General features: G+C 32.2%; 10 protein-coding genes across 32 annotated transcripts in view; 6 read left to right on the forward strand and 4 right to left on the reverse strand.

The window, feature by feature from the left end:
• Positions 1 to 6,450, forward strand: part of LOC107423410 (alpha-L-arabinofuranosidase 1) — a 7,100-nt gene extending 650 nt beyond the window's left edge. The window contains exons 2-18 of the mRNA XM_016032963.4: positions 275 to 477; positions 1,049 to 1,103; positions 1,454 to 1,665; positions 1,887 to 2,005; positions 2,125 to 2,278; positions 2,456 to 2,525; positions 2,990 to 3,135; positions 3,258 to 3,303; positions 3,389 to 3,441; positions 4,069 to 4,213; positions 4,457 to 4,575; positions 4,692 to 4,763; positions 4,851 to 4,957; positions 5,181 to 5,237; positions 5,358 to 5,556; positions 5,650 to 5,793; positions 6,077 to 6,450. Of these exons, the coding sequence (XP_015888449.3) occupies positions 307 to 477; positions 1,049 to 1,103; positions 1,454 to 1,665; positions 1,887 to 2,005; positions 2,125 to 2,278; positions 2,456 to 2,525; positions 2,990 to 3,135; positions 3,258 to 3,303; positions 3,389 to 3,441; positions 4,069 to 4,213; positions 4,457 to 4,575; positions 4,692 to 4,763; positions 4,851 to 4,957; positions 5,181 to 5,237; positions 5,358 to 5,556; positions 5,650 to 5,793; positions 6,077 to 6,226 (2,019 nt within the window). The 5' untranslated portion in view covers positions 275 to 306 and the 3' untranslated portion in view covers positions 6,227 to 6,450. The remainder of the gene's footprint in view (positions 1 to 274; positions 478 to 1,048; positions 1,104 to 1,453; positions 1,666 to 1,886; positions 2,006 to 2,124; positions 2,279 to 2,455; positions 2,526 to 2,989; positions 3,136 to 3,257; positions 3,304 to 3,388; positions 3,442 to 4,068; positions 4,214 to 4,456; positions 4,576 to 4,691; positions 4,764 to 4,850; positions 4,958 to 5,180; positions 5,238 to 5,357; positions 5,557 to 5,649; positions 5,794 to 6,076) is intronic.
• A 1,982-nt stretch (positions 6,451 to 8,432) lies between these two features.
• Positions 8,433 to 16,916, forward strand: LOC107423401 (protein ZINC INDUCED FACILITATOR 1). 6 transcript variants are annotated; one of them, XM_060816022.1, is made up of 19 exons: positions 8,433 to 8,451; positions 8,550 to 8,635; positions 8,727 to 8,893; positions 9,487 to 9,527; positions 10,400 to 10,460; positions 10,555 to 10,657; positions 10,796 to 10,898; positions 12,206 to 12,259; positions 12,334 to 12,396; positions 12,490 to 12,539; positions 12,672 to 12,747; positions 13,295 to 13,510; positions 13,606 to 13,693; positions 14,274 to 14,359; positions 14,513 to 14,620; positions 14,836 to 14,880; positions 14,984 to 15,072; positions 15,538 to 15,581; positions 16,555 to 16,916. In XM_060816022.1, exons 3-19 carry the CDS (start codon positions 8,740 to 8,742, stop codon positions 16,665 to 16,667), a joined length of 1,494 nt encoding a protein of 497 aa, XP_060672005.1. In that variant the 5' UTR covers positions 8,433 to 8,451; positions 8,550 to 8,635; positions 8,727 to 8,739; the 3' UTR covers positions 16,668 to 16,916. The 6 variants fall into 6 exon arrangements, with proteins under 6 accessions (XP_060672005.1, XP_048334008.2, XP_048334007.2 ...); XM_048478051.2 differs by lacking the exon at positions 8,433 to 8,451 and having other exon boundaries at positions 8,462 to 8,592; XM_048478050.2 differs by lacking the exon at positions 8,433 to 8,451 and having other exon boundaries at positions 8,481 to 8,635.
• Positions 16,917 to 24,279: 7,363 nt separating this feature from the next.
• LOC107423397 (E3 ubiquitin-protein ligase At4g11680) lies at positions 24,280 to 28,403 on the forward strand. Its single transcript, XM_016032941.4, has 4 exons — positions 24,280 to 24,853; positions 26,681 to 26,800; positions 27,255 to 27,552; positions 27,871 to 28,403. The coding sequence occupies exons 1-4, from the start codon at positions 24,366 to 24,368 to the stop codon at positions 28,030 to 28,032; spliced, it is 1,068 nt and encodes a 355-aa protein (XP_015888427.2). The 5' UTR covers positions 24,280 to 24,365; the 3' UTR covers positions 28,033 to 28,403.
• LOC107423400 (large ribosomal subunit protein cL37) lies at positions 28,132 to 32,029 on the reverse strand. Of its 5 annotated transcripts, none has more exons than XM_025076023.3 (3): positions 31,848 to 32,029; positions 30,887 to 31,264; positions 28,132 to 29,315 (listed from the first exon to the last, which is right to left on the reverse strand). In XM_025076023.3, the coding sequence occupies exons 1-2, from the start codon at positions 31,939 to 31,941 to the stop codon at positions 30,912 to 30,914; spliced, it is 447 nt and encodes a 148-aa protein (XP_024931791.3). In that variant the 5' UTR covers positions 31,942 to 32,029; the 3' UTR covers positions 28,132 to 29,315; positions 30,887 to 30,911. The 5 variants fall into 5 exon arrangements, with proteins under 5 accessions (XP_024931791.3, XP_015888434.3, XP_015888433.3 ...); XM_016032948.4 differs by lacking the exon at positions 28,132 to 29,315 and adding an exon at positions 29,482 to 29,855; XM_016032947.4 differs by lacking the exon at positions 28,132 to 29,315 and adding an exon at positions 29,482 to 29,861.
• Positions 32,030 to 35,202: 3,173 nt separating this feature from the next.
• LOC125423277 (NAC domain-containing protein 19-like) lies at positions 35,203 to 36,323 on the forward strand. The gene is made up of 2 exons (XM_048476966.2): positions 35,203 to 35,409; positions 35,822 to 36,323. Exons 1-2 carry the CDS (start codon positions 35,224 to 35,226, stop codon positions 35,957 to 35,959), a joined length of 324 nt encoding a protein of 107 aa, XP_048332923.2. The 5' UTR covers positions 35,203 to 35,223; the 3' UTR covers positions 35,960 to 36,323.
• Positions 36,324 to 36,761: 438 nt separating this feature from the next.
• LOC107423399 (aladin) lies at positions 36,762 to 42,792 on the reverse strand. Its single transcript, XM_060815708.1, has 14 exons — positions 42,593 to 42,792; positions 42,376 to 42,431; positions 41,859 to 42,023; positions 41,325 to 41,439; positions 41,084 to 41,183; positions 40,725 to 40,906; positions 40,319 to 40,375; positions 39,740 to 39,827; positions 39,573 to 39,648; positions 38,450 to 38,549; positions 37,675 to 37,726; positions 37,404 to 37,541; positions 37,164 to 37,251; positions 36,762 to 36,955 (listed from the first exon to the last, which is right to left on the reverse strand). The coding sequence occupies exons 1-14, from the start codon at positions 42,648 to 42,650 to the stop codon at positions 36,893 to 36,895; spliced, it is 1,338 nt and encodes a 445-aa protein (XP_060671691.1). The 5' UTR covers positions 42,651 to 42,792; the 3' UTR covers positions 36,762 to 36,892.
• Positions 42,793 to 42,799: 7 nt separating this feature from the next.
• LOC107423406 (protein ROOT PRIMORDIUM DEFECTIVE 1) lies at positions 42,800 to 46,735 on the forward strand. Of its 8 annotated transcripts, none has more exons than XM_048477436.2 (4): positions 42,800 to 42,947; positions 43,291 to 45,145; positions 45,650 to 45,717; positions 45,799 to 46,735. In XM_048477436.2, exon 2 carries the CDS (start codon positions 43,665 to 43,667, stop codon positions 45,045 to 45,047), a length of 1,383 nt encoding a protein of 460 aa, XP_048333393.2. In that variant the 5' UTR covers positions 42,800 to 42,947; positions 43,291 to 43,664; the 3' UTR covers positions 45,048 to 45,145; positions 45,650 to 45,717; positions 45,799 to 46,735. The 8 variants fall into 8 exon arrangements, with proteins under 8 accessions (XP_048333393.2, XP_048333392.2, XP_060671690.1 ...); XM_048477435.2 differs by having other exon boundaries at positions 42,805 to 42,947; positions 43,660 to 45,145; XM_048477439.2 differs by having other exon boundaries at positions 42,933 to 45,145; positions 45,799 to 45,898; positions 46,085 to 46,735.
• A 3,467-nt stretch (positions 46,736 to 50,202) lies between these two features.
• Positions 50,203 to 57,437, forward strand: LOC107423409 (DNA polymerase lambda). 5 transcript variants are annotated; one of them, XM_025075648.3, is made up of 14 exons: positions 50,203 to 50,445; positions 50,652 to 50,675; positions 50,795 to 51,013; positions 51,097 to 51,184; positions 51,292 to 51,422; positions 51,985 to 52,047; positions 52,553 to 52,732; positions 52,863 to 52,916; positions 53,751 to 53,839; positions 54,047 to 54,137; positions 54,977 to 55,057; positions 55,746 to 55,813; positions 56,406 to 56,490; positions 57,108 to 57,437. In XM_025075648.3, the coding sequence occupies exons 1-14, from the start codon at positions 50,335 to 50,337 to the stop codon at positions 57,204 to 57,206; spliced, it is 1,383 nt and encodes a 460-aa protein (XP_024931416.3). In that variant the 5' UTR covers positions 50,203 to 50,334; the 3' UTR covers positions 57,207 to 57,437. The 5 variants fall into 5 exon arrangements, with proteins under 5 accessions (XP_024931416.3, XP_015888446.3, XP_015888448.4 ...); XM_016032960.4 differs by having other exon boundaries at positions 50,205 to 50,445; positions 50,564 to 50,701; XM_016032962.4 differs by having other exon boundaries at positions 50,210 to 50,445; positions 50,539 to 50,701.
• Positions 57,438 to 57,619: 182 nt separating this feature from the next.
• Positions 57,620 to 64,617, reverse strand: LOC107423408 (chaperone protein ClpD, chloroplastic). 2 transcript variants are annotated; one of them, XM_016032958.4, is made up of 12 exons: positions 63,610 to 64,617; positions 62,275 to 62,426; positions 61,939 to 62,168; positions 61,720 to 61,828; positions 61,510 to 61,640; positions 60,292 to 60,393; positions 59,920 to 60,201; positions 59,741 to 59,841; positions 59,337 to 59,631; positions 58,753 to 58,986; positions 58,311 to 58,544; positions 57,620 to 58,132 (listed from the first exon to the last, which is right to left on the reverse strand). In XM_016032958.4, exons 1-12 carry the CDS (start codon positions 64,326 to 64,328, stop codon positions 57,821 to 57,823), a joined length of 2,901 nt encoding a protein of 966 aa, XP_015888444.3. In that variant the 5' UTR covers positions 64,329 to 64,617; the 3' UTR covers positions 57,620 to 57,820. The 2 variants fall into 2 exon arrangements, with proteins under 2 accessions (XP_015888444.3, XP_015888445.3); XM_016032959.4 differs by having other exon boundaries at positions 59,741 to 59,838; positions 63,610 to 64,616.
• Positions 64,618 to 65,227: 610 nt separating this feature from the next.
• On the reverse strand, positions 65,228 to 73,402 carry LOC107423396 (uncharacterized). Of its 2 annotated transcripts, none has more exons than XM_060816000.1 (12): positions 71,759 to 73,402; positions 71,518 to 71,652; positions 71,121 to 71,265; positions 70,295 to 70,570; positions 69,514 to 69,766; positions 68,676 to 68,842; positions 68,452 to 68,562; positions 67,980 to 68,031; positions 67,751 to 67,857; positions 67,528 to 67,656; positions 67,001 to 67,090; positions 65,228 to 66,155 (listed from the first exon to the last, which is right to left on the reverse strand). In XM_060816000.1, exons 1-12 carry the CDS (start codon positions 73,048 to 73,050, stop codon positions 65,655 to 65,657), a joined length of 3,258 nt encoding a protein of 1,085 aa, XP_060671983.1. In that variant the 5' UTR covers positions 73,051 to 73,402; the 3' UTR covers positions 65,228 to 65,654. The 2 variants fall into 2 exon arrangements, with proteins under 2 accessions (XP_060671983.1, XP_015888426.3); XM_016032940.4 differs by having other exon boundaries at positions 65,228 to 66,152; positions 71,759 to 73,401.
• Positions 73,403 to 144,179: the final 70,777 nt, after the last annotated feature.

Genomic DNA, 144,179 nt, shown 5'->3' on the forward strand with positions numbered 1-144,179 from the left:
CTGTTTCAAACTCAGCAATTGACCTTTTGATCAGTTATACTTTGTTTGCCTCATCCACATGCAATTTGGACCTTTCTATTGTTGGCTTTAACAGGGCATGTTATAGTCACTAAAATGTCATGACCAAAAAGGTTACTATGGGTTTCTATATTTAGGCTTAACTTATTTGCCTGACAGATCCAATGATATTGTTTTCATCTTCTTTTCTTCTGTTTAATAAGATGAGAATGTAACTGAATTTGGCCCCTTTTTGGGTCCTTTATGTATTTTACAGGCTGTGGTAACATTGGATGTGTTGAGTGAGCAATGGCTTCTTGCAAAGCCCCTCACTGTGTTCTCCTGGTCTATCTCTTTCTTTCCTTTGCTTGTCAATGCTTTGCTATTGGAGTTGATGCAGACAGCTCAGTTCTGCTTGTGGATGCTTCTGAAGCATCAGGACGACCAATACCCGATACACTTTTTGGGATATTCTTTGAGGTATATGTACATCCATTTTCTATATGGTGTTTTCTTCTGTTGGGAGCTGGTTTCTGTTTCTTCTGGAATATGTAATGTGTCAGAAATAACGTGCAGTTCCTCTAATCTTCTTGATTGTGATCCATGTGCTTTCTGATTTATCTGTATCAAGTTCACATTAAATGCTGCATATCAATTTAGGCTTGTATTTATACATTCATTTGTACATATAGGCAAAAGCAGAGTTCAATTTCACCCATATCAATAGAGCCAAGGGATCGTTTTCTGTTGTTACTTATTGTTTGTTACATATTTATCCATTTATTTTATGTTCACATTTATCCATCTAGTATATTCCTGCTTTTTCATTTATATTTATGTATGGAAGTGCTGTTTGACTTCAGTATAAAATAGATTGTCTCTTAAGACAACTATTTCAAATTTGTTTAAGATGCTCATAGATGATTATTGTTGTAATTTCATAGACGATTATTGTTGTAGTATTTGTTCTTTGCTATTGTAATTGTTATTTACTGTTTTACTTGTTTTTTATTAGGGAATATGCTCATTCTTTCAAATCGTTTTAATGCAGGAGATTAATCATGCAGGTGCTGGTGGGTTGTGGGCTGAGCTTGTAAGTAACAGAGGTTAGCTCCAAATTCACTCCCCAGAAAATACAAGTTTTAAACCTCAATGTGTCTATTTTATCATGCTTTTGTCAATTATAAGTTGGTTATGATGGCCTTGGCTTTACGGTAAAAGATTATGAAGGGTTTAGGTTTGAGTCTGATTTTCAAGTCAAATGAGGATGCAAGTTTGAAAAGGTTGTGGAACATAATGCAGAATTAGCTTATAAGACTTGAATGAATGTTTTATGGGCTTGGTAAGGGGGTCAATATATTTTCTAGGTATATATAAAATTATTTTTAGGCATCCAAGTTATTTATATTCATCTTGATATATTGAAATTGAGTTCCTTAACAACTTCTTTTCCCAGGTTTTGAAGCTGGAGGCCCCAATGTTCCTTCAAACATTGATCCTTGGGCTATTATTGGGGATGAATCAGTTTTAAATGTATCGACAGACCGTTCATCGTTATTTGAACGTAATAAGATAGCACTCCGTCTGGATGTGCTCTGTGACAGCAAGGGTCCCAATGCCTGCCCAGCTGGAGGTGTTGGTGTTTATAACCCTGGATACTGGGGAATGGTGAGAACCTACTAACACCTATACTAAAATGGATACATTTTTTCGCTATATATACTGTTCTCCTTTCTTTTATTATGTATTTTTCGAGCTAGGAAAATCATAAATTAAATTCATTTCCATTGTATTTATTTAGCAACAGTTTTTTGTTGTAACTCACTACAACTGGTTGCCTTCTACTGTTTATGTTTTTTTTTTTTTTTCCCTCTTCTTCTTCTTCCCAGAATATTGAACGAGGAAAAACCTACAAACTTGTTCTGTATGTTCGGTCATTAGGATCAGTCGACATCACTGTGTTGTTGACAGACTCAAGTGGGCAGAAATTGGCAGCTGCCAATATTATGTGAGGCACCATTTTGCATAATCTACAGTTAAAAAATAATTTTTGAAATTTACAGGTCCTTGTTAGAATTATCTTTAAATCCTTGAATAGTTTGAGAGTACCTTCTTTTGCATCTGTAGAGCCTCTGCTTCTGAAGTATCAGACTGGAAAAAATTGGAGATTCCCTTGGAAGCCTTAGGGACTAGTCATAACGCGAGACTTCAATTGACAACAACCAGAAAAGGGGTGATATGGTTTGATCAAGTCTCGCTCATGCCCTTGGACACATATAAGGTACTTCACTTCCTCCTGTTTCATTCATGTGTCCTAGGAGATCGTGTCACCAATATTTAGAAAAGAAAACTCCAACAATTGATTTCCAGCGTTGAACCTTTACTTTTGTAAAATTGTTACTATTACAGGATAATCAAGTGTAATATTAATTTTTTTGAATCTGTTGTTTTGTCATAGGGACACGGTTTCCGAAAAGATATCTTCCAAATGCTGGCAAATTTAAAACCTAGATTTCTCAGATTTCCAGGTAAACATGAATTTATTTGTTTTGACACTTGATAGTCCTGAACACAGGTTGGGATTTTTTTTAACATGTAGCTTTCTTCTGGAATATTTGCAATATACATAAGGATGTTTCCAGGCTTGATATCTTTGCATCAAATTGATGGTTTCATTGTCTTTTTAAATTGAACTGTGGCTATATCATCTTTCTGAAATATATTGTTTTCTAGAGAAAGGCAGCTAGGATTTCAGTTATCTGTAATAACCAGGATTCAAGTCTAGTAAATGAGATTACAAACCTTAGCAATAGCATAAATGCCCAATAAAGTTAAGTCAAGCACTAAATAATTAGAAAAATCCATGTCGGCAATGAAAGCTGATATGCTACTACTACCTTATGATCTCTATCAGTTAGCCTTATCTTCAGCGTAGTTTTGTTGAATTCTCAAAAATTGTGACGTGGCTAACACAGACTTCATGTTGCATTAGGTGGCTGTTTTGTTGAAGGTGACTGGCTAAGAAATGCATTTCGTTGGAAAGATACAGTTGGACCATGGGAAGAGAGACCTGGTCATTTCGGTGATGTTTGGTTGTACTGGACTGATGATGCACTTGGTTATTATGAGTTTCTCCAGGTGGGTATCTCTTAAACTGCAAGTGTAGGAATAATAAATTTTTTGTAACTTGATAAGATTCACACTACAAGAACATAAGAAGGTGAAGATTTTTTAAAGAACTTCCTTTCTATTTTCTACAGCTGTCAGAAGACCTTGGTGCTTTGCCAGTATGGGTTTTCAATAATGGTATTTCACATTCAATTCATACTTAAATTACGTCTTTTTTCAATTTTCTTTTTCCTTATTCTCTTTTATTTCCTTAATTTCTCAGGTGTCAGTCACCATGATGAAGTTGTTAGTTCTGTTGTTAAGCCCTTTGTCCAGGTATAGTTGCTAGCATTCTGCTTTCTCCTCATCAAACCACTTCTCATAAGCTATCACTTCGTACTCGTGAAGCAGTAGAATTTTTTGAATGATTATCTAATAATTGATATTGTCGATAGAACTCTGATCCTGTATAACCTTACATGCTTAGTTAAATGTGGAAATGATTGTATTTCAAATACTAGTTTAATGGATTGAATATGAATTTGTTGCAAGGGAATCTGTTTGTTCCATCGAACATCAAGCTATATTTTAGGTGCTATTTAGCTATACTTAGATACAAATCAGCTGAGAATATGCACCAATGGAATTTTTAGTTTCTTCAGCTGCTATGTGGGGATTGGTTGGGCATAAAGCAGACATACAGCTAGAGCCAGGACAAATTCTTGTAGTAATAAGAGAAAATCTTGAAACCTTGATAAGAGAGCTATATAGAACCTCAGTGTTAATGGGCTTTGTCAGCTCGTGACAAAAATTGTGCGTTGAGCTTTTGTAATGTGAAAATGAGAGCTGATGTTGACCATACTTTTTAGAACTGCATGTCTGTTTATAAATCTTAAATTTTTTTTTCCCAGTACTATAATTATTCATTCAGTTTACTAGCTAATTTTGTACTGATGATTGCAGGAAGCCCTTGATGGTATTGAATTTGCTAGAGGTCCTCCGGATTCGAAGTGGGGTTCTCTCCGTGCTTCTATGGGACACCCAGAACCTTTTGACTTGAGATATGTTGCTATTGGGAATGAGGACTGCGGTAAAAAGAACTACCGAGGTTCGCACAATTCTTTTCTTTTTTGTTTGATTCATTTTCTTTCGATGAAAAACGTGTTGATTTATAGTACAAATTCAGTTTCTCTCATCTTTCAGCTGCCCAGAGGATTTCATTTCAATCTCAGCTTTTTACTAAAGAAAGAAACTGGATAATTGCTTAATTTCTAATTACAATATTGCAATACATATTATTATAATTCCATTGACATGAGATAATATTTTCTGAACTGTCTTGTTTAACCAGGAAATTACCTCAAGTTCTATGCTGCTATAAAACGTGACTATCCAGATATCAAAATAATATCAAACTGTGATGGTTCTAATAAACCATTGGATCACCCTGCAGATTTGTATGATTTTCATGTAAATGTCTTAGCATCTGTACTCGTACTGCATTTCTATTGATAGTTTTTTTCAGTACCATGTATGAATGTCTGCTTTTTCAACATCGCATGACGGTTGTCTTATTTGATGGTCAGATTTATACAACTGCAAACGACATTTTCTCTAAAAATCACAGGTTTGATAATGTACCACGCAAGGGTCCTAAGGTGATTTCCATGTGCCCGTTAATAACATTTCTAGTACTTTCCATCAAACTGATTTGACTAATCGTCTCGGCTTTGAGCACACTCCAGGCTTTTGTAAGTGAATATGCTGTTAATGACAAAAGAGATGCTGGCCGAGGAAGTTTTCTGGCAGCACTGGCTGAAGCTGGATTTCTTATTGGCCTTGAAAGGAACAGGTGTGCCTTAGGTTTTTGAGAATTGACCTTAGTTGCATTACCAACCTCCATATTTGTTCCTTTGTATGATAGGATTTTAGGATCGTGAATTTTTAATTTTTTGCTATAATCTCATAAAAATAAAAAAAAATAAAAAAATAAAAACTTTTTTTGTTTCATCAGTAAGAAAGATGGAAATCTACTGAGAACTTGTTGTGTTCTCTGTTTTTACACTTTGATGCAGTGATGTTGTGGACATGGTGAGCTATGCTCCACTTTTTGTGAATGAAAATGACCAACGGTATTTCTCTGTCTCATTTCATTTCTTTGAAATTACTATGTTTTGATATTCTTTGAAGAGATTTACGTAGATCTTCTCTTAAACTGTTCCACGTGAAATCTGAAAACTCTTGTGAATTAGATGGAATCCGGATGCAATCGTCTTTAACTCATCCAGCCTATATGGAACTCCTAGCTACTGGGTGCTACGTTTCTTCACGGAATCAAGCGGTGCAACACTTCTTAAATCAGTACTTCAAACAAATTTCTCTTCTTCGCTTGTTGCATCTGCAATTTCTTGGAAGAATTCAGAAAATGACAAAGACTATATTAGAATAAAGGTATCATTTTAAAAAATAGTAGTAGTAATAAAATTACATGAGACTTTTGAGCTTTTCCTTTATTCTTCATTTTCTAATTTTGTGAGTTGGCAGGTTGTGAACTATGGAAGCAACACCATGAATCTCAAGATTTCTGTGGATGAATTGGAGAACTCCATACAAGCCTCTGGCTCAAACAAGACCGTACTCATTTCTACCAATCTGTTGGAAGAGAACTCTTTCAGTGAGCCAGACAAGGTAATTTAGCAATCATTATCTCTTCATGTTTGTATATTTCCTCAAATTTTGGTACATCTTTTCATATCTCATGCACCCTTTTTTTTCTCCTTAATTGTATATATTTTCAATCTTATTCGAGTTTCTCGGTACTTTTAACTTCATCGAACATGGTCTACAATATGGTTTTGTTACTTTCAATATGGATTTGCATAATATATTACATATTTTTCAAAAGAATAACAATTATTTTTTAACTAAAACACAACCATGACTAATTTGTGTTCTTCGTCAAATATTGCAGGTGGTGCCGCAGCAAAGTCCGCTTGAAAATGCTGCTGCGAAAATGGATGTTGTGCTGCCTCCACGTTCTTTAACTTCATTTGATTTGTTAAAAGGACCAAGTTACATCAGGATTACTGGAGCTGACTCTTTCTCCAGATCATCTATTTAAACAAACTACTGATCGACTATGAAATGGAATAACAATTATAAATATATATATAAATATACATGGAATAACTTTCATCTTGCTTGGCAAAACTGTTATAGTTTGCTAATGTAACATGTCTTAAAGGGAATCATATTGCTTGGTTTTCCACTTTGCTGCTTTGTAAAGCTATGTGTAAATTGCTAATTTGGCCTTTATCAGAAAGAATAAAATTGTAGTTCATGATACTTGTGTTTTTGCCATTACAAAGCATGTTCAGCAGATTCTTGGTTAGCCCACATAATGAACTTGATGATGATTCTTCTTGGCACCGAGACTCCAAACATTTAAGGAGTTTTTTGGGTCAGGGGCAAAAATCATTGGTTTTTTGGATAATGTTGAAGTTTTCAGTATCTAAAATAAAAAATAAAAAGCAGAAAAAAAAAATGACAATGATAGATAATTTTAAATAAGAAAGGGTTGACTTTTATGATAGGAATAGTACGGCAAATTTATTAGGTAGGTGTGATGATATTGGCATCATTTGATAGACATATATTTATATATGGTTTAAGTGATTATCAATAAATACTTTAAAAATATATATTCCAAAAAAAATCATTGAGCCATTGGCATAATTTTAGAGGACACTGATTAAGCCTTTTGATACGAATCGAATTCTTTGGATTTGTTATATATAACTCATGTATCAAACTGCTTATGAAGTTGAGGACTTGATTTTATTATTATTATTTTTTATTTGTTTTTGGGGAAGAGTAAAGGACTTAAAATAAAAGAACAACAGAGAATACATTGTTTTTTGAAATTAAATGTCTGCATCAAAATAAATATAAATAAATAAATAATAAGAAGAAGAAGAAAGAAAGAATATAGTGTCATTATTTTAACAGAATGCAAATAGCAATATCTTAATTTATTCATTTTTTTTAATTTTTAATATAATTTGAGTTTGGTGGGATGTGATAATAAATTCAAATAATGGTGACCTTATTGCAACAACAACGACCACGACGGTGACCCATAAAAGTTCATTTAAAATTTGTCTCCATAATTTTATTTTATTTTATTTTATTTATTTTTGAGAGGTTATCTCCATAACTAAATTGTGAAGGTTTTTTTTTTAATAAAAAATAACCAACCATTTTTTTTATCATATATAATAGTTATTTTATTATTTTTAATTTAAATTTTTTTAATTATAAATATAAATAATTTAACAATTGAATTAATTTTATTTCATAAAAATCAATCAACTTTACTATAGAGTTTTTGTTACTTCTATGCGTATGTTTTTCTATTATTTAAATTCTTGTTATTCGTCCTAATTACTGATAATTATTAATGGATCTGCTATTAATGTGTAAGTATTGATTTATATATTTATTTTTTATTTTCAATATTTAAATCTAATATGTAAAGTGAAATCATTTGTTTCAGTGGAAGGGGTCCACTGAATCAGATGGGTCCAACCCTGTTTTGGGTAATATAAAAAATAAAAAAATAAAAAAATAAAAAAATAAAAAAATAAAAAAAAATAAAAAAAAACTCTGGTTTTTGGTAATGTGATTATTATTACTTTTGGCACTGGTCCACAATCTTTTTTTTTTTTTTTTTCTTGGTCAATAATGGCCCCAACTCTTTTTCCTGGTTAACATTACCCAAAAATTATTATATAAAAAAAATAAAATAAAATAACTTATTCATGGGTTTTTAAAGGCAAATTCCATGATTTCAACCTATTTAAATTTGCCGCTTCAAGCTAGACGGCTATGGCACTTGAACTTCACCCTTTAAGATCATCTCCTTTTTCACTTTGACGAAATATCAGGGTCAAGAAAGCTCATGTATACAATGAGTATGATTGATAATAAATAATTTCATTCTATAAAAAATTAAAAATGAAGTTTCTTAAATCAATCATATCAAAAACTTCGAATTCGTGCGGGTTATGTGTTAATTTATTTATTTTTGTGATTTGTTTTTTTGGACCAAGCAAACTTAATCCACCGTGTATTTTCTTTAAAAAAATAAAAAAATAAAAAAGAAGTTCCCTAAATCAATCATATCAAAAACTTGGAATTCCTGCGGGTTATATTATGTGTAAATTTATTTATTTTTGTGATTTTTTTTGGACCAACCAAACTTAATCCACTTGTATTTTCTATTAAAAAATGAAAAATTAAAAAGAAATTTCCTAAATCAGTCATATCAAAAACTTGGAATTCCTGGTTAAGTGTTAATTTATTTATTTTTGTGAAACTTTTTTTTTTTTTTTTTAATTTTTTTTTTTGGGGACCAACCAAACTTAACCCGCTGTGTTCAACAGTGGAAAACAATTAATGCCTCGACTGTGCACCCAGCATCACAAGGTGACCGACTTCTAAGGCTACCTTAATTATGTCAGATTCTTTGGTGGGTTGGTTCATTCCATTCGGTTTCTTTTTTTGTATTGGTGATCATTTTATTTGTTTTTAAATAAATTAATGGGTGGTGGAAACTACAGGAATAGGAAGAGGATGTCTGAGAACAGAGAAGCTCTGCTGAAGCAGGAGGAGAGGTTTTACCATGATGAGAATTGCCCAGGTTGTAACACTAATAAGCTCAAGGAATCTAATCCTGGTCTACCTTTGAAGCACTTGTTCTATGTTTTTATTATTGTGCTCTCCACAGGTACCAATTTTTATTTTTATTTTTATTTTTTTTCCCCTTTATTGGACACATCCATATGTTGTGCTTTGTGGGTATCCATATTGATGTATCATATTTGTTAGAAAACAGGAAAAAGGGTTTATCATGGAAAATTCCAATTGTCAAAGAGCTATAAAGCTTACATTCTTCCACCCCAACAAACAAACAAAATAGAATTGTTAAAAAAATCAGTGAAATTATTTCCAACAGTGTTTATGTATAAATATTTTTTCAATGGAAAATGCCAAATGGTAGACACCATCTCAACAGTAATAAAAATTGGACATGCTCTCAGTTTAACTGATGGATTCAGCTTATGAAGTGAAAATCATCTTTTGCTGTCATACTCCGTTATACTTTTTTAAAAACTTCAAAAAATGCAAGGTAATGCAATTCAAAGTATGTTAAGCTTCATGGTTATGTGTTTCTGTGCTTTTTAGAAGAAATCATTAATTTTTATATGGCCATCTTCATTTTAAAAATCTACTATGGTTTTCCCTGATATCTGTTATTTATTTGAACTCCAAAAAAATTCAGACTTTAATATGCCTTCTTTGTTGTTCATATGTATGCAGCTTTGCCAATTTCAGTGCTTTTTCCTTTCCTATATTTCATGGTAAGTATACTGCTCAGTGAAACTTATATATATTCTATGGCTGATATTATCCAGAGGCAATCACAAAAATAGTTTCTGTTGATTTATTATTCAGTTACCATTGTAAATAACATGAAGTTTCAGAATCATGTAATTTTCAATTTAACAAAAAAAATGCTGCTGATAAAATACTCAAAGTTTGTTGCATTGAGGGCTGAGTGACGATTCTCTTATATCTTAGTTGAATATTGAAGGTTCAAGAAGAAGGTTAACAATTATAGCACATTCACACAAATTGACCATGAAGTGGCCATTGTCTTAGGCGTAAAAATTTTAAAGGTTCATTTAGGAATGATTTCGTAGGAAGCGTCTTTATTTAAAAAGTGGATTACTGGGAATCACCTTATTGGTTTAATTCGTATATGGCCCAACTCCTGTAATTTAACAGACTTTAATGTATATTTATGTGGAGGGTATTTTGGGATGTCGAAACTTGTTTAAAGGCTTGTGGTAGTTGAAGAAGCAGCTAAAAGGGTCCTAGCTTAGGATCTGACCAATAAAAGTTTTGTTGTCTTTTCTTACATGCACTTAAAAAAATAAATTCTGATAAAATTAACTTGGAAACTTGCCAGTAGGATCTTGTTACTGTGCTACATCACCCAGGATATTGACCAAAGAATAGTGTTTATTTCCAATTTTTTCTTAATATATTTAGAAAATCCAACACCAGTGTTTATAATTCTCAACCAAGTGATAAAATTTAAGTAGGTCCTTTTGAATCCGATTGATTATAGTTTAAATGCTATTATAGATGGCTTTGATCAATTTCATTTGTTATTAAAATCTTTACGGATGTTATTGATGTGGAGTTGGTACATTATAAATTTCTGCAGATAGAGGAATTCCAAATAGCAAAAAGGGAGGAAGATATTGGTTTCTATGCTGGTTTTGTGGGTGAGATTGTAGTTCAAACATAATCTATGATGGTTGCCTTTTTAATTTAAAGTTCCCATTAATGGTTTTACTCATTGCATTATCTTTCTTGAAGGCTCTGCATTTATGTTTGGGCGAGCTTTGACTTCTGTAATCTGGGGGATAATAGCTGATCGATATGGTCGAAGACCTGTCATGATATTTGGCACAGTTTCAGTGTTAGTAAAGCTGATTTTCCTATGTTTCAATGTCACCCATTGATCAGGTTTTCACTAGTTGAAGGACAAGTTGCTCATTGATCATGTGCATCCAAATTTCCATCTTCTTTTTTTGACAACAATGACTATAATTTTCAGGGCTATTTTCAACACACTTTTTGGATTCAGTAGAAGCTTTTGGATGGCAGTATCTACGAGGTTTCTCCTTGGAAGTTTGTGTGGCATACTTGGACCAATTCGGGTACACCTTATATTATATATTTGATCCAAATTTAAAATTTAAAGTTTATGTTTATGTTTATGTTTATGCTTTAGTTTTTGTTTTATAATTGCAAGGTATGAATAACTCAAAATTCCATGATACATTAACCCCAGAAGGTTTCCATGACATCCTTACCTAGTAAAACAAGTTAAATAGGTATTGTCATGGGTCTCCATAGCATGGAATTTATCTGCAATCTTGAAAGTGCTAAAACACTGAATCAAAGGGCATTTCCTTCTGGGTTTTTTCCCTAGAAATTGTGTCATTTTCAGAAGCCCACAAGATGAGATGCAATCAAATATCTGTAATTACTTTATTGCATACATTTTATTTAGTAGAGAGTTGGGAAAGAATATCTTAAGAAGGAGAGATAACAAGAGATGAATTTAGCCTGGATAGATCTTTGAGCTTAGGCCTAGCTAGACTTTTCTAAAGTTGACGCATATTATAATCAGATTTGCATGTAATGGAACTACTTTTAGTTTTGATTATTTTTATTAATTTGTGCATATCCATAGACTGCAAAATATTGTGGTCACAGTTGTTATTGCTTTATGGATTAGTTGATAATCATATTTATATTATTATCCTTATTATGTTATTGTAGACCACTAGATCAATGTTGCTTAAATCAGATTCTTGTTGTAGTTGAAGCTGATATTTATTTTTTGGAATCTGAATTTCTCGTTGGTGAAAGCTATGTTTCTCATTCAAACTTTAAAAGCTTTTAAAACAATTTGCATCTCGATGGGACTGGTGTTGATAAAATTTCCTTCTTTTATTCTATATTGTTAAGTTTATATTTATATAACCATCTAGCATATAAGCTTGAAGGTATCAGTGTAGTTTTTATATTAAACCTAAAGTAATTATGCATATGTTTGTGTGGTTGTGGGATTTCTTTCTTTCATTCCACATTGTTAAGTGTTTATTCAAATTAAGTGTATATATTTAAGTGCATTAATGTAATTTTATGTTTTAAACCTAGAGTCATATATATATATATATATATAAGTGTGAGAGAGAGAGTGTGTGTGTGTGTGTGTGTGTGTGTTGTCTCTTATGAGGTGTTGCCTCTTCATTGCTCAATTCTATACAGTATATAATTTCATGAATGAACCTCTTATGACCTATTGCCTCTCTTTTTTTATGTGACTTTTCAAATTTCAAATGTCTTGCGAACAAACATCAGTTTTGATTTTTTTGCAATGTTTTTGTTTTGATGCAAGTTTTGTCAATGAAATGCAGCTTGCAGGTAAATAGATTGATCAGTTGTATTTTTTCAGGCTTATGCTTCAGAAATTTGTCGTAAAGAATATCAATCTATGGGAATGTCAATAGTAAGAAATTCTTTTCATTGTGTTTTATAGATTCTTCCAGCAGGATGATACTTGATGAGAAGTAATTGTTGTAGGTTAGCACTTCATGGGGAATTGGATTGGTCATTGGTCCATCTCTTGGAGGTTTTCTTGCACAGGTACTTTTCTATTTTATTTTTGTTATTATTTTTTTTTTAGCTAGTACAGAAGTAACACATGACTGTTGCTATGTGGATAAGTTGATATCATAGCCTGCAGAGAAGTTTCCAACTGCATTTTCAAAAGAATCTCTTTTCGGGAGGTAAGCATGTTGTTGTTGTTTGTTTGTTATTTTTTTTTTTTTTTTGGTTAACATCCATAATTATTGTTTTTTGGCTTCTAAGCATTTTTCATCCTATTTGTGCTTAATCCTTATGGTCAAGTGAAATGGCAGGTTTCCATACTTGTTACCTTGTCTTTTGATATCAATCTTGGCATTGGCTGCAACTGTTGTTTGCTTTTGGATCCCGGTATATTATTTTATCAACTTGTAATTCCTTTAATAATTTTGCCTGCATATATTATTTGATTATGTTACCCTAAGTTGTAAGATATACATTCCAAATTACAACATTACTTGGTTGTCTGAAAAATACCAATTAGATAACCTAATATGACAATGTTACTCTGGGGGGAAAACTTGAGAGGACAAAGCAACAAATCAAAACTGGAACAGTTCAGAAGGTGACTTCCAACACAATAAAGACCACCATGTTCAAACCTTCAATCAATTGTCTATTTTGTGTAAAATCCTAAAAAACACTATAACATCAAAAAGAGCGTAACAAAACAATTTAGTTGTTTATTTAATGAACTAATATAAACAAGCATTGTCCTGCTTTTTATCATCTTCATGTGTATTCTTCTCACATTTTTCTTGCCTTTCTTTGATAGCCCTACATATGTTGCCCCATTGTTGGATTAAGGATTTTATATGCTATCCTGACACCTTCATGTTGTAATATTAAAGCTTCCAATCATAAAACTTGGAGTCTCACGGCTTTGAGATGGTTTCAGGAAACTCTTCACTTTCATAGTAGAAGTGATGAAGAGAGTGAGGATTCATGTAATGCACCAGCGCCCAGCACTTATGCAGTTGATATGAGAGGAAGTTTGCAAAGATATGAGGAAAAAGGTCAAGATTCTCAACAAAACCTTCTTAGAAATTGGCCCTTAATGTCATCTATTATTACATATTGTGTTTTCCAACTTCATGACATGGCCTATACTGAGGTAATACAATTTTCTTTATTTTAACTTCCATAAGTTTTTTAATATGTTATAAGCTTCTTTGTTTTTGCATTCTTTTTGAACCCCATGCTCTTCAGATTTTTTCATTATGGGCTATTAGTCCTAGGAAGCATGGAGGATTAAGCTACTCAAGTGCAGAGGTTGGTGAAGTTCTTGCAATTTCAGGTAAGTTGTTATAGTCAATGGTAATCGGGTTAGGGTCGGGTTTTTGGAAGACCCAAAACGGTTGGGTGGGTATGGGAAACTATAAACAGGTTTTCAGGTTGGGTTGGGTTTATAATTTTGTATCCATTTTGGGGTTGGGCTGGGTCTGGTTTGGGTTTACGCTGCATATACCCAGATGTTTTTTGGGCAAAATGTAATAAATTTTGAATTTTTCTCCCCAAAAAAAAAAAAAAAAAAGGGGTAAGATCGGATCTTGCCGAGGAACCCAATGTTTTGGTTCGGGCAAAACCTGGTTAACAATAAAACTTCAGATATCACAGCGGTGGTTTGTTATCTGGTTGGCACCGGGTAAACCCGACCTGATTGCCATTTCCAATAGATCCATCATGCGAGTCCTTTTCGTTTTGTTCTTTTCCTATTTTTTGCTATGCATTTCGGTTTGTCAGGTAAACATCTTTTTTGTTGTTTTCTGAATAGTTATCAAAATTATCCAATAAGTTTTTAAGCGTAATTATGATAATATGATAATATTACTGCGGTTACCTTTCTTACTTTGTATATTTTTTTCATAAATTATCAGGATTTGGTCTGCTCGTGTTTCAGCTACTTTTATATCCCCTGGTGGAGAGGACTTTTGGACCAGTAATTGTATCTCGAATTGGAGCCGTATGTGTTTAGCATTCCTCCATCTGACACATTTTTCGTTGCATATTGTTATATATGCATATATATATATATATATATATATTTTTGTTGGTAAATTGTATATTGTTATATGCTTTTGCATTTAAATTGATGATTACTTGGTTTCATGCAAAGGTCTTGACAATCCCATTGCTGTCAAGTTATGCTTTCATAGCTATGCTATCTGGCCTCACCCTCGCACTATTGATTAACTGTGCATCTCTCCTGAAGAACTTGCTCTCTGTAAGTTCATGCCCAAACTGTGAAGTTCTTCTTTCTTCACCTGTAATGGGGATGGTTATCTTAGACTTTTAGCTCTGTTATAGTTTAAACAGATTGTCAAGGAATCAGATCAAATAAATTAACGCATGCTTCCACTATACGGTGCATCAGCACACATACTTTAAATGAAGATACAGTACTCAACAACTTATATTTAATTGATTTTACGTTAACAGGTAACCATCACTACAGGGTTGCTTCTCCTACAAAACAGGGCTGTGGTAATTTTTCTGTAACCTTTGCTACATAATCAGATTTTTCTGTTCTTTATGACATTTTGAAGTTGGTAATTGTCTTCCAATGTTCATCTAAAATCAATTGAAGACCCAAGAGAAAAGAGGAGCTGCAAATGGCATATCAATGACTGCCATGTCTTTATTCAAAGCAGTTGGTCCAGCTGCTGGAGGTTCACTGTACGTCATTATCTCGAAGATTTATTTATTTATTTATTTATTTTTTCCTCCTTCGACTCTGAAGCTATTTAGTGAACCATGCATTGTTTTTAGCTACTGTTGCTGTTGTTGACGCATCTAAAGTTTGGCTGTAGATTGATAAATCCCATTGTCATGTCTTGCAAGTAATCCATTCCCACTTCAATAGAATTATCGAAAATTCAATTACACGATTGCATTATTTGTGTAGGAGAGTAACGTAACTCAACCTAAACTCATTTTACAGTTTCTTGTTCTTCTCTCTTTTCTTCTTTCCTAATTTTAAACCTTAATTCCTGACCGTAGCATCATGTATTAAAGGGTTACAAACAGCAACTAGTGCGCATTCATTTGTATCTCCGATTCTCAATCATGCAGTATCCGTTATAACTCTAGTTTGATGATACTCTGAAAGCTAAGATTTGTTTATCATTTTGGTATTTGCAGATTTTCTTGGGCACAAAAGCGGCAAAATGAATCTTTTCTTCCTGGTACTCAACTGAAATGCCATTCTCCACATAAGAACCTGTTAACATGCTTATCATATTTGCGTTTTATAATTTTGTGATAATAGTATGCTAGTACTCAATTACATCCGCTATAATATGAACTAAACCAGACAAAAGAAACACCCTCCAAGCAGCATTTTCTCTCCTGTACCAAACAACCTTACCACAATTCCAAACAAAAAAAACATTAGTCCTTGTTTGGCCAAGTAACTCAAAAACTGTTGTTCTGTTTCTAAAAACAGCATTTTTTAAAAAGTTAACACTGAAAAGATAATAATAATAATAATAATAATAACCATACATGAGAATTAGAAGGCCAATCTTTGATAACAAACCAGTGCAAATCAAAATGTTAAATCCAAAATAGTGACTAACTCTAGAAGAACTCTTACCGGCAGGCAGGGGTTGTGGCAAAGACTAGAAAAAAACAACCCACAGAAATTCTAGTGAAAGCAAACCAAAACAAGTAGAAACCAACATAAACGAATGTCTCTGTTTCTGAAAAGAGAACCCAGCTTCAGCTTTATTTGGAAAGATAGGACCATTTTGAAGAGCTTAGCTACTAATTTTGGACAAATACCCTAATAATGCATACTCTAATTTGGCCAAAGAAGTGGTTTACCTTTCTTTGAGAAACAAAGAGAAATGATTGTTCTCTTTCTTAGAGAAATTATCTAGTATCTGATAATTTTCCAGTTAGTTAGAAGGTTTAAATTACTAACAAGTACCAAGGAAACACCAAAAAGCTTGTGAAGTAGTGTTAGATGTTACCATTGTTTCATCCCATCATATATCATTTACTTGGTATGTACATTTCAATTGTTACCTTTGTACTTAATCCCATGTATATTAGACAGTGTTACTCTTTTAACAAATAAAATAAAATAAAATAAAAATAGACAGTCTTGCTAAAATCAGAAGCTTGAATGGGTATATTTTGTTGGTTGGATTGTAGGTGATCATATGGTTTTCTTCATCCTCAATGTTATTGAGGCTCTTGGACTACTGATGACCTTCAAACCTTTTCTGGCTCTACCTGATGACGAACATTCAGTAGCTCAGTTGTAGAAGCTTCAAAAATTCTCTTTTTCCTTTGAAACACATACAGCAGATGGAAGGATTTTTCATACTTTAGAGATGCTGATTTGGGTAAGGTCCCACATGATAAGCTTATACTGATTTGGTGTAATTTTCTATAGGTGTTGGGATTCATGCTCCAAAAAGCATTGTAAAATTGCCATTTTGTTGGATGTATTTACGAAAATATTGGTCATTCATCTCATAAATTAATGTACTAGTTAATAAGTTCCATTTTTAGATGGTGTAATGTATGTAGTATAAGTATCTTATTGAGCAAATTTATTATGTCGATTAGAAAAGAAAAAAAAAATCAATAAACTTTAAAAGATATCGAATCAACTAAATAATAATTATGTGGATTGCCACATAGAAAGTTCACTCCATAAGGTTTCCATAGAGTTTTTGCTATATCAAAATTGTTTCACTGCACAAGGTTGGCTTTGAGTTCTTATGAATGAAATAAAAACCGAGTTCTCATGGATGAAATAAATAGAAATAAGGGTCAAAAAATCAACTTTCTGAGATGGCTTTGAACTCCACGAACAACATGGTTTTGTAATAACCAAAATGCAAAAAAAACAAATGCATAGAGTAGGACTGAACAAACTCACTAAAAATACTCAGATCATAAGAGATTCCTATTGACTTGTTGGAGATTCTGATTCTGGATAAAATGCCCATTACTTGCTATAGACTAAAGGCTTGAACAAACTCGTTAACCAACACATGCAAACACTCTTGTTCCTCCAATAAGTACATCCACACATTCTCAAGTGCACTGTTAGCATCAGCAGCACACCACACTCCGCCATTAGCTGATTTCAATGGCAGAAAAACAATAGCAAACAGATAGAAGAAAGAGTAAGGCTTGTAACTACTCCAAGCCAATTATGGTCCAGAACATGGTCTACAACCTGTCTCGTATTTTGGTCTCGGTGGTGGTGCTTTTGTTGAGTTTCAGCCATTGACCTTCCACTCCTTTGAGGCTTTGGATTGCTGTGCATGCTTTGCAGTGCATTTTGCATGTGGGTTGTGTCTGTTTTGAGTATCAAAAGAAGAAATGGTTTGCTTATCTTGGAGATCTTGATGGATTTTCTTCTTCTTTTAAATGCACCAGGTATGTATAATGTACAGCTTTGATCACAAAATTACTTCCTTTATTTTTGTTACTAAATTTGCAAGTACCATACAAACATACATATATATATATAGTAGTTCTACGGTGCGGACCACACTAAAAGCCGACACTTTTTGAAGAAAAAATGTCGGCTTTGCTGTGTATATTGTATACATATACATAGCAAAGTTGATGTTTTTTCCAAAAAACGTTGGTTTTGGTGTGGGCCGCATGCACACGGTCTGCACCGTAGAATATCCCTATATATATATATGTTATGTGTATCAGATTGTTTTGAATTGGAGTAGTTATTTAAATTGTGGATATTCATAATAAATATCTACTTACCAAACTATGACATCAGATATCAGGACCCATCCAAAATTTCCTACTAGAATCTTAGACTAGGCACGATTGGGAGAAACCCTATTCGACATTCTTACACAAAATCCAACAATATCTTCCCTAAGGGTTAGATTTGCCCCAAAATTCTCTATGCGGTCCAAAAGTACACCATCTTATTCCTCCCAGCTTACTACAAAAATTTCTACAAGGTATAGCACGTCAATAATAATCAACAATAGGAATGGGCAGAAAAATAAATAAATAATAAATATTAAACTGCAATATTCAGAGCATGTTAGAAGTTTAATTCAAGAACGAAATTAATACAAATACATGGAAATTATAAAAAAAATATTACAGGAAAAGAAAGGAAAAATGTTCTTCTTTAAAACCACAACATGCAGAAAACAGCAAACTTGCACTCCAGTCGATTAACGCTTATACAACAGGCAGAAAATAGCAAACTCGCACCCCAGTCGATTAACGCCTATAACACCTTAGCCTAGAAGAATGGATTTAAAAATATAAAAAAAAATAATAAATAAAAATATAAAAAAAATAATAAGATGCTAATCATCCCCGTTGAGTAGCAGCTAACTATATAATAAAATATATTCTTATAAAAAATATGACAATTAATGAAAAATAAATAAATATTAAAGATTTTCTCCCAAAACCCTCATTATTTCATACACTTTAAAAGGTTTCCCCTTTTTAAAACTAATTTCACAAAACCCATAATTTTTATAACTCCCAAAAATCCAAGTAGTAAATAAAATATAAATAAAAAAAAGATAAAAACAACATTAGAAATAATTCTAAAAACAATTATTTATTTAAGACAAAATAAAATAAAATATAATTAAAATTATACATGGCAACTTGATATAAAATAAAATAATAATAAAATAAATCAAGTAATATAAATAATATATTGTGGTAAAATTTAAATCCAACAATTTAACTAATTTATAAAATGGCAATTGAAATAATTTAAAAAAAGAGTCTAAATAAATATTTAAAATACAATAAAATATATTTTGAAACATGTTTTACTTTTAAAACTTCTGCCCTGCACCACACTATATGTTAAAGTGGCGTCAGACAATATGCCGTGTCTTAAGTATCACTTTGACTGGGAAGTTAAGAGAGATAATTGCAATGAGGCACCAATTCTAATAACGTGTCATCGTATGCCAAGGGGGAGCAGCTGATGTTTACTGTATAAATTTCTTGCCAACTCTCTTGTGTATAGCTCCCATAATATGTCTAATCAATACCTGCATATTAACCATAACTACAATACAGACACCAATATTATATAATGTATTAAAAATAAGTAAATTTGTCAATATAATACACATCAAATTTTTATAAAATAATACTAAGTTTTTCAAAATATTTTTCTAAACCCATAAAAATTTTCTCATTTTTGTCCAAACTAGAACTTAAATCTACCAAATTTAATAAAATCATTTATTTCCAAGTAAGTACAATTTTACACAAAATTATATTCACATAAATATATTTTTGTGCATAATAAATTTAATACAATTATTTTCTTCGAACCCATAAAATCAATTTATGCAAAAATCATATATAAAATAATATAAATTTGGACAACATAATTTAATAGCAATTTTTTTATTTAAAAAAATCACAAAATTTTTAAAAATTTAAACAACACAAATATATAATTATAATAACCTGAAAATAAATTTAGAAAATGGACCACTCACCTAAAATACATGGATCACTTAAGATCCTCTACAGGATCGGTTCCTTTGTTCATATGGTACCTAAAAATAACACACCATCAATTAAAATAATATTTTAATAGGGTATTTTGTATGCAGTTCACCTGGGAAACTAATACAATCTTTATCCAAAATAGGCAATACACATACCAAAATGAAGTTTACAATGTAAGGATTACAGATTGAGTCTTACCTCGCGAAGATCAAACCGATGGTAGTCAGGATATGATCAGGAAGCTCGAATAATTTAATGTCCCCGGATCTTCCAATCTAGTGAGAATTGGATGCAATAGACCTTTGATTTGCACTTAGGGGTCAAAATAGGTACGCAAGGGTGGTCAACTCGTCGGATATGCACCAGAATCAAGGAAACAGATGAGCCGTCATTTGGTGGCCACCAGCTGTCAAATTTGGTGGGAAGGACGGTCGATGAGTGGGCCTCTCAATGATGTGGCGATGAGGTTTAGGGGTGGTCAGATTGAAAGAAATTGACCGATGAAGCAAAGGCGTCACCATGAGAATGTTAAACGACAACAAGCCATAGGGCGTGGGCCAACACATGCACACCATCGGTGAGTAGAGAATGGTAAACGGCAACAGGCCAATTTCTCTCTCTCTCTTTCTCTCTCTCCTTTTTCTTTCTCTCCTCTCTCTCCCTCTCAACCACCAATAAAGGCCTCTCGGTGGTGCCACTGTGCACTCACGGGATTGATCATGAAATTACCATGTGTTACAGTATTGATGGGGCATTGTGCATACTCTTTTCACATACACCAGAATTATGCAAGTAAAATCAGTCTTAGAAAAAATTAATCAAACTTCACAGGTCTATAACTTTTTAACCAAAAATCCAAATTAAGTGTGACACTAGTCTACAAACTTGTATCGATGATTATTTTATGATATATTCAAGTCAAAACCAAACTTTACAAGAATAAAAACTCAAATTCGACATCGTTCGGATAGTTTGGATCATAACTTGTTTCATCCATAACTTTCGAACCATAACTCCATTTTTGATGTGCTACTCGTCCATGAACTTGAGTTGACGCATACTTTGCTATAATGCCTTGCTCAATGCAAAATTCTGCTCATAATGAAAAGTCAATCATGGGATTCACTCGATCAATCTTGATTAACTTGGTCAAATTTATTCAGTGCGTTAAAAATTTCAATGTACTTCGAGACTGAGTGTTACATCAGATATATTTGGATAAAAGCTAGAATTTCATGCTAGAATTTATTATGATATATTTGTTTTGCATGAGCAATGAGGTACAAGTGCAAAGATTAGAAGTGAGAGAAGTTTATAAACTAGTTAAGTTTCGAATTAATGATTTTGTTTGTTTTTTCACAACATTTCAAAAATGCTGAAGGGACGAATACAATGATGTCATTTATATGATGTCAAATTGGATACTACTGAATTGTAGTGGGCGGTTGAGATTCTCCTTGTCTCTATACTAATAGTCATAGGCTTGAAATTCTCATATATTTTCTCCTATTCTGAAATTCATCTTTAAACTATAGTATTAAAAAACAAACAAATTATTTATATTATATGTTGTTTATAGTTTATATAATAAAATTGTTGTGCATATCCTATTGAATAACAAGGATTTGCATATAATCAAAGATTCTCTAGATCTTGGAAGTTAATAACTTGTGGAACACGTCATACTAAAATTATCCTAGATAAGAGAATCTCAGTATCTGTAATAAGCATAAAAACCCATGATATTTTTACTAGTGCTTTATGGTATGGATACCAATAATCAAACATAATATGTTTTTGCTTGTTATAACGAAAAATTATATGGAAACTTCAAGTTAACTGTGGTGTTGTTGCGTCTAGCAGTTGGGCGAGTGCGTTTCCTTTTCTTTGCTCTTTTGCTGCTACGTTCCACTTTTTTTTAGCTTATATTGCATGCTATCTAACAATTAGAGAAGGGTGCATCTAGAAGATGATAACCGGACTCTTCCCAAATAAACGCCCCCCCAACATAATCCATACAAGCAACAGTAATGACATCAATGAACACGTTCTCGGTCTAAAAGATTATTTTGTGAGCATCATTGCCTAATTTGGTCTCATTTTATCAATCTTTTACTTTCAATTATTTTGTTAAACCGCTTTGAGAAGATGAATCAAAGATGTTTTTGGAAATGTAGCTCATTCTTGTTTTTGGTGTTTTGTTATAGGAGTGCTGCATTTGTCTTTCTGAGTATGCTGATGGAGAAGAATTCTATGTCATTCCATGCAACCATCATTCCCATTGTGAATGCATAAGCAAATGGCTCCAAGCGAATGGACCATGTCCTCTCCACAAATTCAGTGTCTTGCGGGATGATTCGTTGGTTTGATGATCACTTCTCAACAGTCTTAACTACAAAGTCACAAAACAAAAAAGAATTATTTTTGGTTGACAATGATTTCAAATTGGAATTTTCATATTTTAAAGTCAAAAAAGAAATTTATAGAACAATTCATTCATTGTAATCTATAAATAAATGAAAATATAATAAACGTTGTGTAATATTCTCAATTTTCGACAAACTTGTTGCAATAATTTAGCCTTATTACAAAGTTTTATGACGTCATTTTATAATAATAATAAATTGCTAAAAATTACAAGAGAACATGAATATGGATGACAATTTTTCGTTTTATTTTTTTAATCAATTTCAATGATATTAAAAAACTAAAAGTTCTGATCATTTGGGATCTATGGTTTATATTTATTAAAAAAAAAAAAAAAGGCATCTATGATTTATGTATTTTTATTTATTTGGTATGTAATAATGTAAAACGTATTTTTGAGATTAAATATTAAATATTGTGGGAAAAAAAAATTATGGCCGAATTAATAAACTTAACCAACAAAAGCTATAAATTGCTTACTGATAAGATATTAGGAGAAATAAAGTAGATACCAACTTTTTTATTTTTTATTTTGTTTGGACGCAAAGATTGCAATTATTTTTATAAAATGCGTCAAGAAAACAGAAAATTTGAGGTAAAGATAGGATGTTGATCGTAGCGTAGATAAGAACGTACAGATTGTAAGTTATAACCGAACGTTTTACCAAACAATTATTATATACTAAAAAACCAAATATTAATAATTTCTAATTAATTATTACCAAAAAAAATTACTTCTAATTAATTTTTAGATAATAACAGAGAGAATATTAGTCAAGTGCATTAAAAACGTTTAGCTATTTTGAAATACTTTTTCAAATACATCTTAGTGAAAAAAAAAATGAAAGTAAAATTACTAATTAGAAATTAATTGAAATAAATTTATAATGTCGCTCATAAACTAATAAAAAGAAAATACGAACTTGAAATGGGTCACCCAAGGTTTTTTATTTTTTATTTTTTTAAACATATACAAATATAGAAACACCAAAACCTTATTTATTTAATAATTATTATGTAAAAATGAACAAAAAAAATGTTTTTTTTTTTAAGGCCTTTCAAAAGAAAAATTATTAAATTGAAGAACCTAAATATTAGGTTCTATGGTAGGTGTTTGAATTCTCTTTTTAGCTACGGTGGCAATTAATATAATTTCTTTTTTTTCCTTAGAAAAATTCTACAGACAATATTATATGATCCCTGGTTTCCCCCTTCATCCTTCCCTGGTCGATTATGAATTATTGATTTATTTATTCAAGTGGTTATATTTGTATTTGTATATTTTAATTATGAGAATTATAATATAATGTTTGGATAAATTAAATAAATATTTCGTGCACCAAACACATGCCAAATCATTCAAATCCAATTCATAATATTCCCAAAACCAAATAAAATAAAAAAGCAAAGTCGGTAACGCACTCATTATTTCTCTAACGACCTCTCAATATTACTAACTTCACCTATAATCTACCAACGAACACAATAAATTTTAACAATTGAATTTTTTTTTTTCATTTATCGTTATCATCCATAAAAAAATAAATAAAGTATAAAAAATTGAAACTGAAAGAGAAGTATGTATATATATATATATATATGCTATTGTTCATGTTCTCTTTCAAATTTTAATAATTTATTCCAATTTTTTTTAAAAAAATTAGTTAAGGTAATATTTATATATAATTATCAATATCAATGTTAATATGTCAATTTCATCAAAACTCTACCAAAAATACCAAATTTACTTGAAAAAAAATTATATAATCTTATGAATGAAAGAAATTAAAATATGGGTAAAAATTCTAAATTTTATTTTAAAAAAATCCTTTATATATAATTATCCTAATTTTGCCTTACAACCAAACCGCCAAAAAAAACAAAAATCTGAACAGAAGCAACGGCGTCGTTTAAAAGCACACACACGGAGACACTCTCTTTCCTCCACGAGCACCCACATTTTCTGAGTGCTTTGTGCCACCAGCACTCACACACACTCTCCACCAGCTCCTCTCTCTCTCTCTCTCTCTCTCTCTCTCTCTTCAATGGCGGAACAACAACAGCAGCCACTTCATGCCACCACCGCCAGAAGAACTGGGTGGGCCCTCCGTCTCCCATTTCTCAGCACCACAACCTTCTCTCTCCCTCTCTCTCGCTACACAACCCAACTGCTCTCCGCCGCCGACCGCCACCGGATTCTCCTCGGAGACTGCGTAGGAACCCAATCGGTTGCCGATGTTGTCGATGATGACGATGATGAAGACGGTCGGTCCTTTTACGGCGAGGCCTGTGCTTACTCGAAGCCCGTTATGGTCCTCGACGTGGTTTGGAACCTGGCTTTTGTTATGGTCTCGGTGGTTGTGCTTTTGTCGAGTTTCAGAGAGCGACCTTCTAGCCCTTTGAGGATATGGGTTGCTGGGTATGCTCTGCAGTGCCTTTTGCATGTGGGTTGTGTCTACTTTGATTATCAGAAGCAATGGCGTGCTGATCTGGAGGGTCTTGATGGGTTTTCTTCGTCTTATAAACGCACCAGGTAGCTTTATTCCATAAAATTTTACTTTCTTTTTGTTTTTGTTACAAAGTTGTTGAAGTCAAATGTTATGGTGATTGCTTTAGGATTGTTTTTGAATTTTGTTGTCTTTTCTTATGTGGGTATATGATGAAATTAAATTACTTCCACGTTGCGAGAAAATTGAGGTATCTGTGAAGTAAATTAGTCGGTGACTGAGTTTATCATCAGTGATATTGGGTTCTGATGATTTATGTCAATTTGTTCTGGCAAAATTAATTTCTTGGATTATATATCGCATGTTATTTTTAATCATATTTGGCTTTTTTGTCAATTGAGATTCTCAGATTTGTGGGTGTATTTTGTTTTGTGACACATTTTGAAGTACATTGAATGCACTGGTTTTGATTCTTTCTGTTTATGTATGTTTTCTCTTGCCCTCTCTCTTTGCCTGCTGAGGTTGCAGTTTAACAAGTGCTTAGATTAATGGGCTTTCATAATGCTGTATGTCAGGGGCAATTAGGGGTTTTGGATTTTTCTTAAAGACAAAATAACAAAATCTAAACATGTTTTGGTATTTATAATTTTGCATTAAGAAGGTGCTCCAAGTTTTTATTTCAGGTTAGGATAACGATAATAAGTTGGGAAATGACATATTTCAGGCATTTCGATCTGATGTACGCAGTGATTGCGAGAATAGTTAGGTCTTTGACATCAAGTTTGAAAGAAAATTATATTTCAGTGATGTGGCCAATTTAGGATGTTAAGAAATCTGCAAAAAGACTTTGAAAGACTATGTTTTGTCAATGTGACATAGCTCGCTTGCCTTTATTTGTTTGTATTCTTAAGATAAGTTTGATCCTAGAGATGCAATAAATTTGTCAGTTTGACTAAATAAAGTTCAAAATGTTTATTGTCTTGCCATTATATGTCATATTTCAACTTCAATCTAAGCAAGGAATCATCTCTAACCTCTCGTGACCATACATGAGTTTACTAGTTTGAAATTTGTTGAAATGGTGAGGAGGTCTAAATCTATTTGAGTTGACTCTAGAACCTAAATGGAATAAATGATAATGAACTAGAGCTTATAATAATTTGGGTAATCATTGTTCTGTTTTTGATGCCATTTAACGTTTCTGCTATTACTTTTCTTAAGCGGAATGATTTTTTCCTTTTTTCCTTTAAACTAATTTGTCATGTGAGGGAGGTTCTGGTATTCATTAACTAAAGGGAATCCCTTTTGTTGAAGTTCTCAAAATGGGTGGCTTTTCATAGTATTGTTAACTTGTTACAGGATCCTTTAGTGTTGGAAAATGGAAATTATCATAGGGTGGTGGTAATTCTCAAAACTGAATTTAAGAAAATAGAAAATGACCGGATTTACTGCTTGTATCATTGATGTACTTGTTTTCTATCTGTTACTCACTTTTATTTATTTATTTATTAGTTTGTTTTTAATCCTTTTTGCTTGATTCACAATTCACAATGTAAACCAATTGGATCTGTTATATTCTGGAATGATTTGCCTTTGATTTATCATCTTCCTGTTGTCCATCAGTGTTTGTAAGCAGAAATTGTTGTGAGCACATCTAATTGCATGTAGTATATAACCTGTAAGGAAGATTTTTTGGCGTAATAGTTAACTGGAGATGCACCTTATGATTTGCCAATTACCAAACTATAGCATTAGACATATTTGGACAAAAGCATTTATGCTGCAATCTAAGGACACAGCAAATCTTTCTTTTGAGTGTAATCAGGCACAACTGCAAAGATTAAAGTGAGAAAAGTTGTAAACTAAATTGAAAATTAATTAACTTCCAAGTAACAGTTATGTTTATTTCTCAGCAATGCAAAAAGGCTGGAGACAATGAATACATTGATGTCATCTCTCTGGTGGATTATTGGATTCTACTGGATTGTAGTGGGTGGCCAAGCACTTTTACAAGATTCTCCCCGTCTCTACTGGTAACAGTCACACTTTGAAGTTTAAAATTAACTCTTTGTATTTTTAAATATATCTTTTATGTCTAATTAACAATTTAATAATATAGTTGGATATATCTTTTATGTCTAATTAACAATTTAAGAATATAGTTGGACGCCTCAAGTTGCATTTAGTACTAAAGACAAGCATGTTGTGTTTACAGTTTAAATGATGTACTGCTATGTATATTCTATTGAATATTTTATTCTGCTTGTCAACATGTATATGTACCTTTTATTGTTGTTTGAGGTGCCATTATGTTCATTCATTACTCAAAAGTTTGTCCTTTCATTGGGTTGGAATAATAGGAATTGTATCAGCTTAAAAACCAGTGATATATTACAGTTCTCCATGATGGATACAATAATCAAACATGATATGTTTTTATGTTTTATTTTTTTAGCTTCTTAACAAATAAATATATTGAAACTGCAGGTTGACTATGGTCTTTCTAGCATTTGATGTGTTCTTTATCATCTTTTGCATTGGGATGGCGTGTGTCATTTTCTTTGGTCTCTGCTGCTTCCTTCCAATTCTAGCTTTTGCATATGCTATGGCCATTAGGGAAGGTGCATCAGAAGATGAGATCCAAACTCTTCCCAAATATAGATTTCACCTGCATAATCCATTTGGAACATGTGATAATGGTAAGAAGCTAGAAATTGTTGTGGAGAGGTTAGATTCGGACAACAGTAGCAACGTCAAGGAACTTGTTCTTTCTTCAGAGGATTCGGTAAGCACTGTTGCACAACTTTCACCTCTTGATCTCATTTTATGTATTTGTCTGGTTTCTGAGTTTATTGCATGATTCTTTTCCTAATGCTATTTGTTATTTGCTTGCTTTTCATCTTTACACCTTCTTTATGTTGGATGGTGCTATATATTAAAATCTTTTTGAATTAATGTTTGATGTATTGACTTTGCAGCTGTTTTGGAGGAAAGCCCTTTTGTTAAGTTGCATCTATTTAATGTCAGAGTGCTGCATTTGCAAACTTTATGCAAAGAAGAGATGTTTTCAAAATGTAGCTCATTCTTCTTTTTGTTTTTATAGGAGTGCTGCATTTGTCTTTCCAATTATGATGATGGGGCAGAACTCTATGCCCTTCCATGCAACCATCATTTCCATTGTGGGTGCATAAGCAAGTGGCTCCAAATAAATGCAACCTGTCCTCTCTGCAAATTCAATATCATGAGGGCTGATACCTTGGTTTGATGATCGCTTCTCGTCGAGTTGAGAATTAGTTGAACTCCAAGCGAAATTTCTCTGGAGTTTACTGACTTGCTGACAACTGATGGTAAAAAGGAAAATTAGTGTTAAAAAAAATAGAAAAAAGTTTGAGATAAAAATGTTTCCTTGCATGGTTTCCCATCTTTGGAATATTTTACTCTTTCCAAATCCTCTGTATATAGAATATGAATCTCTTTAGAACTTAATGTATGGTGGTGGGTGTACAATTTGTAGATGTAAATTGAAAAGGCAGAAGTGGGAATCAATGAAGAATGGGGGATAATATATAATTGATTTCTCTTGAAAATTATAATTGCAGTAAATGCATATTGATTTTAAAATTTATCCATTAGAAATGACACCGTTTGTTTTAGATTTTTCTCTTTTTTTCCCAACACGACCATTTGTTTTATATTGACGTAGTTAAAGTTATTAATATTTTACCATATGAGAATCAACTGAAATTTTAATTCAAATGTGATCACCAATGATGATTGATGATTTACAGCGAGAGATTAATGATCCTTCAAAATAAAAAATAATAATAATAATAATGATACTTTAAAATAGAAAAATAAAAAATGAAAAAGGGTTCAATAGCGATGTAATTTGTGTAGATGAAATAGATATAATAAATAAAATAAAATGAAAAACGATACTGCATACCTAATTTTATAAACAGGTTACTATTAAGAACAAGAGCATTCTATCTCTTTAAGGATAGCTTGTCTATTGAGGATAGCCTAAATAGCAATGATCAGTCGCACTAACCTCAAGGTTTGAGGATAGCCCAAATGGCAATAATCATTTGTAATAACTCCAGGTCTTGGTTCGAGAAAAACCAACATGATTTGGCAGATGAATATGCAATAACAAATCTTCTATTATCAAAATATAGATAACAAAACAACAGTTTGAGGCTTGGCTTGTGCCAACTTCCAATTCCAGAGTCCTTATCAGACTAGTAATTCAGATTTTTTAAACAATGTGATCTTAATAACCATATTATCAACTTCCTTTCCTAAAATTCCCAAAACTTCGAGCAAGTTGTGTTTTGAATAATAACCAAAGAACGGCACGAGAGGCTTTCATTATCATAATTCGATAACAAGAGATCAATCAATTGTACTATTAAGTAACAACAATTCTGAAAAAAACTGTTAGAAAATGGACCCAACTATATATGATGCTAAGTTGCTGACACAATAGACAGTCAACATGCAAAATGAATTATGTAATAGAAAATTGGTAAGATTCTGTTTAAGCGGCTGCAAGAACAAATGTAAAAGCCAATAAGAAACTAGGTCAAGTTTGCCTGAGAGAGCACAACAGACTACAATGTCAAAGAAAAATGTAAGCAATCAACCAGCATTGCTTTGAGGTAAGTAAAGTACCAATCAAAGTAATATTTTGGAACAGGGGCTACACAATATATATATAAACAGCTAAAAACAAGGCCTTATATTGCGTTGAACAACAAACACTAGCTCAGTAGAACGTGGAAGGTTTACTGGAAATCCTCAACAGCTTACACACATGATATACTAGGAAAAAGAAACACAAGAAGCATCACTCTTAGATGGGCATTAACAACATCTGAAGAAAATGCTATGATCCTAACTTGTCAAACAAGAAAAGAAATTGAAGTTTATAATGCAATGCAAGGAATGGTAGGGAGAAGTTGTTTAGCAACAACAATTTCTAAGTTTCCATTATTTTGGGATATGATTGCCCAAAATGCTCTAAGACATTGGTTGAGCTCTCCTTTTCTTTTTGTTTTTGTTCCTTCATCCTTTTAACCCTTCAACCTGTGACTTTGAAACCCATAAAATAGCTGAAATTTTAATAAACAGCTCAACAGAGAGAGGAGGATTCACAAAATTTCACAAAATTTAAGGAAAGAGTTCAATATTTACTTTCTGTGGTTCATTCAAAACTGTCAACTCACTAAAATATGCCATGCATATCCTAATTTGGCCCTAAAATCCTTCTCATGGCATCGCTCTCCCCGTCTTCCATATCAAGACTGGAGAATCCTGAAGTCAAATAAAGATATTCACTGTCCCAAATAAACACCATATGCTGCCCAGTGTAGCTAGTTTACTATATGCATGTCAAGCAGCTTTTGAGCTTTAGACAGTCTCCACAAACCCAAATCTTTTACACGTTAACAAAATATTGCCTAAAAAACAAAATGGCTTCTCTACCTTGTTTAATAGTTTTCTTCTGCAGTTTTCAGGGACGAAAAAACCTTGACCTTAAATATGAAATCATATAATCTAGAACTCCAACAATAATTCAATTTTAAATTAAATAGTTTTCTTCTGCAGTTTGCAGGGAAGAAAAAACCTTAATCTTAAATATGAAATCATATGGTCTACAATTCCAAAAATAATTCAATTATAAGTTAAATAAACTTAAAAATTGGTTATATCTCTCTTAAAAGCACGAGATTATCAAAGGATGTTCACAAGAAATAAGATGATAAGGCATTAATTTCATTATTACTTGATGGTGGATGGGACACAGTTGCATGCTCAACAAAAGTTACCAATCTTCTCAACTTAACATTAAGCACATAGATGCTTGTTAGACCTTGCAAAATCCAACAGTCACAGGGATTGATTGATAAACCTGTAACTTTGCAAAGTTAATCTATCAAGCTGAAGAAAGACAACAAATTCTAACCATCTTTGATTTGATTTCCAAACAAATTACAGAATAACAAATTGATGAAATCATTAAGATTCTAAAGAACCAACATATCGATATGAGGTACATTCAATCTTGCAATAACAAAATGGTGCCAACATGAGAAGCACATGGATCAGAATTAAACCTGCAAGATGATCTCAGGTTAAAGATCAGACATTCTTCAACTTCTTCATCTTTGAAGGAGGCCAATTGCCTTTCTTTCTCAATCTTCGCTTCCGAACGAGCCGCTTCCTCCGAAGCCTAATTTTCTTAGCCAATTTCATCCTCAGCTTCTGCTCCTGCCTCTCCTTCAGCTTTGACTCCAGGGGAAGCTTGTTAACCGGTACTACCTCATCCTTGCCATCTGAAGGGGCCTCACTACCATCAGTGGGGCCACTTCCATCAGTGTCAGAAGAAGCCTTGACAACTACAGAAGCACTCCTCTTGACAATGAAGGGCATCTGAATCTGAACTCCATAAGATTTTGGCTGCAGACCAATGAGCTTAACTTGCAAGCTGGAAACTGAATAAAGACACACACTTTAAATGTACCAGTACTAGCTTAAAAACAAACAAAATTTACAGAATTAACGATATTATATATATATATATATATAAAATCAAATAAATTCCCATTTTGGATTGCGAAGTCATGAGGGATTAGGAAAAAGAACTATAAAGGGTTTAAGTTTTCACTGTTTGTTTAAAAGACAAGTTTGAAGAGAAATAAAAATACAAAGTACAAACATGAAAATAAAATGCCATGTTCAATTTTCCAAGAAAATAAGTAAAGATTTAACTTTCTTTTAATTTTTTATTTTCTTAGTGGGAACCAAGTAGCAAACATGTTGAAGATAACAAACGCAGATGAAACCAGAATCCGAAACAAAGAAGAATACAACATATTTGATGGAAAACCTGAATGAGCTTAAAATAAGAATGGTATAGCTGCCGAAATAGAAAATATGTTCCATAATCCAATGGGTTTGTTGGGTCTGGAAATCCATAAACCCAATACTCAGAATCAGCCAAAGAATGCAAAAACATACAGAATGAAGTAGAAAAACAAGTAATTTTAGGGAAATCAATGAAAGATAGAAACTTACTGTACGGGGTGGAAGGTAATGAAGAAGAAGAAGAAGAAGAAGAAGAAGAGAAGAGTGGATTGGTGAGACAAGTAGAAGAGCATAGGAGAGCCATGTTTTGCTCTCTCTTTCTGTCACTCTGTTTTTTGGGAAAAGACTGAAACTTTTGGTTGGTGTTTTTGGGTCGTTTGGATAAGCCAAAGCTCCTTCTGTCTCCGAGACGACCGATGATGGGCACAAATGAACGGCTATGATTTGAATAATAATTATTATTATTTTTTTAAATCAATATTAAATGTATTTGAGAAATCTATATAATATATAAAAAAATAACTGTATCAACGTATCCTTCATTTAAATTTCTTCAAAAGTATTATTTTTATTTTTGTTATTATCTATTATTATTTATTATATTCATTATTTTATCATCTATAAATATAACCAAATATATATAAAACTAATTTTTGATATAATTTTTCATAACTATCAAATAATTTATATCTATATAATATATAAAAAAAGAACAATATACACCATGTATCAGCGTATCAGTTTTTCAAATTCCTTCCAAAAGTATATTTTTTTATTATTATTTTATTTATTATTCATTTATTTATTATCTTATCTTTTTATGGTTATAACCAAATACATATGGTAATAATTTTGAAATAAATTTAAAATAAATAAAAAAAATTATTTTGTTTTATTTATCAAATAAGTCAAATACATAAAATATATTTGTATATATATAGTTTCTTTAATTAAATATATTTTAAATATTCGTACATATATAAATATGATTACATGGAAATCAATAGAGATATCTTTTTATTTGGGTATAAAAACATAATATCATAAATAATAATTGTTAAATATAACAAAATAAAATTTATTTTCAAAACAAATTATTTGATTTTATTTTATTACCAATTAATATATGTTTTTATTATTACATTAGATGGACGGCTTAGGAAGATCATATTTTAATCAAGTATATTCGAACTAATGAAGAAAGTCATGGAGATCATTATGCAGCTATTATCTTTTTAAATTATATTATTATTATTATATTATAAAATATTATATAATTTAAAAATGGTATATTATTATAATAACTGAATTGCATCATTTATTGTATCCAATAACTATATACAGTAATAAATAAAAAATAAAATAAAAATAAATAAAATATTTTGATTTTAGTTTATTTATCAAATAAGTCAAATAGATTTCAATGATAAAATTAATCTCCTTATTTGATATTCTTAGAAATAGATGTAAACATAAATAAATTAGTAATAGGATTGCTCATTTTATTTGGTAAAAAAATGAATATAATAAACGATTTTCATATTATTACTAAATATATTTTTTCTAAAATTTTCATATACTAATACATATTCATATATATATATATATGTTAATAAATAGAATTATATTATAAAATAATAAAATTAAAATAGAATAATTAATAATGATATTGGTCTTTTTATTAATAAATGGAATTACATTATAAAAATAATAAAATTAAAATAGAATAACTAATAATGATATTAATTTCCTTACCAAGAAATTTAAAATAAATAATATATTTTTTTAAATATTTTTCAAAAAAGTTTAAAATGACATATATATATATATATATATATATATATTTATTTATATATATTTATGTTAACAAATGAAACAAATGCTTAAAATGACTTATATATATATTTATTTATTTTTAAAAGAGAATCTTAAGATTATAATAATATATATGTATGGTAAATAATATTTGAATTTCAAAAAATCAAATAATTCATTTGAATTTCAGTTTCAATTCCATAAATAGAAAATGTATGTAACAATAAATAAATTAATAATGAATTCTATAAATAGAAAATAAATTAATAATAAATTAATAGAAAATTTATTATGGTTATATATACCCAGAATGGATACTAGTATCAATAAAAATATTACAAAATAAAAATTGCTAAATTCCAATTAAAAATATTGGTATCCAAAAATTGAAAGACAACTAAACATTTAGAAATTACTCATACCAAAAAAATTTGGAAACCAAGTCCAGAAAATCTAGGATATATATATATATATATATATATAGTAAAATATTAGGAGTATAAATAAGAGAGCAGGGTCTAAAGCCAAAAAAAATTAAAAAAAAGATAAGAGAGCAGGGTAAGTATAATTACTTGCCTAAAAGGTAGTAGCAAGTGGTACAAGTGGCATAATCGTCAATCTCTCTGTTAGCAATTTTTTTATATAAAACACCCAAACAATGTAACATGTCGGGACTAAGTTTAAATTATTATTTTTATTATTTTGTAGTAAGGTTGGAAAATCATGGTCATGGAGGAAGAGAAAGCAGCAGTAATAGAGAGAAGTAATAGAAACCCTGAGGCATTTTGTTGCAGAGTGACAATGGAGCAGATTATTCAGAGTCTTCCTCCTCTTGGTTATATATTTCAGCCGTCTGATACACTTTTGATCACTGATTATTTGATGAGGAAAATCAACAATCAGCCTTTGCTTGAAAGAGGTGGTATTATCTGGGACCTCCATGCTAATATCTACACATATAATCCTCTTCATCTTGCAAGTAATCTCTCTTTGTAAGTAATCTCTCGTTATTGTATTTTCAAGAGTTGTATGCATGGCCAAATTTTTATTTAATTTTGAAACTGAAATATAATCTGTAAACTAGAGTTCATGATAGGCAATGCTGTTGGAAAACAATATATATATATATATATATATATATATATGTATATATATAATTTTTTCATACTACGGATATTTGTATTTTTTTCATTTGCAAATATTATATTAAGTAAGATATTGTAGATTTTTTTTTCAAATAATATGTTATTGGATTTGATATTCTTATGTTAAAAATAAATATATTTTATATTTGTTTTTAAGTACGTTGTTAGAGTCACCAACTTTATAATTACGGTGAAATGCATTGTTTGAATAAATTTATTGTTAGCAGTTTGAAGTTTTAACAAATTAAATCCTAACTTTTTTGTTGATTTGATGCATAGAGTATCAGCTTTAAGTATTTTATGACCTTTTTATATGTATATATTTTAATAGCTTTAATGTTATTGTTGTTTTAGGAGCTTGAAATCTTAAAACTTGTTAGAGTTTGCTTCGAAGACGAATTCATAATGGTCCGTTTTATTTTATAATTTTTGTAAAAAAAAAATTATTTTAACAGTATGCATTTTTTTTTTTAATTCTTAAGAATAGAAATTTTAACATTTTTCTTGATTTTTGTTTCAATTTTGAAAGAATATCAAAGTTGAACGAGGTAGAAGCAATGTTCTTTTTTATTCCCAAGAAGAAGCTTCAGAAGAATCAACAAAAACGTAAAGAAGCAAACATATTTATGAAAGTGAATAGACGAAGAATTGGAGGAAGAGAGCCGTTTGGCTTTTGGAAATCTGATGGAAATATCATACTAATCCAAAAGAGTAATCATACCATTGGTTGCAAAAAGACCTTCATCTTCTATGGAGATCAAACTACTGACTGGATGATGGAGATATATACAATCGTTAAAGGCACCATTGAGGTATTATTTATTTATTTAATTATTTATTTTTTATGTACATCTTGATTTTTTATTTTTATATTAAGTTGTACTTAACTTAAATCATTCATAATTAGAACATTTAAAATTTAATCAAATATGATTGAATAATTCAGTTCAATTCAATCTAATTCTACAATCCAAACAAAATAGATTATTAAAAATTACACAAATACCCTATTATATTAGAATTCAAAAAAAAAAAATGTACAAGAAAGAGTAATAAAGCAAGAAATGTAAAATATATGAGGGTGTTTATGCAATTTCCACAAATAGAGTTGCATATATTAAATACTGGTAAAATAGATTGGATATGTGCATGATTTTTCCTCAATTTATTACTTCATTTTTTTTTTTTTTATATTTATATTTTTTATTTTTTGATGGATTGCAGTTGGATGACTGGATTTTATGCAAGGTTTATAGGAATGAGAAAGAAAATTATGACTCAGACTGCTATTCAGATTTAGAGACAGACTATTATGACTCAGAATGCTATTCAGATTTAGAGACGGACTCAGACTCAAATTGATGGTGTTTTATAGCAGTATGCTTCCCAATGCATTATTTTCCAATTTATTCATGTAACATAAACTCTTAAAAGTACCCTTAAGCGATGTCAACTAGTTAAGCCTTTTTGTTTCTTCAGTCCCCTTAAAAGGATGGTTTAGTAGCTAAGCCTTTTTCTTTTTCTTTTTTTTTTTTTCCTCATCATTTAAAAAGTCAGCTTAAGAACAGCTTAATGGTAAAATGATTTTTATTTTTATTTTATTTTTTCACATAATGAGAGAGTCCCATTAGGGATGGTCCATCCACAAACAACCATGATCTTGTATGATAAAGAAGTTTCTTTATGGGACTGCCTTCTTTTCGTTTTTCCTTTTGTGTTGATATATTTATTTGTAGAAAAATGTAATATTTGATTCAATTACTTAATTAATTCAATATCTCAAAGGAATGTATTAGTCATTTCATTTTACTCCTTAGTTCATTAAGTTTTCTCATGGATTCTGTTCTATAACTGATTGCATTCTTCCAAATAAAAACTTTTTTACAATCAGTAGTATTTTGCAAGTCTTCTATATTCTCAAAGTATTTCTTGAGCTAAATTACCCAAAAAAAAAAAAAAATGCATTCTTGAGCTAACAAGTTCATCCAAATTGGTTCTAGCTTCAATAGTAATTACAAAAAGTACCAAACTTGTAGAGTTACACTGCTTTGGTAAAGAGTAAAAAGAAAGAAAATCTATTCCTTGTTAGCTGGGAAGGAGAGAAAGAAAAGTGGAAGATGGTAAATCCCTCCGAAATTAGAGATTAGAAGGTTAAAAGATATGGTGGCTTGCAAAATAAATGGAATTACTATTAAAAAAATTAAAATTATTACAAAGTTAAAACTTGTATTCCAAAGGTAAGAACTGATTACAACACAACAAAATCACCTCAATGGTAAGGTAGGGTATTCAAACTTAGGGAAGAACATGGGAGCGAAATATGAGAGGGTAAGTGCAGCAAAATCCGGTACTCCAACACTGCAAACATTAAGTAGAAGTTAAAAATACATTCTCTAGAACCGATTAATACTGTCCAAACATAAAATAGATTACCCTTTATATGGAATTTGGGCTCCAATGAGTAATAAAAGTACATAAAATATTTTTTCTTTCTTCAAAATATGGTTTAAAAACAAACAGAACTAAAATCTTTATCTTGTTGAAGAAGGAATTCACTATAACATACCACAGATAGCAATGGTCCCTGCTTAAATTTATCATGGAATGAAAATGCTATTGGCTTTGGATTCTCCCCTGGACCTCTAATAAATCCACTGTATCATATCACAATAGCATAAGTAACTGGTAAAATGCCTACAAACTGTTCATTTATCAGCAAACCATATTTAATTAATGTAAAATTTTATTCAACATATATAAACAAAAGATTGTCCTCAAACAACAATATACATATATATATACTCACACGAGTGATGCAGAAACCAGTGGTGTCCTTCGAGCATCGTAAATTCCAATTAGACCCCTATATAAATCATCCCCACCTTTAAATGATACAGCCAATCGCTCTCCTGAAGCGTCCCAGGCTATCTTCTCAATGCCCTGACTGAAGGGAAATATATAATACGATTCAAAAATGTTGTTGATTATTACAGATTGATATCCGCAATGGGATTTATAGTTTAAAGAAATTTTTTTAAACACTGTGAACTCTATGGGAGAAAAAAGGACAGTTCTACCTGTTTGTCAAGGACATTATTTCTGGCAGTTCAATGGGCAATAGGTGTGCATCTATAGTAAGCCATCAATAGACAAACAGTCAAAATTATCATAACAATATAAATTGGAAAAAATTTTCTTTGACAACTTTAGTAAAGAACCAGTTAGCACCACACCATGCATAAATGTCTCAAACAAGTCCATTCCACAATAGTAGCATGCTTAAATTGTTAGAACCAACACACATATAGCATTGCTTCAAAAATTCATATGCAGAGCTTCCTCCATATCTCCATCTTGACAAACCTCCTAACCAGTAATACATTAATTACCACTTAAAAGCATGCCAAATTTGGTATAGAGTTTCATATGTATGGATTTCTACTCTCCACCAAAAGTAGTATGGCATATTGATTTCAAATCAGTGCTTCATAACCATGCCTTGTTTTTCAAGGTATTATTAGTAATGCTACTTGATTGTTAGTCAAATTCATAATGATGGAAAAATATCTCATGTATTAGAACATTGCCTTCTTGTGTTCAAATATAACCCTTGGTTTAATCATCCACATTAACAATATTCTTCAATTTGTCATTTTGACAAATCAGCCTGAAATTCTTGTGTGAAATGTGAAATGATATTCCAATTATTTTAGCAATTCTACCAATTGCTCCTAGACAAAAAGTTAGGTACAAGTTTTAAGGTCTAATGCTTGATGTCCTTCTTCACTAAGAAACGAGATGCATTTTAGCAATGGACTCAAACATGAGAACCTCAAAATTAAAGCAACGTACCCAGTGAAGGGGGCTTTGATGCAAAGTGAACAGAACCCAATGTTGAAGATTCAGAAAAAGCAAGTAGAATCATACGCCCATCAGGATCCCATGTCGCTCCCTGATATCAAAAAGACATATTGGGTAACTAAAGAATACTCTTCATGTCGGTATGCATAAATGGACTTTCAAGGCTTTCACCATGTCACAAATTATAGCATCTAACTTGAATCCGACACCAAACAATATGCAACATTAGCAGCCATGCATCAAGTATCAAGAATAATTTCAAAGCAGTTGTGGTGATTACAAATACATTTCCCCATAAAGTCTAACTCATTAAATGGATATTTTTCATGCAAGAAACTGCACTCAGTTCCAATGGTTTTAGATTTAAATTAATAAAAACTCTACATCCAGGAGTAATATTATAAATTTGAAATTGGGATTGTGGATGAGTTGGAAGGTCAATAATATGGGATATAGATTAACTGTATTCTTGTATGAAACTAATTTGAGTCCTCTTAGGTGAATTCCTCGCCTTTTATGAGAAGGATGTCATTTATCTCTCCAAATAATATAAATATTTCTATCGTATTTCTGTATAAAGCTATATTCTATTTCTTTTATCTTTTCAAATGTGTAAATACTTCTGTTGTATTTCCATATGATGCTATGATTCTGTTTCTTTTAAGTTTTTTCTTTGTATAGACTTTATAATTACTTTCTTACTTTCTCTCTAAATGGTGAAACTTCATTAAAATTTCTCAGCTGAAGCTCTTAGAAAGCCTGATTACAATTCTGAACCCCATTCCTGATCTTCTTCTCTTTTTCTTTCTTCCTATACACTGTTTGTTAATCTTTCAGACAGAACCAAACCTTGTTCATGCTGCACCCCCTCAAAAAATCCTAACACAACCTACCACTAAATTACGATAAAATAGTTTTAAGAATAAAGCAATTTATTAATCCTGGTGTTCTGTTGAGCCTCTTTTCACAACTTATAATAAACGTTCCAAAAAACCACATATTTTCTAGCCATTTCCAATATAAAACCTACAAACTTTTAGACTATAGCAACACAAAATCCTAATAATGTTCTTTCCATCACAAACACAACTTGGCAAATATCATTTTTGTTTACCGTGACAAAACCACTAGTTGAAGACCACGGTTCAGATGTCCATGTGTTTGTCTCCCAAAGATAAAAGGTTCCATCACTGTGAAAAGAAAATGATGATCAGCTTAGGCATCCTCTACTGTTTCATTTACAAATAGGATTGAAGAAAATATATATGCAGACAACCATACAATTTAGCAGAAAAGAAGTAATCTCCAGTTGGCGACCACTTCAGCAATGATATGCCCCCCAATCCACGTCGAAATGGAGTTCCCAGGCCTGAAAATCATGCAATGATCATAAACCATAATCAGAACAAGATGGCTCAATCAACAATAATTGTACTACATGTTCAATAAAACAGTTGGAACTAGCTGTTCATGACTTATTTTTATGCAAAATTTTTAGGTCATTATTCAGATAATTTTGTCTAGGTCTCCCTTTCAAAAGTTCTACTCTAAAGTGAAGCTTGATCCTTCTTATGCCTAAGACTTAAAAAATGGTATTAGTTCTGCATTTTTGTAACTAGCTAAATCTCCTGTGGGTTATGACGTTTTGACATTAAAGAAATTAGACCAGCAAATCATCAGAAACTGTCAGTTTGCCATATTCCAATAACTAACATCCAAAAAGAAAATGGAATACAGTGCCATCTAAATAGTTTATTGCATCCAGTATCCCAGAGAACAGGTTGAGTGCTCTGAAAGGCGTCCCAACATAAGACTCTAAATGAAATGTAACAATTAAAGAGGATAAGAGTATTATAATACCTTGAGCAACATCCCATATGGTAAATGAAGAGCTTTCATAAGAGGCAGAAGCCAAAAATGTGAATATATAAGTTAAGAAATTTTCGAATCAACACAGTGACTAAGACCTAGACAACAAGTTCTGAGAAACAAGGGCACATTTTTACATGAATGAATTCAACCTCCTTCTTTATTTATAAACAAAACAAACAAATGAATTTTAAACATCATGTTTCTTTTATCAAAAGTAATTTGGTATTATTATAACAATGAAAAAATAAAGCTTGTCTAGAAATAAATAAAAAAAAGAAAAAGAAAAAAAGAAGTCCGCAGACCAGAAAAGATGAATTAATTCCATTAGACAGATTAAATTGAATATAGAGTACTATTATTCACAATTGAAAGCTAATGTAAAATAGGTTTGGATATCTTCCATCAGGACTCCAGGAGAGGGCACTAATTTGCTCATTGTTCTGACTTTTAAGAAAATCCACCAGAATATACCGGATTCCAGAACCTCTTGAGAGGGTTCCCAAGAAGGAAGCTGCACCAGATCTCACAGATGCTGCGTTCCCAGGGTAAGAGGCAGCCCAAATGCAAATTCCACCACTGAAGGAATAAAACCAATCAATTTAGAAAAGTAGTCATAATGTTTTCTCACAAAACTTTATTCCTTTCTTTGGTCGCCTTAGTAATTTTGTACATTATATGGCATATCTAATAGACACAGAAATAGACAAGATAATATAAATTTCAGTACAAAAACGAAATAAATATGATACTCGCTTGCATGCTACGGAAAGTGTTCTTCCACCGTTTGGCCTCCACTCAAGTACTTTAACATCTCTCTGATATTCATTAGCCAAAATGCATGGATCCTTCCCTTCTGTTCATAGCACAAAAATAACAATTGCACATTAAAAATATGGCAAACTGAGAGCTCTTCAACAAAACTAAATTTAACAAAAACTAGATCAGAACAATGTAAACTATTGGAAAAACCATAACTTGGTAAAAAGGAACTAACCTGAATCCTCGTAATCACGAACTATAACTTGATTTGACCCAGATATAAATGCTATGATATGCTTGTGTTGGTGCCAGCTCACACCCTGAAGATCAACTTCTGGTAACAAGTTCACCTACAAAACTTGTTCAATAAGAACATTGAACCAGAAATACCACTACTACAATACTATCTAACACTTACATAAATGCTTCCAATTGTCTTTTTTTCCTTTTTTTTTCTTAATTATTATTATTATTTTATCCCGATGTCACATGCTTCACATCATGAAGTCTAAAGTGAAGGTTATTATCATTCAGACTGTCATCCATCATATGCACAAGCAGCGAAACTCGAAGCTAATTGAGGGTCCTAGTTGTCTATAAGAAACAATCCAAGCCTGTAATGTTCAATCTGTTTCTTATTCTTGGCCAATTGCATCAAAGTTAAGAATATGCATCAAGGGCCATATTAACCAAATATAACATTTCCCAAAATAAAAGAGTAAGCTAAACAAATAAACTTAAAAAATCACAACATGAAGAATCAACTGACATCATTAGGATGAAAAAGGCGTTTAAGGGAGTCAGTGAAGATCCCTTGCAATGTTCCAATAGTACTCTTTCTTCCTGTTGTAACTGCTCCTTCTGCGTCGCCCTCTGGACTTGGTGGCTGAACTGGCTGATCCAATTGAAACGCAACTGGGCTGAATACCATCCCCTATAGAACAATTACAAATTATCACGTATAAATAGATTCCCAATCCCATAACCCAACCCTTGCATAAATATGCAAATATCATCACTACGTAACCCATAATGCCATCTTGCATAAATATATATATATATATATACAGTAAAAAAAATTGATTTTTTTAAGCAACATTGCTAAGTGTATGATGCTAAACAATGCTGATACAATTTAACTTGATTTTTCATGTACTTTTCCCTACCCAAATGTTAGTCTCAGTGTTATTATTGCTTGGCATTGCATAGAATAGGACAGGAGATTAATGGAAAAACATAGAAGAAATATGAATGAATAAGAAGCAGTGAAATGGGCAATTACTCACAAGAAGCTTTCCATAGGTGTCCCTGGCTCGATCATCCGAGAGCGTATCAGCAGTAACTGCACAACAATGTATGAATGAATATATATAAGAAAATTAGAAAAAGCAGTGCCTTTTCAATAAAATAAAATAAAAAAATACAAAACCCTAAACCCCTAACAAATAAATAAATAAATAAAAATTATAAACCATGGAGGTGCAGAGAGAGAAAGATACGTACTAAGTTCCCGATTGATTTCGCAGACTGTAACCGTACCAGGAGGAGGAAAAGAAGCCATTCTTTTGTTTTTTTTGGAGATGAAATCAGAAGGAGAAGGGGTCTTCTTCTTCTTCTTTCTTGCTTACAGACTGAGGGTTTTTTGCTTTTTGGCTTTATATTTATATATATGTCTATATATATTATATAAAGTATAAAAATTTTCAAATTTTTATGAAAAGACCAAACTGTCCTAGGTTGTTAAGCCTCTCTGGTGGTTCTCTTTCTTTTCTCTGTTTCTTCGATTTACAAACGCGAGCCAGACCCATTCTTTCTCTATAGTTCTTCTTCTTCTTCTTCTTCTGAAAGCTGGATGTGGGTAAGTCCGACTGTTCTCGATTTAGTGACTGAACTTGTTTTCTGTCTTTTATAAATTTCGAACAATGCCTGAAATAATTGGGTGCTTGAATTGATGTTGATTTGGGAGAAAAAGGATTCCTGTTTTGCTGTGTGTGTTTCTGAGTGCTTCTGTAATTGCTTTCTATATTCCATTTTGTTGTTTTATTTTTCTCTGATTTTATGTAAGATTTCTGGGATAGTTTTGAGTTTGATTTTCTGATTATTTGTTGTGAGCGGCTGATGGTTGTATGGAGTTTGTTTCTATTTTAGAAATCTTATGAATTTCTGTCCATGGAGGTTTGGTATGGTTTATGGCAATGCAGGAGACAAACTTCTGGCGTGTGTATGTGTGTATAATAAGAAGAGAAATAGGTATTGAACAGAAGATAATCTGGATGTTGTTCAATTTTGGCCTTGAAATGTCTGGTTTGGCCGCTGAAGCGAGAATGTGAGCAATCGAGATATGAGGAGGACAGAGTGAGGGATTGCTTGTCCCAGAAGAGAAGCAGTTTTTTGTTTCTGTGCTTTCTTTTATTGTGTTTTTTGTGAACTTGTACTTGATGTATTTATAGGTGTTGCAGAAGTGCTAGATAAGGAGAGAACCCTTTTCTCTTTCTCTTGCTTTTTCTCTGTAATAATTTATGCCTCTGAATCCTTCATTTCTCAATTGCTTTCCTCTTTTCCGAATCAAGCACACATGAGGATATTGCAAAGCTTGAGGGTCAGCCTTTTCCAATCTAATACGTCCTCCCAGTCTTGCACAATATGCTGTCCAAAGAACCTATTTGGCCCCTTCAATTCATTCACACAAAAGAGGTGGAAAAAGCCAGTAGTCTCAGCTCAAACTCAGTTAGAAGACAGAACGAGGGATAACAGATTGGACAAACTCACGACCCAGCTTAGAAAGCTCAACATTATCCTCAAACTCCATGATCTCATGTCCCAGAGGAAGCGCGGTCCTTTTGTTTCTTTACAGATCATGGCCCAGTGGAGGAACTTGGTGGGGCTCAATGTTGGCATCGGTGCCTTTGTTCACCACTACCCACATGTTTTCGAAGTATTTACACACTCAGTGAGGCACAATTTATGCTGTAGAATCACTGAGAAAATGTGGTGTTTGATAAAGGAAGAAGCACTTGCTATGAGACAATACGAATTGGAAATAGTTTGTCATGTGAAGAGGTTGTTGATGATGTCTGTCAATGGAACTCTTCATGTACATGCTTTGAGATTGGTTAGGAGAGAACTGGGTCTGCCTGAGAATTTCAGGGACTCCATTCTTGGTAAGTATTCAAATGACTTTAAGTTAGTGGATTTGGAGATTGTAGCATTGGTTGACAGAGATGAGAACTTGGGTTTGGCTGAAATTGAGAAATGGAGAGAGAAAGAGTATAGAGAGAAGTGGTTAAGTGAGTTTGACACAAAATATGCTTTCCCTATTAATTTCCCTACAGGGTTTCAAATTGAGAGGGGTTCTAGAGTTAGATTGAAGAATTGGCAGAGGCTCCCTTACGTAAAACCTTATGAGACAAAAGAAGTTGTTCGTATTCGTACTTGCGGTGGGGTTGAAAGGTACGAGAAGCGGGCAGTTGGGATTCTTCATGAGTTTTTGAGTTTGACAGTAGAAAAAATGGTTGAGGTTGAAAGATTAGCTCATTTTCGGAGGGATTTTGCAATGGAAGTTAATGTGCGTGAGCTGCTTTTGAAGCACCCTGGAATATTTTACATATCCACTAAAGGGAATATTCAAACAGTTTTTCTTAGAGAAGCATATAATAAGGGGTCTTTGGTTGAGTCCAATCCGATATATGAAGTTCGGAGGAAAATGCTGGACCTTATATTGTTAGGGCGTCAAAACACAAGAGAATTGCATGCTACAAAGAAAATTGATGACAATGTAGTTTGCGAAGTAAAGGAGGATGGCAAGAGAGATGGAGTCTGGGTTATCCAAATGTTAGAGAGTTTGAATGGTGGAAGTCCTAATGATGAATTAGGCAAGACTGTTGTTTCACCTGAGGAACAGTTTGATGACTTTTATGAGAACAGTACTGAAAATGACAAATGCACCATCAAGGGATGATCCAAATTAACGTTATGATGGTGGAGACTTTTTTCTTCCATAATGTGGGACTTCTTCAATTACTCAGATTGAAGCTCTCATCACTTATTGACAGTGTTGTAAGTCACATGATCCTCCTTCTCTTGACATATAAGTTTTTATTTTAGAATCTTTAGATGTACGTAACTTCCTGTAGAAAGGATCTGTTGTTAGCTAAAGGAATATCAATTTGGCAGTAGAGAAGAACTCTGTGCTCTACATGGCATATAACTTTTCTTTTCCTCAGTTTTTGAACTAGAACATTTAGTAATTGTGAAGAGAAGTCTTTCTTCTCTTTATATGTTCTTGATTTCAGCCATACTACCCACAAGGTCTTTCATCTGCTCTCTGATGTCTATGGAAGAGGAACATGCATTGAAGCTCCAAGTTAATTATCTATATTCCTTCTCCTTTTCCCTCCTGATCAAACTTCTGAAAATAAATAGACAAATAATTGTTATTTTTTATTGAAGTATTGCTGGATCTGTGATAAATTTTCTTCTTATAGAAGAATTGTTGCAGTGGATGTGTCGTTATTTGCTAGTCATTCTTTCATAATGATCCAAAAAACTTTGCTGATGTAGGAGGCGGTGTTCTTGGTTCGAGGGATTCGCTAGAATTTTAGGACCTCATGGCTTGTCTTTAAATATTGGTAATGCTGTTTATGTATGGTGTTCTATGTTTAGGAAACTTAAATGATTTATTCACATACTTCTATTGCTTGTTTCTCCAGATTTATGTATCAACCACCATGATCATTCAGCCTAGGCGAGTGTTGTATCTATCAATTTGCTGCTGCATGCTTTCCCTTTCTCATATTCTCTTCATGCAAGGTTACCCTTGTTTTCTTTTTTCTGTTTCTGCATTCTATAATTCAGTCTCTTCAAAATTACATATATGTGTATATATATATATATATATATATGCACACACACACACACACACACACACACACACACATACACATATAATATATCTATATAGCAAGTAGTGTATGTGACATTAGAGATAGAGAGCAGCCAACAGAGAATGTCAAGGGCTTGTTTGTCTGGTAGTTCATAATCATGGTGGTGGCCGTCCCCTGCAAGGAAGGAGCAGCCAACAGAGAATGTTGAGGGCTTGTTTGTATGGTAGCTCATAATCATGGTGGTGGCCGTCCCCGGCAAGGAAGACTTATAGATGGAGAAATCTGACTGGAAAGGAAAAGAAGAGGCACCACCACCGATGTGGGATATGGAGGGAAATGATCGGGAGGAGGAAAAGCCATTGCAAGTAGTTGCAGTCTTGCAGATCAGCAAAAGAAGGAAGAGGAAAATGAATGGAACGAAGAATGGGTTTTAAGAGGTGGTGATGAGAATGTGGAAAGGAGGAGTACATGAAGATTCAGAGTGAAGGATCCAAAAGAAGCTACAAAAGTCAAAAGGCTAATGGAATCAGATCAGTGGGGCTCGACATCCTGCCACCAGGTTCAGGTTCTTATACATTTATATACGTATCTGGACTGTGTACACATACATATAACTACGTGTATACGTACATGTACATATATGCATGCTTCCTTTCGTATATATTTCATGCGGCAATGACCGTACACGTGGAATTTTATTAGACCTGATCGCATGACACGAAGTACATAGTTTTTCTTTTGTTAAAATTTTCTTTTATTCTTAGTTCTATAGTTTTCTTTTGTTAAAATTTTCTTTTATTATTGATTCAATTTTTTAATAGCTTTTTATTTGGACGTGATTTAATTTGATTTTATTTCAGCGCAAAAAAAAAAAAAAAAAAAACGTTAAATAATTAGAAAAATCATTAATAGGAGTTAATAATAATAAAGTTCAAAACAAACAAATCCGTACTTAACTTTTTGTTGGTCTAAGCTATCTAGCCCGGGTGGGTAAAATCAAATTTAATCCGACCAATCTAATCCATTTTTAGCAGTTTGGATTGGAATTTTTACATAAATTGAATTAGATTGGGTTCAAAATATCATAAATTGGATTAGATTGGGTTCAAAATATCATAAATTGTTTGGATTGGATCGGTTATTCGGTTGGAAATGTAAACCCAATCCAAATCATATATTATATGATTAAAAAATTATATATATATATTTTTTTTTCTTTTATTTTTATACAATTTTTAATATTTTTTTTAACATATCCACATTTTCCAAATCAAATTGGTGAACCTGTCAAAGTTGATTGATTTATAATTTACCAAAGTTTTAAAGTAAAAATAAAAAAATAAAAAAAAAGGCATGAAGCATTGAATCTTGAGTATTTGAATTTTGATCAATGTATTATTTTATATTATTTATTCTAATAATTTTAATTTAATTTTGTAGCAGTGAGATGATGACTATTAATGCTTGCTACTTAATGAAGTGCATAATGTGTATCAGTTGCTACATTTTCTTCTTTATTTTGCATTGAAAAATGTTTTTTTCCCTTTTTTTTAACATTAATGAGTGTTACTGATTATTGATTATTGTAGATTGTATACTTATAGATTACAATTTTATATTTTATTCTATGTTGAATTACTTTATTTGTATTTTATGTTTAGATAACTATAATTTATTATTTATATTTTATATTTGGACTATTTTTATTTTGTATTATAAATTTATAAACTAATAAGTTTCAAATCGATTAGCCAATCTAAATAAAAATGATCATAAATTATTTGGTTTGGATTTGAATTTAAAACTTTAATGGTATAAAAGAATAAATTTTATCACTTTTCTTTTCTATATTGAGACTAAATTTAAAAAAAAAAAGAAGGAAAAAAAAAAACACTATGTTTGGATTGCTGGAACAGTAAGGAAAAAAGAAAAGAAAATAAAAGAAAAAAATTCAACTCCTTTGTTTGAATTGCTAAAATTAGCGGAAAGGAAATGAGATGATCAGATCATGTGTAATTTAATGAATTTAGCTTTCCATTCAAAATTATTAGAAAATAAAAGAAAATAAAAAGAGTTTAATGAAATTTTGAATATTTCAAAATTAGCTTTATTTGGTAATGCTAATTGATTGAAATATTTTGTATATGGGGATTGAAATATTTTGTATATGGGGTATTTCGGTAGGAAACATAAATTGCATTAATTATTTTTTTCCTTTTCCCTTCATTTTCATTAAACAACAATTATTATAAATATTTTCTTTTTTATCCTTTTCTTTTTCATTTATTAATCATCCAAAAAATAATTATTAATAAATAATTTCTTTTCCTTTTCTCTCCTTTCTTCTCTTTATTAAACTTATCCTTCTTTTTCTCTTGTCCCTTCAATCTTAATATAATGTTAATGTCTTCAAAATTTGCCCACTTAAATTATAATATTATATGAAATAAAAAATTCATAAAATTAATAAAGTTTTGCTTGATAAAATTAATTACTCCAAGTGTCTAAGATCTTGATTTTTCAAACATAAATATGAATGACTTACCAACTAAGAAAAGTGTATTTAATTAAGATTTTTAAAAAAAATTATTATTTTTTTAAGTAACTAACTTTTGCAGATTTAATAAGCTTTTATTGATTTTTATAAAGTTTTATAGAATTATTAAAAACTCTGATTGATTTTTATAAATTTCATTTTAAAGGATTTTGATAAACATGAATACAAATATTATTCTTAAAAGAATATAAAAATTATAAATCACTTCAAAAAATGAAAAATTAGTTATAAAAATAGCAGTAAAAATTCATAAAGATACTGAGACCATTTTATTTTTTGTACATGCCAAGCATAAGTATAAATAATAATAATAATAATAATAATAAAATAATGTAGCTAACCCTTTTCTTATAGGAATCACAAGTTTTTTGCACTTTGGTATGTCTATATATTTATAAGAAAATAAGTATCTGTAATATGAATTATTACTTTTTTTTTTTGGCTAAAAATAATAATTGTTTGTTTAAAACCCTACAATAAAGGAAAAAAAAAAAAAAAAGAATGACCACAACCTGTAAATTCATTTTTTTTTTTTTAAATAAAGCCAAATCAGAGCTTTAGATGGATAAGTAAAATAAAATTAGACAACATGAAGAAAATTGATGACTGTACATAATGTAAGCTTGAAATATACTTATTTATTTGGTAAAGTAAATGAGAAAATATTATTCATTATCTATTTATATTCTCATATTTATATTTATATCAATATGCAAATTGGAAAAAAAAAAGAATAAAAGTAAAAATAGGGTGTGTATTCTCAAGCCTTATTTGTTTTTAAGTTGGAGGGAAGGGGAAGAAAAAAAAAAAAAAAAAAGGATGCATTGTTAAAAGTTTTGAAGAGTCTACGAAAATTTTGAAGGTGGATGGAAGAAAATTTGTAAGGTGAATATTTTCCTTTTTAGATCAAAAATTTATCAGAGTGTTGATTTTTATTAATTTTTTTATTTATTGACAATTTAAATAACTCTTATTTTTATTAATTTTTTGAAAAAATTAAATGAATATATCATAATTTTTTTAGACATTTTAAAATTTATTAAAGATCCACATTAAATATTCTTGATTTTCATAGAATTTTTAAAAGTTTATATTAAATATATAAAATTTTTAATTCTATAAAAATCTTTTAAAGTTTAGATTGACAATTTATATTTAAAACAAATTAATCAATTTTATATGAAAAAATATATATCCTTAAAACACTACTTGGAGATTATTTTCACAGCGTAATTGAAATTAGATTTAAGAAGTGAGTTTATTATTTTCAAAGTGTAATTGAAATTCGATGTAAGAAGTGAGTTCGTTCACTCTTCTTCCTTTCTTTTTCAGTTATTTTGCACCATAGTTCCTGAATTTTCTTTGATTTTATATTTTAATTTTTAATTTATTTTTTATCCCAATAAACTTCATTAACAGTGAATATATATTCTTTTACTTAATTAATTTATTAATTATTCAATAAATAAAACTGGGAAATTAAAATGCAAAATCAGTAAAACTAAGAGGCATTGGTGCCAAAAAAACAAAAAAAAAAAAAAAAAAAGGAAAAACCAAACATACAAACAAACAAACAAACTTGATTTATTTATAATTATAATTTCTGAAATAATTAATCAATAAAAAAGTTAAGGAGGTAACTAAAGTATAAAATATACCGACTTTCCACCGAATTCGAGTGAATAACACACCGAAAATATGGACTCCAAACTCGTTGTTGAATGACATAAAAGACAAAAAGGGTCTCTTTGGCTTGTTGTAGAAGAAGACCTTGTTTCGCTTGCACCAGAAGAAAAACCAAAGAAATGGCGCCAAAACCAACCAAGAATGAAACTCCACCGTCAAACCCACCTGGGATGTTCGCCGGAATGGTCGTCTTCTTGGTCCCACACGGAGTTCAGAGCCGTCGGTTTCAGGTTTAACACACTACCCATGAACCCCCGACAAGTACATATATTATACATTTATTTATGCCCCAAAAAAAAAAAAATGAATAATCTTTGCAAAAGTTTTTATCTTTGTGCTTTGCCTAAGATTTGGAAGCAGAAATTGGCACAAATGGGTGCTACTATAGAAGAGCGGCTAACCAAAAGGGTCACCCATATTTTTGCTATGAACCCAGATTCTCTTCTCCAACAGATTGACGGTGAGCGCTTGTCACGCTTCAAAGGAGTGAGTCAAATACGATATAACACAATGCATTTCAATTTCTTTGTGTCAGTCTTTTGAGTTTCTTTTTAATGGGAATTTGTTGTTTTTTTGCAGAGGGTTCTGCTTTATCAGTGGATTGTAGACAGCCTGAGCTCAGGAGAAAAGGTTTCTGAGGATATGTATGATCTGAAGATGGAATCAGAAGAGGAATACGAGGCAGAAAAGTCTAAGCCAGTAAAGGCTGAGAGTGTTTCTAGTGGTGATGATGATGAACAATCAAATGGCAAGAAGATGAAGTCCTCTGCTGGGAGCCCTCCAGCTTCAAATGAGAGTGTAAGAATCAATACCCAATTTGGCTTTAGCTTTTTTTCTGCTGAGTTCTACTAGTTTGTTAATTGGGTTGCAGCATTTTGCAGTCATTATTGTCCAAGGATAGTTACAATCCGCCTGATTTGAACAAAAACATAACTGAGATATTTGGGAAACTCGTTAATATATATAGAGGTCAGTCTGCAGGCATTGTTTTATTCATTCTTGGTCTTCTTTTTCTATTGGGTTTTGTTTTAAGTTTGGTTCTCTGATGTTCATTTTGTGCTTATTTATAATGATAGCATTGGGCGATGACAGGAGGTCGTTTAGCTATTACAAAGCTATAGCAGTCATTGAGAAATTGCCCTTTAAGATTCAAAATGTGGAGCAGGTCAAACACCTGCCCTCCATTGGCAAGTCAATGCAAGATCATGTAAGTAAAATCACCCCACAATTTACTCTCCTTCTATCACTCGAGTCCTGGCTTCCGTTTTCTATGGCTTTTCCTATGTTGTTGTCTTGGATACATTTCTTTCCCGCAATAAGTTTCTTTGATGGCTTTTGAGCCTTCAAATCCTTTATAGAACTGTGATAGAATAGGTGTAGGTTATTATGGGTTTTGAGCCTTCAAATCCCTTATAGAACTGTGATAGAATAGGTGTAGGTTATTAGGCAGTTGTTTTAATATCTGGACATCCTTTTAACGAGTTATATGTAGCGGGGAAGTATACTGATTGGATGAGTCTCATGACATACTGATTGGATGGGTCTCATGACAATATTTTATTTTAAGTCTGGCTTCAATTTATTTTCTTCACCACAGAATGATCAGAGTAAGGATTGATTCATGTTAACAAGAGCAATGGATGATGGTCCTCTCAATCTAAATCTGAAATTTTCTAGGTTGAAAAGTTTGTATGTTATTGTTTATGAAATTGACTTGTATTACAATTTTGTTGACATGACGACAGAAGCTATTGATAATTTGCATGCAGATACAGGAGATAGTGACAACTGGGAAGCTATCAAAGTTGGAGCACTTTGAAAAAGATGAAAAGGTGTTAGAGTGGTTCTCAGTAAAACTATGGTTTTGCTAATGTTTTCAATATATAGTTATGTGACTTATGCCTACTTTCTACTTTGTATGACATCCTTCGGGTTTCAGAATACCTTTATCTTTTTTCCTTTTCTTGTTTAATGGCTAATTTTAACACCAGATATTTTGCTTTAATTCATTATGTTGGTTTCATTTTATCCCGTAAATTGGCTGTGGAAAATATTTATTTTTAAGGATTTTAAGGGTGTGGCTTACTGTTGGTTGTAAATTGGATCATGTCAGAAATTTATTGACGTTTGCTCTTATAGTTGTGATGTTTTAAATATAAAGTCAGTAGCTGTTATTCAATCTCATTAATTGGTTGGACAATCCATTTTATGACTTTTTATATGTAATTAATGTTACATAGCATAGGAAGTGCACTATTACCAATTAACCAGCCACTTTTAACAACTCTGCACAGTTTTTGATGGTCATACTTACTACTTTTTATTGATTAATTGCAGGTACGAACAATCAGCTTATTTGGCGAAGTTTGGGGCATAGGTCCAGCCACTGCATTGAAATTATATGAGAAAGGACACCGTACACTGGATGACTTGAAGAATGAAGATTCATTAACAAATGCACAGAAAGTAGGATTAAAATATTTTGATGATATCAGACAGAGAATCCCACGTAAAGAGGTATAATTACGTTGCTTTTCTTCGCACATTACCAATAAAGAACTCAGAGCTTTGTCCCCCTTTTTTTTTTTTTTTATATTTTAAATTTTACTTTATTTTTTCTCATACTTTTTTAGTTTTAATTTAATAGGTTGAAGAGATGGAAATTCTTTTAAAGAAAGCTGGGGAGGAAATTCTGCCAGGGGTGAGCTAAATAACTTTTTGACTGAACAAGTGTACCGGGGGGGTTGAGATTAATTTTAGGTTGTGAATATTCACTCTTCAATGGCCTTATAAGTTTGTCATTATTGTCTAATCTGCGGTTTTCTCACTTGGCTGAAGGGTAATCTTCATCCTTGTTGGTTAAATGATGCTGGGGCATAATATGTTTTCCTTTGCTTTCATTTTTGGCAATTCATTGTTTGATCTGGAATTTTGGGATTGATTATTACAAAATAAATTTGTTGCATCTTGTTTTCCCTAGAGAAATAGATAAGATAAAAAGTGAAAAAATTGCAAGAAGATTGCAGAGAAACGTAATGACCTTTTACCTTAATTGTAAATTAATGAAGAAATTTGTAGTTATATACTGCTTTAAGAATATAAAGTTTATAAATCAAGGATTTTAAACAACTTAGGATTCTAAATCTTATACTATTGTTAAAATTGTTGTCTTTGCTAAGCCTTGAGGCCCATGCTGTGATCATTTTACAGAGATAGTTTATGAAGCTATACTTAGAGTTTCATTTATGAAGCTACAAATAGAGTTTCATCTTGGATGTTTTACATTTTGATGAATTAGAGTTTTATCTTGGATGTTTTACATTTTGATGAACATCAGACGTCCAAACATGCATACATTATAAGGAATTTTACCTAAATTGGATTTTGCCTCTTTGCTTCCATATGTGGGTATGACTGTAAAAGAAAAAACATACTGCAACAAAATACAATTTGTTAATCAAAATTCCTGAAAGGATTTCTGCTGATTTGCATTATTTTATATTTGCTGTTCTAATGTTCCGGTTTCTACTTGAAGGTAGTTATTGTATGTGGAGGATCATTTCGACGTGGGAAAGCTTCCTGCGGGGATTTAGACGTTATAATTACATATCCTGATGGAAACAGGTGTAACATCCTTCTTCGCTCTCTCTCTCTTTATCTCTCTCGGAAACAAAACATAATTTTTATTTGCATTCTCACTTGTTGATGGCTTGCTGATGATTTTCTCCCCGTGTTATTTCGCTCTGTTAATCTCAGAGTTAAGTTATTCATATCACTAAATATTTTCCTCTGTCCAATTAAGAGACTGATTTTATCTTTTTTTCCTTCCAGTCACAAAGGCTTTTTACCAAAATATGTGAAGCATTTAAAGGATATGAAGTTCTTAAGAGAGGATTTGGTTTTCAGCACTCACAGTGAGGAGGTAATGTTAGCTGTTCTTCTGTTTAACAATTCCTTCTCATGAATTCTGCAGTGCAAAGAGTCAGGGTTATACATGTGGGAGATTTAGATTTTAAATGGGTTTCACCAAGAGTCTTGGGTATTGATAATTTTAAGCAGCATTTGGTTTGTCTTGAGTTGGATTGCTGCAAAAGGTGTACACACAATCACTTGCTCATGCACCCTCTCTCTCTTCCCCCCCACCACCCCCACCCCCCCCCCCCACCCCCCCCCCCCCCCCCCCCCCCCCCCCCCCCCCTCCCCCGCCCCCGGGGCACCCCCAAAAACAAAAGAAAAAAACATATAACTATTACATTTATAAATACTAACTAGTTTGTTTAAGTTTTGCTCAAATCTTTTACATGTTACAAATCTTTGTGGCTAATTAATTATTATTCAGTACCAATTGTCTCTGAAAAATCACTTGTTTATCCAAATATAAATTCAAATTATAACCTTTATTCTAAGTGTATATATTGGGAAAAGAAAGAGCGTTATAATTTCGTTGTTTCTGCTATCAAGTGTACAACAATTAAAATAAATAACTAACTCCATTTGTTACATGTGAGCTTATCATTTCCTGTGGAAACTGAAACTACCAATATTATCCTATAATTTCTCTTTATGCTCCTGTTTTAAGAAGATGTTAAATTTTCTCTGGACTACCCCAATCATAATTAAATGTGTATTTGCTAATTTTTGAAAAGATTGTACCTTATATTCTGCCCCACAACTTGTTTTCATTACTTTCATGCTTCCCTTTTCCATACTAGCCATAATTTTCCTTTTCCTCGTTAACTTTCCCATACAATCATGGAACAGGGTACTGATTCTGGTGTTGACACATATTTTGGTCTTTGCACGTATCCTGGATCGGAGCTACGCCACCGCATAGATATTAAGGTACTCTTTTTGCTTTTCTTTTCTTTATCTTTCTAGTTCTCATATGGTTACAACATAATTAAATTTTCCATCATTATCTTTCTTTTTTTTTATTTTTATTTCTCCCTCCTCCCCTTCATCTTTTCTTTTTAATTTCGTAATAATGCAATGGTTTTATTACTGCATCATGATAGTAACAGTACTTTTACTACTACATTTAGTATAACAAGAACATATTTTTTGTTTAAAATTTTTGTTGTTTGAGTAGTAATGCATACTTTTAGTACTGCACTAGTGATAGTGTACATTAGCATCTACAACCAGTTTCTTTTTCATGTAAATCTACTCATTAGGGAGGGCTTCATTAATTTTGGAACTGATGACAATATACATTATTATCTATTTTTATTATTTATAATGAGGAACAAAATTTTGATTATAATAAAAATAAAAAACAGTACATAAAAAGAGGATGAGAAACCCTCAAAGTTCACAAACAAAACAAAAGACATTACTTTCTATTATTGATTTCTTTTGTGTAGCACTAATTGTTTGATGGGCTTTATTGAATTGTAGAGGAGATAGCCATTCCTTCTGCATTCTCTCCAGTACTCTCGGTGTGCAATGCGTTTATTTAGTTGCTACATGGTAGATTATGGAAATGGAATATTCTTCTCTTCTATAATTTTCTCTGTTCTATCTTTCGTAGGTGTACCCACGGGACATATATGCATTTGGCCTAATAGCTTGGACAGGAAATGATGTACTAAACAGGAGGTATGTTAGGCTTCAGTCATTATCAACTTTTTTAATTTGTTATATGTTCAGGGCATAAACATCATTGCCTTAGTCTTGTAATGAACAATGTTCACCTGATAGGGCAAGTATCTTGGAATTGAAATTTGAGGGAATATTCATTTTCTTTAAGTTCAGCGAATTGTAGATTTGTCAATGAAGTAATGTTCATGAATTAAATTAAGGATGCTGGCTTTCTAGAATATTACTTTACTTTTGTGTCAATTATTGGAGAACCTAAAATGATTCTACATCCATGGTACAATAAATCACCAAGAACACAACACATACTCACATACTTAGAAGTGTCATGATAAATAACCATGTCTTTCGGATTAGTGGGTTGTTATATTTCTACTTTAGTACAAGTGTAACCTATTGTTACGAAGAGTTTCTCCAATGACTGATCAGAAGCTGCTATACTATTATTGCTCAGATTTAACATTTCATTTGAGGCATGCTTTTGGCTTAAATAATGTTTTAACTTAGTTGACCACACTTCATCACCTCAAGTGATTACAATTTCACTTCATCACCTCAAGTGATTACAATTTGATGTAATACTGGAATGCAGATTGAGATTGCTAGCTGACTCAAAAGGATTCCGGCTCGATGATACAGGTTTGTTTCCAGCCACTCAGGCAGCTGGCGGTAAAAAGGTAAATACTTGGTTTTGGAATTTACTATAGGTTCTTTTAACCTCTCTAGCACTTTTGGGGTGCCCTGTAAAAGCATATAGCACAAAAATTTTTAAGTCGTTAGTACTATCTCATATAGTAATAGATAGAGGCAACCTACTCGTAACTCGTAAGGGTCATTACTCTCCCTTGTTGCATTCCTTTGTCTAAATCTCCACTAAGCAGCCCCAAACCCCCTGTTATAATACCAGCAACTCAAACCAAAATGTAATGGGATGGCCCCTTAGAAAATCCAACCGGCCAGAGAATTTGTCCAACCACCTCCAGAAACCCCAATGTTGCATCAAAATATAATTCAGTGACAAAATATTCATCAAACCCAACACCTGCCGGTTGGAAATCAGTCTATCTAGCAGTGACTTACTAGAAAGAAATCAACAGAGACTAGCCACATCAAACTGGACTTCTAGCAAGCTTGACTAAACCTTCCTTGAGTAAGGAGAAGTGGTATTTTAATGTGGTCATGGTTTAAAAATGTTAGACATGATATTTAATGCTAATTGTTTTTAGAGGGATACACCAAGTAATTGCATCTGGTTCCTTCATGGTTCAATAAGGTCTGCATTGTTCAATGACAGGGGGCAAAAGCTAGCGCTAGTTTGAAGTTTAATGAAGAGAAAGAGGTGTTTGATTTCCTTGGATTTCCATGGCTTGAACCACATGAAAGAAATTTGTAACCTGTAAATAGATTTTACGCACATTTTGCTTTTGGGAGATGGGGGTTGTTTATATATTTTGGCATGTTGCTTTCTAGCAGAGTTGCATGTAAATAAGTCAAGTTACTTCTCAAAATGACACATGATCACATGAAGGTTCGTTAACAAGGAACAGGTCGCTTTGTGAGCTAATGTTTTATCTATAATTTTTGGTAGTCTTTTTTTAATTAAAGCAATAGTGCGATTGAAACTTGTCCCTGTATTGCAACTTTCACTCGCTACCATCTGATAATAGAAGCAAAAAGAGTACCAGTAAAAATCAAGAAAAGTTAATTTCAAGAGGAAAATAAGTTATGAGCAGTCAAGGAAGCGTAAAATTTACATATGCAGCAAAATAAATAGCCAAGAAAAAGGGTGTCTGTAATTCAAAAAGAGAAACTATAAAGGTATGGTAGGATACCAATTTTGCCCTATAATTTTATTTGTATCTTATGTATCAAAGAATAACTGAAATTAATGTACTTATTTACAGTTAATCAATTACCTGAACTACAAAAAAGATCATTTTGAGGAAAATAAGAAAAAGATATATAGTACGGCTATACCTACAGTGTTAATCATGAATTATGAACTAATTACAAACTTGATGCTGTATCAGATAATTGTATGTTTCTATTTGATTGATTCATCACAAATGGGTTTCCTGAAGCATCTAAATCAACAGTGACAGTGTCACCAGGCTTATACTCTCCAGCAAGAACAGCTTCACTCAAGAGATCTTCAATTATTGAAGTAATTGCCCTCCTAAGTGGCCGGGCACCATATATCGGGTCATAGCCTTGCTGGCATACAAGGTCCTTGACTGACTCGGAGACCTCCAGACCAATTCCTAGAGACATGAGCCTCCCCTTAACCTCTTGCAGCAATATGTTGAAGATCTCGAGCATCTGGAATAAACAAACATGACGTGAACTAAGAAATGCAAGTCTTTTTTCTTTTGCTTATAGAACTGGCAAATGTGCTAATAATAATACTTGAAACACTGATAATAGTTGCTCTAAATGATGAAAAAATTTGAGCGTGAAAACCCTGCTTGTAACAGCAAATCAATGAAAGGTGACAAACCTTAGATTTATCAAGGGGATGGAACACCACTACTTCATCAATCCTGTTGAGCAGCTCTGGGCGAAAATATGTCTTGAGTTCTTCCATTACTGCTGTTTTCATTTGAGCGTAGGAAGTTGACTCATCATCTGTAAGCAAGAAACCAATTGAGCTGTTTCTACCCTTTGCAATGATGGTTGAACCCACATTAGAAGTCATCACTACCAATGCATTCTTGAATGAGACTCTCCTTCCCTATCAATCCAAACATCATGGAATAAGTGTTTACATGGTAAAACTAAGGCCATTGCAAGATTCATGCAAAACCTAATTGACCGAAATTTTTTCTAGTGTATTTCTCTTTGAAAGACTTTCTCAATGTTTAAAGTCTACCTTGAGTCACTAACATTTTTCCATACCACATTTCGCTGGTGACTCCAAGTTGATAAAAAAGTGCACAAACCTGAGAATCTGTAAGGTGACCATCTTCGAACATTTGGAGCAGGATGTTGAATATATCTGGATGAGCTTTCTCTATTTCATCAAACAGTACGACTGTAAATGGGCGTCTTCTAATAGCTTCTGTTAATGCACCTCCCTCTCCAAAGCCAACATAACCAGGAGGTGATCCTATTAATTTGCTCACAGAATGGCGCTCCATATATTCACTCATGTCAAACCGTAGCATTGCTTCCTCCTGTAATAAAAATATAACATCAAGAACCATGCAAAAGTGAAATAAGCACTTTGACGCAGAAAGACCTTGATGTAGATCATCAATAACCACCTCATCTCTTTGTGATCTTTATGTTTAAATTCTCTTTCATATGCATGAGAAGTTCACTATAAAATTTTCAATGGTACCAGAAATATATAAGTAATAATAACATCTTTTTCTTATTTTAGATACAAAATGTTCTTTTTATTTTATTTATTTTTTTCATTCTTGCCGTAACCACCACTACTCCAGGTAGGATATTTTTTTTTACTTCTCTCTCAGGGGTGGGAAGGGGGAAGAGAGGGGTAAGAGATTGCTTGAGGCCATACCGATCCAAAATAGCATTCAGCCAAAGCTTTTGTCAGTTCTGTTTTGCCAACCCCAGTAGGGCCACAAAAAAGCAGTGCCGCTGTGGGTCTGTCAGGATCCTTCAAACCAACCCGAGATCTCTTAACGGCTCGAGATATGGCAGTGACCGCCTCATCTTGACCAACAACCCGTTTTCTAAGTTGTTCATCAAGACCCAATAAAAGCATTCTGTCATCTGCAGTGAGCTGCTGAACTGGGATCCCTGACCATAGAGAAGCAACAGCTGCTATTTCATTCGGCCCCACCACTGTAAACCTAAAAAAATCATTAAAAAAAAGATATATTGTCAAATATTAATTTCTAACTAGGGGAATGCAGGCCTCCTGTCTTATCAAGGCAAAAATCACGGCAGCAAAAAGCATACTCATCATTTGACGATGAAGGCAAAATGGAATCTGAAGTGAGTTCACTAATATCATTCATGTCAGAAGCAGCACCAGCTTTTAGCTTGCTTGCTTGAACCTGCTAGTATTAAGAGAAATAACATTGATTTCAATAGTAGATCATTAAACAATAAGTAAATGATAGAAGTAATGTGATTACCACTTCATGCATGGCCTGAACAGTTCTAATTTCTTGCCAATAATCATCTGGTGACTTAGAAAGTATACCAATTTGCTGTTCTTTTTTCCTCCTAAAGGCTTCCATACGAGCTCTACTTCCAGCCTCATCAAGGAGATCAATGGCTTTATCAGGAAGGTATCTATCAGATATATATCTTGCTGATAGATATACAGCAGCATTTATGGCTTCCATTGTATATCTGCACTTATGATGGGCCTCATATTTCTTACTTAGCCCTAACAGTATCTTGACTGCATCATCCTGACAAGTTTTAACAAGGTATCCAATTTAGAAAAACATAATTGCAGACAACTGACATATTCTAAGATGAAGGTACAAATTGAAAAAGACCTGGCTTGGTTCATCAATCCACACAGGCTGAAATCTTCGAGCTAATGCCTTATCCTTCTCAAAATGTAGCCTGTATTCATCTGCAGTTGTGGATGCAATACACTGAAGGCAATGGAATGTTAGCCCATCTTTGATAATATGATTAAGAATGTGCAATTAAAGGTAGATATTATTTGTAAATTAAATGGCATGGTTGTCCAAAGAAATAGTTAATCTCCCAATAACAAAATAAAAAATACACAGAAAACTAAAAAAGACTCGGAATGGAATTATATGGGAACAAATCAGAATGGAATTCCAAAGTTCCTATATATCTATTCAGAGGCATGACTATGCAGTAGTTAAACCACAGTCAAATGCCTTAAATGATGAAAGAACTAAACTACTTACAAGCCTAAAGCTTGAGAAAATAAACTCAACCCAGAATGCATGAAGTACAAAATTGGTTGGAAAGACAGGGGATAGTTATTCCACCCTCATGGCAACCTTAAAGAAACACAAACTGGGATGTGTCCCTCACCGTAGGAATACATATTAGATTATTACAAAAGCAACTTCTTACAAAAATATATTAGGAAGGTAAGGCCGCAAGGGCTAGATCTAATCCTTAAAAGAAAAGGAACTTGACTCAAAAAGTTTAGAAAAAACAATTATTTTCAAGAAGCATCGGTAGAAAAAGTACATCTTGGTAGTACATCTTTATTAGGGAAAACCTCAATCCCAGCAACAAGAATTCAGATGCTTGAATTCCTCATCACGGAAGGCTTGCACTATTAAGTCCTATCATTCTTATTTTCAGTTCACTCTCTTCTTATTAGGAAAAAGAAAAATTCCCATGTAATGTTTGACTTTTCTCTTGTCCTTTCAGTGAATGAGGGCCTTTGCTCAAAGGGTCCCCTGGGTCACGCATTTAGCTTCCATAAGATGAATGCATACACTAATATATGGTTGATTCCACCTTAGTGTTAATCCTACCTTCACTATCTTATACTAGTATCTTCCATCTTAGTGTTGATCCTGCCTTTCACTATCTTATGCTAGTATTTCCAATATGCAATAATTTTAATAGTGAGTTAGCAGGAAATTATACAAAGATAGTGCCAGACTTTAAGTTTTTAACAAGTAAAAGCAATTTAAGATGGCATGATTAAATATAGGTGTTAAAACAGTCAGTAATATAAATAACATAAAAGAAAAGCAATATTAGACAACAAATACCTGTAATTTACCCCTCCCAAGCGATGGTTTCATTAGATTGCCAATGTCAAGGCCAGACCCTTTGTTTCCCCGACCAACTGTGCCGGACTCCACAAGGATATGAACTTCATCAATAAAAAGAATAATATTTCCTGCAATGCATAGTTTAAAAAACTTTTAGCAACGATATAAGCACTTCAAATCCTATATGAATATACAAATATGCATCACCTGCTTCCTGTACTTCATTTATCAATGAAGTAACACGTGCCTCTAACTCTCCCCTCTCCTTTGCTCCAGCCATTAATAGTGCTACATCCAAGGACATTACTCGTTTTTCCTGCAGGATGGAACATAACTTCTGATTTCTAATACGAAGCATTCTTAGTCTCAAACCTTATATTTGAAATAGAGTATCGTAGATATATAAGAATTTATGAAGAAACTCACCAACAGAAAATCAGGAACATCTTCCTGAGAAATACTAATTGCCAACCCCTCAGCGATGGCCCTTTTTCCTACCCCACTTTCACCAAGAAGAATAGGATTATTTTTTGTTCTGCGACAAAGTATCTGAACCATTCTTTGAATTTCAGTTTCTCGGCCAATAACAGGATCAATAAGTCCTTCACTTGCACGAGCATTCAAATCCACACAGAATTGGGCCAAAGCACTTTTGTCTGACAGCACAGTTAAACTATAGACCATTTTGCTAGTGTAACTGAGAAACCAAGGAAAAAAAAAAAAGTTTGCAAAAAAGAAAGTGAAAAAAAATCTATTTCTTACCTCTTGCTTTTTCAACGGATCTCACTTTTTTTGAAAAAGATTTTTCCTGCATCCCTTCTGATGCCCTTGATGGTTCTCTACCATCTTTGGCAAGCTCCCCTTGAAGTCTGGAGACTGCCACAGCTGCCAACTGGTTTATGTTAGCCCCCAACCTGAAATCATATTAATATAAGAGACATGAATAAAAAGAATGTGGCATATATAATTTCCAACCTTAGACCCTTTTGTGAATCTTAGAAAGATTTACAAGCACCTCAATGCAAAGTTGTGTACCTTTGTCTCGGCCTTTTTATGTGCACAATTTAAAAGTTTCGTCAAACAGTACAAGAATTTGTAGGCAGGGAAAATCAGATCCCAAGAACAATGATTTGAGAGGGGAAGTTAAATGATAAATTTGGTCAGTCTAGTGCAAAGTTTAAAAAAAATGGGTGGTGTATTTTAATAATCTGTGCAAGGACTAATCCACACTGTGATTACAATTGTCCAGTGTGGGAGCTGGAGTTGTAAAATTAACCAAAAAGATGGCAAAATATGATTTCTAGTCTAGCCTACATAGGAAGATACATAATGCACATAAAATTCAATTCAAGACAACAAAGCATTTGGTTTCCTTCCAAGATCAGAATTCAATTGATGCCTTTACACCGCAAGAGTGCCAAGGAAAACAAAGTTAAAAAAACATACAATAAGATCTTTGCAAATACAGAAGATTTATTAAATTGATCACTCATTACAGAAAAATACAATTTCTTAAAACACATTGAAAAAATGAAAACTATAAACTATAAAGGGGGGAAGAAATATAAAATTATTTAAGTATAAATTTATTCCATTGAAAAACATCGATGGAGATTAAAATTTAAGAAAAAAGCATTTGAAGACCTTCTTAGATCAGAATTCAGACAATGCCTTTGGACAGGAAGAGTGTCAAGGAAAACAAAGTTGAAAATATACAGATTAAAGCATAAGAGCTATGCAGGAGATTGAGCTGAGCACTCATTACAGACAAACAAAATTTTAAGAAAGCATAAACCCCCACAATCAAAAATTAAAGCTAAAAGATCCGATTACAAAATCCAATTCATTGAAAACCAGAGATGAGGATCAAATTCAAAACCAAAAAACAAAGAGCGTTTGGTCCCCTTCTTAGATCAAGACTCATTCAATGCCTTTCCACTTTCTCCTTTGTCAAGGAGAGCATAGTTGAACAATATATGATAAAAAAAGCCAAGCAATTTCCAAAACCAGAACAAACAAAAACAAACAAAGAATAAAATCATCCAATAACGAATTCAATTCATTAAAAATCAGAAATAAGGAAAAGCAAAAAATTACCTTCCGAGGACCCGAGCAGCACTTCCATCATCAGCAGTAAATAAGCCAATGGCAATGTGCTCTGGCGCTATGAAATTATAACCTCTTGTCCTTGAATACTCCAGTGCCGCTTCAAGTACACGTTTTGTGCTAATGGAAAACGACACGTCGGCCGTAGAAACCAAACGGGCATCAGAATCATCCACCCTAACCCCAGCAGTGGTCTGGTCATTCCAAATGCTCCTAACGACACGTCGTGCCTCGTCAACGGTGATACCGGACCCGAGAAACCCATCAGCCGTAGAAGAACTATGACGATACGCCTCCTCCTCTACGATCAAACCCAGCAAAAGATGCTGAGTAAACACCATGTCCTTCCCGAGGGCTTTAGCTTCTCTTTGGGAAAAGATCACAGCTTTGATGGCTCTCTCAGTAAATCTCTCAAACACAGCAGAGACAACAACGACCCGCCTCTTTCTCTTGCTGGGTTTTCTTCCCCGAGAGAAAGAGAACAAATCGGAGTGGGAAAATGGGTTTTTCGGAGAGACTGAAACAGCAAAACTGGAAGAGGGTGCGAACCCAACAGACGCCGGAGAAGCAAATCTCCGGCGACCATGGCCATGATGATGGTGGAAAAACGGAGCTGGGTTGTGAAGACCAACTCCATCCCACACTCTAGTCCCCGGAACTGAAGGAGTTAGCGCCATGGAAGAAGAAGATGATGACACTCCCATCAACATATCTAGGAAGCAGCGAGCTTTGGGTTGGAAGTTGGACCTTTACAGTAAACAGGGAAAATGGTGGGGGGATTTGGATGGAAATTTTATTTTTTTAAACATTAAAATGATTAAAAAAAACAAATGGAAAGAATATGAAAAGTGGGAAAGAAAAGGAAGGAGTTGGTGAAGAAAGGTAGTTTTGTTGGTTTGTACAAAAGAGAAGAAGAATAAGGAGACGGAAGGTATTGAGTGGAGTGAGACGACACGGCAAGGAGACCGGAAGTGGAAGCCCGAAAGTAAAATCAAAATGAAAAAGGCAAGGAAAGAGAGAAAATGCCATTTGAAAGTTGGAACTAGCCAATGTCATTTTGACAGCTGAGCCAGCCACCTTTCTTTTTGTCTTTGTTTGTAGGAAGTCAATTGAAGCTCGCTTGGCTGGCCGGTTGGCTTGTACAAAGATTACTGTTTTTTTCTGTTTAATATGTTAGAAGGTACAAGACAATCTATAAAGAAATATTTGTATTTTCACCTATATTTCAAATTTTCAATTTATATCCTTATATCTGAATCATAATATTTTTTTATTTATATCGAAATTTAAAATTAAAAAAAAAGCACCAATATTAAAATTATTTTAGTGCATTTTCTTTTATCAATTTTGTTTTTTTAAAACATAAATTTTAACTAGACTAATAGCAATCAATTTGAATATAATAAGTCAATTTGGTCAAATTCTAAAAAGAATAACTCAAAGAGGCAATTTGTTCTTATAGGATAATTTCTTTTTATTAATTTTGCTTTAAAAGTTTGAGGGATAATTGAAGTGTAGTAAAAAATTATAGGGGTATTTTTACCAAAATGTTACTTTTGGATTGCTAACTCATGCGGGTTAAACTTATCTCTTTGAATAGTTATAAAAATTACATACAACACATGGTCTATATTTATTAATAAGATGGGGAAGCCATAATTCAACTTCCTTAATATTTGACAATAATTTATAGAGAAGAATAATTTCTACAGCTACAACTAAGAAAAATTTGTTGTCAGTTGGTTTTCTACACGGACATGTGAAAACAAATAAATAAATTCAAACAGCTTTCCAACTATAAACTGTACATTTCATTTTTTTTTTTTCCCTTACTTATTTTTCATCCAACAAATAAACAATACTACGTATAACAACTTTATATCGGACCCTTCTTTTTCATGAGACTAGGCAAAATGCCTCCAACGGTCTTTGCCCTTTTCCTCATTAGCCAACCATATAAGGCAGTTCTGATGGGTCTCAATTGGTCTCTGCTTTCCCTTTCATGAATCTCTTTGGATCAAAGTCGATACAAGAACTCAACAACTCTGAGATGAGTCAATGTGGTTCCAAAGTGTCTCAGCATAAGCCTTCTCTTCTTCCTTCTCTTCTTGATCAAAATCAGTTGCCTCATCCGATTCATCTTCTTCATCTGGAATCTCTTCTACTTCTGTAAGTTTTTCTCTATCTTGCTCGCTAAGTTCAGTTAATGCCTCCCTCATAGCTCGAGCTGTTGCTGGTCTATCTGTTGGTCCATATTTTGGAGCAGGCACAACAAATGGCAAAACAATATCATCCAAGTTCATGCTATCTTTGTAGTCTCTATCCTCTGCTTCCGTTGGAGGAAAAATGAAAACAATCCCAAGTTCATAATTGCAGACATGAAGCCTTGAACCCAAAGAGTTGGCTTTCCCTGGTTCATTCGCTTTTTCACCAAATGGTCGACCCCAAGCAGCTGCACTGAAATTATGTGAGCCACAATAGACCCAACCAAAGGATGAGGCATCTGTTCGAGACTGGAAGCGTCTCCGTGCCACCTGCTAACAAACTCTCTTCAGATTTTATTGTTGACCAAATCCTAGAAGCATTGGGGAATATACCATAGTGACCCACAAGTAGGTAGTAGAATTTTTCTTTTTGTACACACATAACAAATAATAATAAAAAACCAAATTCTCACACAATTATAACAATACATCAAATCTAGTTGTTTTGTACTTGAAGACATGACTTGGGGTGACACCATGGACACAATTTAAGCAGACTGAAATGCAATGTTAATCTGAAAAATGGAGAAGAAAAGCAATGATAGTACAGGATAAACGAAAACATGGTGATGATTAAGAGTGAGTGCAGAGCATCCGGATCACAAATCTAGTGGAAAACACGGCAATCATCTATCAGGCAGCCTATAGAAGAGCAATTTGTTGGCTATGGTGAAACAAAAGATAGGGAGTTCTTAATTCAAGAGTCACCAAGTTTTATTTGCAAAAAGCTTGAAATAGTTTAGGCTTACACATCCATAATCATCATATGTGCATCAATATGAATGATGCCAGCAGGTATCCAGCACATCCCATGTCTCAGTTTTATCCATCTTTTCTGGTTTCCAGAAAGAGCATTGGTTCTATGTTGGTTAATTACTTTAGGGTATGGATTAATAGCACAGAAAGAAGTCAGCAGAAACAAAAAAGAATATCACATTTTTTTCCCAGGAAAAATTTGTATTCATTGCAGTAAATAATGAGTTCAGCTCCCATATAGCAATTTCATAGAACACTACAAGAAGATTTTAAAAATAAATAAATAAATAAATAAAATCGTTAGATAAGCAGATTATTCATTCAATTAAAAATCCAATGACTTAAAAAAAAAATATTCTTACCTTGCTATGCATTGGATGCCCTACTCTTTCTTGGGGATGAGGAACCGCATCATGAAGTATGTCTATGGTCCTCAATCTTTCCCATGTTCTCTGTAGATAGATGGTTAATAAAGAAAATTAAAAAATCAATGTCACAACCATTCAAATATAATAATGATAGGAACCATTTTAAAAACATGCATTGATTTTTCATTCACATGCACTGGAGCAAGTGCCACAGAACTATGAGAAAGAAAATTCAACATATCAACACATTTTGGACAATTGCATAAAGATGAATGGCGAGTGGAGACAGTAAACTTCAATTATATATCTTGGGGCAATTATATAGATTCACTCTGAGAATATAAATTAGAACTAACAGAGAAAGAAAGATCCACTATCCAACTACCTGGATTCTTATACAACTTCCAAATGGCCCATTAAAAGACCTCCCCAACACATGGAGCAAATGGATATGCAGGTAATAATAATGCAAGTCTATGATAGAAGACAAAGCTGATAAAAGGATGAGTAGATGACCATACCTCAGAGAAGCAAAGAATACGCTTCGAAGGCAGGACTCCACCACAAGCATATTTCACTCTTTTAATGGTTGGAAAAATAATTCTGATTGATGGACTTTTTAATTCTTGACAAGCATTCCAGCAGCCCCACTACCAAGAATATCAACAACTATGGCGTCATCCAATGAGAAAACAAATTTCAAAATTTTCAAGTATATTCATAACAATTCAGAGTGTTCACTACCCCTGGATCAGACTCTTCGGATTCAAATTGAAATGATCTCTTTCCTGCAGCTGCTGAAAAAGCAGCCAAGAAAGGTGCATTGACCAATGATCCGATCGAAGATGAACCTACAGTATAACACAGGCAACAAAATGTAAAATAGTATATGCCACATATATGGTTTGTTTTCATTAACAAATATATTCTTCTAATCTTATAAATAAATTAAGATTTCGCAGAGTTCACTTACCATAAATGAAATCAGACTCAAGTGATTCAGGCCATTTATATTGACCCAAAACCTGGTAAAAAAGAAATGACGTATAAGGCACTGATAATGATGTTATAAACTTAAGTGTTATAACAGGTTAGTTACAGATAGAAATGACTTAATTAAGAGAACTGCCTAAGAAATGACTTAATTAAGAGAATTGCTTAAGATCAGTGTGGAAACTTAAGAGTATCAAGATTGCAGTAGAAAGCGACTTGAGAGTGGAAAAGATTGAGAGGCAAAAGAATTTCATGTTCCAAAATCCAATTCTTTTAGGAATCCATATTAGAGTTGATGACACAATGGAAAAAATACTTCTACTTCTGGTTTTTCGATAGAAAACTAACCTTACTAATGAAAAGACAATGCATACAGGAGGATGAAGAAAATACACACTAGAAAAAGTAAAAGACTTGTAATAGTTTCATCTCTACTAATTAACCGCCATTACCTCCTGCAAACGCCAAAGGCCTGTAGGCCTTTGAATTGAAGCAATCAAAGAGCATAATGCAGTAGCATGTTCAGGTTGTATAATTTTAGAAATATCCTGAAAGTTTGATCCCTGCAAAAGTTCAGATCATATCTTTAATATACACCCACTCAAATCTACACAAGTACATTAATATCATGCTGAAAGCTGATAATCCTAGGAGTCAAATGCAAGAAAATTCATGCCTTATACACATGGAGTGACAGAGGTACTTTCTTGATGCTTTCTCCTAAAGCTGCAGCAAGGGCATCCTTAGGACAAATATAAGCAGAGAATTGGAAGAATCCGATATCCCACAGTGGAGAGACCCACTTTGCAGTCTTCCTAGGCAGAAAGCCAAGTTGAATGCAATCTAAGTGGAAGCCAAAAAATAAATAATTAAAATAAGCACCTGCCTAGCAAGCGACTTGTCACAATTTAAATCACATGCACACATTTTGAGAAAGATAAATAGAACTACAGGCATATTCTAGAAAATTATAACTAGTTTTGCAAACTAGCTGAAACAAAATGTGTGCCTAGAATAAATTATAGCTGCAGAAACAGTTACTGAAGGGCAAAAGCCACTGAACTGAGGTGATACAACAAAACTGCATCTCAGAAGAAGTCCCCTTTTTTTGGGTAAAAAGGAAGCCCCCACTTTCGGGTAAGTAGTTTAACTGCTAGGGAAACTTGGCCATGCCAAAGGGAGATCCTTAACAAATATCTGATCAATTTTGCTATCTTCATATAAATAGTCCTCAGTTGAATTGAATTTATATTTATTAGGCCTTAATTGAAACATTTTTAAACAAAAGTCTTACACTGAAAATTTCTCTAAACTTGAGCACCCACAAGTATTATTGGTCCAGATCTCATGCAACTTATTAGTGAAGTTCACTGATTCCAGTCCTATATCCACCCAATATTTGGTAGGCAGGTCTAACTACATTATAAAAATAATTTTCAAATATGCAAAATATAGAAGGTAACAAAAGACTCATAAAATGAGCCTGTTTCTAAACCAAACAAAATGATCTTTACCTTCCTTAGGTAAGTCAGTTGGGTTAGGGACTAGAATGCTCACAGCATTTGCATCTGCTGGCACATTCTTGCTTCTAATTAAAACAATCTCCAGTAAAACATTGGCATTTATACAAGATTTCAGCAGGAAAGAAGCTAGTTTCTTAAGCTGTGCTCCATTTGAATCTGCTTTTTTGTGAAAGAGATGGCTAAGACCAACCACGGATGCTTCAACTAATCCAAGGAACTTCTCACTTGATGATCCTAATGCTACCTGATCAAGCAGTACATGAGAATTCAGATATAATTAGATTTTTGTCTTTTATCAAGTAACCATTTAGAAAGGAACCACAGCAAGTTCATTGATAAAATTCCAGTGGAAAGCTGATGTATCTCCTATCTAAATATTGTTTATTGTCATTAAATGAAAGTGGCTGCAAAAAAGGCTAACCAAGGTTAACATGGCAGACACATAATTAGAGGAAAACACAATCCACAAAAAAGCATTTACTCGCTTCAATGGTGAAGTTGGGGGACTTCTCAAAAAACCCTGACATTGTGAATTGTCACTTAGCTCATGGTTGAGATGTATGCATGGAAAATTTTCCAATAACCAATAAATCAATACATGTACGCTATAACATAAAGGAAATTTTAAGGCAATGGTGACAGTTGCCAATCAATTTTCCATTTGAGAGACAGGCACACAAATATTACTTGAGGCAATGCTGACAGTTGCAGATGAACTTTCTATTCAAGCAAGAAATGTAGACACACACAAAAAACAAATGAAAGCACTCACTGAGGGAGTTCTATGTAAATGCATTCCAGGTACTGAAGCAATTAAATATCCCACTGCCCCTCCAAAGTCATACTTTGTCAGCTCAGTAATCCAATGAGCCTGACTGGGTACATCAGTCACAAGAGACGCCATAAACCCAGCCAGCTGAGAAGCAAAATCAGATTTTGAAACTTCTTCTGTTTCCCCATCATGAAGTTGAGTAAAAAGGGATAAATAATCAGGAGCAGTTCTACAAGGGAAATCTTGCCACCAGATGGTATTTGTCACAGCATTCCACTGGCAACCCAAAAGAAAATATGAGCAGAACAATACAACAATAAGCATAAAAATAACCAAATGGTTTGTATTTAGCCCTGATAAAGTTTTCCTTCCAATCAGGACCATAAAAACAGTGCACTGTCCAATTCAAGTTACAAGCAAATGGAAAAAAGATTGTCGATAGTACAATACATAAAATGGATCCGCAGAAAATTGTTCAATTTGGCTTTAAACTGTTCTACAAACATATTACATTACCAATTTTCCTTTTATCCCAAACACTGTAACTGTTGAGTTTTACTGAACAAACTTCGTCAGAAGGTCCCAGTGCATACTAACAATCTTTCTGCCCTCTTCATCTCTAACTATATGTGTGCTAAAAGACTCTTCAATTACTTTTAGTTGTAGCCTTTTCTATATGATCGATAGACAAGCCCATCAAAGTCACAATTTAATCTCATATTGCATAAACGTTAACCAGCAGAGGTACTGAAAATATAGTACAACCCTTTGTTCCTAAATCTATATATTCCATGGAATTCTAACAATACCTTAAATAAGTAATCACCTGGCTTGGCACTAAATTTGCCGAAGTAATAATAACACGGAGACTATTGTCTCTTTGCAAAACAAAGAATTTCGGGTGATGACAAGCAATGCCTTGTTTTTTGGAGTCTTTACCAAAAGCTATGTCCTCAGGGAATGGAGGATACCTATACAATAAAAAGAACAGATGACAAAAACTCAATAAATAAACATAGAAATGATCTTGGGCCACATTCCAACTTATAGTTAATGCAAAATTCACATTCAACCAAGACAAAATTTTCATTCTAGTGAAGGAAACATATGGTGAAAAAAAAAACAAAAAACAAAAAAAAAAAAAAAAAAAAAAACCAAAAAAAAAAAACCAAAAAAAAAAAAAAAAAAAAACCTAAAAGAAAAAAGGAAAAAAAAACACTCACACTGCAATTAGGTTCGGGAAATCCGGATAAGGCACAGATGACCTTTTATCAGGACTTGTACTCCAACATCTCTCAGAGTTATGACAAGCAATTGTTACAGGCAGAGAGCTAGGAATATTACAGGATGATAGAAACCTATCAATTGAAAATGTATTGGACACTGTCAGGATAAAATATCTGTGTGTGTGAATGTATGTATAATTGGTAGTGGGCAACATTGGAAAGATATTGGTCACTGTACCATAAAATATCACTTGTAAATGTTGCAATAAATATTCGTGCAATACTCTCAACAGGGTAAAGAAGTTCGGGCAAGGAAATAACAGAATGATGACCTGAAGACTTGTCATCCATAAATCCAAGACGATTTAAGTAAAAATTCCTCCCAGGGGAAGGAGAAACATTGCCACAAAACTTCTTATTATTAGCCAAAGCAGTCTTCGAAGATACTTCATGAACACAAATTGGTGAGTCAATGTTTGGCACTGAAGCCACTTCCTTTTCCCACTGAGGCAGGTTTGAACTTGAACCCAACAAATGCTTACCAACCCGTTTACTCTCCACATTCCCATCAATATGAGATTTATCAAGAATTGGAAATCCAAGCTCTTCACTGGGTTTCAATCCATTAACGCGTTTGTGAGCCTTGTAAGACGAATTTCTAACTTGGACTTGAGAAACACAGGCTCGGATACAAGATATAGGATCATCGCTGAGCAAAATGTGGTTACACTGACTAAGAAGACGGTTCACTCTCGCGATGTGATTTTCGCATTTGGACTCGGAGAGCGCAAAACCATCAACCTTGGAAGCAAAAACCCTCTTAGATCCTTGTGAGTGCGAGGAAGACAAGGTCACAATATCAAAGAACTCCTGTGGTCTCGAACCTGATAGAAGCTCCTCCTCGAAAACAATCCGGCGAATAACGAACCCAATTCGAATGGGTAATCCACAAAGGCCTTCATTTCCACATACGAGAGAGACCTCGTCTCCGGCGGACAATTCCACGGCCATGCCGGTATTGACCCTGACTCCATTAACGAAAACTCCATTCAAAGAAGCTCTAACCTTCGAGCAACGCTCCTCCACCTCCTTTTTCTCACAAACCCACCTCAATAATCTCTTCCTAAATTCCTGAACCAGAACACAACCGCGAGTGGAGGCGCCCCCTCCAGCGGATGTGAATAGCAACGCGCCGTCAAGGATGTACAGTTTGCGGAGGAGCGCGTCGAAGAGAATCTGGCAGTGCCGGCGACCCACACGGCGGTCGTCGAAGACGAAGTGGGAACAACTACTGCTCCGGCCGATTGTGTACGGCCGGTCCGGCTGGAGAATGATGGAATCGGAAGGAGAACCGGAAGTCGCGGAGACCAACGGGACGCCGAGATGCTTCAGATCGACCAGAGCTTTCTTGCCGACGATGCGTTTTCGTTTCTTGCGCTGCCAAACACTGCCTTCTCCGATGCTTCTCTTGTGCTTCTTCTTATTATTATTGCAGTTATATTTATTATTCAAACTGCAGAAATTTTCCATGAACGAAAAACAATCTAGACCTAGAAAAAAGTTTTTAAAAAAATGGTGTAAAATTGGAGCAGAAAATGAAAAAGTTAAAAGAATCAAATAGTGGAGATTGAGAAAGGGTAAAAAATTGATGGAATAATTGAAAAAAAAAATGAAATTGAAAAAATGGAAGTGAATGAGACAAAATTGAAAGAGGAAAAGAAGGGAATTAGGGCAAAATTCTTTTCTTCAGTGAGAGACAGTTGTTTGGGGCGATAGAAAATACTGCCCCTCACTGAAACAAACGCCGGTAGACGGTGGTTTTCCCTCCAGTTTTATATTTCAGATTTTCCCTTCTTTCCCTCCAAATTCCCACGTTTTCTTTTTTCATTTTTTTTTTTAATTTGATTTTTATCCCTTATTTATACATATTTTATCGCTTATTTATACATATTTTTATCCCTTATTTATATACAAAATTGTTTACAAATATAAAATATTTAATAGAATTAATTGCTATAAAAAATAAATGTAATTAAAAAATGTTATTCTAATTTTTGTTTGTTTCAGTAAGAGAGAAGAGTCGAGTAGAGTTGAGTTGCATCTGTTTTTACTTACACTTTTTCTTTTTTAAATTTTAATCAGATTTAAATTTAATTTTAATTTATTTTATTTTAAAATTTTAACAAAATCCAAGTTAATTTTTTTTTTTCTTTGACCTTAAAATATATTTAACTTTTTTAATATACATTTATAAATTGATTTATTATAAAAGTGTCAAATTATTTTTGCCAAATAATTTTTATATAAAACAATTAGAGTAAAATTTAGCTCTTCTTAATTTATTGAATTTTTTAATAATTCGACTGCAAAATTTTAATTTTTTATTGGCTCTATTTAAAATGATTATTCTAAATTATTATTAACAAAAATTTAAAATTTTTTCGGTATGTTTTTAATAATTTATAGATTATTTATGGGAATAAATGGCCATTTGTACTAGGCTATTTTGTATAAGTATTATATTATGTTTAATGTTGCATTGTAATTTACTATTTTATTCTTTATACTTTATACTTTTTACATATTGTAATAGTATCTTCTTACTATTGTTTATATTAATAGTAATAGATTGTGATATATTAAAATACAAATGAAAATAAAATAATGATTGGTAATCATATTATAATTATATTTTTATTTTCACTGTGTTGATATTTAATTATCAATATTTACTATTTCAATTAATGTTTTTGTTACTAATAATAATTATGATTATAGTAAACAAAAAAAATTAATTATACTCTTATTATTTGATTATTTAATTTTATATTATTCAATAATTATGTGCTATCAATAAAATTTCTAATGTTGTTGATTATTATTTGCTATTCGTATGTTTTAAAAATTATTATTATTATTATTGCAAAGTAGTTTCAAAAAATTATTATATAAAAATATTTGCAAAAAATTATTACGTAAAAATATAAAAGAATTTTTATTTATAAATATATCTATATATATATATATTTTTTTGATTTTTGTTATGAAGCTTATATTAGTTCTTATAATTTTTAAAATTTTAATCTAATAATAACTTATCTGGTTTAAAATTGATTTATGAGGGATGTGAATGAAATTGATTTATACTTAGAAGTTGAAGAAGAAAATTTTGTCATTTAAAATGCCAGGAGAAAGAAAACAGTTTGATGGATGGATTTTATCCATAAGAATGTTAAATGTAATATTTAAAATATGAAGTATTAAATTTGAATTATGATAAATTTAGAAGTGATGTGAAATTTTCTCAATTTTAAACTTTAAGAGTGTAAATTGCTTAAATCAAAATTTCAAGGTCCGAATCTTCAGGATACAAAGTGTAATATTTTAAACACTTTTTGTTGAGAGAAAAAAAAAAAAAAAAAAAAAAAGAGAACTTGAACACTAATTACTTCATTTAACCAGGATTGGCCATGAGCATATACTGCTGGTACAAGCATGTACTGGTGGCCCAATCGCAAGGATTCCATAATTATGGGAGTTACACATGTATTTTTTTATTTAAAAAAGTTTTTAAAGGAAATTTATTTTTGTCAAAATTAAAGGACATAAAATTTAAGGATAAAAGGACCTCACAATACATTATAAATATTAGATAAATATATATATATATATATATATATATAGACATTTAAAAAAAATAGAGCATATTAATAAATATATTTTTTTTTTACTATTAATGCATAGTAAATAACATAATTTGCAAAATTAATTAATAAAAATTATATTTTAAAATTTTATATCTTATTTTATGGAAATTGATCAGCCAAAAAATAAAATAGATATTTGATTTAGATGTAACTTTACTAGTCCAACAAACAAGACCAATATCAATAACCATTGGTTGAAAAAAAAAATAGATATTTTATTTCAATTTTTTAAACCATGATATCATCTAATGACTAACCTTGTTAGCTAATTGAACTAATTTGCAACAAATTTAAAATTTTAAAATTTAATTTACACAATTCAAAATTTTAAAGTTTAAACTGCACAATCTTTATCCTAAAACTTCATGATATCAATGTATTATTAACTTTTATTATTATTTATTCGATGTTTTTGTTTCTAAATAGGTGAAAGTGGTTTATTTAAAAATAAAAAATAAAAAATCCTTTCAATTTTGTACAGAGTACTTAAGGAAAATTTTGTAATAATCCTAAAGTGGAGAACTTAAAACTTAAAAATGGCACAAAAACAACACTACTTTGCTTACTGCTTCTAAATCTCACTTTACTCTTATTTTTTTTTATAATAAATTAAAAAAAAAAACCAAAAATAAAATCCAACAGTAATGAGGAAAAAAAAAAAAAAAAAAAAAAACCTAAACTATGAAAAAGAAAACCAAAAGTAAAACATTTTACTGTTTTATTTTCCCTTATCTTCGTCTCCTCTAGTTTATCTATCTGTTTTTCCTTAAAGCGAATAATACAAATTTGTGAGCATCTCTAGCGGTTTCTCTCTGTAGAGTTTTTTTGTTTTTTTTTTTTTTTTTTTCTCCTCAAACTGCTATCGCTTACTCTTTTCTCTCTTTTTCTTTCCCCCTCTTTTATGCTTTATGTTTGGGAAAATAGGTGGGGATCCTGCAAACATACACACGGTCCACATAATATAAAAGGATAGAAAAAGAGATAATTCAAAATGCCAAAAATATTAAAATTAAATTAAAAAATAAAAATATCTTTTAAGACAGAGAATAAGAGAAGAGTAATGATCTAGCTTTTATTTTCTTAGAAACGTTGCTCTACTATGAATAATCATCTAGAACCGGCTCAGTTTTTTTTTTTCTTTATTTATTTAGTGGGTTGCCTTCCTTTGTATCCAACCATATTTGTTTCCGGTGCAATTCCAATATGATGCTGGAGTCTGCAGAAGTATTTAGGAAAATAAATAAATAATTGCAATTATGATTTAGCCTATATTTGGTAAGGGAATGAGCAGGGGATTGAAAAAATTTAGACATTCTTTCTCAAGAGTTAGGAAAAAAAAAAAAAAATAGTAGTGTTGGAGATGTAGACAGAGGTTTAGAGGTGTTGTTGTTTTTTAGGCCATTTGAGACACTTTCTGATGTGAAAAAATTGGACACGTATCATGATTTAAAAGACAGGAGTTCAGAGTACTCCTTGCCCCGAAAGTACTAAAATTTTTTTCAGCATTTAAAATTTCAGGACTGGCTCTGCATCTAAAAAATTGAAATGAGAAATCTTAGAGAAGAAAACCATTATGTTTATAATATGATAAACTTTCATCCATCAACTTGACAATGTAAAAAGAATACAGAAGGTAGCATAACATAATGAATACAAAAGTGTAAGCTGGATTCCCCCTAACTTGTTATACAAACTATGGAGAGAGGAAGCATATCGTTTGAAGTTGGAAGAAACTAATTCATCGTATTCTTTGCCATTAACATACATATATAAGATGGTATAAACATATATATATATATATATATTTATATATATATTCTCTACCATAAAAACGAAGGTGATAATTTCAGCCAGAATTGGGATTTTCTTAATTCGCCGGTGTAGTCACTATAGCGGTGGTGGAGACGGTTGTTTTAGCACCAGCCGACAAGGACCAGATTCTGGTGGATTGTTATAAGACCGTCTAGTTCGTACGTTTGCGGTTGACTAATGCTGGTGAGGACCTGGTGGCGGTAATGGAGGTGGTGGTGGAGATGTTGGGACCCTCAACGCATAATCTGCTGCTTCCACGTTGAATTTAGTAGTAGCAAAGAAATTTGATGGAATTGTATCCACGGAGGACAAACTTGAAGCAGCTCCACTACTACCGCCCAAATAAATAAAGGGGCCAGAAATTAGTAGCAGCTCATTCACCAAAATTAATGTAAACAAGTATGGAACCTTACCCATACTTGCTTTTGTTTTCCAATGTTGAAACTTAAAAGAGATTTGCTTTTTTTTAGGTGAATTTGAAATTCAAGAGATTGTGCATGCTATATGGCTATATATATGCATTATATATGCATACATATATATATATATATATATATATATACAATATTCAACCTTTGATGAGGTTGACTTAAAAACATAGTAAAAATTATATCAGATCAACGTTTAGATTTAATTTTAAAAAATAGATTAAATCTAATTAAACAAATTAACCTAAGCAAATTCAATGTTAAATAATTGCAAAATTTAGATACCTTATTGTCTTTATCATAATATTATGAGGTTTATCTTAATAAAAAAAAAAATTAAAAGGACAGAGTGATGCAAAAAGTCTCTAAGGAAGAAAATTCTTAGGGGAGAAAGTCTGGAATAAATTAAATAAAGAAAAAATGTCGTTATATTTGGAAAAGAAAAGCCCAACGCGTACGCACGCGACTTGACTTACAGGAAAAAATTAACGAAAGATAGAGATAGCTGGGAAAAAAACAAAACATGAAAGCAAGTATGAAAACCAAACTTTTGATACATGCCCATCTCTTGAATATATAGTCCTCTCATAATCAGTATCCTTCAACAGAAATTTTATAGTCTAATTCCCATAAATACTCTTGAAGTTGTCTCCAATGACAACATATATAGCTCGTTTCAACTAATATTAACTGGAATACTCCTTTAACTAATATTAGTTTTTTTTTTTTCAATTATTATTATTCACCAGGCCGTATTGTTTACCATATAATTTGCTTTTCCAATTTCATGCTTGATTTTGAGGTTCGGAAATTGCTTAATTTTTTGGAATTTGTTAGACAATAAGAGCCATTAGATCAATATTATTTTTTATCCTTAGCTGCTAATGCTATAAAAAATCATATTATACACACTAATTACTAATCAAAAATAGAATAAATATATAGAAGGCATCTTTTCTTTTCCTCTTTTTTTTTTTTTTTTTTTTTTTCATGGTGATTTGGTTTTAGATATATATATATATATTGTTGCAAAATCATTAAAGTAGTATTTGGTTGGTAAATTGGATAAAAGATTGGAAAGGAATAGGCAGTTGAATATATGAAGATGGAGGTGTATTGGTTTCTAATGTTTTTGAACTTTGGAGTCAATACAAAGGAATGAAAAATGAAAAAATCTTTAGATACAGATTTGTGAAAATTATAAATTTATGAAGACAAGTGGTGGAAATGGCAATTTTTGAGGACCACTTTTTGGTGGATTGACATGTACCACCTTGCCTTTACCAGCGGACCGCACTTCATATGGGGTTTTTCTGTTCAGGTTTTCCAAGAAGTCACCTATCCTAATACTATTTTTAAGTTTAATTTTGAAATTCTTTTAAATCCTAAAGTCAACCACTCTGAAAAGGTTTCGGTGTAATGAAAGTGATTATTATTACATTTTAATCATCACCTATTCCTCACCTTGATAATATAGGATTGAACATGAGGTAGCCTGCTAGCGCCTTTTGCACTGAACAACATTGGTCATCATATTATCCCTAATTTAGATACAACACTCGGTATGCTGATAGTATTCCCAAATTTAGCCATTGCACTAGGTATGAGATTTTTGCTCAAGCTTCTTAAAAGGTCACCTATCTTTCCACTGGAATATGCTTAACTCTAGAGTTCTTTCAAACCTTTAAGCTAACTGTTTTAAAAAGATCTCAACCTTCCAATCCTATTAACATCTAATTGCACAAAACCAACTCCAATTTGATATGATCCTAGGTTATTCAAACACAATCTAATTTTATCTGATATTTAACTAATTCACTAAAAAACAAAAATATATTCAAGTGATGTCAAAAATTCATAAATTATGTATCAACAGAAGGCCTAATAGATGAGGAATACAGTGGTATGCTCACCTTGATCCAAAAGTTCCATGGTGGTTGGAAAAATAGAAAACTTTGGCAACCCGATTAGTTGAGGAAATGGGTTTAGGTTGAGTTGGTTCAGGTCCGCGGGTTTGGGGCGAGCTCTATAGGGGTTTTGGGGACAGAAAGTGTAATTTAAATTTTTTTTCACTAGTGGGCATGCTCTCCAACACTTATATAAGGCTTGGATCACTAATAGATGAAAATTCAAGATTAGTCTGGACACTAATATAATACTGATGTTTAAAACTTCACAAAAATATAACTTTTTTACATAATTCGAAACTTGGCATGTCATCAATCTATAAACTTGTATTGACAAACTCTATGCAATGGTATACCTATCAAACAAAAACCTTAACCATAGAAAAGTCAACCTGGGTCCTGTATATAATCCACTTGGTCAAACCTTATCAAACTTAAAGGTCGGGTTATTTTGGTACGAGTGGTTATATAAAGTGTAACATTTCGACCCGAGAAAATACACTGAATTTGAATTTTTGATCAAGTGAGTTCTATGGTTAACTTTCTACTACAAGAGGAATTTTGCATTGATCAAGTTATCATGGTGAAGTACTTATTGACATGAGTTTATAGACTAGTAGTATGCCAAAATTGGTGTTGAGATTAGAAAGTTATGGTCAGAATAATATGCGATCCGGATCAATCGGTGAGCCTTGGGTTAACTTCATATCTATGTGGATTTTGATGTTGACTCATGTATTATGTAATAGTGCTTGTTGATACGAGTTTGTAAATTAGTGGCATGCTTAATTTGGACGTATAGTTAAAAAATTACGGGTCTGTAAAATTGTGCATATTTTGGGCTATTTGAGACACTTTCTGATGTGAAAAAATTGGAGACGTATCATGAACTAAAAGATAGGAGTTCTGAGTTCTCCTTGCCCCAAGAGTACTAAATTTTTTTTCATCATTTAAAATTTTAGAACTGGCTCTGCATCTAACCAATTGAGATGAGAAATCTCAGGTAAGAAAACCATTTATGTATATAATATAAAAAATTATCATCGATCAACTTAACAATATAAAAAGAATACAGAAGGTAGCATAACATAATGAATACAGAAGTGTAAGCTGGATTCCCGCTTACCTAACTTGTTATAGAAGCTGTACATATGTATGGTTAATAGAGGCAGGAAGCATATCGTTGGAAGTTGGAAGAAACTAATTCATTTTATTCTTTGCCATTAGCATACATATATAAGATGGTATAAACATATATATATATATATATATATTGTAACACCCTGTCCCGAATCACCAAAATTTTTCACATTGACTAAGGTTGATCAGGTTTGACTGTTGATCACGTGGGTCAAAATGTTGACTTTTTACTCTAGATGGAATTTTGCAATTACCAAACCACCATTGCGGGTTACACGTTGATATGAGTTCGTAGATTAGTAACACGTCGAAAACAGAGCTACAATTTAAAAGTTATGAGCGAAACAAGATACGATCTGGATTGATTAACGAGTTTGGTGTTGACTTTTTAGTTACGTACATATTGGTGTTGACCCATGTGTTATATGAAAGTGCTTATTGATACGAGTCTGTAGACTGGTGGCACGCTTAATTTCGACCTACGGTTGAAAAGTTACGAGTCTGTAAAGTTATATTTTATTTTTCCTATGATTGATTTTACTGAGCAGTAGAGTACTCAAAGGAGTTTTTAAACTGTACCACGTGTCACCAATTGATATATGCCACATGTCGTGTTCAAAAAGTGCCACATGTTATTTTATTAAAATATTAAAATATTAAAATATTAAAATATTATATTATATTATTATTTTATTATTTTCCTTTTCCTTTTCTTTTTCTTTTACTTTTACTTTTTCTTCTCTTTTCCTTTTTCCTTCTTCTTCTTCCCCAGCCAGCCCCACAGAGGGGAAAACACACATACACACACACACACACACACACACGCACACAGACCTCTGTCTCTCTCTCTCCCCCCTCCTTTGACTCTCTCCTCCCTTTCTCCTTTGACCAGCCGTTTGGCCATATTTCAATGGCCGAATGGCGACACACACCGGTGGGGTTGAGAACCCATGGCCAGGTGTTGCCGGTGGCCCAGTCTCCGATCGTTTGGAAGGCGGATGCATCGGAATCGGTGTTCAATGCCGACGACCGGCGAGTTTCAATTGACCCATTTTTCGGTGGTTTTCAACCATGATTTAGATCCCTCCCTTTAGTTTTTGACCCCTTGACCTCAACAATGACCTCTATTTGTTCAAATTCCAAGCTGTTTTTGAGATACATGAGAGGAGATTTTGGCCAAAACTTTCCGTTCATTTTCCAATCAATTCCGATGGCTTTGAGCTCAACGTAGGTTTGTTTCGTGTTCCTTGTCTTCTTAGCTTTCGATTGGTACCTTATTTGCAAATTATTGTGCAGTATTTTGAAAGATGTCATTTTTGAATAAAATATTATTTTTTATGTTGTAATTTGAAAAATGTATCTGTTCAATATTTAAATAATTGTTATTTATATTGAAGATGCCAAATTGTGTTGAATTGAATAAATGTGGTCTTGAATTAATGTATGCAAAAAGTTGGGAAGTTATAAAATTTAAATTGCTGTTAAATTATTGTTTATTTTACTGTGAGGTTATGGCATCTAATAGAATGTATCTTTATATACTTAATTATATGTGAAATTGTATGTGGTTCTAATGATATTTGGCATGAATTGATTTTGAAGGTTTGAGGAATTAATTATATTAAATTACTGTGATAAAAAAAAATGTTTATGTGTTTAATTATTATTTATTTATGGAATTGAATTATTGTGGAAGAGATTAATTTTATGAAATTATGGTTTAATTTTTATTAAATTTATTGTTGATTTAAATGTTGAAATTTTGATGCATAAATAATGCATTTATGTGATTTTAATTATGTATGAATTTTTATGTATTTTTTTAACATTGTTTTGGTGTAAATTGATTTCATGGATTTGAAAAAAAGTATTTATTTAAAGTTTAGTATGCTCCAAAAAATATATTTATGTGTTAAATTATTATTTATTTATTGATGAATTTCATTTTCTAATGGTAGAGATCGATTATGTAAATTGGTGGATTGTGATGATGGATTAAAGAGAGAATATGAAATTTTATGGATATGATAAAAGTGCATAAATTTAAATGTATCTTATTAAAATTCAAATTTTATAATATTACATTATATTATTATAAAATTTTATTGGTTCTCAATGCACCATACACGTATCAGTGTTCTGTACTATGTTTGTGATATGTTATTAGCACGCCAGTTAAATGCTCTCCCATGAGATGCTATGGATCCGAGGGTAGAAAAGTTTAATATATTGGCCATAACTGTCCCATTTTATGGCCGGGATGATAGCTATAGGTATCGGCACCGTTGGGACGGTAAGTCGACCGGATGTAGGTTTTCTACTTAACCTCCTCGTCAGAGTGGTACTTGGGAAGCTGGGTACCGCCTGGCACCATTGGTATATATGTACTGGTGTTCTCTATAGTATTTGTTGTTAATGTGCATGTATATAGGGTTGTCCTGTGAGATGCTATGGATTTGAGGGTAGGCAGGTATAATGCAGAGTGAGCATCAGCCATCCTCCTCCATGGCCAAGATGACTATTGATAGCATCGGTGCCGATGGGATGCCACGACGACTGGATGCATGTTCTCTTCTTAACCTCTCCATCAGGTGGTGTCTACGACATTAGGTACAGTAGGGCATCACTGGTATATAGTATATGCATCAAGTATCTTTTTATATATACACATATACGTTTATAAATATATATAAATATGTTATATTATATTGTATTCGAATGTACCACACCATATTGGGATGACGATCCGATATGGTCCATGAAGAGATAGCCTCATGATTATGTTGCCTACGTGTTTAGGGGATCAGACGGCCATTATGGGTAACCACCCCCGGTCTAAACTGATCGCAGAGTGCCGGTGATAGCTGGAATCATGGATCGCGCAGTATATAGATGATATCATATGTACCTCTATTATGAGTGCATATTTCATAATACATCATTAATTTCAAAATATTTTTTATTTTATATTATCTATTTATTCGTAAATTGATTTTCTAATACTATCCTTATTAACCTTTCTTGTTATTACGATCATTAAAAGTTATTGTTGTTATTAATATTATTATCTTCAATATGGTTATTATTGTTTATTTATTTATCTATTAATTAATTATTATTATCATTATTATAATTATTTTTGTTGCTATTTTTATTGTTATCAGTGGTATTTATTAATAAATTTATTATCAAGTATTATTGTAGTTGTTATTATTAATTGTTGAGATTTTAATAAATAATATTTGTTATCATTATTATTTTTACTATTATTTTTATTGGTATCATTATCATTATTATTATTATTATTATTATTATATGAAAGCCTTTGGCAAATATATAAGTCTTTGGGTAAGTGTAATAGTCCTTGGACAAGTGGTAACCTTTAAATAGATGTGATTACGTGATAGCCCTTGGACAGGTAATCGCCTTCGGACTTAATAATAGTCCTCGGACATGTATGGTAATATGGTAGCCCTCAAACAATAATATACAATTATTATTATTATTAATGTGGTGGTTGTTTTACCCTTCTTTCTATATTACACACTGGTACATTTGCAAAATGATATTTGAATGTATTTGAAATGTACGGCACTAAGTAGGTAGTGTGGTAAGACGTAAATGTTTAAAGATATATTTTTGTTCTTTACTTACTAGTTCATTTCTATTGTGTATGTGTTTTTATATATCTTGATATCAAAGTGCTGCAAATTGTGGAAATTATTGTAGTAAGATGGGAGGGATAAGATGATACCATATAAGAGTGTGTTTCCGTGCAGGTAATTTTTGGGGCATGTTCTACCCTTAGGGGAGATGCTGCCTGATTTCCCATAGGACGGTTCGGTAGTGTTTCCGAGTTTTCCTAGAATCATGGCCTGTCTAGGATTCCAGAAAGGGATCCTGGATGGATCCTGACATATATTCTCTACCATAAAAATGAAGGTGGTAATTTCAGCCAGAATTAGGATCTTCTTAATTGGTTTTGCCTCTGTAGCGGTGGTGGAGAAGGTTGTTTTAGCACCAGCCGAGAAGGACCAGATTCTGGTGGATTGTTATAAGACCATCTAGTTCGTACATTTACAGTTAACTAATGCTAGTGAGGACCTAGTGGCAGTAATGGAGGTGGTGGTGGAATTGTTGGAAGCATGCATACAATAGAAGTCTGATTAAGATTGAATAAAGCATGTGATAAATTATATCATTATCCATTAAATTTTATTAATCTTTTGCGCAGGATCTTCCAAACTATTTTCTAAGTGACAGGTTAGTATGGGGTGCACCTGATCATAAAAGAAATAAGAAAGTTAATCTGAAAAACATTTTGAAACTCACAATTTCTGTTTTTCTCTCAAGGTGTTTTTTCTTCTACTCAGATTCTCAATCTCTAAAAAATAATAAGTAAAATCTTATATTTCTAGAGGCTAGTAAGCAGTGTATTTATATACTGAAAATCCTAATTCTCCTAGGGTTTCATAACATCTTGTGCCATTTAATGGGCTTTTTTCGTATTTTAATAATCCGTTAAATGGACTCTGTTATTTAATAAGCTAATTTGGGATCTTACGATTCATTATTAATTAAGACTCCTGATCATAGATTAGCTTGCTTTAAAAACATAAATTTAATAGTGTTGGGACCTCAACGCATTATTTGCTGCTTCCACTTTGAATTTAGTAGTAGTAAAGAAATTTCATGGAATTGTATCCACTGAGGACAAACTTGAAGCAGCTCCACTAATACCCGCCCACATAACTAAACGAGCCAGAAATTAGTAGCAGCGCATTCACCAAAATTAATGTAAACAAGTATGGAACCTTACCCATACTTACTTTTGCTTTTCAATATTGAAACTTAAAAAAGAGATTTTCATTTTTCAGGTGAATTTGAAACTCAAGAAATTGTACATGCTATATGGCTATATATGCATTATATAAGCATACATATATGTGTGTGTATATATATATATATATATATATAATATTCAACCTTTGATCAGGTTGACTTAAAATCATAGTAAAAAATCAGATCAACGTGTAGATTTAATTTTAAAAAATAGATTAAACTTAATTAAACAAATTAACCTAAGCAAATTCAATGTAAATAATTGTAATTAGATACCTTATTGTCTTTATTATAATATTATGAGGTTTGCTTTAAAAAAATAATAAAAGTTTGAAAGGACAGCATGATATTAATGGGTGACGGTTTGATGATACAAGAGGGAAGTTCTGTAAAAGCAACAGGAAGAATTGCTCAGATCCCGGTAAAGTCTCTAAGAAAGAAAATTCTTAGGGTAGAATGTCTCATAATCAATTAAATAAAAACAAAATGTAGTTATCTTTGGAAAAGAGAAGCCCAACGCGTACGCGCACGGCTGACTTTAAGAAAAAATTAACCAAAGATAGAGATAGCTGGGAAAAAAACAAAACATGAAATCAAGTATGAAAACCAAACCTCTGACAAATATCCATCTGTTGAATATATAATCCTCTCATATTCTGTATCCTTTAATAGAAATTTTGTAGTCTAATTCCCATAAATACTCTTGAAGTTGTCTCCACTGACAACTTATATAGCTCGTTTCAAGTGTTTCAACTAATATTAACCGGTCCATTCCTTAATTGATTTGTTTTTTTAATTATTATTATTCACCAGGCAGGACTGCTTACCATATAATTAGCTTTTAAAACTTCGAATTTAATTTTGAGGTTCGGCAATTGCTTAATATTTTTGAATTTGTTAGAGACAATGAGGGCCATCAGATCAATATTATTTTTCATCCTTAGCTGCTAATGCTATAATAAAATCATATAATGCAAGCTAATTACTAACGAAACATAGAATAAATAGAGGGCTTCTTCTTCTTCTTTTTTTTTTTTTTTTCCCTGCCATCATCGTTTGGTTTTAGATTTTTTTAAAATTTTTTTAATTTTATTTTTGTAAAACCATTAAAGTAGTATTTTGTTAGTAGATTGGATAAAACATTGGGATTGAATAGGTGGTGAAATATGTGAAGATGGAGGTGTATTGGATTCTAATGTTTAGTTGAACGTTGGAGTCAAAACCAGTGAATGAAAAATGAAAAAAATTTTAGATACAGATTTATGAAAATTATAAATTTATGAAGACACTCATAATATATAATACATGCTTGTATAAAACTATTCAATTAGAATACAATACCAAAAAGTCAAATTAAAGTGAATATGATCATTTTATGGAAACCAGAATGATCCGATTATTTTTTACTTAATAAAAAATATGTATGTATATATAACATAACATTTTAATATAATAAGGATGCCATGAGGACTTTATAATAAAAATGCCCTATGCGATAAGTAGTGTTATCTATGTTAATTTCCACATAAGAAAAATAAATTATCCATCAAATTTTAAAGATCTAAATAATTTTATGGATATCATGTAAATTTGACAAGTTGTTATTTTACTAATTAAGATTTATTTAAAAAAAAGATCAAAACATATGTAAATAAGGTGATTTTATTTTGGTGATATGTCTTCCAAAGAAGGGCAAATTTAGGTATGGCCTGGGGGCATGTTGCCTTTTCAAAAATTTTCTCTTTCTAATTTTTTTAAACTTACTTTTATACCCCTAAATTGATGAATATGTGCCTCCTATGATGTTTCTCTTCCAACATGTCTAATTCTATAATCTAATAAATATGTCTTTTTGTATAGATTTTTACTATTAAAAATTGATCATCTTAACTAATTCTTCTAGTTTTAGTTTAATTTTAAAATTATAACTAAAATTATAATTTAATTAAAATTTTTAAAATTTATCTAGTCTAAAAAATGGTGTAGATTTGAACTGGAAAATGAAAAAGTAAAAGAATCAAATTGTGGAGACCAAGCAAGGGTATAAAATGGAGGGAATAATTGAAAGAATGGAAGTAAATGAGACAAAATTGACACAAAAAATTAGGGCAAAATTCGTTTCTTTTGTGTGGAGAGACTTGTTTGGGGCGATAGAAAACAGCCTCTCACTGAAACATATGTCGTCCACGGTGGCTTTCCCTTCTACAGATTCATATTTCAGATTTTCCTTTCTTTATTTTTATTTTTAATGAATTTGATTTTATTCCATTTTTTATTTTTAATTTTCCCGTTTAGATCTTATATGGTTTATTCCCATAAAATTTTTTTTCTTACATGGTTTATTATACTTACAAAATTTTTAATACTAGTTTACTTTAATTAAATTTAAGAGTACTATTATACTGATAAAAAAAAAAAAAAAACCAAACATTGGATATGAAATCAAATCATGTGCCACTTTGTTAATTAGAATTAATTTCTTTGGAATAAACTAATATATTCCCTGTAGTAAGGTATCTGAATATTTCATATATTAAAGAAAATTAAATAATAATTTTCCTAATAGAAAATTTGTAAACAAATATTTAAAAATAAAAATACATAAATTCTAAATGAATAATGTGATACTCATTTCTAATGACCAAAAATAAATATTTATAAATATGAAAGTCATTATATAAAGGAACTGAAATGATTTTAATTTGGTGTTTATGGTTTTTTTATTTTAAAAAAAAAATTAGCTAATTTCTTTACTTGTTTGTAGGGTAGATGAAAAATCTAACCATCGTTTGACGAATATATAAGCCAATTACACGAAAAAAAAAAAAAAAAAAAAATTATAAACCAAAAACATAAACTTATACTAAAAAAAAAAAAAACAAGTTACGATGAAAAGTGGAGGTGTGTTGTATAATACTGTTAGTATGTAAAATATTGTTTTGCTTATTGTAGTGGATAATATTTTTAACCAATTATGTAAGTAGATTCTTTTTGGAGAGTATTTTTTTTTTTTAAAGTTATTATCGTTTTTTCTCATATGACAAAGAATTTTAGTAATTTATATAGCTATAAAGATCTCTAATTAAAGAAGTTATAATTTTTCTAAACATACGATGTCTAAATAAGCGCTAAAGGTTATCAAATTTTTTATAAGTTTTACATTTAAATTTAAATAATAATTATCAATGTATTCAACAGCTAAACAGTTAGATATATATATTTTTTTAATGTGACAAGGGATTTTAGCTATTCACAGAGCCATTAAAGAGCTATAATCGGAAAAATTATGATTTTTATTAAATATATGATGTTTATACAAGTGCTAAAGATTATCAACTCTCATATAGGTTTTATATTAAAACTCAAATAACAATTGTCAATAAATTTAACACTAGATATATATTTGTCAACAAAACCAAAAAAAAAAAAAAAAAAAACTTAAAACAAATAAATCCTTCATTCAACCAAGGCAAATGAGAAATCTTAGATAAGAAAATCATTAATTATGTATATAATATAATGTATTTTCTTGCATCATCTCAACCATGTAAATAAAATACAGAAGGTTGGTAGCATAATCAATATAGAATAAACTAGATTTTCCCCAAACCAAACTTGTCATACTAAATGTTCGTGTGTGTGTGTATATATATATATATATATATATGGTTGATGAGAGAGGAAGCATATCATTGGAAGTAGGAAGAAACTAATTAATTAATCTCATTCTTTTTCCATTAACATACACATATGAGATGGTATACTTATACATAAACAAAAACAACGTCGCCAATTTCAGCTAGAATTAGGGTTTTCTTTAGCGGTGCCATCACTATGGTAGTGGTGGAGATAGCTATGATAGAGATATTGGTGGAGGAAATGGCGGTTTTGAGAAGGACCACTTTTGGTGGATTGACATGTGACACCTCGTCTTCACTAGCAAACTTGTCACTGTCTACTAATATTGTTTCCAATTTAGTTATCGCAGATGGTGAAAATGGCAATTTTCGAGAAGGACCACTTTTTGGTAGATTGACATATAACACTCTATTGACATATAACACCCTGTCTTTAGTGGTGAACAACACTCGGTATGAGGTTTTTGTTCAGGTTTCCTAGGAAATCACTCATTCTGGTACTATTTTCACCTAAGCTCGCTTAAATTTGGAGTTCTTTCAAATCTTAAAGTCAACCATTCTTAAAAGACCCTGGCTTTATAACCGAGGCAATATAAGATTAGACACCAGGTAGCCTACTAGTACCTCTTACATTTACCCATAATAATCTTCACAATCCACCCCTATGTGGTTTAATACCCTCATTGGTACACGTTTAGTCGGGTATAGACTTTGATACCACTTGTAATAGCTCAATTTCACTAGGAGATATGATATTATTTAAAATTTAGCCACCGCACTTGGTATGCCGATATTGTCCTCAATTTAGCTATCGCACTCGATATAAGATTTTAATTCATGCTTTTCAAGAGATCGTCTATCTTCCCATTGAAACACACTTAACTATAAGGTTTTTTTTTTTAACCACGGAGCAACTGCGCTGAAAAGACCTCTACCTTTAAATGGATCTTGTTAACATTTAGTTGCAAAAAATAAACTCCAATTTGGTCTTAAGTTGTCCAAATATAGTCCAATTTTACTTAGTATTTAACAAATTCACCTAAAAATGCAAATATATTCAAGTGATATCCAAAATTGACAAATTATATATCAACGGATTGCCCAAGAGATGAGAAATACAATGTGTGCTCACCTTGATCCAAATGTATCATTGGTGGCTAGAAAAATAGAAAACTATGGCGACCATTGAAGAAATGGGAATGGGTTGACTCAGTTTAGGTTTGCGGGTCTAATGAGAGCTCTCTTGAGTTTTGGGAATAAAATGGATATTTTGGATATTTTTACTATTGGACATGCTCTTCAAACTTATATAGGGCTAGGATCACTAATAGACAAAAATTCAAGATTGATTTGGACACTGATATAATACTAATGTTTAAAATTTCTCATAACCATAACTTTTTAACTATAACTAGGGAAAGACTCAATCACCAAAAGCTACAGAATCATTATAGCAATCAAATGATGGTATGCCTCCTAAAAACAATAATTTACAAGTCAAAAGATCTAAATAAGATTGTATTCTATCAAAGAAATATCCAGATTCTTAGTATGTTCTTCTTACTAAAAAGGGAGAGTTAGAAAGTCTCCACCATATCAAATCTCATCAAAACAAAGAAAAATGGTTGTAAGTAATGGAGCCTTTATAGAAGAACATACTTATAAGTTGGTTGAGCTTCCAATAGAAAAAGGACACTAAAGAATAAATAGATGTTCAAGGTCAAGAAAATGGCAGCAAAATAGTGGTAAAACACAAAGCCCAATTAGTCATCAAATGTTTTTTTCAAAAGAAAAGAATTGACTTTGATGAGATTTTCTCACTAGTTGTGAAGATGACTTCTTATTTCAATCCACAAACTAGTTTACACCTAGAGCTTAAGCAAATGGATATGAAAACAACATTTTTTCATGGTAATTTGAATGAGAAAATTTATGGAGTAGCCAAAAGGTTTAGAGATTTCAAGAAAAGAGAACCCTTTTGCAAACTAAAAAAGAGCTTGTATGACCAATGGTGTACGTAAAGTTTTACCTTTTTATGGTTAGTCAAGGCTATAAGAAGACTGATACAGACCAGTGTGCTTATATTCAAAGATTTTTAGATGAAAACTTCATTATACTTTTGTTATATGTTGAGGAAATATTGATTGTTGGGAAAGATGCAATGAAAATTAGTCAGTTAAAGAAGGAATTATCAAAGTCTTTTGATATGAAAGATTCAGAACCAGCTTAATAGATTTTAGAGTTGTAAATAGCCCAAGACAGAAAGAATTATATGTTATAGCTATCTTAGAAGAAGCATGTTGAATAGGCAATAAAGAGATTTGGCAAGGATAAGGTAAACCAATTAGCATTTACTATTAAATCATTTCAAGTTAAGTAAAAGATCATGCTCCTCGTCTAGAGAAGAGATAGAGGAGATGACTTCACTATCTCATTTTTCAATGATAGGAAATCTGATGAACGCAATTGTGGTATCATGAGCAGATTTCTTTCTAATTCTGGAAAAAAACTGTAGCAAGCAATAAAGTGGATTCTCAGGTATCTTAAAAGTATATTGAAAGTATACTTGCATTACAGAGAACTCTAGAAGGTTATAGAGATGTAGATATGGCTAGGGACCTTGATAGTAGAAAATCAACTGTAGGCCATCTTTACACTTTCACTTGAGAAGCTGTATCATGGCCGTTAAGATTGCAGAAGTGTGTAGTTTTATCTACAACATGAGTAAAATACATTGTCCTAACGAAATCTGGCAAGAAAATGTTGTGGTTAAAGTGTTTACTTAATGAACTAAGCATCAAATAGAAAGACCACAAGATATATTGTGATAGCCAGAGTACCATGGATTTGAGCAAGAGTTCAATGTATCATTCTTGAACATAGTATATTGATATTCACTATCATTTGATATGCTATGTGACAGACCATAAATTGCTGAATATTCACATAAAGAAGAATTTGGTGGATAAGTTTGAGTTTGTTGCACTAAAGAAGTTGACGTTATGCACAGACATAGCTAGAATGGATGGCAAGTGGTTATCAATTTTGAAATGCAGTTGATAGAGGAGAATTGTGGGGTCTAGCCTTCGTCTAAAAGCACATTCCATTAGGATTTTTTGTTTGCTCTCTAAGTTCACTTGATGGAAAGTTGTTTTGTGAAAAAGACAACCTTATAAGGCTATAAATAGATACTAAGCTTAAGTCTTGTGTCATGGACAATAAAAGTTTTTTTTTTTTTTTTAAAGACTCTATAGATAGCTTTGAGAGAATTTTATTTTTTTATGTATTGATTTCAAAGAGAGAAATGTATATCATTCTCTTTTTAATATTTTTTGTATCTTATTTTCTTTGGTTTTTGTGTTTGTTTTTCTGTGTTTTTTTATGGTTAGGGAATCACAACATTTGTTGGACTTTTGTGAAGACCAAGGACACTCCTGAGATGCCTCAGCTCAACTAAGGCTTTCGTGCTCATGGCACATCATTGTTTCTTATGTGGCCAAACACTGCCTACTTTTCCCTCGCTCCTCTTGTGCTTCTTATTATTGTTATCATATTTATTATCCAAATTCATCGATATTTTCAATGGATGGATACAATCTTCCATACTTAGAAAAAAACAAAATAAATAAATAAAAAATAATGGTGCATAATCAAATAAAAAAAATGAAAAAGAAAAAAAAACTAAATTTTGGAGAAGAGACAGGGAAAAATAATTAATCAAATAATTGAAAGAGTGGAAGTGAATGACACAAAATTAAAAGAAGAAAGAAGGGGAATTAGGGCCAATTTTATTTTTTATGAAATCTATTTTGAGAGGAGTTGTTCTAAAGCCTCTCACTGAAACAAATGCCTTCAAGGTAGTTTTCCCCTCCTTTAATTTTATATTTCAAAATTTTCTCTCTCTCTCTTTCTCCAAATTTACTAATTTTCTTTTTTTTTTCTTTTTCATTGACTTTTTTTTCAATTCTTTTTAAGCTTTTCAATTTTATACATTATTAATTTTTTTTTTATTTCTGAAAGATTATATATAATTTTTATTGTTATTAAAGTTTGTTAAACATCTTAATTAAATATAATTAAAAGCAAAAAAATAAATAAACACTAAACAATTAAAAATTGTATTGGTTTTATTTTTATTTTTTCCTTCAAACTGATAATTATTTGAGATGTCATAACAACTTTGATAAATACTAAAAAATGGATGAATGGCTATTTGTTAAGTTTCCATTAGCACTTAACGGATTTGTTACTAATAGGTAATTTTTTAGAACTTAGGTATGAAATGGACAAAAAATTAAAATAATTAAAAAAAAGTCTTAGGGATCTCAAAATAAAATTTGCCCAAACTAAAGGATAATAAGGTAGTTTTAAACTCTAAATGAAAGGTTTACCTAATATGTGTTTTCAGCATCATCATATCTCATATATATAGATTTTTAAATCTACCTTCAAATATTAATTGTTAAGCTAAACACTTAAATATAAATACATCCATTATTTATTTATTTTTTTGGTTGAGAAAAGATATCCATCATGTAAAATCAAGGATCTAGATAAGAAAATTATCTTTAATATATATATATATATATATAGATTTGTACTTTTTCCGTCCTACAACTTAACCACATGAAAATTAAATACATAAGGTAACATAATAATAGAAAGAAAGCTGGATTTCCACCGAGCACCTTACTCTTGATCATACAAGCTGTATATTGATGGAGAGGATAAGTATATCCTTGGAAGAAACAAATTACAATCTTATTCTTTTCCATAGCATGCATATATAAATGGTGATTTCTGCCAGAATTGGGGGTGGCATCGTTGGTATCATTACTATCGCTGCGATTGAGGTGGAAGCTTTCTTAATTGCCAGTCGGATAGGATTCACCGGAGGTCCTCTTACTGGAGGTGGTGGTGGAGATGGATTTTGATAATTCCCAGTGGGCTCTACTTTCAATTTTGTGGGGGTCCAGCCTTTTCTCTTAAAGCCCGGCCCATTAGGGTTTCAACTTTAGGGTTTTTTTAACCCTAAAGAGCATTATAAATAGATGCTCAATTTCAATATTGTATCATATACTGCACAGTATAGACAATACAGGTTTTGAGAGAGTTTGAGAGAGGTTTTTTTCTGTATAAATTTTATAGTTATAATATATCTTTTTCTTCTCAATTTTCTCGCTTTTGTCTCACTTTATTTTTCTGTATTAGTTTTGTGTGTTTTTCGTGATCAAAGGTTCACAACAAGTAGTATCAGAGCCTAAATCTAGATATAGGGTTTGCCATTCAAAAGCTCAAACAAAGTATTTGAGCATACCAAGAGATAGATTTTGATGAGACGAAGAGAACAAGCCCAACCGGACCGCCATCCGATGCTGCACGTGCCCACACGCACCGGTCAAACCTTTCTGCAGATTTTCATGCGCTGATCAAAGTCTTTTTTGTAGGTTTCACGTGCATCCTACGTGCCATGCGCCATCCACGTGCAGAAGCCGAGCCGAGCCTCACTGAGCTGAGAGACGAGCCTTTGAGCCGATCGTAGCCGAGTTGAGTTGAGAGACAAATCGTTGAGCCGAGTCGTGACACATCATCCACCAACTCTTTGCCATGTGGTGCCCTATCATCCGGTCTGCCATGTCATCTGACACATCAGCATCGGTCCAAGGCTTTTCTAAAATTACAGAAATACCTTTGAATTTTTGGTATTTGTAGCTTTTCCTAGAAGTTTGGATATATGCAGTTTGGCCAAGAACTTTTGGAAATTGTAGTTTGACCCCAAAATTTGGATATTCATATTTTGACCCAAGAAGAGTCAAACCCAATGTTTTTGACCATTTCGGACGCATTAGTGGACTCTACTTTGCTGAATTTAGCTCCTATTTTTCTATAAATTATTGTAGGATAAGATGTCAATGGATGAGTCATATTCGGGAGATATGATCAAGCATACTGCCATCAACTATACACTTTAGAGACCTCAGATGGAAGATCTTCTAAATTGCAAGGACTTGTTTGATCCCTTGGATGCCGAAGGAAGGAATCTCGATCCCACCAAAAAAGTAGAATGGAAGAAGATGAACAGGAAAACAATTGGTCAAATTTGACAATGGATCGACCATAGTGTCTTCCATCATGTTGCGTAGGAGACAGATGCATACACCCTTTGGAAGAAGCTGGAGAACATGTACCAAGCCAAGACTGCTCGGAATAAAGCCTTATTGATGAGGCGTTTGGTGAAGTTGAAGAATGGAACTTCTGTCACCAAGCACACCAGTATGTTTCAAAACTTGGTAAACCAATTGTCTGCGGTGGAGTTACAACTAGGGGATGAGGAGCAAATATTTTTACTTTTTAGCTATCTTCCAGATAGTTGGGACACACTAGTCATCTCTCTCAGCAATTGGCCCGAATGACAAACTTACCATGGCTATGGTAATGGATGCCTTATTTAATGAGGAGGCCAGGAGAAAGGACATTGGCAATGATCAAACACATGCTTTTGTCACAGAAAAATGGGAGAGACAGCAAGAAGGTACTCACGACAAGGGGAGAGGCAGGAGCTAGAGCAGAGGCAAATCCACAGATGGAAGGAGGCCAACATATAAGTGTCATTATTATGGCTGAGAAGGACACTTGAAGAAGTACGGCAGGAAGATGTTGCGAGAGCAGGGGCAGAAAAGCGTATCAACGGAAGAAGGATGGTAAAACTTTAGTCACTGTCAAAGGAGAAGTGACATATTGTTCCACACATGGAGAATCATGCTTTCACACTTCAAGCCAAGAAGTCGAATAGATAGTTGATATTGTAGCATCCTACCACGTTACTTTACACGTAGAGTTTTTCAAAACATATAAAGCTGGAGACTTTGGCACAGTGAAGATGGGAAATAACAACTGCGCTAAGATCGTCAGAACTGGTGATATTCAGATAAAGACCAACGTTGGACATATAATTATTTTGAAGGATGTCTGACATGATCTAGACCTTCGGCTCAATCTGCTTTCAGGAATAACGTTTGACAATGAAGGCTTCTGCAACCACTTTTATAATGGCACAGGAAAAATGACAAAAGGTGCTATGGTTGTTGTTCAAGGACATATTTGTGGAACACTTTACAAGACTCATGTGACGATTTGTGCAGATAGCCTCAACATTAGAGGAGAGGTATCTTAAAATCTATGGCACCAGAGACTTGGTCATATGAATAAGAAAGGGTTGTCTATCTTGACGAATAAGAAGCTTATCACTATTTCCAAGGACGTTATGCTAGATCCTTGTAATAATTGTTTGTATGGTAAGCAACACAGAGTCTCATTTAAATCCTCTTTAATGAGAAGATCAAATTGCTTAGTCTAGTGCATTCTGATGTTTGTGGACCCTTGGAAGAGGAATCTTTTGGTGGCAATAAATATTTCCTGACCTTCATAGATGATGCTTCTTGAAAGGTGTGGGTTTATTTCTTGAATATGAAGGATCAAGTTTTAGATCACTTCAAAGAGTTTCATGCCATGGTAGAGTGTGAGACAGGAAAGAAGCTGAAATGTCTTCGCTCAGACAATGGGGGTGAGTATACTTCCCGAGAGTTTAATGCGTACTGTAGAGGACATAGTATTTAGCAAGAGAAGACAGTCCCTCGCATCCCACAACATAATGGTGTAGCCAAGAGAATGAACCAGACAATTATGGAGAAGGTCAGAAGTATGATCAGTATGGCTAAGTTGACAAAGTCATTTTGGGGAGAAGCTATTCGTGTCACCTGCTATTTAATTAACAGATCTCCATCAGTACCATTGAATTTTGAAATTCTAAAGAAAGTGTGGTCTGGTAAGAATCCCTCATACTTTCATGTAAGAGTATATAGATGTTTAGCCTTTGCACATATATGCAAAGAGCTTAGACAGAAGCTTGACATAAGGACTACTCCATGCATCTTTATTGGATATGGAGATAAAGAATTCGGATACAGATTATTGGATTCAAAGGCAAAGAAGGTCATTAGAAATAAGATGTAGTATTCCAAGAAAACCAGACTATAGAAGACATTGAGAAGCCAATGAAGTCTTCTAGTACCAGTGCCCATGATTTTCTTCCTGATCCAGCACCAATACAACCCGCCACAGATGACGATGAGGTGCATAGAGAATTACCAGTAGCAAAACATGAGAGAGAAGAGGATATTGAGCAGGGAGATGCTCAACCACCAGAAGCTGCAGGACCATCACAATAGTCAAATGATGGTACACTTCTCCGAAGGTCTGAACGAGGCCGTGTTCCATCAAAGAGATATCCAGAATCTCAGTATATTCTGCTTACTGAAGAGGGGGAGCTAGAGAATTTCTAGGAAGCTAATTCTCTTCTAGATAAACAAAAATGGTTGCATGTAATGCAAGATGAGATGAACTCTTTGGAGAAGAACCATACTTATGAGTTGGTTGAGCTTCCAAAAGGAAAGAAGGCACTGAAAAACAAATGGGTATTCAAGCTCAGGAAGGATGGAAATGGATGGGTGGTGAAGCATAAAGCCCGATTGGTCGTCAAAGGTTTCCTTTAGAAGATAGGAGTTGATATTGATGAAATTTTCTCACCAGTGGTGAAGATGACTTCAATATGACTTATTCTCGGTTTAGTAGCCTGTCTAGATTTAGAGCTTGAGCAGATGGATGTGAAAACAACATTCCTTATGGTAATCTATATGAGGAGATTTATATGGAACAACCAGAAGATTTGGAGGTTTCAGGGAAGGAGAACCTCGTTTGCAAGCTAAAGAAGAGCTTGTATGGCCTCAAGCAAGTACCTAGGTAGTGGTACAAGAAGTTTAACTCTTTTATGATGAGTCAAGGATACAAGAAGACAGACGTAGACTAGTGTGTTTATATTAAGAGATTTTCAGGTAGAAAATTCATTGCATTTTTGCTGTATATCGACGACATGTTGATCGTTGGACAAGATGCAATGAAAATTAGTCAGCTGAAGAAGGAACTTTCTAAGTCATTTGATATGAAGGACTTGGGACCAGCTCAACAGATTTTAGAATGCAAATAGCTCAAGATAGGAAGAATCATAAGTTATGGCTATCTCAAAAGAAGTATGTCGAACGAGTAATAAAGAGATTTGGCATGGAAAAGGCCAAATCGGTCAGCATTTCATTAGTAAACCATTTCAAGTTGAGCAAAAGATTGTGCCCCTTATCCAAAGTAGAGATAGAAAAGATGGCTTTAGAGCCTTATTCTTCAGCGGTGGGAAGTCTAATGTATGCAATGGCATGTAGCAGACCAGATATTGCTCATGCAATTGGTACTGTGAGTAGATTTCTTTCAAATCCTAGAAAGGAACACTGGGAAGCAGTTAAGTAGATTCTCAGGTATCTTAAGGGTACATCAAAAGTATGCTTATGTTACGGGGGAGGTGATCGAGTTCTACATGGCTATATGTATGCAGATATGGCCGGAGATGTTGATAATATGAAATCTACTTCAGGTTCAGGTTATATTTACACTTTTACTGGAGGAGCTATGTTATGGCAGTCAAGAATGCAAAAGCATGTAGCTTTATCCACGACAGTAGCAGAGTACATTGTTGCAGCAGAAGCCGGTAAAGGGATGATGTGGTTAAAGCGTTTACTCCATGAACTAGACATCAAGCAGAAAGACTACAAGATATATTGTAACAGTCAGAGTGCTATGGATTTGAGCAATAATTCAATGTATCATTGCCGAACAAAGCATATTGATATTCTCTATCATTGGATACACGGTGTGACTAAGCATACATTGTTCAGGTTGGTGAAGATTCACACAAAGGAGAATCCAGCAGACATGTTTACAAAGGTTGTCACACCATAGAAGTTGAAGCTGTGTAGAGACATAGCTGGTTTAGATGGTGGGTGACCATCAAGTTTTTGAAATGCGGCTGGAAGGAGAGAATTATAGGGGTCCAGCCTTTTCTCCTAAAGCCTGGCCCATTAGGGTTTCAACCTTAAGATTTTTTCAACTTTAGAGAGCATTATAAATAGATGCTCAATTTTAGTCTTATATCATATAACACACAGTATAGACAATATAGGTTTTGAGAGAGTTTGAGAGAAGCTTTTTTGTGTATAAATTTTATAGTTATAATACATCTTTTTCTTCTCAATTTTCATGCTTTTATCTCTCTTTATTTTTCTATATTAGTTTTGTATATTTTTCGTGATCAAAGGTTCACAACAAGTGGTATCAGAGCCTAGAGATCTACTTTTTGAGGGTGGAATCATTGGTATCGCTACTATCGCTGTTATGGAGGTGGAAGCTTTCTTATCAGAGGAGGAGGAGATATACTTTTGGGGGTTTAGTTGGCGGTCGGATAGGATTCATCGGAGGTCCTCTTGCTGGAGGTGGTGGTGGAGATGGATTTTGATGATTCCCAAAGGGCTCTACTTTCAATTTTGTGGTGGTCCAACCTTTTCTCCTAAAGCCCAGCCCATTAGGATTTCAACCTTAGGGTTTTTTCAACCCTAAAGTGCATTATAAATAGATGCTCAATATTAATATTATATCATATAACACACAGTATAGACAATATAGGTTTTGATAGAGTTTGAGAGAAGTTTTTTTGTATACAAATTTTATAGTTATAATACATATTTTTCTTCTCAATTTTTGTACTTTTGTCTCTCTTTATTTTTCTGTATTAGTTTTGTGTGTTTTTCGTGATCAAAGGATCACAACAAATTTTTCAGTAGCAAAGAAATTTGATGGAATGTATCCATTGAGTATGAAGAAGCAGTTTCACTACCACCAACATAACTAAATCCATTAATTAGTAGCAGCCCATGGACCAAAACTAATGTAAACAGGTGCACAAAACTGTACCCATATTTTGCTATTTTTGCTTGTCAATTTTGAAACTCAAGAGATGGGCATGCATGCTATAAGTGCATGCATATATATATATATATATATATATCCCAATTTTCTTAGGCAACAGAGCTCAAGATATGTTACTCAACAAGATCCAACAACAATGTGTAAAATCAGAATCAACTACATCCAGTAATATGTTACGGGACGCTATGTCAGATAGTATACTATAGGTTCCATTTCCAGTAAAATATTTTCTTTTATATATATATATATATGTACATATATACACATCCGAGTACAACCAAGGAGGTTGTTGGATCTAATGGTTTTTACTATTAAAACTTTCATTTTCAACCTTTTGATCAGTTTAAAGGTTGAGATTATATATATATATATTTGTTTGATAGGATAAACAATATAATAAAAACTTTATAATAGATATCCTGTATGGCAACTAATATCATCCATATTAATTTTTACATAGGAAACAAAAAATCAAAGGACAGATGTGTAAAAGTCTCTAAAAAATAAAAACTTATTGTAGAAACTCATAATAAAATGAAGAAAAACTTAGTTATCTTTGGAAGAGAGAACCTAACACGTACATATAGGAATTAATATGGAATTCCTTTTAAGAACATTTTGGAATTTGTTAGAAGAAAATTTTACCATTTACACATCTAATCAAGTTATAGAGACAATGAGAAACCTCAGATCTTATATTATTTTGATCCTTATCAGCTGCTAAAATGCTATATTAAAATTGCTTACTTTCACAAGAATATTAAATTTATTATGAATATGATGTGGATGCCACCATTCCATCACTCCTTGTAAGTTATACATTTATATGTATTTATTAAGTAACATATGTAACATCTGTGTAGTATTAATTTTTATGTTTATTAGTCACTTATATAGTTGTACTCTATGACTATGTGAGCCTATATATAATGGTTTTGTGATAAATGATATATACATATAATGCTAATGGAATTCTCTCTACTCTTTTCTCAATCTCTCTTGTGTTCTCTTATATTGCTTATGTGTTTTGGTTATAACATATTATAAGCAAGAGTCTCTACCAATTCGATTTTTGGTTTAAGTACGATTACCAAATTGTTGGTTTTGAGGTAAGAATGCCAATTTACTTATATAGATATAATCATCATGCTCTATATTTTACCATCATGCATGTTAATATATGTGTACACTGGATTTTTATTTTTGCTAAACATATCATGAAATATCATTTATGAAGTATATATATTTTTGGTATATATATTTTCTTTAGGTTTTATGCTACAGGCCAATATGAATAAATTATTGTAACCAAAAAAAAAACAAAAAGAGTTTTTACTCTTTCCTTGAGTTGTTTTAGGTATTGGGACCAACACAAATTCTCGGTTTATTATGTTATACTATATGAGATATCTTTTATCTTGCCAATCTTGCACTTATTTTGATTTACTACAAATATATTTGATATCTATGTATATATACATAGTTTTGTTTCTTTCTTAACACTTATTTATCAATTTATAAATATTTAAGTGTAAATTATCAGGAATAACTATCAAATGATAAAGGTATGTGGTATTATTTTATACATTTTTGTTCTAAGTATTTGATAATAAAGATATGTGGTATTATTTTATACATTTTTGTTCTAAGTATTTGAAATTTTATACAAATATCATTGATGTACATTTGTTTTATTTGAGACTTTACTATTGGATGTTATAATATTATGCAATTTGAATACAAATATTTTGTCCTGAAGATTAAAATATTGAAAATGAAAATGTTCAAAGATAGTTTTGGATATCTTATTGAGAAAGATAAATGTCTTCCTTAAATTCGTTTTTATTGCAATTTATTATGGACAATAATGATTGATTATGGAACTATAATATTGATTAGTTATAACATTAACCAAATTATAAAGTCATCCTTGAAGGATTAGACAAATTTAAAGACTTTGGTTATATTTTATAGGAATGAAAGAGTTCTATTATATATAGTTGGGTAAAAACAATCTATGGATCATTGATACTATGGAATATGACTGCCTTATTGAGGAACTAAAACATTTTTTGAGGCTTATTAAAACATTTCAGATGATTTCTTGAAGTGAATATTGTACTATTATTATCCCTTAAAGTGGATGCTATTTTATCCAACATAATAATTTGCTATGAAAGTTATATAGTAATCATGAACATATAATTCTTTCAATTGTTGTTAAGAGAAAGCAACAAAACAAGTGGACTTAAAGGGAAAAATTTATGTTCTTTCTAATAGATACATTGATTAATGTTATTGAAATTGGAGAGGTAATTGGTTTTGTAATATTGTATACGTAAATATTTTATTTCCATATGTAAGCCTTAGAGGCAATGGAAAAGGAAATAAAAATAATAAATTTAGTCATATGAGCAAATAGATATATCATGAATTTTGAATCCAGATGATTGATCTTGAAAATCAAAATATTGTGAAATGAAAATATCCACAGATTATAATTTTTAAATGAGAAAATAAAAATATATTACTGATTAATTTTGTATTTTTATTAATATTAAAATGTCTTGGAGAGCATATATATATGGTAGAAAATTTAACTGAATTTAGAAGATTTATGTAAGGACCCATTCAGAATCTCTTACCAGAGCCCTAGATAAACCCCGATTCCAGGGGAAAGCTTACTGGACCTCCTACGGAAAATCCAATCGTATCTCCCTTAAGGGTTGAATATGCCCAAAAAATTTCTTACATAAAAATACACTCATATATCATACCATCTTATTCCTCTCACCTTACTACAAAAATTCTACAATAGTAGCACTTCAATAACAAAGGATAAGAATATATATATATATTACAAATAATTTAATAACTAAATAATACCTTTAAACATTCACATCCATCTATACCACCTACTTAGTACGCCAATGCATGATGTAAATAGGAGGGTAATAAAATAACCATAATAATAGTAATATTAATAACAATAATAGCACAATTTGCCCGAAGAATAACACACTTACTTAAAGGCTATCATACTTGCCCAAAAGCTTCCACACTTGTCTGAAGGCTATTATACTTGCCCGAAGACTACGATACTTGCCCAAGGACTACCGTATAATAATCACAATAAATAATATTAATAAATACAATAATAATTAGCAATAGTGATAATAATAATTATAAGATAAATAATGACAAGTAATAATAATAATAATAATAATAATAATAATAATAATAATAATAATAATAGTAATAGTAATAACAATAATAATAAAATTAATGGCTATAATAATTATTAACACAGCAACAATAATAAATAATAGTAACAACAACAACAATAACAATAATAATAACAAATGAAAGTAATAATAAAAATGATAGCAAGTAATGATGATAACATTAAAAACAATAACAGTCATAATAATAATAATAAAAATAATAATAACACCTATAACAACTAGAAATAATAATAATAATAATAATAATTTCATCAACGATAACGATATTAATAACAATAATAATAATAACAAAAATAGTAACAAATAACAGTAATGATAATAATACCATTAATAATTAATAGTAATAATAACAATAATAATTAGATAATAATCAGAAGTCATATCATAAATAGATAAAATAAAACAAAATAAGGTAAAATAAAATTTTAATATTTATAACTATACTACGAAATGTGCACACTCGTAACAAGGATATGTCCGATACAATATAACATATTAATACACGATCCCATAATATCAGTTGTCGCAAGTATACTTCTACCAATACGGTTCAGGGTGGCTGCCTGTAATGGCCATCCGTTGCATTGGTTTTGTAGACAACAGAGTTACGAGGTTAAGCTATTCATGGGCCAAATCGGATTGTTACCCTCGTACGGTGTGGTACATACAAACATAACATAACATAATATATATATATATGCATGTATATATGAAAAAAAAAAATACTTGAGCCACCATACGATATACCAGTGATGCCAGATACTACCCAGCGTCCCAAGCATTACTTGACATGGAGGTTAAAGAGAGAGACATACAATCAGTCACTTTGGCATCTCATGGCGCCGATTGCTAATAACTTGCCATGGCTAAAACAATCGTTCTTCAACTAAGCAGAAGGCTGATGCTCAATATGCATTATACCTACCATACCTCAGATCTGACCATACATATATGCATGCTAATTCATAATGACATCCATCTTGCAATCAATGGAGGAGACTGCTAGTGTTTACTCTGTATTATACCTGCCTATTCTCTCTCAACATAGCTCTTCAGGACAACCATGAATATAAATTGTATACCGATCTATAACATAATAAACAACCATCCTGCGGTCAATGAGGGGCTGTTGATGCTCACTGTACAAATATACTTGCCTATCCTTAATCCATGGCATTTACAAAATAGCCATAATATAATGAACAACGATCGTATTGCCAATGAGGGATATGGTTGATACTCACTGTGCAAGTATACTTGCCAACCCTCAGGTCTATGGCTCCCATAAGACAACCATAAATACTTGCGCTCTAATCAATAATATAGTATATAACACAATACTGTATGGTGCATCTAAAGACTATAAAATTTTACAATATTTTAAATCCCAATATTAAATGAAATACAGCCGGATTTATATATACCTTTACTAAATCCATTGGATTTCATACTTCTATTAAACCATGAAAATAAATCCAACAATTTAAATAATTCAATTTTTTTTTTACCACAATAAACCAAATTCATAAATATTTAAATATACAATTGCATTTTTATACACAATAAATTTAATACGATTATTTTCCTTAAGTCCTTAAAATCTATTTATGAAAAAATTATACTAAATCACATAAAAATTTACATACCACTTAATTTCACACAATATATGTTATTGTGCAAAATAATTATAATAGTAAAATTTAGCAATAATTCCAACCATAAATAATTTCTCCAAAACAATATAATAAATTTTATATAACAACTATAAATAACAGTTCTCTAAAGTTTAGGACAAGTAACATTTTTAACATCCTAAATAGCACAAAATATATATGTGTATTTCTCTTTATTTACACACACACACACACACACATATATATATATATATATATTCATCTATATGTATATATATATATACAGTCCGTCTATGGTGCGGACGGTCCTCATGTGGACCACAGTATTGGTGACAGTTTTTAATAGTATTGGTGACGACTGTCCGCAAGTATTGGTGACAGTTTCTAAGAAACCGTCGTTAATACTATGAAAAACTGTCACTAATACTGCGGTACTCATGCGGACTGTCCGCACCATAGAATTTCCGTATATATATATATATATATATATATATTCATCTATATACATAACAAAATCCTTTTAACAAATATATACCTGTTCATATATATGTTTATAAAAATATGTGTACATACATACATACAATGTACATGCATATATACTTAGATATACTTATACGTAATCACATATGCCCATACATACATAGGTACACATGTGTATATATATATATATATAATTCTTTTAAATATTTTTCAAATATATATATATATATATATAAGCATATACACATATGTCAATGGATCCACACATACTTACACACACACATATATATATATATATATCCACAAAAATATATTTTACAAATATGCACGCACACATATACATAATTATGTACATATATATACAATTTGATAAAATTACCACATTAAATAAAACATATACCCAAAAATGCAACTTTTAAAATACACATCTATAATTCACAAACAAGATATCAATTGAAAGCTAAAGAGATGAGGAACACATTACTAACCTTCATTGAGCTTAACGAAACCGGTATTGGCTGGAAAATGAGTGGGAAGTTTCGACAAAGATCCCCTCCTATATATCTCACGAATAGTTTGGAATTTGGGTGGATGGAGGTCATTTTTGAGATTAGAGGGTTAAAAACTAGAGGGAGGGACCAAGCTCATGATCGAAGACTACTGGAAAATCGACCAACAAGAGAAACGCTGATCGCCAGCATTGAACCACCATAAATTGGTGCTAAACGACTGAAAATTGGACGATCGGGGTTGCTAGACCATAGGCCACCACGTCGATTAGAGCTTGTTGTCGTCCAGGGCCAAAATGCGACCAACGACATTTCACCCAAGAAGAGAGAGAGAGAGAGAGAGAGAGAGAGAGAGAGAAGGGGGCATTTTTCTGCTTGAGGGAGAAGAAGAGAGGGGGAGAGGGAAAAAGAAAAAAAAAGGAAAAAATGAAAATATTTTATTATTATCTTTTATGGTGAGAGTGGCACCATTGATTGGTGATGCGTGCCATTATTAATTGTGACACGTGGTATCCATTAATTAGTGGCTCGTGGCATCCATCAGGGACTTTTCTAAATATTTCACTACAAAGTAAAGTCAGTCCTACAAAAAAATTAGGCATGACTTTACAGACCCGTAACTTTTCAAATATAAGTCCAATTTAAACATGCTGTCAGTTTAAGGACTCATATCACTGAGCACTATCACATAGTACATAAGTCAACATCAAAATCCATATAGATAAAAAGTCAACTTTAGATCCACCAATCAGTTTGGAATGCATCTTGTTTTGACCATAACTTTTTATTCTTAGCTTCGATTTTGGCATACTACAAGTCTACGAACTCGTGTTGATGAGTACTTTGCTATGATACTTCAATTAACACAAAATTTTTCTCACAGTAAAAAGTCAATTGTAGGACCCACTTGGTCAAACTTGATAAATTTTGATCAAATTTGGTTAAAATTTCAAACTCAGAACATTTTCTCAGATAGGGTTTACAATCCATATGCCGTAAGATCCACATGCATTATAATGCATATACCACAAATAAAAAATCGGTTAATATGTGATATATTCATTCTAGAAGCATGCATTTGAATATATTGCCTATAAAAAAATTATGCTTGAAGCATATATTTAACAATTGACAATTTAATAATTTGTTGAAGGAAATAATTTATTTTTTATATGGTACGCTTAGAGCATGATGGAGAGTCGAAAATAAACAATTTAAAATTTAAAATTCCTAGAAGAGGAAGTTGATTTTGCAATTGCAAATAGAGATATAAATATAATAATCCATGGTATGTTTTGAAATGCACTAGAAAATGGCATATGGTTAAGAAAATAGCACTCTAAAAGAAAACCTGAGCAATGGTCAAAGCTCTATAAAAGAGACATTATGGAAAAATTCTTCCAAAAAAAATAATTAAGAATTTTGAGATCTTTAATATTATTGTTAAACTGTTTATTCAACGTAATTGCATAAAATCATTAGAAATGATTATATGATCTTAATACTATATTGTAGATTTTATCTACATATTGTTGGCAAATTAAAATGATACATAAACAATTTAATAAGAATTATATTTGTAACGTTTCGACTCGAGAAAATGCCCTGAATTTGCATTTTTGACCAAGTTTGATTAAGGTTGACTAAGTGGTTCTATGGTTGACTTTTTATCATGGGTAGAATTTTGTGTTGACCAAGGTACTACGGAAAAATACTCGTTGATACAAGTCCGTAAACTGATAGTATACAAAAATCGTATTTAATAATAAAAAGTTATGGTCAAAACAAGATGCAATCCGAACTGATCGATGATCCAAGTTGACCTTTTATTTACATTGATTTTGATATTGACCCATGTATCATATGAAAGTGGTCGTCGATGGAAGTTTGTAGACTGGCGGCACTCTTACTTTGGACCTACAGTTGAAAAGTTATGGGTCTCTAAAGTTGTATCTTTTTTTCCCGAGATTGATTTTACGAGGTAGTAAAATATTTAAAGTAGCCTTTGATTTGTGCCATATGTCATTAGTTGGGATGTACCATGTGTCATATTTTAAAAAGTACCATGTGTCACAACAAGAAAATGCCATGTGTCAACCTTAATAAAATATTATATTATATTTTTCTTTTTCTTTTTCTTATTCTTTTTTTCCTTCCTTTTTCCCCCCCGAAAAAAAACACGAGGCTCACTCTGATCTCTTTCTCTCTCTCTCTCTCTCTCTCTCTCTCTCTCTCTCTCTTTCGGATCCCCATGATTAAAACATTTCTAGTCACAGGATGGCCACACGCGTCGATTGGCATGGTGACCCCAGCCATCCAATTTTCGGCTGTTTGGCCAGTGGACGGGCCAGGATTATGGTCCAACGTCGGTGGCTAGCATTTTCTTGTTGGCCAATTTTCAGGTGGTTCTCGACCGTGAGATCGGTCCCTCCCCCTAGTTTTCGACCCCATGACCTAAAAAATGACCTTCTGTCATCCAATTTCCAAGCCGTTTTTGTGAGATATATGGAGGGAAAATTTGGTTAAAACTTTTTGGCTATTTTTTGACCACCAGCAGTAAAATTGAGGTTAATAAAGATTAGTAACGTATTCTTCACCTCTTTAACTTTCCATTGGTACCTTGGTTATGAATTATGGTAGTATATTTAAAAAGGTGCCATTTTTGTATAAATTATTATATTAAATGTGAAAAATTGAAAAATTAAATTAGATTGTATATATACATGTTTATGTACATATATATATATATATATATATATATATATATGTGAATGTTTGTTAATATATACATTTCGTATATATATGTATGGGTGTATGTATTGGGTGTATTCGACTATTATGTGTTAGGTTGACATATATGTTTATGGAGTCTTTCTATAGTTAGGTCGGACTAGACCAACATGATGCAGACTAAAAAGATGCTAAAAAATTGGACCATTGGATTCAAATAGTTTTATTTGGACGGCTCATATTGTAAGGAAGCTCACATTCCAAAAATTGCCATTTGCACCGGGCCTCTTCTCCTCTTCTCCTCTGATACCCATTCGGACCACGCCTCTTCTCCTCTGATTCCCATTCACACATTCCTCTTCTCCTATAGTGTTTTTTTCACTACTTCCACTACCATCTCTAGCTCGCATGCAAGCCATCACATCCCTGCCATACCAAACTCAAACTTACCTAAAAAAAGAAAGAAAAAGAAAAAAAATTACTAAAAAATTAGAAAAAAATACTCAAAAAAATGAAAAAAATTTAATTACATAAAAAAGTTTACAAAAGCTGACGTTTTTACAAGATAAAAGCATCGGTTTTGGCCCCGATTTTTTCTTTTTTTTTTGGTTAGCTTTCAATTTTGTAATTTTCAATCGATCCTCAATTTTTTTTGAGGTTAAGTTTAAACTTTATAATTTTGAACAATGCTTCTAAAAGTACCAAAAAAACAAGAAAAAAAATTACAAAATAATTACAAAAAAATTAACATAAGGCAACGTGTAAAAGCAAAAGCGTCGGCTTAAACCACTCAATTTTTATTTTTATTTTTTAATATGTGAAAGGAAGAGCAAGTCAAATCATAAACGCTCAACCCAAAAAATAATGGTGTTAGCTCTTTGTGAGACCAAAACTATGTGTTTATTTCCTAGCCATGTGTATGCATCAAGTATGTTTTAATTTCCCTCCCTATTTCAAAATGTTCCTGCTGAAAGCTTAATAAGATTGTTAGTCCCAATCACAAGTTGCTTCTAGGAGGCTTTAGTCAAAATGGATTTTAGTCATTGGCTTAATAAGATTGTTTCTCCAGGTCCCCTTGTCTAACTATTCAATCCCACCTCGTTTCTTGAGTCTCTTGTCCTAGTCTCCAATATGAAGGTTAGGTTTCGCTTTTTTCCGGATCTGATACGTTTTTTTTTGGATTTTTATTTGGTTGCTGAGAAAATGAAAGAAAGTTAAAAAAAAAAAAACAAAAGAAGAGAAAATGCTCTTTGAATCTTATTAGGCTGCGTTTTGGGTGGCGGTTTTGGAGAGAAATGAGTGTGAACAGAAAAATGACATGACCTCTTTTTGTTTATTCTCTCTCAAAAGCTTTTTAGTGCTTGAATGTATGGCTCTGTTGGGTTGCTGAGAAAAGTAGAGGCAAAGACGAAAAAAAAAAAAAAAAAGAAAGAAAAGAAGAAATGATGGTCATTGAAAGCCATGTGAATTTTCTTGCTCTTAAGACTCAGTTTATCGATGGATAAGGCTAGGTTTACTGGTGTTAGTGGGTGTAGGGGAAAAAACTTTCCCATTTGTGGATAAAAATAACAAAAGAAGGCCTTACAGTTCAAAGCTGACGCTTTTATAATGAAAAAGCATTGACTTTTCTAATTTTTTTTTTAATTTTTTAATTTTATTATTATTATTATTTTTTATTTTTACTGACATCATTCAAAATTATAAAATTCAAATTTAACAAAAAAAATTGAGGGTCAATTGAAAATTACAAAATTGAATGATAAAAAAAAAGAGGAGGCCAAAGCCAATGCCTTTACAATGTAAAAGCGTTGGTTTTTTTAAATTTTTAAAATTTTTAAAATTTTTTCATTTTTTTTTTGTAATTTTTAAAAAAATGTTTTTTGATACTTTTACAAGTATCATTTTAAATTACAAAATTTAAACTTGAAAAAAAAAATAATAATAATTGAGGGCCGATTGGAAATTACAAAACTAAAAGTTAACCAAAAAAAAAAAAAAAATTGGGGGGCCAAAGCTGATGCTTTCCAAAGCCGACGCTTTTACATAGTAAAAGCATCAGCTTTTGTAATTTTTTTTAATTCTTTTGTTATTTTTTTGCAATTCTTTTTATTTTTTCTAATTTTTTGATACTTTTACAAGCATCATTTAAAGTTACAAAATTCAAACTTAACCAAAAAAAAAATTAAATAAATAATTGAGGATCGATTCGAAATTACAAAATTGAAAGTTAACAAAAAAAAAAAAAATTGAGGGGCCAAAGCTGATGCTTTTACTTCATAAAAGAGTCGAGTGTCAGCTTTTGTTAATTTTTTTATTTTTCTTTATATAAGTTTTTGAAAATTTTGTGGTAATTTTTTTTGAGTAATTTTTTTTCTTTTTCTTTCCTTTTTTTTTTGGTAAGTTTGAGTTTGGTATGATGGGGCTGCAATTGATTGCATGCGAGCTGGAGATGGTGGTGGAAGCAGAGGAAAAAAACATTATAGGCAAAGTTAAAGGTGTGAATGGGAATTAGAGGAGAAAAGGAGGAGGGGAAAAGAGGTGTGGTGCGAATGGGTATTAGAGGAGAAGAGGAGAAGAGGCCTGGTGCGAATTGTAATTTTTAGCAATTTTTGGCATGTGAGTTTCCTTACAATTTGAGTCGACTGAGTAAAATCATTTGAATCTATTAGTCCAGTTTTTTAGCATGTTTTTGGTTCGCACTGTGTTGGTTAGATCCGACCTGACCATAGAAAGACTTTATGTTTATGTATACATATATATATGTGTGTGTTTGAAGTACATATATTTTGTGTGTATATATATATATATATGTGTGTGTGTGTGTGTGTGTGTTGTGATGTATGAATATATACATGTGTATATATATATATATATATGTATTTTGAAATATATCATATATGTTTTAAAAATTAAAAAAATTGTTATTTAGTTTTTATTATGTTGTTTATGTGATTTAAACATATTGTTAATAATATTTATTATATGGGTTGGAGAAATTAATTGTATATATTTATTGTAGAATTTATTGTTATAGTATTTTGTATTATAAAATACATTTAGATGAACTTAAATTATAGATGAGTTGTATATAAATTAATACAATTTTTGTATAAATAAATTTTAATGATTTATGAAGAATAATTATTTTTAATGTATAAAACATATTTGCATATTCGGATATTGTGATATTGAAATTTATGAAAAGATGTCTATGTTTAATATTTAAATTAAATTGTTATTTGAATTTATGACGCCAAATATATGTTGAATTAAATATGTATGGCATATAATTTATGTCTTTGAAATTAAAGAAGCCATAGTTTAAATTGTTGTTAAATTATTATAAGTTTTGTTGTTAAGGTTATGATGCACAATAAAATGTATTCTTATGTATCTAATTATATATGAAGTTTTATGCAGTCTTAATGATATTTTTGTATAAATTTATTTTGAAGGTCTGAGAAAATATTTATAATAAATTATGGTGATAAAAAATATAATTATGCATTTAATTATTTATTTATTCATAGATGTGGTTTTATGATGGTAAAATTTGAAATATTTACATTAACGGATTCATAAAATTTGATAGTATTTAGATGCATCATATAGTACTGGTGTTCTGTATTGTATAATAGTGCATAAGTATGTATGACCATCCTGTAGATGGTTGCTTATTATGACTATCATTTGGGTGTCATGAACCTGAGGTCTAGCAAGTACATTTGCACAGTGAGCAGTAGCCGCTCTCTTCCTTGACTGTAGGTGATTGTTATAGATCAGTGCGTAAGTTACATTTATGGTCATTCTTCTGAGGGTAGGCAGGTATAATACAAAGTGAGCACCAACTGTCTCTTCCTTAGCTTTAAGATGGCTGTCATTACGGATAAGCAAGCATATATGTATGACCATCCTGTAGGAGCTATGGGCTTAAGGTATGGCAAGTCTAGTGCACAATGAGAATCAACTGCCCTCACGATCGAAGGACGATTGTTTAGCCATGGCAGATTGCAGGTTTATTTCTTTAACCTCTCCGTCAGGTAGCACTCTAGATGCTGGACAATGTTTGGCACCATTGGTATATCGTATGGTACATTAAGTATATTTTCATATAAACCTATATATATGTATGTTATATTATATTATGTTTGTATGTACCACACCGTATGGGGGCAATGATTTGACACAGTCCATGAGCAGCTTAGCCTCGTGACTCTATTGCTTACGGGTCCGATGGCTAATATGGACAACCTCCCCAGTTTTATATTGGTAGCAAGGTACAGGTGACAGTTGATATCATGGATCGCGTAACATGTTATATGGCATTATATATACTTTCGATACAAGTATGTATGTTTTGTAGTATGTTTATGAATTTTGAAATATTGTTTTATCTTATGTTACGTTATCTATTCATGATTTGATTTCCTAAAATTATTTTTATTTCCTTATTATTATTACTATTATTAATATTATTGTTGTTATTAATATTGTTATTATTATATTTATCATTATTTATTCATTAATTATTATTATCATTACTAGCGGTTATTATCATTATCGTTATTATTGTTACTATTATCATCACCATCATTAATATCATTATATTTTTTTATTATTATTGTTGTTGTATTTGTTATTATTACTTATTATGATTATTTTTATTGTTATTTTTATTATTTATTATTATTATTATTATCATCATTATTATTGTTGTTACTATTTTTATTACCATTAAAATTGTTGTCAATTATTATCGTAGTTATTATTATTAATTATTGAGATTATTATAAATGTGATTACTATTTTTATTATTTTCTTACTATTTATTATTGTGTTGTTATTATTCTCATTATTATTACTTGTTAATATTATTATTATTATCATCATTATCATTATTATTATTTTTGTTGTTATTGTTATCAATTATTATTATTATTATTATTATCATAAGGCAGCCTTCGGGCAAATATCAAAGCTTTGGGCAAGTATGTTAGTCTTTGGGCACGTGTGGAAGCTTTCGAGCAAGTATATTAGCTCTTGGACAAGTGTGGTAGCCTTCGAGCAAGTTGTATTATTATTGTTATTAATATTACTATTACTATTGTTGTTTTATTTCCCTCCAATCCACATTATGTATGGGTGTGTTTGTAAAACGATATAAAATGTAGTACGACACTAAGTGGATGATGTAGGTGGTGTGGGTGGACGTGAATATTTAAAGGTAACACTTGTTATTAAATTATTTCTAATATATATGATCTTATATTTTTATCAAAGTGCTGCCATTGTGGAATTATCTTAAGTAAGGAGGGATGGATAAGGTGGCATTGTATAGAAGTGTGTTTCTGTGCAGATAATTTTTGGGGCATGCTCTACCCTTAGCGGAGATGCTGCCAGATTTTTTGTAGGCTAATCCAGCAGAGTTTCCCCTGGGGTCAAGGCTTATCTAGGGTTTCAGAAAGGGATCCTAAATGGGTCCTAACAATATTAATTTGTTAAAAATCTCAATCATTACACCAAAAGGTGGATATTAATGATTGAATATGCTTATTATATGTAAAGCCTAATTTAAAGCATAATGTGATGACAAGTGTGGGTAGGTGCGGGGCACTGACAAGTTACTAAATGGTCAATCCCACATGGGTGTGGACCAGAGGATGGTTCAAATTGAATAATAGTCATTCTCATAATATTGAGGCATTTTTAGAGTGGTTGGCTTTAGAGTTCAAAACAACTCCAAAGTTAAGCATGCTTAGGCGAGAGTTGTCTAAGGATGAGTGACATCCTAGGAAGTTTTGAATAAAATTCTATATCGAGTGCGGTGGCTGAATTGGAAACAATATCGACAAAGAGTAACAGATTCGCCAATGGAGGCGTGATGTTAACAATGGTTTCAGAATTTGTACCTGACCAGAAGTGTGCTAGCAAGGACTTGGACCCTAAGGGGGTGGATCGTGATGATTAATGTAGACAGGTGTAGGGAATTGGCAAGTTAACTAGTGTCCAATCCTACATCGTCTAGGTGTGGATCAGGAGATGATTAAAATTTAATAATATTCACTCTTATAATGTTGAAACCTTTTCAAACCAGTTGGTTTTAGGGTTGGAAAGAACTCCGAAATTAAGCTGACTCAGGCGAGGTAGTCCAAAGATGGGTGACCTCCTTGAAAGTTCTGAAGAAAAAACCTCATATCGAGTACGATGGCTAATTGGGGACAATATCGATAGAGAGTGATAAACCCGCCTGTGGAGGTGGGATATTATAAAAATAGACTAACATATTTTAATTGTACTTATATTTTAATATATTAAAAGATTGATAGTTTCTAAAGGAATGATGGTTTCTAAAATATTTGAATTGTATTTATAGTCATGTGATTTATAAAATATTTAATTTTAAGATTTGACACTCCCTGAAGTGATATTACTTGAAACAAAAGTTCGAAGTATCTACTCACTTAAATAATGTTCTACATAAATTAAGGGAATGACTTATAATCGTTCAATAAGTACTTTAAGAATGATATAATTTGCCTATATATGTATTCACTAATATTGCTATGGTTGCAATGCACTAAAATGCCTAAAGAGTTTAAATTGTAATAATGACATCAAATTTTTTAAATATATTATATTGTCTCATTTACTAGTGAGAAATTTTGTTAGTTGTAAATATTCCAATATAGATGGAAGTCATTGGAAGGCAATTCGCTATTGCAACTATAAATGAGATTATATAAAACACACCCAAAATGTGTTAAGAGTTTTTGGTGTAAAAGACAAAGTTTCCTAAAAGGAAAATTTATATACATGATATTTTTGATATACATATTTATGAAAATATTGCATGAATTTTATGATAATTGCATTGCTCATATTCAAAGAGATTATATTAAATATTTATTTGGAACGCTGTCTTAAAGATTGTATTTGATATTTGTATTTATGTTGACATTAGGGAAAGCATGCATATCAACAATATGCATACTTTACTCCTTTTCCTTCACCAATATTTTGTCCAATTGGGTTTCCCTCGTAAAGTTTTAACAAAGCAATACGATGAGCATGTTATTATGGATAAGAATATTTGGTGCTACATTAGTCTAATATATGCATAGATAATACTCTTTTTCTTTTGACAGGGTTTTTTGTGATGGGGTTATCCTTGTAAGGTTTTAATAAGATAATTTAGCATCCTAATATACTAGAATTGTTATGTCAAGGGGAATGCATTAATTCTACCCTTTTTTCTTCTCAAAATTTTATCTCATTGGGTTTTTCTAACAAGGTTTAATGAGACAATTTAGTATTCACATGCACTAGAAGTGCTACAATTACAAGGAGAAATATATTATTTGTATTCTTTTTCCTTCATGAAGATTTTTGTCCGACAGGGTTTTTTTGGCAAGGTTTTAATGAGGTAGTTTAGTATACATATTCTCATATATATATATATATATATATGAATATTGTACTCTTTTTTCTTCGATATGGTTTTGTCCTACTAGAGTTTCCTAACAAAGTTTTAATGAAGCATATTCAATGTATGTTGGACATCCAAGAGAGCATTATGAATATGATGTGGATGTGGATGCCATCATTCCATCATCTCTTTGTAACTTACACATTTATATGTATTTATTGTGTAACCTATATAACATTTTATAGTATTAATTCTTATGTTTATTGGCTGTTTATGTAGTTGTAATCTATGACTTAAGTGAGCCTATATATAATGGCTTTGTGATAAATGATATGTACATACAATACAAATGAAATTCTCTCCATCTTTTCTCAATCTCTCTTGTGTTTCTCTTATATTGCTTATCTGTTCTTCGGTTAGTTTTATAAACAAAATCTTTTTTTTTTTTCTCATGGTTTAATGCTTGTAATTTTCTCCTAATTTTGTAACCATGCATTAGAGTGTTTTTTTATTTTATTTTATTTTTAATGGTTTGCGAGGTTGTATTGTTCCTGGAAGATACAAAAAACAACTGGACTAAATTGTATAACTATTTTATCAAAAGAAATAAAATAGTATAATATCGGAATTAATTTAGAATAAATATATATAAACTAAAATATAAAGTCAAAGAAAGGATTGTTCAGAGAAGATACAGTGTCAATTTTCGGTCGGAATGATAGTTAAATAAAATGTCCTTAAAATGGAGGGAAACAACAATTAAAAAAATAATAAAAAGAGTTCTGGTCTACAATGTTCCTTAAACTAAAGCTAAAGCGTAAAGGAAATTTGTTAACGTGGGATTGAGATACATAGTGATTATCATACGTATATGCGTTTGTCATGTGCAGAATAAATATAACTTAGCTGGTCTCAAATAAGGTTTACTTTTTTTATTACCGTCAGATTTTATTAAACCATCATATTTTATCTTTTAAATGAGAATCCAATAATTATCAAGAATAAAGCTCAAAAAACTTGATTAAATTAGTATTAACAACTCCATCAAAAATAAAATAAATTAGTCTATATATGTAGCAATTACTTAATTAGGAAGATAAACTAATGTTATAAAGTCAAAAGAGAGAAAAGCTTTAAAGGGAGGGAGGGAGGGAGGGAGGGAGGGGAAACTAACTATTGCCCGTATGTATTGTTTTGCTAAAGGAAATTAGTTATCAGTGTGGTAGAGAGAGAATGATTATCATACATGCTTACATACATAATTTGTGTGGTGTTAGTGAAATAAATATTGCTTTTGTTAATTAGATTTCATTATTCCTGCAAGAATAAATCAATGTGATTAGACTTTTATTGGCATTTTGGTTTTGATGAATTTTCCTTTGCCTTACTTATCTTAATAGTAATGTTAAACATTAATGGCGCCATTCCCTAGTAACATCGGCTATTAAACATGTTACTTTCACATTGGCTAACTTTAGGATTCTCTAAAAGCTATATTAGCTTATAAATGGAGGTTTGAAGTTCAGTTTGGGATATAAATTTCTTCACATGAGAGCTGGAAAAGTGACTTTTTGTAGAGTCAAAATGTACAATAATATTGAAAAGGGATATTGGCATGTTTGCACCTCGAACTATATTGATTCTTGCATCTTCCACTATAAATAATTTTTTTCTAATATTTTGCACTGTAAACTAACCAAAAGGATATAGATGTCTTTTTGCATCCGTTAATCCTCCTCTTGCTCTTCCACTCTAATCATTATCATCATCGATTCCCAATCAAAAAAAATTAACAAAAAGAGCTCAAAGAATCAGAAAGAAATTTTCTAAATTTGTTCTAATTAGCTTTATGTACTCATCAAGCTTCATGAGCATGGTGCCTCTCAAGCTCTTCAATGCGATATAGAATCATGCTATCACTTGGAAAATATCTGGATACTCTGTTAAACCCACAAAATAAGCAGGAACGCATGTATGTGACCAAGTCATAGCTATCTCTGTAATAAAATCCCACAAAAACCAATTACTCAGAGATAATTTTTCAAGAAAATTTATGAAAAGTTTTTAGGAAAATAGACGAAATTTTCGCAGGAAAATAAAATTTAATTTTCCATATATAAACTACTTACCATGAAATGCTCAATTAAGAAATTATAGAGTAAAAGTTCTAGTGGGTAGCTCCACTGAATTGCCAACACACTAAACTGCAACTCGCAAACAAAGTAGAAACAACCCATTAGATTCGACACGATCAATTTTGGCCACCCTAAATTCATACACTTACCAACCAAGACAAAAGGACGCTTTTTTCACAAATTTTTTACAACTCAAAGACTGCTCCATGGAAACTCATAGCAGTGTTTGGACAACAAATTAGACGGGTTTTAAGTGAAACTGATAGTGATGAAACTTTATGGAATTTTCTTTTAAGTCAAAATTCTGTTAGGCAATATTAATAGTTATGAAAACTCCACCTAATTTTTCAGCTGTGAGCTTCTAAACATCTTTAAATTGTTTGGTTGTGTACTTTGAAACATATTCAAATTTGTTCAATCCTGTGCTTCCAAATGTTTTTTAAGAAGTTATTTTTAGTCTATTCAGTCATAAACTTTTGGACAATGTTGAAGATATTTGCTTGTATGCTTTAGAATAATAACAAAGTGTTCAGTTCTGAACTACAAATTAATTGATGAAGTTCAATAGACAATGTCATGACCATCTTAGGATTCCTTATAAGAATTTTAGCTAGCCCCTATTAGGAAAAACCCCATAAGAAATTCTACATAAAATTTGGTAGCATCTCATATGGGATTGGACTTTTTTCAAAATTTCTATGCACGGAAAACACACTCCAAAATATGCAACCATCTTATACTTCCCTGCTTAATATAAATTTTCCACAAGATTATAGCACTTCAGAAATAAGGGGACACTGCAAAAATAATTAATTAATAAACACGAATAGTTTTATACAAAACACTTAGTCCACAATTCCATGTTAGAGCGGTCTAAGATTATTTAAAAAAACATAAATCTTACAAAAACAGAAGAAATAATAATAACAATACAAAGAGATAGAAAGAAGTTTCTATGAAATAATAATAACAATACAAAGAGATAGAAAGAAGTTTCTATTTGAATACAACAGTGGAAGGTGGAGCCTGGTGGTCGATCCGCTTATTACTTAAATCTAGGGGAACAGATTTGGAAAACAAAGAAAACTAATGAAATGCTAGTCATTACTTACCTAATGTCAATAGTGATGTTAATGATAAATATAATAAATATAATGATAACAATAATAGTAGAGATAATTTAAGAAATTTAATTAAATACTTAGGAAAATGAGTTTTCTCTCAAAACCATCATTAGTTCACTCAATTTTTGAAAAGTTTCTCTGTTTAAAAATTATTTTCATAAAATCCATAATTGTGTACCCCCAAATATTCTAATATCTTTGTGGGAAATAAATTGAAATAAAAATAAATAAAATAAATCAAAATATGATTTAAATAAATATTACCCAAATATTGTTTTAGAATAAATGAGTAAAATTAAAATGAAAATAATACAATATATTAAACATTATATTCAAAACAATTACATAATTTAATAAATGATTTATTAAAAGCCATAAACTAAATTAAATAAATCAAGTTAATATATTGAAAAGTATTTTTAAAGCATGTGAAGTATTAGGTGTATACTTGATGCACCACACTATATATTGAGTGACGCCAGGAAATGCTTAATGTCCTAAATATCCCCTGATGAAAAGAGATGAGAAGAGATGCCTGCAATTGGACACTTTGATGTCCAAAGCCAACAAGGCTAACAACCTGTCACCCTATATCTAAGGGGAGGTCTGTTAATGCTTACAGTGCAAGATACCAACGAACCTTCTATCACTTAGTTCTCATAGGATGACTAAATAGTACCTGAATACTAATCTACAATAATGAAGTACAAAAATTAGTATTGTATGGTACGTCAAAAAATAATACAAATTTACAGACTTATACAATTCCATTTTGATAAATTTTTGTGGAATATGATAGCATACCGAATACATATAAACTATTTAATTTATTAAAACATGTTCATAAAATATCAATTTTACAAAACATAATTATTCATAAAATCCATTTTTATAATTCTCAGTCAACAAATGTTTTACAAAAATATTCACAATAACATGTTCATAACACATATATACAATAACCGTTTCTTTTAATTAAATAGCACAATATTTGTCAAAAATCCATAATAACATTATAATTAATTAATCTCCAAAAATATATTTTGGAAAATGTACTATTTATTTAAAAATTGAGACTATCCACTCCTCGGTTCATACAGATACCTAAAATATCAACAAAGTACAACATCCATCAAAATATTATATTTATTAGGTGTTTTACGCACAATTCACCCATGACTTTAAACGTAAACTTCAGCTAAAACTAGTAACTTATATATCAAAACAAAACTTGGAGTTTAAGGGTCATGAATTTGGTCTTACTTGCTGGAAATTTGGTCACCAATGGTCAAAATTTCATTGGAAAGATTCGGCCAACTTAATGATCTAATGATCTCAAATTTCAAGAACCTCAGATTTAAGTTTAGGAGGGCTAAAAATGGTGGAAACGGGTGGTGGACCATCCTAAAACTTGTCAAAAATGGGGGGATCGATAGCTGTCACCATCGCCAGAAAACCATACCAATCTCGATGCATCATCGGCAATTTGGCCATGGAAATTAGTGGCCGATTGATCTTTGAGGGACTAAAATGGTGGTGGGGGCAATTACATGAGATGGTGGCCGGAGAGGGGTGAATATGGCTAGAAAAGAGGTTGCTGCAGCTGCTAGAGAAATTGCTCCAATCCCAACACATAGTCAACCTATTCACTATGAAATTTTGTAGGCTAGCATGTTATCGAGTGGGCTCTCCAGCATGGTGGTGCATGAGGTAGAAAGGTGGTTGTAGGTTGGTGCTTCAGTAGAGGAAAATGGCCACCTCTCTCTCTCTCTCTCTCTCTCTCTCTCTCTCTCTCTCTAGTGCTTTTAATCTCATATTTTAGCATGTTTTCCAAAAATACCCGGCAAAGTCAATTTCAAAAAAATAACTATAATTTTTTATATCCATAATTTTTCAACCGTAAATCCAAATTAAGCATAATACTAGTCTATAGACTCGTATCAACAAGCAGTATAGATGGTACATAAGTCAAAACCATAACTCATACAAATAAAAAGTTAACCTCAGCCTCAACAGGTCAATCCGAACCTCGCCTTGATCTGACCATAACTTTTGGATCTCAACTTCGATTTTGGCATGCTGCAAGTTTACAAACTCATGGTGAAACATACTCTGTAAAGCAAAATTCCATTTGTATAAAAAAGTCAATTATGGGATCCACCTGATCAAGCACGGTCAAATTTGATCAAAACGCGAAAAATTCCGATACACTTTGATGCAGGGTGTTATGGACCATAACACAAAAAAACATGGATATGAGTAACTAAGGAGAATATTGTTTAGTCACACGTTGGGGATAATGAAAAATATAAATTAAAAATTAAAAAGCAAAACAAATCATTGCAAAATGAAAAAGAAAAAAATCGATACATCTTACTCTTTCCTATTTTGAGCTTTAATGATTGTAAACTATTTTTTATGTAATCCTAATTTATGGTGGAATTTGAGTTAGGTGGACAGATTTGAGAAGAAGATAAGAATGTATAAAAACTATTAAAAAAGATTCAATTATTAAATGCCTTTAGGCCCTATTTGTGGAGTGTGAAATTTTCAAGGAAACTAGTTTCTAAGAATTAATTTATTGGGAATTAGTTTTCGATGATTCATTTTCCTATTAATTATTTTTTAGAATATTTGATTTATAGAAGGATACTTAGGATTTATAAGTAATTAATTAATTTATTTTTTAAAAATTAAGGATAAATTTGTCTTTTAATAAAATACATAAAACTAGTTTTTACAGAATTTTAAAATGATACATTTTTTGGAGGATTTATTTTTCATCCTATTTTCCCATATTGTGATATTTAATTTTCCGTCGACCCATAATTCCTTTATTCTTAAAGCCATCCAAACACAGAATAATTTTATTTTTTTAAGAAAATTTTAAATTTCTACTAATTTTGATATTTTTCTAATATGACTATAATAGTAATTTTAAATGGGGATAAAAACATAAATTTACGATAGAATTGTATAGAATCCTTTTGGTAGTTCAACTAAAAACTTTCTAAAATATCATTATTGCAATAAATGATGATTTTTTTTTTTGTGTTATTACTTGTGATGGATTAATGATAAAAAATTGTTAAAAAAAAAATTGAAGAAAACAAGTTTTTAGGGTTCAAAATAGATCAGTATCATTACGTTCATTTGTCATCACTACACAACTTTTTAAAACCAAAAATTTTTTTTTAAAAAAAAAGGGGAGAATCCTTTATAGAACCCAAAATGAGATTTACCACGCTAAAAGGTAATAAAGAAATTCAATCATGAACGATGTTTATTTAACAAGTACATTTTAGTACTTGCAAGGGAGTAATTCAGTAGTAAAAATACTATTTTTGCTCAAGTAATGATCTAGATTTAAATTTCCTCATCTCCAATTTAAAATGAAATAAAAATAATAATTAAAAAAAGGAAAAGTACAGAATCTAGGTTGTAACACCTCGTCCCAAATAGCACCGGAATCCGTGCACGTTGACCGAGGTTGACCGTTGACCGAGAGGGTCAAAAGTTGACTTTTTGTTCCACTTGGAATTTCTTGTTGACCAGGGTACCGAGTTCGTAGACTAGTAGCACGTCGAAAACAGAGCTACGGGGTTTGAAAGTTACGGGCAAAATAAGTTGAGGTGCAAACAGTCCAAAAGGTGTTGGAAGTTGACTTTTTCTTGTGGTGTAATTTTGTTTTGACTCTTGTATGATTGTAAAGTACTCGTCAATACGAGTTCATAGACTAGCGGCACGCTTAAATCGGACATTTGGTTAAAAAGTTATAGACGTTTGAATTTCGCCAGATACCGTAATATTTTATTATAACTGGCTTAAGTGTACAGTGACACCACATGTCGTCACCTGATTGGTCCACATGGAATGAACAGTGTCACACGGTGGCTTTTATTTGACAAAAATCTCGGGGAAGAGAGAGAAAGAGAGAGAGGAGAGAGAAAGAGAGAGAGAGACCGACCGGTCGCAGGAAGTTTTCAAATTTTCCGGCCGATTCACCTTACACGCGCCGGCCAGGCAGACGCCCCTCCCCATTTCCGGAAAAACCCCAAAATTTCACGGCCGTTGGCCGACGGACGCGCCAGGATCGAGGCGGCGAAGATCGGCGGTGATTTTTCCCTCCACCACCGGCCACCGCCGATTGACCCCTTTTCGGCCATTTTCCGGCCACACGCGCCAGCCACCCCTTACCACCTCCTCAAGTCTGGCCTACCCACCAAATTTCACGGCCACCGGACCTCCGACGCGCCGGGATCGGAGCTTTTTCCGGCGAGGGGCCGAAATTGTTCAAACCCCGATTTGTCTGCCGTCCGGCCTCTGTTTGCCTCACCGCCGGTCCCGTTGGATTCCTCTCCCCTCGTTCTACAAATCTGCAAAAAATCTCAGCCAACGGCCATCGCACGCACCGCCGCCGGCGACGGTTGCCGGTGACCGCGGCGGCTCGCTGGAAGTTACTGTTCCGGCGAGTACCCAGTTGCACTGCCGATCCCTCCCGATTGTGTTCGACCTCCTGAATCCGAATCCATAATCCATTTCCGTCAATTCGCGACGGTTTGGGAGAATTGCGGAGTCGAAACCCGAAAGCTTTCCGGCGAGATTCCGACCACCTCGGGTCCGATCACCGGAAAGTAAGACCGAATCCGTGATCCTCATCACTCGAGCTTCGATTCGGTATATAACTCGTAACTTTTAGATATCGTTTGGTGTTCGCTCCCCGGGTACCCATTTGGGAATTACCCGAATAAAATATTAATATATTTGGTTGTTATACTGTGGGTGTTTTAGGTACGCGTACGAATAGTGGAGTTGATCCTGCGGAGGATCTTAGCTGATTTACGCCCTTAAGGTGAGTGACCCACCTTCAAAAATATTTTGGACAATTAATTATGTTTAATTGATATTTAAATTATCCTCATGCGGTGCGATTTAATTATGGTTTTATTGTGATTTAATTTATTTATTATGCATGAGCAAAGTATATTTCGGTAATAATCGTACGAGGTTTTAAGTATTATTTTCGAGCATAATTGGGTTAAATATTTTATGAAAATATTTGTTTAAATTGTATAAATTGCCCGTGGTATTTTAATTGTTGAACCTCGTATTACGAGAAAATTATGGTTTATTTGTTATCCATGTTTTCGTACCGATTTGTTAAATAAAAATATGTGGGATGGTAAGTGAGAAATTTTGGTATATTTCCCACGGTAATTTTGGAAAACGGTACAGTTGGTTTAATAATTATTTTAGACGCATTCATACAGTATTGGTGTTCTGGTATATGTATATGTGGTTCAGCGCGCAAGTATTATTATTTCTCCCATGAGTTGCCATTGGACCGTGGGTAGGCAAGTTTGTTATTGGCCACAGCCGCCCCCCTCCTTGGTCGGGATGATGGTTTCAGCAGCGGTACTGTCGAGATGCCGAAGTACCGTTTGCAAGTTTCTCTTTTTAATCTCCCCGCTAGTCGGTGCTCAGGACGCTGGGTATCGGAGGGCATCACCGGTATATGGTGTGGTGCGTCAAGTGTAATTTTCAAACCCCAATGGTGTTCAAAAATTATTTATTATAATTTATTACATTTTAATTATATGTTGGGGTATTCAATTTATTTACTGTTTCTCAAATGGTTTGATCCCTTGGTTTTCGGGAAGTACAAATATTGGGTTTTATGAAATTGTTTTAAAAAAGGAACATTTCCAACGGAGTGATTGGTGAGAGTTTTGAGGAAAAATTTTATTCCAACTGTTATTATTATTTATTTATTAGTTGTCGGTATTAATTCAATTCCCTTATTGTTATATTATTATTATTATTATCATCATTAAAAGTGTTCAGTAGTTAGGGTCACTCATTGAGATGATTAGCATCTCACTTTTTTAAGTTCCATTCCCTTAGGTGCAAGAGGTGGTAGACGTTCTTCCGGAGCGAACCAATTTTCTGCTGCTATCGTGTTTCGAGAAGTACCTTTGTACTCTTTCATTTCAGTGTATTATTTCTTTCATCTTTGTTGTATTTCTGTTGTCCAGCACTTCATAAAGCTCTGTATACTATTTGAACACTTATGTTTTATTTATGCACTGGGCTGCTGTTATTGTTGTGAAGTGCTGTAATTTGTGGAACAACTTGTAGTTTTGCGGGAGGAATAAGGGGGTGATTATAGAAATGTGTTTTCAGTGCAGGAAATTTTTGGTAAGTCCTACCCTTAGGGGAGGTGCTGCCGGATTTTCCGTTGGAAGGTTCGGTGGTATTTTCCTGGGATCAGGGCTTGTCTAGGGTTCCGGGGAAGAATTCTGGACGGGTCCTGATAAGGTTTTGTCTCAAACTGTGAAAGAGCAAATGAAAAATAATTAAACAACCAACAATGCACTAAATACTGAAATTTAAGACCAAAGTACAAAAATTAAAAAAAAATAAAAAAAATAAAAAAATAAAAAAAAAAAAGATAGACCAAAGTGCAATCATAGACAGAATTAGGCCCTAACAAATATGATAACCTTCAAATTTAAATTCAAATAATTTTTTATTTATCCAACCGCTAAGCACTTAAACAAAATACACCCATCATTTAACTAAACTGGGGATCCAGATAAGAAAGTTATTGTACAAGTATTATATATACATATGCGTATATATATTTACATGTAACATGGCTTTTCTCTCTATATAAGTCTTAGATGCATCCTTCACCGTATCAAAAGTGTATATATATATATATACATACCTTTCTTCCCTTTTCTTTTTTTTTCCCCTCAGTCATCCTACAACTTAACCATGGAAAGAAACTATAGAGAAGGTAAAATAATCAATACAAAGAAAGCTGGAAAAGGAAGCATATTCTTGGAAGAAATTACAAAATAATCTTAATTATTCTTTATCTGTAACATACATATACGCGTGGGGTGACGGCGTTGGTGTCTGTCTCTATATCGGAGGTGGAGATGGTGAATTTTGTACCCCAGGTTTAAATTTTGTAAGCCTGGAAGGTGCCTGTTTTGGAGATGGTGGCGAATATGTATCAAACATATTGCCGTGCGGTACTACTTTGAATTTATTAGTAGAAAAGAAATTGGATGGAATTGTATCCATTGAGGACAAAGAAGCAGCTTCACCCCTACCCACATAACTAAGCCCAGAAATTAGTAGCAGCTTATGCACCAAAACCAATGTTAACAGGAATGGAACCCCACCCATGCTTGCTACTTTCGCTTTTCAATATTGAAACCCGAGACGGGCAGGAATGCAATATAAAGCATATATATAGAAAATCCGTCTATCATGAGGGAATGCTTGATTTAAATATTTAAGTGGCTAATACTTATTAATTGATTGCATTTTCAGTTGTTATTTGAATTCAACTTTAAAAATTTAAAATGCAATATGAACCTTAACACTTGTAAGTAAAACTTTCTAAATTAGAAAATTCTTGTGTGTGTGTGTGTGTGTGTGTATAAGAAAATTCCATTATTCATGATTTTTCTTTTTGTCCTCCACACCACATCATAGTTGGAGCAACGTTTGTTTGAGTGGTAGACTAGTAGGTGATACATGCACCCCCAACAATGAAAAAGCCATTGTTTCATTGGGCATTGACTCGAATTCGAATTATTGTATCCCCAATATTATTATTAGATATATTTTTATATATATATGTATATAGTATTAAAAAGAAATATCACATTAAAAAATAAAATTTAAAATTATATTTATTGATTATTAGGTTTTGAAAGGACTTTTTTTAAATAAGATTTTATTATCCTATTAAATTTTCATTTGATCATTTTTTAAATTTTTAATTTTCACTTTTATATAATTTAAGAACTAATAAAAAAAATCTAATGTTTAAATTATCATATTATTATGATGTGAACCTAAATCTCTCACTGTATATATAAGCTTGGTATGATAAAAAAACTCAATTAAGACTTTATTTACCAGAAAAATGAGAAATAAAAAAGCTCGGTAAAGACTTCATAATAGATCTATATGTGCCAACCAAAATTATCCATGTAATTAATTTTTACGTAAGAAAAAAAAATTCCTCGTGACAGCAAAATTGAAAGGACAGCGTCCATAATCTCTAAGAAAAACTTATTATAGAAAATCAAACAATAATAAAATAAAAAAATGTAGTTATCTTTGGAAGAGACAACCCAACGCGTATACAGGTCTGACTTTAGGAAAAAATTAAGGAAAGATAGAGATAGAAGGAGAAAAATACATAGAAACCATAGTTGTGACAAATATCCATCTATTAATATATAGTCCTCTCGCAATCAGTATAATTGCATTCTAATTCCCAGAGTAACACTTGAAATTCTCTAAATTATGACAACATTGTTTCAACTAATCAACTCCAAAACTCCTTTAGTCACCATACAATTAATTAATTAGCTTCTTAAACTTTGTTTGTGATTATGAGTTTCAGAAATCAAATAATTAGCATATAATTAACTAATTGGCTTTTTAAACTTTGTTTGTAATTGTGAGGTTCAGAAAAAAAATTTGAGAATATTTTGGAATTTGTTCGAAATTAATTTAACCTTTTAGAAATCTGATCAAGTTAGAGGGAAATGAGAGCCATCAAATCTATATTATTTTGATCCTTAGTTGCTAATGCTATATCAAATCACTCGCTTTTACACTAATAGTGTTTTTTTTATTTTTTATTTTATTTTATTAATGGTCTATCTGGTTGTATTGTTCCAGCTAAATAAAAACAACCTGATTAAATTTGTATAACAATTCCATCAAAAGGAATAAAATAGCATATCAATATAGCAATCAATTGAGAACATAAACTAATATAAAGTCAAATTGAGAGGAAGCTTCAGGGAAAGATATTTTCAACAGTGTCAATTTTTGGAATAAAAAAAATAAAGTGACCTTAAAAATGGAGGGCAACAAGAACATATATATACGTACGAAATTTTTTTTCCTTTTTTTTTTTTTTTTTTGGCGTGTAAATTCCGGTCTAAAGTGTTCCTTAAACGAAAATATAAAGGAAAACTTGTTGGTGTGGGATTGAAATACATAGTGATTATATAAATATATGCGTGTGTCCGTAGAATAAGAATAACTTTTTTAGTTAATATTAGATTTTTATATTCCTGCAAGAATTAATAAATAAAATATATTTAGATTTTGATTAACAATTTTTTAAATTTAAAAGATGGTTGAACATCAGGCCTTACACATTCACAATGTCATTAATAAACATTATAGCATCTCCAATTATATTCTTTAAAAAATTATATGCAAAAATATGACTGTTGTGACAAAAATAAATATGAAAACGGCTCCCATAATTTTGGAAAATGCGAAAGTATTTTTGCTAACTTGATAGAAGATTGGTATTACCCGATTTTTAGATCAAAGAAGAAATATTGCGCAAACTAAAACTCGTCTACTAGCCATACATGCGACTAATGGAGATAAGTATAGTTACCTCTAAGGGTGGAAAATCCTATTATATATGCATATGTGTATGAAATTGTTCTATGGTATGAATATTTGTAAATTTTTAATTTATCAATGCATTTCACGCATCATATATATCAATCACAACATATTGTATGGCATTTTATATCATCGAACATGTCATATGAAATGCATTCACAAATTAAAAATTTGCCGATATCTATGTCATAATTACCAAAATTATACATATATGCGATATATATATTTATAACCTTAATTATCCTGTCATTGATACAAATACAAAAATATAAACCACGAGGTTACATGCTGCTGCATCACCAGTCATGACATCAATGGTGCTGCAGAGGTGGCAACGTGGTGCTGGCGGTAGTGATGGTGCAGATGACTGAAGAAGCTGTGGTGGCGGAGGAGTTACCGATCCTTGTCGCTGTCCACGTTCCCATGCAGTTCCAGGTCTTGGTTTGGGAGTAACTGGAGTGTTTGTTTGAGGTGGTGATGGTGTTAGAGATAGAACATTCCCAGCAGCAGCAAAAACATAGGATGGATCATTTACTACCTCATTCTTCAAATACAAATACAAAGAAGCACTTCTACTAGCACTAATAATAGTAGTGCTATGAAGAAACATACCATGGATCAAAATTAAACTCACCATGTATTGAACCACACCCATTATTTTCATGTAGTTCTTTTATTGTACATATATATATATATATATATTGAAGCAAGAACAAAAGTTTTTTTTTTTCAGTGAATAGCGAGTGTGAATAGTTGAAAACCTGGATCAAGCACTATCGATCTTTAAATAGAAATTAACTTCCACTTTTAAAACGATAAAAACAATGGAGGCTTTATGATAGTGATAATTACTGTTTGGCGCAAATTAACTTTTGGGGGAAAAAAAAATTTGTTTTTATTTTGACCTTTTAAAGTTCGATAAACCTACTTTGTTGAGTTGTATATATTTTAATTGGCTAGTTGATTTAGAAGAAATCTAAACCAGCTGCATACAGTCCTCATCAAGTTTTATTTTATTTTGTTTTTTCTGTCTTTTGCATCAAGATAGTGTGTGAATCAGCCATCAAATCTTGATACTCCCCATGGCAAGTGCTATATTAAAGTTTAAAGTGCAAAGCACCCAGTGTTCCAAGTCTCTCGTGTCCTTAGGCGACACTTTGGAACATTGGCTAATTTTCCTAATTAAGTGGTCAAGCCTCCCTTTTTAAACTCTTTTAGAGAATAATGTTAGAGCATTTCTAATAACTTTATCCATTGGAGCAAAGAATTTGAAATGTTGGATACCATAGTATTTATTAATAAACAATATTTATTTAAATTTCTTCTTTAGTAGGTAATATTTAGAATTTTAATTGAAATGAATTGACATATTTGGAGAAAAGAGAGAAAAGAAAAGAGGCTGTGAATTGATGAGGAGAAATGAGAGAGAAAAGGCTAATTTATGACTCATACTATTTAACAGACGTAGAGAGTTTGTTAAACAGCTTTTTTTTTTTTTTTTTTTTTGGTTTTACCACATTACCATAACAGATCTCTTGTACAATACCATTGGAGAAAGTTTTTTTAAAAGGTTGTCTGTCAATCTGATATGGCATATATTTTTTTAGATAGATAGATCCAATGAACATTCCATTAGAGATGCTGTTAGAGGTATTATTTAGTCTATCCAGAAATCTACCAAGTAGACACGTATCATTGTTTAATCGACTTATATATAGTTATATTTATCATTTCAAGGATTCACTTTTCCATATCAAAGTTATATTAATATATTAACCAATTAAATAACAACACATATTCATTTAGTAAATCTTTTGGTAGATTAAATGGTATCTTTAGCGTTATTATATTTTACATTACTATAATAAAATAAAATAAAATAAAATAATTTAGTCAGTAATAATAATAATAAATTATTTTCTAGCTATATGATCAATTATTGTTGATTACTACTTTTGGTCACAACAGCGTTACAAAGTAGTATATTTCAAGTCACAGTTATTTGTCTAATCTAAATTAAAAAAGTTCTATGTGGTGTGTGTAACAAGGGGATTTGGACTCTCAACTTAGTTTGGTCTCTTCTAGTTTTTCCTTTTTTTTGGTTAAAAATCTTTAAAATCCAATGGATTTTTTAAGCACTAATGAACAATGAAATGGAGTAAATTTTTTTGAAGAATAAAGAGTCTATATATGGTGTGATGACCAATGTGGACGGATGCAAGAGGCATTAGCGAGCTACCTGGTGTCCAAGCCCATATTGTCGGGGTGTCGTATGGAGGATGATTCAATGTAATGATAGTCACTCTCATAATGTCGAGGCCTTTTAAGAGCAATTGGCTTTAGGGTTAGAAAGAACTCCAAAGTTAAGCATGCTAAGGCAAGAGTAGTCCAAGGATGGGTGACCTTTCAAACCTTAAAATAGTCCAAGGATAGGGGGGAGACTCTGAATAAATCTCATACCGAGTGTGGTAGCTAAATTGGTTGAAGCTGAATTGGGGACAATATCATCAAGTCCACTAGTAGATACCGAGTATGGTAGCTAAATTGGGAAAGTTTTTCTCATACCAAGTGCGGTAGCTAAATTGGAGATAATATCGGCAGGTTCACCAGTCAACACTAAGTGTAGCAAGTACTGAGTGTGGTAGCTAAAGTTCGACAGGTCTGCCAGTAGATACCCAGTATGGTAGCTAAATTGGGAAAATTTTGAACAAAAAATCTCATACCAAGTGTGATAGCTAAATAGAGGAAGTTCTGAACAAATCTCATACCGAGTGTGGTAGTTAAGTTGGGAAAGTTTTGAATAAAAAATCTTATACCGAATGTGGTAGTTAAATTGGAAAAGCTCTGAACAAATTTCATATTAAGCGTGGTAGCCAAATTGGTGATAGTTAAATTGGGGACAATATCAACAAGTCCACCAAAGTGTGGTAACTAAATTGAAGAAGTTCTGAACAAATCTTATACCTAATGTTGTAGTTAAATTGGGGACAACATCGACAGATCTACCAATAAAGATGGGGTGTCACATATGGCTTCAATGATGAAGATGGGAGAAAACACCAAATTCTTCCATTTGAAGGTATCACATAGGCAACAAAGATGTAAGATTTTGATTTAGGGGTTGAATTATAGATAGCATGGATATTCAGGTAACAGATACCAGAAATGGATAAAAAAAATTTCATGTTCCTCACCTTGCAAGAACCTAGGCACATTCAAAGGGTGTTAAAACTGCTCGTAGTCCCAAGAGAGGATGGGATGAGCTTGTTTAAATTTTTTGAACAACATAAACAATACTCATAACCATGATAACAAAGGTCAAAACCATTACTAAGCTTGTTTAATGCTCTTTGTAAGATCATTGCTGAAGCTATTAGTGGCTTTTGAAGCTCAAATAGTACTTTTCAATCATCATACTATTGCTAGGAAGAGAAGTTATAAATAGATGAACCAAGTGGAGTGTGGGAAATTGTACTTCTCTTACTCTGTGCTTGTAGCAAGGTAGAAGAGATAGTAATGAATGGCTCATGGGTAACAAAAATTCAAGCTATATAAGTAGAGGTTTAAGGTTCAGTATGGAGCCTAACTTTTTGCAGTTGGGATTTCTTTATGAGGGTCAATATGTACAATGTAGAGGATAACCTAGCTAAGGATGGAAAGAAATATACCAGGCGATTTTCTCATTTACAGTGCTAGAATACTTTAGGTGGAAACAAAATGTAGTGGCACATAGGCCACTCTTTACATAGCTTCCTGTAACAATCAATTATTAATATCTAAATGTGAATAAATGAAACAAAAATTGGAAAGGCAGACTTATAGGAGGAGATAATTTACTTCGTGAATAAATACCATTATAAATTAATCAAAATATTCCTTTATTTTGGGTCGTCAGGCTTTTTGGCCAGCCATTTCGATGCTTTTGTTTGTAGGAAGTCAACTTAAGCTGGCTAGCTTGTATAAGATGATTGTTCTTCTATATAGTATGTTAGAAGTACAACAATCTATAAAGAATAGATCTATTTTCCAAATTTGGCATTATTAAGAAAAAAACTCTTCAATGTCACGTTCCTTCCACTATAGAAATTGAACTTACTTTGGAAAAACAAGCTCTGAATTTTTCTCACTAGTGGCAAGTGATGCTTGAGGAGTATCATGCCTTGCTTAAAAGTCATACATGGTCTCTTGTACCACCCGTCCTCCACATGAACATTATTGGCAACAAATGGGTATATAAAATCAAATGCCACCCAAATTGATGAGAATCCGCCGGCACCTGTACAATCGACAACCTGCTGGGGTGTTGATCCTATACAGTTGAAGACCGGGCCAATAACTAAGGCACAAGCCAAGAGATTTAAGGACAACCTGACTGGTTTCATACAAGGATTTATCAATTCTCAAAAGGGCTTGTCAATACCTAAAGATTCAAAGTCTATTTTAAGCATCCAAATGATGGAGGCCGATATGGATCCAGATAGCTATTTTAGTGTATTTATGGACTCCTAGAAGCAAGGAATGGATTCAATACTTCATAAACTCAGTTGACACCACCAAGAGGCCATGGAATCACATCAAATCAAGGTAGAAGTAAAAGCAATCAAAGAGCTCATTTGCACATAGCCTTTCCTTTTTGCCAAAATTGTCACTTTAGGTGCTGGGTTTGACTTCTTTTGTTGTTCAAGCAAGTTAGACTTATTCCAATCATGGGACAACGTATAGGAATCATTATTAATCTTATTTGGCATCATAGATGGCATATGGGAGTTGATTTTGAGCCTAAACTAGCTGGAGATTGGATAAAGACAGCTTAGTTGTCAATTAGTCAACTAGTTTCCTAATTTAAGTTTGACTTTTTGTTTTAGGAAACTGTCTTTTATTTTGTTTTTTATTTGTTTATTTTCTGGACAAATTAACTTAGGAAATTTGATATTTTATTATTTCAATTGTAAATTAATTAATTCCTTATTCAAAATAAAGGAATTAATTAATCAAAATTAGATTAGGAAAGGTTGAAATTCGGCCAACACCTTTAGATTCCTTATTGCTGGCCAGTTTTTACCTAGACTTTTAGGGTTTTATTTTTTTCTTTCAAAACCTATTTAAAGGCTTATTTTCAATGAGAAATTATCTTACATATTATTTTGAAAATTTATTTGTGAGAAAGAACTCTCTTAGTTCTTTATGAACACCTAAAACACCATTAGAGAATAAGTGTTTTAATTTGACTTATCAATAGGATATCCATAATCTATTGTGGTGTCTTGGATATACCAAGGTTTTTAGTCATAGGTTGATTAGGGTTGAGGTGACCATAAGACTTGAGCTTAATCTTTCGATTCTGGGCTAATATAATACGGGTTTAGGCATAAGTTGATCTAGGTTCATATCATTTGGTATCAGAGCAAGATTTTGTTTAGGTTTGATCTATCTTATTTGTTTTATTTATTTTTACGTTATTCTAAAATTTTAACATTTGGTTAAGATTGTTCTTAGTTCATATACGTTCTGTATTAAAAATATATATATATTCCTAGTCAAATTAGGTTTTCTTGTTTTACTGTAATTTTTGTTTCCTAGTTTGTTGGTTGTTTTTCATCATTATTCTTGTTAATTTGGTTTATTGTTGATTTTTCTTTGCTGTTTTAATCTTAATTAGTTGCATTCATATATTTAAAAAAAAAAAAAAGGAGTTGAAAGCATATTGCATTAAAATCTAAAAATTGTCCAATTTGTTTTTGTTTGGAGTTTGGATCGGGTTTGTTGAATTTTGGGCATTCGAATTGCAATTTTTGGTGTTTATTCTTGCTACTGGAGTTGATTTTATATTCTGTGAGTGAAAAAAAAAAAAGAAAGAAAGAAAAGCCGAAGATAAATAATAAAAAAATTGTAAAAGGCTAGTTTTAGTTGTAGTTTGGAATTCGAATTTGTTTGCTGGAAAATTGTTAGAGTTGCTGAGTTATTGATTATTTATTCAATATTTGGTTGCTGGAAAATTGAATTTTGAGTGCTAAATTTGTTTGGATTAAAATTGGTAAAGGATTTGATACAGAGACTTAAATTAGAACAACAACCCACAACTACTCCATAATTATTCAAATTGTTTCTTGTTCGTTGTTTGAATCTCTTTTCTAAATGTTATCCTTGAATTATTGGTTTCTTAATATTCTAGTCAGTTCCTTATTGAATTCTGAAAATTGCTTGTTGATTTACCTTATTTTTTATTAGTTAGGCCGAGACTAGGTTTTGTCAATTCACTCGATATTTGTTTGTTTTAGTTGCTATTTCGTTGATTAGTTAAATTAAGCCAAACTTGTGATCTAGCTGCTATTTTGTATGTATTTAATTAGAACTTTAAGATAATTCTTTAAGTGGAAAAAGATAAAAGCGAGTGAGCGTAAAAGAAGGTTAAAAGCCAAAACTAGTGTGCAAACACGAGTGTCGAGACTTTGTTTGAGTGAAATACGTTGTGTTATTTATACTAACATGGCAGATTCAAGGATAGGGAGAGGAGATGGTTCATTTAGAATTAATGAAGAGGAATCCGTAGTGTTCAAGAGTGACTTTCGAGCAACAAGAAGTGGAGGTGAACCTACCGACATGATGGTGATCTTGGAATAACTTCAAAGGATGAATGCTCACTTTGATCACCTAGATAAAAGGATGGATAGGTTAGAAATATCATAAGGTGGACTGAATACAAGGTTTAATGAACATGGAGGCCGAGGTTGAGGTCAAGGAGATCGTGGATGACTAGAGAAGAATTCAGGGATGATAATTTTGGAGATGATCTTGAAAGGAAATTGATGATATTTTTGCACTCCAAGGAAGGCCAATCCGTGGAAGACAAGCTAGAGAAAAAGATGATGATTTTGGAAACATTAAGGTCAACATCCTGCCATTTATGGGAAAGAGTTATCCGGAAGCTTACCTAAAGTGGGAGAAGCAAATGGAGATGATTTTTTATTATCATAACTATTCAGAGGCTAAGAAGGTTAAATTGGCAGCTTTGGAGTTTAGACATTATGCACTCCAATGGTGGAAGAATGAGCAAAGTACCCAAAGGAAAGTTGGTGATGAATTGATTACTACTTGGTGACAAATAAAAGGAGCCATGAAGAAGAGATTTGTATCGACCCACTATCATAGGTTGCTGTATCAAAGAGTCCAATCATTAACTCAAGGAAGTAGGACCGTAGATGATTACTATAAAAAGATGGAGATGCTCATGATGAGGTTGAGCATGAATGAGGATCGTGAGGTAACCATGGTAAGATTTTTGGATGGTTTGAATCACGAGATAGCCAACCAAGTGGAGCTTCAATAATATGGAGATTTAGAGGAGATGCTTCATGTGGCCATCAAGATTGAAAATCAATTCAAGAGGAGGGGTGCAAGCTCATGGTTTGTGGGTATTTCAAGCAATGGGAGGAAAAATCCAAGTGTTTGGAGAAACAATCCCACATATGATACAAACCCAAAACCAAAACATGGAGAAGAAATTTCTAATTGGCTAAGGAAGAGAGTAAAAGCCTAATCTGTCCAAGCACCTAAATTTGAAGGTAAAATTGATCCTAAACCTTCTAGAACTTATGACATTTCGTGTTTTAAGTACTGGGACGAGGACATATTACTAGTCAATGCCCGAATAGGAGGATCATGGTGCTGAAAGGTAATAAAGACTTGGAATCCGAAAGTGAAGATAGTGAAGCTGAAACCGAACTTGAAGAAGAAGAAATTGGAGGTGAGGAACATGAGGAATTAGAAACACTCAAGGCTTCAAGGGCTGAATTGAGTGTGGTGGCAAGAAAGGTTCTAACTGTGTACAAAGATGAGGATTGGATTCAAATAGAGAACATCTTCCACACTCGATGTGAAATTCAAGATGACATTTGTAGTATGATAGTTGATAATGGAAGTTATACTAATGTAATTAGTAATGTGGTAATTGATAAATTAGGGTTAGCAACCATTAAACATCTTGAACCATATAGATTATAATGGTTTAATGACAGTGGTAAGATGAAAGTAAACAAATAAACCAAAGTAAAATTCAACATTGATAAATATGTGGATGTTGTATTCTGCAATGTTGTTCCCATGAATGTTGGTCATATTTTATTGGGGAGACCATTGCAATTTGATAAGGATGCCATACACTATGGAAGAGAGAATTTCATTATTTTTAAATTTAAGGAAAAAAAGATTAAGCTGGAATCGTTAACTCCAAGGGAAATGTTTAGAGATTAACTTAAAATGCAGCAAAGGAGGGAGGCTGAACGGCTCATGGAGAAAGCAAGCATGGCACCCACGGTTCCACCATCCATCTAAGAGGGTAGGTCCAAACTTGTTGTCCAAGGTAAGTCTTCTAAAACCCAAATTAAGTGGAAAAAAAATGATAAACCGGAGAGTGAGGAAAATCCAGTAAAAGCTGAGAGTGAGGGAAGAAAAGGGGAATCCATAAATGAGAAGGAAAAAGAAAAGAAAGAGAAGAAAAAGAAAAATTTTAATCTTAGTCTTGGGGAAGTTAAAAAGGCATTTTTGAGCGATAAACCCCTGTTGGTCATGATTTATGAAGATGTTTATTCAAATGATTAAGCTAACCCTGAAGAACTTGAATTGCCGAGTTCTATCTCTTCTTTTTTATAGGATTTTGAAGATGTCTTTCCGGAGGAGATTCCTAATGGTTTACCACCTATCCGAGTGATTGAACATCAAATTGATTTTGTGCCAAGAGTTGCAATTCCTAATGGGCCAGCATATAGGAGTAATCCCGAAAAGACAAATGAGCTATAAAGGTAGGTAAGTGAGTTGCTTGACAAAATTTACATTCGTGAGAGCATGAGTCCATGTGCTGTTCCTGTTTTATTAGTACCTAAGAAAGATGGTTCATGGTGCATGTGTGTAGATTGTAGGACCATTAATAATATAACCATTAAATATAGACATCCAATTCCTAGTTAGATGATATGTTAGATGAATTACATGGTGCATGCATGTTTACTGAAATTGATCTTAGGAGTGGGTATCATCAAAATAAGGATGAAAGAGGGAGATGAATGGAAAACCACATTTAAAACTAAGTATGGATTGTATGAGTGGTTAGTAATGCTTTTTGGTTTAACTAATGCATCTAGTACTTTCTTGAGATTAATGAACCATGTTATATGCCCATTCATTGGGAAATTTGTGGTTGTTTATTTTGATGATATTCTTATATATAGGAGGCATCTAGATGAGCATGTAGAATATCTTAGGTTAGTTTTAGGGGTACTTAGGAAGGAAAGATTATTTTGCTGACCTCAAAAAGTGTGATTTTTGTAAAGATGAATTGGTTTTTCTAGGATTTGTTGTAAATGCTGCAGGAATTAAAGTTGATCAATCCAGGGTGAAAGCTATACAAGAGCAGCCAAAACCTACATCTATTACCCAAGTGAGGAGCTCTCATGGTTTGGCTAGTTTCTACCGAAGATTTGTTAAGGATTTTAGCACCATCGCAGCACCTTTGACCAAAATTATAAAGAAGAATGTTGGAATCAAATGGGAGGAAGCACAAGAAATTTTTTTTAATTTATTGAAAGAAAAACTCTCTAATGCACCTTTATTAGCATTGCCAAATTTTGATAGAAGCTAAATGGAGTGGCATTGAAGTACCTGACATACGATAAAGAGATGTATGCGTTGGTGAGGGCTTTGGAGACATGGCAGCATTACTTAATGCCAAAAGAGTTTGTGATTCACACGGATCATGAATCATTGAAGTACGTTAAAGGCCAATGGAAGCTTAACCGATAGCATGCTAAGTGGATAAGTTCATTGAAACTTTTTCTTATGTCATCCGCCATAAGAAAGGTAAGGAAAATGTGGTTGCCAATGCATTATTCCGAAGGTATGTATTGTTTTCTACTTTAGATGCTAGATTGCTTAGATTTGAACAATTAAAAAAGCTTTATGAGCATGATAATGACTTTGGTGAAATATTTTAGGAGCTGTACAAAACATGGATTTAATAAATTTTACATTTTTTAGGGATATTTATTTAGGAAAAATCAACTTTGTGTACCTAATTGTAGTATTAGAGAATTGTTAGTGAGGGAAGGTCATGGTGGTGGTTTAATGGTTCATTTTGGTGTCTTAAAAACTTTATCCTTACTGCAAGAACACTTTTATTAGCCTAATATGAAGAGAGATGTGGAAATAATTTGTGAAAGATGCTTAAAATACCGAAAACCCAAATCTAGGTTGAAATCTCCCATTGCCGATTCCATCTATTCCTTGGGTGGATTTGCTTATGGATTTTGCTCTTGATTTACCAAGGTCTAGGACAACTAAAGATTCAATTTTTGTTGTTGTGGATAGATTTCCTAAAATGGTACATTTTATTGCATGTAATAAAACTGATTATGCATCTAATACTGCTAATTTACTCTTTAAGCAAATTGTGAGGTGGCATAGTATGCCTAGAACTATTGTTTTGAATAAGGATGCTAAGTTCTTAAGTTATTTTTAGAAAATTTTGTGGGCTAATTTAGGAACTAAACTTTTATTTTCAACTACTTATCATCCACAAACTGATGGACAAACTGAAGTAGTAAATAGGACTTTGTCTGTATTTTTAATGGCTTTAATTATTAGAAATTTAAGAACATGCGTGGAATGTTTGCCACATATTGACTTTGCTTATAATAGATCCTTGCATTTAGCTACTAAATATACACCATTTGAGATTGTTTATGATTTTAATTCTTTGACTCCATTAGATTTAACGCATTTACCTTTAAATGAACGTGTTAATCTAGATGGAAAGCAAAAAACTGATTTTGTGAAGCAGATTCATGAAAAAACAAAGGCAAATATTGAGAGGAGGACCAAGCAATATGCAAGGAATACTAACCAAGGTCGGATTAAAGTTTTCTTTGAACCTGGATATTGGGTTTGGTTGCATTTAAGAAAGGATAGGTTTCCCAAATGAAGAAAGTCAAAGCTTATGCCGTATGGAAATGGACCTTCTTCAGTTTTGGAGAGGATTAATGAAAACGCTTATAAGCTTGACCAACCGGGTGAGTATAGTGTTAGTGCTACATTTAATGTTGTTGATTTATCTCCTTTCGCTATAGGTGATGATTTTTATTTGAGAACAAATCCTTTTCAAGAGGAGGAGAATGATGAGAATCTGCCTGCACCTCTACAATAGACAACCAACTGGGATGCTGATCCTATATAGTTGAAGAGCGAGCCAATCACTAAGGCATAAGCCAAGAGATTTAAGGACAACCTTGCTGGTTTCATACAAGGAGTTATCAATTCTCAAAATGGCTTGTCAATACCCGAAGATTCAAAGCTTGTTTTAAGCATCTAAATGGTGGAGGCCGATATGGACTCGGATAGCTGTTTTAGTGCATTTATGAACTCTGGGCAGTAAGGAATGGATTCAAAACTTCATAGACTCAATTGATATCACCAAGAGGTCATGGAATCATGTCAAGGAAAATGAAAAAGCAATCAAAGAGCTCATTTGCGCATAGCCTTTCTTTTTGGATGAAATTGTCACTTTAGGTGCTGGCTTTGACTTCTTTTGTTGTTCAAGTAAGTTTGACTTATTCCAATCAAGCGGAAATATATAGGAATCATTATTAATCCTATTGGTATCCTACATGGCATATGAGAGCTTATTTGAAGCCTAAACTAGGTGAAGATTGGATAAAGATAGCTTAGTTATCAACTAGTCAACTAGTTTCCTAATTTGAGTTTGACTTTTTGTTTTAGGAAATTTTCTTTTATTTTGGTTTTTATTTGTTTATATGCTGGAAAAATTATTTAGGAAAGTTGATATTTTATTATTTTAATTGTAAATTAGTTAATTTTTAATTCAAAATAAAAGAATTAATTAATCAAAATTATATTAGGAAAGGTTGAAATTCGGCCAACACCTTTAGATTTCTTATTGTTGGCCGGTCTTTACCTAGACTTTTAGGGTTTCATTTTGTTCTTTCAAAACCTATTTAAAGGTTTATTGTCAATGAGAAATCAGCTTACATATTATTCCAAAAATTTATTTGTGAAAAATAATTCTCGTTGAACATCTAAAACACCATTAGAAAGTGAGTGATTTAGTTTAACTTATCAATAGGACATCCATTATATATTGTGGCGTCTTCGACATACTAAGGATTCTAGTCACAGGTTGATTAAGAGTTGAGGTAACCATAAGAACTTAAACTTAATCTTTGATTCCAGGCTAATATAATACGGGTTTAGATGCAAGTCGATCTAGGTTCGTATCACAAATGGTTCCATACATTGGTATAAAGTGCGCTTGGTGGCAAAAGGCTTCCATAAAACACTGGGTGTTGATTTGAAAGAGATTTTCAATCCTATTATTAAGCATCCCCAATTAGAATTATCTTATCTTTGGCAGTTTAAGAGGTTGAGATGTCAAACAACTTAATATCAATAATGCCTTTCTTAATGGAGGGCTTCAAGAAGTTATGTTCATGACTTAACCAAAAGGGTTTCAAGATGACAAGAATCCTCATTATCTATGTCAATTACATAAATCCTTGTATGGCTTGAAACAAGCTCCCTAAGCCTGATTCACTCACATGCACCAAACACTACTCTCATGGGGTTTTAACAATTCTAAATTGGACACCTCGTCTTTCATGCTAAACACACCACATGGCTTCTTATGAGTTCTCATATATGTTGATTACATCCTCATCATGAGTTGAATTAACTAATGATTAACAAGTTTGTCTCCAAACTTCACACCACTTTCTCTCTTGAGGACTTTGGCTCTTTATCCTTTTTCTCTTGGCATTAAGGTTCTTAAGGATCAATTTGGTATGCACCTCTCTCAAATAGGATACATCAATGATCTCTTGCATAAGTTAAAAATGGAGGATTGCAAACCGAGCCCCACACCTACTAGCTCAACCTTTCGGCTTGGTCAGTTTATTGGTGCTCCTTTTCCTGATATCATCTTGTATCACAACACCATTGGCACCCTTCGGTACTTAACTATCACTCGACCATAAATTTCCTTCATTGTCAATAAGTTAATTCATTTATGCAGCAACCTACTAAACTTGATTGGTCTACTTACAAATGGGTTATTCGTTACTTGAAGGGTACCATGCATCTTGGGCTTCAAATCCTGCCATCCACACATTTTACTTTATTTGGTTTCGCTGATGTTGATTGGGCATCAAATATTGGTCACAAAGAGTCCATTGGTGCACTGCATTTTCTTGGTTGATAATCTCATCTCATGGTCCTTGAAGAAGCAAATGGCTATTACTCGATCGAGTATCGAGTCGGAATACCAAGCCCTTACTAATGGTGCCGCTGAAATTGCATGGATTCCGCACCTCTTAGAAGAATTGCAAGTCAAATTACCTGCTATCCCTGTCCTTTGGTGTGATAATAATATAGGCACTGGATATCTTGCGTCCAACTCAATTTCTCATGCTCGGATGAAACACATCGAAATAAATGTTCATTTTTCCATGATCATGTTCTTCAAAACAAGATTGAATTTCACTATGTTCCCTCTGCAGACCAAATAGCTGATGTCTTAACAAAAGTTGTGGCTACTATTTGTTTTCTACAACTTCGGAACAAGCTCCACCTTAGCCAGCCTTGATATCACTTGTGGGGGAATGTTAGTGTAGATAAGCAATCACAGGTGTAACTCTTGGGCTTATTTGATTATGTAAGTATCTCATGTGATATATTTTGTATTCTTAGTTATCAAATAGTTATGTCAAAGTCATTTGTACTCTCAACATCTATTGTATTTATATGAATTCTTAATATACATATGTAAGTGCAATTCACATGCATACAGTGTATAACAAATATTTTCAAGGGGCAAAATAAATGTATTTTGAAGATCAAATTATTCTTTTTAAGAGGAAGTCATGGAAGTGCATTACCTATAACACCGAAGTAAAGCTTGATAGCAAGAAGATTGGATGTGGACATTGGAACTGCTGCGAGGAAGCAAGAAAACTCACAATGGAAGTTGTTTCCAGACCAAAATGACAACATGGAATTGAAAGCCACTCAAAGAGAATCCATGGGAATTCAAAGTGCTGCCACTGCAATGAAAAGAATGATGAAGACCGTATGATAAGTCGGCATAAGAAGAAGGATGTTATGTATGCTAGAGTAAGCAAAAAGAAAATCTAAAATGAAATGGTGATATATTTTGGAAAGTACCAGGATTGGTAGAATAGCCACTACGGAATTGCTAAGAGTGTTTCCAATGGTTTTGTCTAGTGTTAGATTTTCTTTTTTTCTTTTTTTTCTTTTTCGGACATCAGGAAAATAGATAGCCATTAAAAAAAAAAAAAAAAAACTTTTTTAATGGGTCCGTCTAAACACTTTGTTAATTGTAAATTTGATGCAGTAAAAAAAAAAAATATTTACAATGTCAAGATGGGCCTCTACAATGAAAAAGTTTGTTAGACATTTTGAAATTTCTTAAAGAAAATAAAATTTTCTTTAAAAAGCTACTTTATTTTTAAAAAAAATAAACTAATAAAATATTTAATTAATTAATAGTCATAAATAGTTTTTGTACACATTATCATTGAAAAATAATTTTTAAAATTGATTGTGCATTTATACCACATAAATTCAGACAATGTCAATTTTTTATACCACATGACCAACAAGCCATATGTACCATTGGAGATACTATAATAGGGGTCATTAGGCAATTAAGAGCATCTTCAATGGCTTTGTTAATTATTAATTTTTATTTTTTGTCAAATCAAAAAGATAAAAAAAGATATAGTAAAAAAAAAAAAGCTCCAATGGACCTATCTAAATGCTTTGTTCAGTTGATGTGATAAAAAAATAAATATTATCAAAATAACCCTCTACTTTTGGAGGTCAAACATTGTAAAGCTTTTTCTAAATCAAATTTTTTCTTAAAAAAATAAAAATTTCAAAATAATTAATAAAATATATGAAATTAATTAACAATCATAAATGGTATTTTGTACATTAGAGAATAATTTTAAAACTGAATGTATATTTGTGCCATCTAAATTTAAATAATGTCAATTTTTATATTACATAGACATCAATTCATATTTATCATTAGAGATGTTTTTAAGTTAAGTGTATTGCGTGCTAGAACGAACGAATATAAATTGATTCTTATTTTCCCCATTTACTTCGCATCTTACCTTACAAAGAAATCAATTTCTTATATCATGGCCATTTTTGGAGTTTGAAAAAAAATATATATATTTGGCCAAAGGTTTTTACGGGATTGCTAGATGGTGGTAGTGAAGGCCGGATAATCAAAGAAAGTCGAAAGAACTGTGATATATATTTGGAAAAAGTCTTGGATAAAGATTGTGGCATGCGACTATGGGGAGAGACTAAATAAGGATTCCAATCCATTTAGTTGGCTTTTGTAGGTTGAAGTTTGGAAATTATGGGATGACATAAGGAGAAAATTTGGGCATGCTTTAAATGCAGCTTCATTGCATTGTGTAACGGAGAAGATTTTTGCCTTCAACTGGTTTCGTTGTGTTGCATCAGTTCTTGCATC

This window comes from Ziziphus jujuba, chromosome 3 (assembly GCF_031755915.1).
Source record: "Ziziphus jujuba cultivar Dongzao chromosome 3, ASM3175591v1".
NCBI lineage: Eukaryota > Viridiplantae > Streptophyta > Magnoliopsida > Rosales > Rhamnaceae > Ziziphus > Ziziphus jujuba.

Excerpts from the sequence above, each read along its gene's own strand:
- LOC107423401 (XM_048478049.2), top strand. The coding sequence starts at position 8,621 with ATGTCAGATTCTTTGGTGGGTTG. Across the intron at positions 12,748-13,294 it reads TTGTTTGCTTTTGGATCCCG|GAAACTCTTCACTTTCATAG; the intron begins GTATATTATTTT and ends AGATGGTTTCAG. Across the intron at positions 14,621-14,835 it reads TCCTGAAGAACTTGCTCTCT|GTAACCATCACTACAGGGTT; the intron begins GTAAGTTCATGC and ends TTACGTTAACAG.
- LOC107423397 (XM_016032941.4), top strand. The coding sequence starts at position 24,366 with ATGGCGGAACAACAACAGCAGCCACTTCATGCCACCACCGCCAGAAGA. Across the intron at positions 26,801-27,254 it reads GATTCTCCCCGTCTCTACTG|GTTGACTATGGTCTTTCTAG; the intron begins GTAACAGTCACA and ends TTGAAACTGCAG. Across the intron at positions 27,553-27,870 it reads TTCTTTCTTCAGAGGATTCG|GAGTGCTGCATTTGTCTTTC; the intron begins GTAAGCACTGTT and ends TTGTTTTTATAG.
- LOC107423400 (XM_025076023.3), bottom strand. The coding sequence starts at position 31,941 with ATGGCTCTCCTATGCTCTTCTACTTGTCTCACCAATCCACTCTTCTCT. Across the intron at positions 31,265-31,847 it reads ATTACCTTCCACCCCGTACA|TTTCCAGCTTGCAAGTTAAG; the intron begins GTAAGTTTCTAT and ends GTCTTTATTCAG.
- LOC125423277 (XM_048476966.2), top strand. The coding sequence starts at position 35,224 with ATGAAAGTGAATAGACGAAGAATTGGAGGAAGAGAGCCGTTTGGCTTT. Across the intron at positions 35,410-35,821 it reads TCGTTAAAGGCACCATTGAG|TTGGATGACTGGATTTTATG; the intron begins GTATTATTTATT and ends GATGGATTGCAG.
- LOC107423399 (XM_060815708.1), bottom strand. The coding sequence starts at position 42,650 with ATGGCTTCTTTTCCTCCTCCTGGTACGGTTACAGTCTGCGAAATCAAT. Across the intron at positions 41,440-41,858 it reads GCCTTTTTCATCCTAATGAT|GTGAACTTGTTACCAGAAGT; the intron begins GTCAGTTGATTC and ends CAAGTTTTGTAG. Across the intron at positions 37,542-37,674 it reads ATAATGTCCTTGACAAACAG|TCAGGGCATTGAGAAGATAG; the intron begins GTAGAACTGTCC and ends ATTTCCCTTCAG.
- LOC107423406 (XM_048477436.2), top strand. The coding sequence starts at position 43,665 with ATGAGGATATTGCAAAGCTTGAGGGTCAGCCTTTTCCAATCTAATACG.
- LOC107423409 (XM_060815625.1), top strand. The coding sequence starts at position 50,357 with ATGAAACTCCACCGTCAAACCCACCTGGGATGTTCGCCGGAATGGTCG. Across the intron at positions 51,014-51,096 it reads CTCCAGCTTCAAATGAGAGT|TCATTATTGTCCAAGGATAG; the intron begins GTAAGAATCAAT and ends AGCATTTTGCAG. Across the intron at positions 52,733-52,862 it reads AGAGAATCCCACGTAAAGAG|GTTGAAGAGATGGAAATTCT; the intron begins GTATAATTACGT and ends TTAATTTAATAG.
- LOC107423408 (XM_016032958.4), bottom strand. The coding sequence starts at position 64,328 with ATGTTGATGGGAGTGTCATCATCTTCTTCTTCCATGGCGCTAACTCCT. Across the intron at positions 61,641-61,719 it reads AAATGAAGTACAGGAAGCAG|GAAATATTATTCTTTTTATT; the intron begins GTGATGCATATT and ends TATGCATTGCAG. Across the intron at positions 59,842-59,919 it reads TTCAGGCCATGCATGAAGTG|CAGGTTCAAGCAAGCAAGCT; the intron begins GTAATCACATTA and ends TCTTAATACTAG.
- LOC107423396 (XM_060816000.1), bottom strand. The coding sequence starts at position 73,050 with ATGGAAAATTTCTGCAGTTTGAATAATAAATATAACTGCAATAATAAT. Across the intron at positions 70,571-71,120 it reads CAAATTTAGTGCCAAGCCAG|TGGAATGCTGTGACAAATAC; the intron begins GTGATTACTTAT and ends TTGGGTTGCCAG. Across the intron at positions 67,858-67,979 it reads TGAGTCTGATTTCATTTATG|GTTCATCTTCGATCGGATCA; the intron begins GTAAGTGAACTC and ends GTTATACTGTAG.